The sequence below is a fragment of the Ovis canadensis genome, chromosome 22 (assembly GCF_042477335.2).
Source record: "Ovis canadensis isolate MfBH-ARS-UI-01 breed Bighorn chromosome 22, ARS-UI_OviCan_v2, whole genome shotgun sequence".
NCBI lineage: Eukaryota > Metazoa > Chordata > Mammalia > Artiodactyla > Bovidae > Ovis > Ovis canadensis.
The window spans coordinates 6,545,044-6,685,143 of NC_091266.1; positions in this window are offsets into that span (position 1 = coordinate 6,545,044).

A 140,100-nucleotide genomic window follows, 5' to 3' on the forward strand; every position below is an offset into this window, starting at 1 on the left:
CCCTCGAGTCTTTCCCACGAGGCTTTCCCACGAGGCTTTCCCACAGGGCTATCCCACGTGCACACGTGGTGGGAGTCGATCCTCAGCTTGAACGTCAAGGCAGTGCAGGGAAAACAGGTTCCTCTGGAATGGACTGACACATCTGGGGGACTCTTGGAATGGTGGCACGACCCTGGAGTTCCTCTCGCCTTTCCTGTGGAGAGCGCCTCGTCTTGAGATGCGACGGGAACGCCGGGAATTCTTTCCCTACGAAACAGGGAAAGGATCCCTCATATCGAGCTAGGAGGCGGAAACGGGGCTCACCTGGATGTGTGCGGGACCCTCGTGCTTCCTCTCGAGTGGAGACGGGTATGTCGGGGAACTTCTTGAGTTGCAGCAAGGGTGAGAAGGACCCTTTGGATGTTCCAGTGGTTAGATGTGATTAGCCTCGAGAAGCATCAGCGGAAATGGGCCTCATCTCGCCTGGAGGGCAAAACCTCCTGGATTTTCTCGAGTTGCGGCAGGTGCTCTCGACTTACGACGGGGACCTCAGGGACCCGCTCTGGTGGCCTCAGGAAAGGCCAGTCCCCATGCGAGTTCCTCGGGGGCCTCTCGGGATTCCTCTCCCGTAGATGCCGGGGCCTAAGACCTTGTGTGGAGTCGGGGCCGGAAACTGAGGATTGCTCTCCAGTGCTGACATGGATCTTGAGGTACTTCTGGAGTCTCCCCAGGGGAGTCAGTCCTCGTCTCGAATGCGGGCATGCACTTGCGCTTTCCTCCAGAGCGGTAGCAGCAGTGTCACGCAGTCCGCCGCGTGGATCAAAGGATCTATGGTTTTCCCTCGAGTCTTTCCCACGAGGCTTTCCCACGAGGCTTTCCCACAGGGCTGTCCCACGTGCACACGTGGTGGGAGTCGATCCTCGGCTTGAACGTCAAGGCAGTGCAGGGAAAACAGGTTCCTCTGGAATGGACTGACACGTCTGGGGGACTCTTGGAATGGTGGCACGACCCTGGAGTTCCTCTCGCCTTTCCTGTGGAGAGCGCCTCCTCTTGGGATGCGACGGGAACGCCGGGAATTCTTTCCCTACGAAACAGGGAAAGGATCCCTCATCTCGAGCTAGGAGGCGGAAACGGGGCTCCCCTGGATGTGTGCGGGACCCTCGTGCTTCCTCTCGAGTGGAGACGGGTATGTCGGGGATCTTCTTGAGTTGCAGCAAGGGTGAGAAGGACCCTTTGGATGTTCCAGTGGTTAGATGTGATTAGCCTCGAGAAGCCTCAGCGGAAATGGGCCTCATCTCGCCTGGAGGGCAAAACCTCCTGGATTTTCTCGAGTTGCGGCAGGTGCTCTCGACTTACGACGGGGACCTCAGGGACCCGCTCTGGTGGCCTCAGGAAAGGCCAGTCCCCATGCGAGTTCCTCGGTGGCCTCTCGGGATTCCTCTCCCGTCGATGCCGGGGCCTAAGACCTTGTGTGGAGTCGGGGCCGGAACCTGAGGTTTCCTCTCCAGTGCTGACATGGATCTTGGGGTACTTCTGGAGTCTCCCCAGGGGAGTCAGTCCTCGTCTCGAATGCGGGCATGCACTTGCGCTTTCCTCCAGAGCGGTAGCAGCAGTGTCACTCAGTCCGCCGCATGGATCAAAGGATCTATGGTTTTCCCTCGAGTCTTTCCCACGAGGCTTTCCCACGAGGCTTTCCCACAGGGCTGTCCCAAGTGCACACGTGGTGGGAGTCGATCCTCGGCTTGAACGTCAAGGCAGTGCAGGGAAAACAGGTTCCTCTGGAATGGACTGACACATCTGGGGGACTCTTGGAATGGTGGCACGACCCTGGAGTTCCTCTCGCCTTTCCTGTGGAGAGCGCCTCGTCTTGAGATGCGACGGGAACGCCGGGAATTCTTTCCCTACGAAACAGGGAAAGGATCCCTCATCTCTAGCTAGGAGGTGGAAACGGGGCTCCCCTGGATGTGGGCGGGACACCACGTGCTTCCTCTCGAGTGGAGACGGGTATGTCGGGGAACTTCTTGAGTTGCAGCAAGGGTGTGAAGGACCCTTTGGAAGTTCCAGTGGTTAGACGTGATTAGCCTCGAGAAACCTCAGCGGAAATGGGCCTCATCTCGCCTGGAGGGCAAAACCTCCTGGATTTTCTCGAGTTGCGGCAGGTGCTCTCGACTTACGACGGGGACCTCAGGGACCCGCTTTGGTGGCCTCAGGAAAGGCCAGTCCCCATGCGAGTTCCTCGGGGGCCTCTCGGGATTCCTCTCCCGTCGATGCCGGGGCCTAAGACCTTGTGTGGAGTCGGGGCCGGAACCTGAGGATTCCTCTCCAGTGCTGACATGGATCTTGGGGCACTTCTGGAGTCTCCCCAGGGGAGTCAGTCCTCGTCACGAATGCGGTCATGCACTTGCGCTTTCCTCCAGAGCGGTAGCAGCAGTGTCACGCAGTCCGCCGCGTGGATCAAAGGATCTATGGTTTTCCCTCGCGTCTTTCCCACGAGGCTTTCCCACGAGGCTTTCCCACAGGGCTGTCCCACGTGCACACGTGGTGGGAGTCGATCCTCGGCTTGAACGTCAAGGCAGTGCAGGGAAAACAGGTTCCTCTGGAATGGACTGACACATCTGGGGGACTCTTGGAATGGTGGCACGACCCTGGAGTTCCTCTCGCCTTTCCTGTGGAGAGCGCCTCCTCTTGAGATGCGACGGGAACGCCGGGAATTCTTTCCCTACGAAACAGGGAAAGGATCCCTCATCTCGAGTTAGGAGGCGGAAACGGGGCTCCCCTGGATGTGTGCGGGACCCACGTGCTTCCTCTCGAGTGGAGACGGGTATGTCGGGGAACTTCTTGAGTTGCAGCAAGGTTGTGAAGGACCCTTTGGAAGTTCCAGTGGTTAGACGTGATTAGCCTCGAGAAGCCTCAGCGGAATTGGGCCTCATCTCGCCTGGAGGGCAAAACCTCCTTGATTTCCTCGAGTTGCTGCAGGTGCTCTCGACTTACGACGGGGACCTCAGGGACCCGCTCTGGTGGCCTCAGGAAAGGCCAGTCCCCATGCGAGTTCCTCGGGGGCCTCTCGGGATTCCTCTCCCGTCGATGCCGGGGCATAAGACCTTGTGTGGAGTCGGGGCCGGAACCTGAGGATTCCTCTCCAGTGCTGACATGGATCTTGGGGTACTTCTGGAGTCTCCCCAGGGGAGTCAGTCCTCGTCTCGAATGCGGGCATGCTCTTGCGCTTTCCTCCAGAGCGGTAGCAGCAGTGTCACGCAGTCCGCCGCGTGGATCAAAGGATCTATGGTTTTCCCTCGAGTCTTTCCCACGAGGCTTTCCCACGAGGCTTTCCCACAGGGCTGTCCCACGTGCACACGTGGTGGGAGTCGATCCTCGCCTTGAACGTCAAGGCAGTGCAGGGAAAACAGGTTTCTCTGGAATGGACTGACACATCTGGGGGACTCTTGGAATGGTGGCACGACCCTGGAGTTCCTCTCGCCTTCCTGTGGAGAGCGCCTCGTCTTGAGATGCGACGGGAACGCCGGGAATTCTTTCCCTACGAAACAGGGAAAGGATCCCTCATCTCGAGCTAGGAGGCGGAAACGGGGCTCCCCTGGATGTGTGCGGGACCCCACGTGCTTCCTCTCGAGTGAAGACGGGTATGTCGGGGAACTTCTTAAGTTGCAGCAATGGTGTGAAGGACCCTTTGGAAGTTCCAGTGGTTAGATGTGATTGGCCTCGAGAAGCCTCAGCGGAAATGGGCCTCATCTCGCCTGGAGGGCAAAACCTCCTGGATTTTCTCGAGTTGCGGCAGGTGCTCTCGACTTACGACGGGGACCTCAGGGACCCGCTCTGGTGGCCTCAGGAAAGGCCAGTCCCCATGCGAGTTCCTCGGGGGCCTCTCGGGATTCCTCTCCCGTCGATGCCGGGGCCTAAGACCTTGTGTGGAGTCGGGGCCGGAACCTGAGGATTCCTCTCCAGTGCTGACATGGATCTTGGGGTACTTCTGGAGTCTCCCCAGGGGAGTCAGTCCTCGTCTCGAATGCGGGCATGCACTTGCGCTTTCCTCCAGAGCGGTAGCAGCAGTGTCACGCAGTCCGCCGCGTGGATCAAAGGATCTATGGTTTTCCCTCGAGTCTTTCCCACGAGGCTTTCCCACGAGGCTTTCCCACAGGGCTGTCCCACGTGCACACGTGGTGGGAGTCGATCCTCGGGTTAACGTCAAGGCAGTGCAGGGAAAACAGATTCCTCTGGAATGGACTGACACATCTGGGGGACTCTTGGAATGGTGGCACGACCCTGGAGTTCCTCTCGCCTTTCCTGTGGAGAGCGCCTCCTCTTGAGATGCGACGGGAACGCCGGGAATTCTTTCCCTACGAAACAGGGAAAGGATCCCTCATCTCGAGCTAGGAGGCGGAAACGGGGCTGCCCTGGATGTGTGCGGGACCCCACGTGCTTCCTCTCGAGTGGAGACGGGTATGTCGGGGAACTTCTTGAGTTGCAGCAATGGTGTGAAGGACCCTTTGGAAGTTCCAGTGGTTAGATGTGATTGGCCTCGAGAAGCCTCAGCGGAAATGGGCCTCATCTCGCCTGGAGGGCAAAACCTCCTGGATTTTCTCTAGTTGCGGCAGGTGCTCTCGACTTACGACGGGGACCTCAGGGAACCGCTCTGGTGGCCTCAGGAAAGGCCAGACCCCATGCGAGTTCCTCGGGGGCGTCTCGGGATTCCTCTCCCGTCGAGGCCGGGGCCTAAGACCTTGTGTGGAGTCGGGGCCGGAACCTGAGGATTCCTTTCCAGTGCTGACATGCCTCTTGGGGTACTTCTGGAGTCTGCCCAGGGGAGTCAGTCCTCGTCTCGAATGCGGGCATGCACTTGCGCTTTCCTCCAGAGCGGTAAAAGCAGTGTCACGCAGTCCGCCGGGTGGATCAAAGGATCTATGGTTTTCCCTCGAGTCTTTCCCACGAGGCTTTCCCACGAGGCTTTCCCACAGGGCTGTCCTACGTGCACACGTGGTGGGAGTCGATCCTCGGCTTGAACGTCAAGGCAGTGCAGGGAAAACAGGTTCCTCTGGAATGGACTGACACATCTGGGGGACTCTTGGAATGGTGGCACGACCCTGGAGTTCCTCTCGCCTTTCTTGTGGAGAGCGCCTCCTCTTGAGATGCGACGGGAACGCCGGGAATTCTTTCCCTACGAAACAGCGAAAGGATCCCTCATCTCGAGCTAGGAGGCGGAAATGGGGCTCCCCTGGATGTGTGCGGGACACCACGTGCTTCCTCTCGAGTGGAGACGGGTATGTCGGGGAACTTCTTGAGATGCAGCAAGGGTGTGAAGGACCCTTTGGAAGTTCCAGTGGTTAGATGTGATTGGCCTCGAGAAGCCTCAGCGGAAATGGGCCTCATCTCGCCTGGAGGGCAAAACCTCCTGGATTTTCTCGAGTTGCGGCAGGTGCTCTCGACTTACGACGGGGAACTCAGGGACCCGCTCTGGTGGCCTCAGGAAAGGCCAGTCCCCATGCGAGTTCCTCGGGGGCCTCTCGGGATTCCTCTCCCGTCGATGCCGGGGCTTAAGACCTTGTGTGGAGTCGGGGCCGGAACCTGAGGATTCCTCTCCAGTGCTGACATGGATCTTGGGGTACTTCTGGAGTCTCCCCAGGGGAGTCAGTCCTCGTCTCGAATGCGGGCATGCACTTGCGCTTTCCTCCAGAGCGGTAGCAGCAGTGTCACGCAGTCCGCCGCGTGGATCAAAGGATCTATGGTTTTCCCTCGAGTCTTTCCCACGAGGCTTTCCCACGAGGCTTTCCCACAGGGCTGTCCCACGTGAACACGTGGTGGGAGTCGATCCTCGGCTTGAACGTCAAGGCAGTGCAGGGTAAACAGGTTCCTCTGGAATGGACTGACACATCTGGGGGACTCTTGGAATGGTGGCACGACCCTGGAGTTCCTCTCGCCTTTCCTGTGGAGAGCGCCTCCTCTTGAGATGCGACGGGAACGCCGGGAATTCTTTCCCTACGAAACAGGGAAAGGATCCCTCATCTCGAGCTAGGAGGCGGAATCGGGGCTCCCCTGGATGTGTGCGGGACCCACGTGCTTCCTCTCGAGTGGAGACGGGTATGTCGGGGAACTTCTTGAGTTGCAGCAATGGTGTGAAGGACCCTTTGGAAGTTCCAGTGGTTAGATGTGATTAGCCTTGAGAAGCCTCAGCGGAAATGGGCCTCATCTCGCCTGGAGGGCAAAACTTCCTGGATTTTCTCGAGTTGCGGCAGGTGCTCTCGACTTACGACGGGGACCTCAGGGACCTGCTCTGGTGGCCTCAGGAAAGGCCAGTCCCCATGCGAGTTCCTCGGGGGCGTCTCAGGATTCCTCTCCCGTCGATGCCGGGGCCTAAGACCTTGTGTGGAGTTGGGGCGGGAACCTCAGGATTCCTCTCCAGTGCTGACATGGATCTTGGGGTACTTCTGGAGTCTCCCCAGGGGAGTCAGTTCTCGTCTCGAATGCGGGCATGCACTTGCGCTTTCTTCCAGAGCGGTAGCAGCAGTGTCACGCAGTCCGCCGCGTGGATCAAAGGATCTATGTTTTTCCCTCGAGTCTTTCCCACGAGGCTTTCCCACGAGGCTTTCCCACAGGGATGTCCCACGTGCACACCCGGTGGGAGTCGATCCTCGGCTTGAACGTCGAAGCAGTGCAGGGAAAACAGGTTTCTCTGGAATGGACTGACACATCTGGGGGACTCTTGGAATGGTGGCACGACCCTGGAGTTCCTCTCGCCTTTCCTGTGGAGAGCGCCTCCTCTTGAGATGCGACGGGAACGCCGAAAATTCTTTCCCTACGAAAGAGGGAAAGGATCCCTCATCTCGAGGTAGGAGGCGGAAACGGGGCTCCCCTGGATGTGTGCGGGACCCTCGTGCTTCCTCTCAAGTGGAGACGGGTATGTCGGGGAACTTCTTGAGTTGCAGCAAGGGTGTGAAGGACCCTTTGGAAGTTCCAGTGGTTAGATGTGATTAGCCTGGAGAAGCCTCAGCGGAAATGGGCCTCATCTCGCCTGGAGGGCAAAACCTCCTGGATTTTCTCGAGTTGCGGCATGTGCTCTCGACTTACGACGGGGACCTCGGGGACCCGCTCAGGTGGCCTCATGAAAGGCCAGTCCCCATGCGAGTTCCTCGGGGGCCTCTCGGGATTCCTCCCCCGTCGATGCCGGGGCCTAAGACCTTGTGTGGAGTCGGGGCCGGAACCTGAGGATTCCTCTCCAGTGCTGACATGGATCTTGGGGCACTTCTGGAGTCTCCCCAGGGGAGTCAGTCCTCGTCACGAATGCGGTCATGCACTTGCGCTTTCCTCCAGAGCGGTAGCAGCAGTGTCACGCAGTCCGCCGCGTGGATCAAAGGATCTATGGTTTTCCCTCGAGTCTTTCCCACGAGGCTTTCCCACGAGGCTTTCCCACAGGGCTGTCCCACGTGCACACGTGGTGGGAGTCGATCCTCGGCTTGAACGTCAAGGCAGTGCAGGGAAAACAGGTTCCTCTGGAATGGACTGACACATCTGGGGGACTCTTGGTATGGTGGCACGACCCTGGAGTTCCTCTCGCCTTTCCTGTGGAGAGCGCCTCCTCTTGAGATGCGACGGGAACGCCGGGAATTCTTTCCCTATGAAACAGGGAAAGGATCCCTCATCTCGAGCTAGGAGGCGGAAACGGGGCTCCCCTGGATGTGTGCGGGACCCACGTGCTTCCTCTCGAGTGGAGACGGGTATGTCGGGGAACTTCTTGAGTTGCAGCAAGGTTGTGAAGGACCCTTTGGAAGTTCCAGTGGTTAGACGTGATTAGCCTCGAGAAGCCTCAGCGGAATTGGGCCTCATCTCGCCTGGAGGGCAAAACCTCCTTGATTTCCTAGAGTTGCTGCATGTGCTCTCGACTTACGACGGGGACCTCAGGGACCCGCTCTGGTGGCCTCAGGAAAGGCCAGTCCCCATGCGAGTTCCTCGGGGGCCTCTCGGGATTCCTCTCCCGTCGATGCCGGGGCCTAAGACCTTGTGTGGAGTCGGGGCCGGAACCTGAGGATTCCTCTCCAGTGCTGACATGGATCTTGGGCTACTTATGGAGTCTCCCCAGGGGAGTCCTCGGCTTGAACGTCGAAGCAGTGCAGGGAAAACAGGTTTCTCTGGAATGGACTGACACATCTGGGGGACTCTTGGAATGGTGGCACGACCCTGGAGTTCCTCTCGCCTTTCCTGTGGAGAGCGCCTCCACTTGAGATGCGACGGGAACGCCGGGAATTCTTTCCCTACGAAACAGGGAAAGGATCCCTCATCTCGAGTTAGGAGGCGGAAAAGGGGCTCCCCTGGATGTGTGCGGGACCCCACGTTCTTCCTCTCGAGTGGAGACGGGTATGTCGGGGAACTTCTTGAGTTGCAGCAAGGGTGTGAAGGACCCTTTGGATGTTCCGTTGGTTAGATGTGATTGGCCTCGAGAAGCCTCAGCCGAAATGGGCCTCATCTCGCCTGGAGGGCAAAACCTCCTGGATTTTCTCGACTTACGGCAGGTGCTCTCGACGTACGACGGGGACCTCAGGGACCCGCTCTGGTGGCCTCAGGAAAGGCCAGTCCCCATGCGAGTTCCTCGGGGGCCTCTCGGGATTCCTCTCCCGTCGATGCCGGGGCATAAGACCTTGTGTGGAGTCGGGGCCGGAACCTGAGGATTCCTCTCCAGTGCTGACATGGATCTTGGGGTACTTCTGGAGTCTGCCCAGGGGAGTCAGTCCTCGTCTCGAATGCGGGCATGCACTTGCGCTTTCCTCCAGAGCGGTAAAAGCAGTGTCACGCAGTCCGCCGCGTGGATCAAAGGATCTATGGTTTTCCCTCGAGTCTTTCCCACGAGGCTTTCCCACGAGGCTTTCCCACAGGGCTGTCCTACGTGCACACGTGGTGGGAGTCGATCCTCGGCTTGAACGTCAAGGCAGTGCAGGGAAAACAGGTTCCTCTGGAATGGACTGACACATCTGGGGGACTCTTGGAATGGTGGCACGACCCTGGAGTTCCTCTCGCCTTTCTTGTGGAGAGCGCCTCCTCTTGAGATGCGACGGGAACGCCGGGAATTCTTTCCCTACGAAACAGCGAAAGGATCCCTCATCTCGAGCTAGGAGGCGGAAATGGGGCTCCCCTGGATGTGTGCGGGACACCACGTGCTTCCTCTCGAGTGGAGACGGGTATGTCGGGGAACTTCTTGAGATGCAGCAAGGGTGTGAAGGACCCTTTGGAAGTTCCAGTGGTTAGATGTGATTGGCCTCGAGAAGCCTCAGCGGAAATGGGCCTCATCTCGCCTGGAGGGCAAAACCTCCTGGATTTTCTCGAGTTGCGGCAGGTGCTCTCGACTTACGACGGGGAACTCAGGGACCCGCTCTGGTGGCCTCAGGAAAGGCCAGTCCCCATGCGAGTTCCTCGGGGGCCTCTCGGGATTCCTCTCCCGTCGATGCCGGGGCTTAAGACCTTGTGTGGAGTCGGGGCCGGAACCTGAGGATTCCTCTCCAGTGCTGACATGGATCTTGGGGTACTTCTGGAGTCTCCCCAGGGGAGTCAGTCCTCGTCTCGAATGCGGGCATGCACTTGCGCTTTCCTCCAGAGCGGTAGCAGCAGTGTCACGCAGTCCGCCGCGTGGATCAAAGGATCTATGGTTTTCCCTCGAGTCTTTCCCACGAGGCTTTCCCACGAGGCTTTCCCACAGGGCTGTCCCACGTGAACACGTGGTGGGAGTCGATCCTCGGCTTGAACGTCAAGGCAGTGCAGGGTAAACAGGTTCCTCTGGAATGGACTGACACATCTGGGGGACTCTTGGAATGGTGGCACGACCCTGGAGTTCCTCTCGCCTTTCCTGTGGAGAGCGCCTCCTCTTGAGATGCGACGGGAACGCCGGGAATTCTTTCCCTACGAAACAGGGAAAGGATCCCTCATCTCGAGCTAGGAGGCGGAATCGGGGCTCCCCTGGATGTGTGCGGGACCCACGTGCTTCCTCTCGAGTGGAGACGGGTATGTCGGGGAACTTCTTGAGTTGCAGCAATGGTGTGAAGGACCCTTTGGAAGTTCCAGTGGTTAGATGTGATTAGCCTTGAGAAGCCTCAGCGGAAATGGGCCTCATCTCGCCTGGAGGGCAAAACTTCCTGGATTTTCTCGAGTTTCGGCAGGTGCTCTCGACTTACGACGGGGACCTCAGGGACCTGCTCTGGTGGCCTCAGGAAAGGCCAGTCCCCATGCGAGTTCCTCGGGGGCGTCTCAGGATTCCTCTCCCGTCGATGCCGGGGCCTAAGACCTTGTGTGGAGTTGGGGCGGGAACCTCAGGATTCCTCTCCAGTGCTGACATGGATCTTGGGGTACTTCTGGAGTCTCCCCAGGGGAGTCAGTTCTCGTCTCGAATGCGGGCATGCACTTGCGCTTTCTTCCAGAGCGGTAGCAGCAGTGTCACGCAGTCCGCCGCGTGGATCAAAGGATCTATGGTTTTCCCTCGAGTCTTTCCCACGAGGCTTTCCCACGAGGCTTTCCCACAGGGATGTCCCACGTGCACACCCGGTGGGAGTCGATCCTCGGCTTGAACGTCGAAGCAGTGCAGGGAAAACAGGTTTCTCTGGAATGGACTGACACATCTGGGGGACTCTTGGAATGGTGGCACGACCCTGGAGTTCCTCTCGCCTTTCCTGTGGAGAGCGCCTCCTCTTGAGATGCGACGGGAACGCCGAGAATTCTTTCCCTACGAAACAGGGAAAGGATCCCTCATCTCGAGGTAGGAGGCGGAAACGGGGCTCCCCTGGATGTGTGCGGGACCCTCGTGCTTCCTCTCAAGTGGAGACGGGTATGTCGGGGAACTTCTTGAGTTGCAGCAAGGGTGTGAAGGACCCTTTGGAAGTTCCAGTGGTTAGATGTGATTAGCCTGGAGAAGCCTCAGCGGAAATGGGCCTCATCTCGCCTGGAGGGCAAAACCTCCTGGATTTTCTCGAGTTGCGGCATGTGCTCTCGACTTACGACGGGGACCTCGGGGACCCGCTCAGGTGGCCTCATGAAAGGCCAGTCCCCATGCGAGTTCCTCGGGGGCCTCTCGGGATTCCTCCCCCGTCGATGCCGGGGCCTAAGACCTTGTGTGGAGTCGGGGCCGGAACCTGAGGATTCCTCTCCAGTGCTGACATGGATCTTGGGGCACTTCTGGAGTCTCCCCAGGGGAGTCAGTCCTCGTCACGAATGCGGTCATGCACTTGCGCTTTCCTCCAGAGCGGTAGCAGCAGTGTCACGCAGTCCGCCGCGTGGATCAAAGGATCTATGGTTTTCCCTCGAGTCTTTCCCACGAGGCTTTCCCACGAGGCTTTCCCACAGGGCTGTCCCACGTGCACACGTGGTGGGAGTCGATCCTCGGCTTGAACGTCAAGGCAGTGCAGGGAAAACAGGTTCCTCTGGAATGGACTGACACATCTGGGGGACTCTTGGTATGGTGGCACGACCCTGGAGTTCCTCTCGCCTTTCCTGTGGAGAGCGCCTCCTCTTGAGATGCGACGGGAACGCCGGGAATTCTTTCCCTATGAAACAGGGAAAGGATCCCTCATCTCGAGCTAGGAGGCGGAAACGGGGCTCCCCTGGATGTGTGCGGGACCCACGTGCTTCCTCTCGAGTGGAGACGGGTATGTCGGGGAACTTCTTGAGTTGCAGCAAGGTTGTGAAGGACCCTTTGGAAGTTCCAGTGGTTAGACGTGATTAGCCTCGAGAAGCCTCAGCGGAATTGGGCCTCATCTCGCCTGGAGGGCAAAACCTCCTTGATTTCCTAGAGTTGCTGCATGTGCTCTCGACTTACGACGGGGACCTCAGGGACCCGCTCTGGTGGCCTCAGGAAAGGCCAGTCCCCATGCGAGTTCCTCGGGGGCCTCTCGGGATTCCTCTCCCGTCGATGCCGGGGCCTAAGACCTTGTGTGGAGTCGGGGCCGGAACCTGAGGATTCCTCTCCAGTGCTGACATGGATCTTGGGCTACTTATGGAGTCTCCCCAGGGGAGTCCTCGGCTTGAACGTCGAAGCAGTGCAGGGAAAACAGGTTTCTCTGGAATGGACTGACACATCTGGGGGACTCTTGGAATGGTGGCACGACCCTGGAGTTCCTCTCGCCTTTCCTGTGGAGAGCGCCTCCACTTGAGATGCGACGGGAACGCCGGGAATTCTTTCCCTACGAAACAGGGAAAGGATCCCTCATCTCGAGTTAGGAGGCGGAAAAGGGGCTCCCCTGGATGTGTGCGGGACCCCACGTTCTTCCTCTCGAGTGGAGACGGGTATGTCGGGGAACTTCTTGAGTTGCAGCAAGGGTGTGAAGGACCCTTTGGATGTTCCGTTGGTTAGATGTGATTGGCCTCGAGAAGCCTCAGCCGAAATGGGCCTCATCTCGCCTGGAGGGCAAAACCTCCTGGATTTTCTCGACTTACGGCAGGTGCTCTCGACGTACGACGGGGACCTCAGGGACCCGCTCTGGTGGCCTCAGGAAAGGCCAGTCCCCATGCGAGTTCCTCGGGGGCCTCTCGGGATTCCTCTCCCGTCGATGCCGGGGCATAAGACCTTGTGTGGAGTCGGGGCCGGAACCTGAGGATTCCTCTCCAGTGCTGACATGGATCTTGGGGTATTTCTGGAGTCTCCCCAGGGGAGTCAGTCCTCGTCTCGAATGCGGGCATGCTCTTGCGCTTTCCTCCAGAGCGGTAGCAGCAGTGTCACGCAGTCCGCCGCGTGGATCAAAGGATCTATGGTTTTCCCTCGAGTCTTTCCCACGAGGCTTTCCCACGAGGCTTTCCCACAGGGCTGTCCCACGTGCACACGTGGTGGGAGTCGATCCTCGGCTTGAACGTCAAGGCAGTGCAGGGAAAACAGGTTCCTCTGGAATGGACTGACACATCTGGGGGACTCTTGGAATGGTGGCACGACCCTGGAGTTCCTCTCGCCTTTCCTGTGGAGAGCGCCTCCTCTTGAGATGCGACGGGAACGCCGGGAATTCTTTCCCTACGAAACAGGGAAAGGATCCCTCATCTCGAGCTAGGAGGCGGAAACGGGGCTGCCCTGGATGTGTGCGGGACCCCACGTGCTTCCTCTCGAGTGGAGACGGGTATGTCGGGGAACTTCTTGAGTTGCAGCAATGGTGTGAAGGACCCTTTGAAAGTTCCAGTGGTTAGATATGATTGGCCTCGAGAAGCCTCAGCGAAAATGGGCCTCATCTCGCCTGGAGGGCAAAACCTCCTGGATTTTCTCGAGTTGCGGCAGGTGCTCTCGACTTACGACGGGGACCTCAGGGAACCGCTCTGGTGGCCTCAGGAAAGGCCAGACCACATGCGAGTTCCTCGTGGGCGTCTCGGGATTCCTCTCCCGTCGATGCCGGGGCCTAAGACCTTGTGTGGAGTCGGGGCCGGAACCTGAGGATTCCTCTCCAGTGCTGACATGCCTCTTGGGGTACTTCTGGAGTCTCCCCAGGGGAGTCAGTCCTCGTCTCGAATGCGGGCATGCACTTGCGCTTTCCTCCAGAGCGGTAAAAGCAGTGCCACGCAGTCCGCCGCGTGGATCAAAGGATCTATGGTTTTCCCTCGAGTCTTTCCCACGAGGCTTTCCCACGAGGCTTTCCCACAGGGCTGTCCCACGTGCACACGTGGTGGGAGTCGATCCTCGGCTTGAACGTCAAGGCAGTGCAGGGAAAACAGGTTCCTCTGGAATGGACTGACACATCTGGGGGACTCTTGGAATGGTGGCACGACCCTGGAGTTCCTCTCGCCTTTCTTGTGGAGAGCGCCTCCTCTTGAGATGCGACGGGAACGCCGGGAATTCTTTCCCTACGAAACAGCGAAAGGATCCCTCATCTCGAGCTAGGAGGCGGAAACGGGGCTCCCCTGGATGTGTGCGGGACACCACGTGCTTCCTCTCGAGTGGAGACGGGTATGTCGGGGAACTTCTTGAGATGCAGCAAGGGTGTGAAGGACCCTTTGGAAGTTCCAGTGGTTAGATGTGATTGGCCTCGAGAAGCCTCAGCGGAAATGGGCCTCATCTCGCCTGGAGGGCAAAACCTCCTGGATTTTCTCGAGTTGCGGCAGGTGCTCTCGACTTACGACGGGGAACTCAGGGACCCGCTCTGGTGGCCTCAGGAAAGGCCAGTCCCCATGCGAGTTCCTCGGGGGCCTCTCGGGATTCCTCTCCCGTCGATGCCGGGGCCTAAGACCTTGTGTGGAGTCGGGGCCGGAACCTGAGGATTCCTCTCCAGTGCTGACATGGATCTTGGGGTACTTCTGGAGTCTCCCCAGGGGAGTCAGTCCTCGTCTCGAATGCGGGCATGCACTTGCGATTTCCTCCAGAGCGGTAGCAGCAGTGTCACGCAGTCCGCCGCGTGGATCACAGGATCTATGGTTTTCCCTCGAGTCTTTCCCCCAGGCTTTCCCACGAGGCTTTCCCACAGGGCTGTCCCACGTGCACACGTGGTGGGACTCGATCCTCGGCTTGAACGTCAAGGCAGTGCAGGGAAAACAGGTTCCTCTGGAATGGACTGACACATCTGGGGGACTCTTGGAATGGTGGCACGACCCTGGAGTTCCTCTCGCCTTTCCTGTGGAGAGCGCCTCCTCTTGAGATGCGACGGGAACGCCGGGAATTCTTTCCCTACGAAACAGGGAAAGGATCCCTCATCTCGAGCTAGGAGGCGGAAACGGGGCTCCCCTGGATGTGTGCGGGACCCCACGTTCTTCCTCTCGAGTGGAGACGGGTATGTCGGGGAACTTCTTGAGTTGCAGCAATGGTGTGAAGGACCCTTTGGAAGTTCCAGTGGTTAGATGTGATTGGCCTCGAGAAGCCTCAGCGGAAATGGGCCTCATCTCGCCTGGAGGGCAAAACCTCCTGGATTTTCTCGAGTTGCGGCAGGTGCTCTCGACTTACGACGGGGACCTCACGGAACCGCTCTGGTGGCCTCAGGATAGGCCAGACCCCATGCGAGTTCCTCGGGGGCGTCTCGGGATTCCTCTCCCGTCGATGCCGGGGCCTAAGACCTTGTGTGGAGTCGGGGCCGGAACCTGAGGATTCCTCTCCAGTGCTGACATGCATCTTGGGGTACTTCTGGAGTCTCCCCAGGGGAGTCAGTCCTCGTCTCGAATGCGGGCATGCACTTGCGCTTTCCTCCAGAGCGGTAAAAGCAGTGCCACGCAGTCCGCCGCGTGGATCAAAGGATCTATGGTTTTGCCTCGAGTCTTTCTCACGAGGCTTTCCCACGAGGCTTTCCCACAGGGCTGTCCCACGTGCACACGTGGTGGGAGTCGATCCTCGGCTTGAACGTCAAGGCAGTGCAGGGAAAACAGGTTCCTCTGGAATGGACTGACACATCTGGGGGACTCTTGGAATGGTGGCACGACCCTGGAGTTCCTCTCGCCTTTCTTGTGGAGAGCGCCTCCTCTTGAGATGCGACGGGAACGCCGGGAATTCTTTCCCTACGAAACAGGGAAAGGATCCCTCATCTCGAACTAGGAGGCGGAAACGGGGCTCCCCTGGATGTGTGCGGGACACCACGTGCTTCCTCTCGAGTGGATACGGGTATGTCGGGGAACTTCTTGAGTTGCAGCAAGGGTGTGAAGGACCCTTTGGAAGTTCCAGTGGTTAGACGTGATTGGCCTCGAGAAGCCTCAGCGGAAATGGGCCTCATCTCGCCTGGAGGGCAAAACCTCCTGGATTTTCTCGAGTTGCCGCAGGTGCTCTCGAATTACGACGGGGACTTCAGGGACCCGCTCTGGTGGCCTCAGGAAAGGCCAGTCCCCATGCGAGTTCCTCGGGTGCCTCTCGGGATAACTCTCCCGTCGATGCCGGGGCCTAAGACCTTGTGTGGAGTCGGGGCCGGAACCTGAGGATTCCTCTCCAGTGCTGACATGGATTTTGGGGTACTTCTGGAGTCTCCCCAGGGGAGTCAGTCCTCGTCTCGAATGCGGGCATGCACTTGCGCTTTCCTCCAGAGCGGTAGCAGCAGTGTCACGCAGTCCGCGGCGTGGATCAAAGGATCTATGGTTTTCCCTCGAGTCTTTCCCACGAGGCTTTCCCACGAGGCTTTCCCACAGGGCTGTCCCACGTGCACACGTGGTGGGAGTCGATCCTCGGCTTGAACGTCAAGGCAGTGCAGGGAAAACAGGTTCCTCTGGAATGGAATGACACATCTGGGGGACTCTTGGAATGGTGGTATGACCCTGGATTTCCTCTCGCCTTATCTGTGGAGAGCGCCTCCTCTTGAGATGCGACGGGAACGCCGGGAATTCTTTCCCTACGAAACAGGGAAAGGATCCCTCATCTTGAGGTAGGAGGCGGAAACGGGGCTCCCCTGGATGTGTGCGGGACCCCACGTGCTTCCTCTCGAGTGGAGACGGGTATGTCGGGGAAGCTCTTGAGTTGCAGCAAGGGTGTGAAGGACCCTTTGGAAGTTCCAGTGGTTAGACGTGATTAGCCTCGAGAAGCCTCAGCGGAAATGGGCCTCATCTCGCCTGGAGGGCAAAACCTCCTGGATTTTCTCGAGTTGCAGCAGGTGCTCTCGACTTACGACGGGGACCTCAGGGACCCGCTCTGGTGGCCTCAGGAAAGGCCAGTCCCCATGCGAGTTCCTCGGGGGCCTCTGGGGATTCCTCTCCCGTCGATGCCGGGGCCTAAGTCCTTGTGTGGAGTCGGGGCCGCAACCTGAGGATTCCTCTCCAGTGCTGACATGGATCTTGGGGTAATTCTGGAGTCTCCCCAGGGGAGTCAGTCTTCGTCTCGAATGCGGGCATGCACTTGGGCTTTCCTCCAGAGCGGTAGCAGCAGTGTCACGCAGTCCGCCGCGTGGATCAAAGGATCTATGGTTTTCCCTCGAGTCTTTCCCACGAGGCTTTCCCACGAGGCTTTCCCACAGGGATGTCCCACGTGCACACGTGGTGGGAGTCGATCCTTGGCTTGAACGTCAAGGCAGTGCAGGGAAAATAGGTTCCTCTGGAATGGACTGACACATCTGGGGGACTCTTGGAATGGTGTCACGATCCTGGAGTTCCTCTCGCCTTTCCTGTGGAGAGCGCCTCCTCTTGAGATGCGACGGAAACGCCGGGAATTCTTTCCCTACGAAACAGGGAAAGGATCCCTCATCTCGAGCTAGGTGTCGGAAATGGAGCTCCCCTGGATGTGGGCGGGACACCACGTGCTTCCTCTCGAGTGGAGACGGGTATGTCGGGGAACTTCTTGAGTTGCAGCAAGGGTGTGAAGGACCCTTTGGAAGTTCCTGTGGTTAGACGTGATTAGCCTCGAGAAGCCTCAGCGGAAATGGGCCTCATCTCGCCTGGAGGGCAAAACCTCCTGGATTTTCTCGAGTTGCGGCAGGTGCTCTCGACTTACGACCGGGACCTCAGGGACCCGCTCTGGTGGCCTCAGGAAAGGCCAGTATCCATGCGAGTTCCTCGGGGGCCTCTGGGGATTCCTCTCCCGTCGATGCCGGGGCCTAAGACCTTGTGTGGAGTCGGGGCCGGAAACTGAGGATTCCTCTCCAGTGCTGACATGGATCTTGGGGTACTTCTGGAGTCTCCCCAGGGGAGTCAGTCCTCGTCTCGAATGCGGGCATGCACTTGTGCTTTCCTCCAGAGCGGTAGCAGCAGTGTCACGCAGTCCGCCGCGTGGATCAAAGGATCTATGTTTTTCCCTCGAGTCTTTCCCACGAGGCTTTCCCACGAGGCTTTCCCACAGGGCTGTCCCACGTGCACACGTGGTGGGAGTCGATCCTCGGCTTGAACGTCAAGGCAGTGCAGGGAAAACAGGATCCTCTGGAATGGACTGACACATCTGGGGGACTCTTGGAATGGTGGCACGACCCTGGAGTTCCTCTCGCCTTTCCTGTGAAGAGCGCCTCCTCTTGAGATGCGACGGGAACGCCGGGAATTCTTTCCCTACGAAACAGGGAAAGGATCCCTCATCTCGAGCTAGGAGGCGGAAACGGGGCTCCCCTGGATGTTTGCGGGACACCACGTGTTTCCTCTCGAGTGGAGACGGGTATGTCGGGGAACTTCTTGAGTTGCAGCAATGGTGTGAAGGACCCTTTGGAAGTTCCAGTGGTTAGATGTGATTGGCCTCGAGAAGCCTCAGCAGAAATGGGCCTCATCTCGCCTGGAGGGCAAAACCTCCTGGATTTTCTCGAGTTGCGGCAGGTGCTCTCGACTTACGACGGGGACCTCAGGGACCCGCTCTGGTGGCCTCAGGAAAGGCCAGTCCCCATGCGAGTTCCTCGGGGGCCTCTCGGGATTCCTCTCCCGTCGATGCCGGGGCCTAAGACCTTGTGTGGAGTCGGGGCCGGAACCTGAGGATTCCTCTCCAGTGCTGACATGGATCTTGGGGTACTTCTGGAGTCTCCCCAGGGGAGTCAGTCTTCGTCTCGAATGCGGGCATGCACTTGCGCTTTCCTCCAGAGCGGTAGCAGCAGTGTCACGCAGTCCGCCGCGTGGATCAAAGGATCTATGGTTTTCCCTCGAGTCTTTCCCACGAGGCTTTCCCACGAGGCTTTCCCACAGTGATGTCCCACGTGCACACGTGGTGGGAGTCGATCCTTGGCTTGAACGTCAAGGCAGTGCAGGGAAAATAGGTTCCTCTGGAATGGACTGACACATCTGGGGGACTCTTGGAATGGTGTCACGACCCTGGAGTTCCTCTCGCCTTTCCTGTGGAGAGCGCCTCCTCTTGAGATGCGACGGGAACGCCGGGAATTCTTTCCCTACGAAACAGGGAAAGGATCCCTCATCTCGAGCTAGGTGTCGGAAATGGAGCTCCCCTGGATGTGGGCGGGACACCACGTGCTTCCTCTCGAGTGGAGACGGGTATGTCGGGGAACTTCTTGAGTTGCAGCAAGGGTGTGAAGGACCCTTTGGAAGTTCCAGTGGTTAGACGTGATTAGCCTCGAGAAGCCTCAGCGGAAATGGGCCTCATCTCGCCTGGAGAGCAAAACCTCCTGGATTTTCTCGAGTTGCGGCAGGTGCTCTCGACTTACGACGGGAACCTCAGGGACCCGCTCTGGTGGCCTCAGGAAAGGCCAGTATCCATGCGAGTTCCTCGGGGGCCTCTGGGGATTCCTCTCCCGTCGATGCCGGGGCCTAAGACCTTGTGTGGAGTCGGGGCCGGAAACTGAGGATTCCTCTCCAGTGCTGACATGGATCTTGGGGTACTTCTGGAGTCTCCCCAGGGGAGTCAGTCCTCGTCTCGAATGCGGGCATGCACTTGTGCTTTCCTCCAGAGCGGTAGCAGCAGTGTCACGCAGTCCGCCGCGTGGATCAAAGGATCTATGTTTTTCCCTCGAGTCTTTCCCACGAGGCTTTCCCACGAGGCTTTCCCACAGGGCTGTCCCACGTGCACACGTGGTGGGAGTCGATCCTCGGCTTGAACGTCAAGGCAGTGCAGGGAAAACAGGATCCTCTGGAATGGACTGACACATCTGGGGGACTCTTGGAATGGTGGCACGACCCTGGAGTTCCTCTCGCCTTTCCTGTGAAGAGCGCCTCCTCTTGAGATGCGACGGGAACGCCGGGAATTCTTTCCCTACGAAACAGGGAAAGGATCCCTCATCTCGGGCTAGGAGGCGGAAACGGGGCTCCCCTGGATGTGTGCGGGACACCACGTGTTTCCTCTCGAGTGGAGACGGGTATGTCGGGGAACTTCTTGAGTTGCAGCAATGGGGTGAAGGACCCTTTGGAAGTTCCAGTGGTTAGATGTGATTGGCCTCGAGAAGCCTCAGCAGAAATGGGCCTCATCTCGCCTGGAGGTCAAAACCTCCTGGATTTTCTCGAGTTGCGGCAGGTGCTCTCGACTTACGACGGGGACCTCAGGGACCCGCTCTGGTGGCCTCAGGAAAGGCCAGTCCCCATGCGAGTTCCTCGGGGGCCTCTCGGGATTCCTCTCCCGTCGATGCCGGGGCCTAAGACCTTGTGTGGAGTCGGGGCCGGAACCTGAGGATTCCTCTCCAGTGCTGACATGGAATTTGGGGTACTTCTGGAGTCTCCCCAGGGGAGTCAGTCCTCGTCTCGAATGCGGGCATGCACTTGCGCTTTCCTCCAGAGCGGTAGCAGCAGTGTCACGCAGTCCGCCGCGTGGATCAAAGGATCTATGGTTTTCCCTCGAGTCTTTCCCACGAGGCTTTCCCACGAGGCTTTCCCACAGGGCTGTCCCACGTGCACACGTGGTGGGAGTCGATCCTCGGCTTGAACGTCAAGGCAGTGCAGGGAAAACAGGTTCCTCTGGAATGGACTGACACATCTGGGGGACTCTTGGAATGGTGGCATGACCCTGGAGTTCCTCTCGCCTTTCCTGTGGAGAGCGCCTCCTCTTGAGATGCGACGGGAACGCCAGGAATTCTTTCCCTACCAAACAGGGAAAGGATCCCTCATCTCGAACTAGGAGGCGGAAACGGGGCTCCCCTGGATGTGTGTGGGACACCACGTGCTTCCTCTCGAGTGGAGACGGGTATGTCGGGGAACTTCTTGAGTTGCAGCAAGGGTGTGAAGGACCCTTTGGAAGTTCCAGTGGTTACATGTGATTGGCCTCGAGAAGCCTCAGCGGAAATGGGCCTCATCTCGCCTGGAGGGCAAAACCTCCTGGATTTTCTCGACTTGCGGCAGGTGCTCTCGACTTACAACGGGGACCTCAGGGACCCGCTCTGGTGGCCTCAGGAAAGGCCAGTCCCCATGCGAGTTCCTCGGGGGCCTCTCGGGATTCCTCTCCCGTCGATGCCGGGGCCTAAGACCTTGTGTGGAGTCGGGGCCGGAACCTGAGGATTCCTCTCCAGTGCTGACATGGATCTTGGGGTACTTCTGGAGTCTCCCCAGGGGAGTCAGTCCTCGTCTCTAATGCGGGCATGCACTTGCGCTTTCCTCCAGAGCGGTAGCAGCAGTGTCACGCAGTCTGCCGCGTGGATCAAAGGATCTATGTTTTTCCCTCGAGTCTTTCCCACGAGGCTTTCCCACGCGGCTTTCCCACAGGGCTGTCCCACGTGCACAAGTGGTGGGAGTCGATCCTCGGCTTGAACGTCAAGGCAGTGCAGGGAAAAGAGGTTCCTCTGTAATGGACTGACACATCTGGGGGACTCTTGGAATGGTGTCACGACCCTGGAGTTCCTCTCGCCTTTCCTGTGGAGAGCGCCTCCTCTTGAGATGCGACGGGAACGCCGGGAATTCTTTCCCTACGAAACAGGGAAAGGATCCCTCATCTCGAGCTAGGAGGCGGAAAAGGGGCTCCCCTGGATGTGTGCGGGACCCCACGTGCTTCCTCTCGAGTGGAGACGGGTATGTCGGGGAACTTCTTGAGTTGCAGCAATGGTGTGAAGGACCCTTTGGAAGTTCCAGTGGTTAGATGTGATTGGCCTCGAGAAGCCTCAGCGGAAATCGGCCTCATCTGGCCTGGAGGGCAAAACCTCCTGGATTTTCTCGAGTTGGGGCAGGTGCTCTCGACTTACGACGGGGACCTCAGGGAACCGCTCTGGTGGCCTCAGGCAAGGCCAGTCCCCATGCGAGGTCCTCGGGGGCGTCTCAGGATTCCTCTCCCGTCGATGCCGGGGCCTAAGACCTTGTGTGGAGTCGGGGCCGGAACCTGAGGATTCCTCTCCAGTGCTTACATGGATCTGGGGTACTTCTGGAGTCTCCCCAGGGGAGTCAGTCCTCGTCTCGAATGCGGTCATGCATTGTGCTTTCCTCCAGAGCGGTAGCAGCAGTGTCCCGCAGTCCGCCGCGTGGATCAAAGGATCTATGGTTTTCCCTCGAGTCATTCCCACGAGGGTTTCCCACGAGGCTTTCCCACAGGGCTGTCCCACGTGCACACGTGGTGGGAGTCGATCCTTGGCTTGAACGCCAAGGCAGTGCAGGGAAATCAGTTTCCTCTGGTATGGACTGACACATCGGGGGGACTCTTGGAATGGTGGCACGACCCTGGAGTTCCTCTCGCCTTTCCTGTGGAGAGCGCCTCCTCTTGAGATGCGACGGGAACGCCGGGAATTCTTTCCCTACGAAACAGGGAAGGGATCCCTCATCTCGAGCTAGGAGGCGGAAACGGGGCTCCCCTGGATGTGTGCGGGACCCCACGTGCTTCCATTCGAGTGGAGACGGGTATGTCGGGGAACTTCTTGAGTTGCAGCAAGGGTGTGAAGGACCGTTTGGAAGTTCCAGTGTTTAGACGTGATTAGCCTAGAGAAGCCTCAGCGGAAATGAGCCTCATCTCGCCTGGAGGGCAAAACCTCCTGGATTTTCTCGAGTTGCGGCAGGTGATCTCGACTTACGACGGGGACCTCAGGGACCCGCTCTGGTGGCCTCAGGAAAGGCCAGTCCCCATGCGAGTTCCTCGGGGGCCTCTCGGGATCCCTCTCCCATCGATGCCGGGGCCTAAGTCCTTCTGTGGAGTCGGGGCCGGAACCTGAGGATTCCTCTCCAGTGCTGACATGGATCTTGGGGTACTTCTGGAGTCTCCCCAGGGGAGTCAGTCCTCGTCTCAAATGCGGGCATGCACTTGCGCTTTCCTCCAGAGCGGTAGCAGCAGTGTCACGCAGCCGGCCGCGTGGATCAAAGGATCTATGGTTTTCCCTCGAGTCTTTCCCACGAGGCTTTCCCACGAGGCTTTCCCACAGGGCTGTCCCACGTACACACGTGGTGGGAGTCGATCCTCGGCTTGAACATCAAGGCAGTGCAGGGAAAACAGGTTCCTCTGTAATGGACTGACACATCTGGGGGTCTCTTGGAATGGTGGCACGACCCTGGAGATCCTCTCCCCTTTCCTGTGGAGAGCACCTCCTCTTGAGATGCGACGGGAACGCCGGGAATTCTTTCCCTACGAAACAGGGAAAGGATCCCTCATCTAGAGCTAGGAGGCGGAAACGGGGCTCCCCTGGATGTGTGCGGGACCCCACGTGCTTCCGCTCGAGTGGAGACGGGTATGTCGGGGAAGTTCTTGAGCTGCAGCAAGGGTGTGAAGGACCCTTTGGATGTTCCAGTAGTTAGATGTGATTAGCCTCGAGAAGCCTCAGCGGAAATGGGCCTCATCTCGCCTGGAGGGCAAAACCTCCTGGATTTTCTCGAGTTGCGGCAGGTGCTCTCGACTTACGACGGGGACCTCAGGGACCCGCTCTGGTGGCCTCAGGAAAGGCCAGTCCCCATGCGAGTTCCTCGGGGGCCTCTTGGGATTCCTCTCCTGTCGATGCCGGGGCCTAAGTCCTTGTGTGGAGTCGGGGCCGGAACCTGAGGATTCCTCTCCAGTGCTGACATGGATCTTGGGGTACTTCTGGAGTCTCCCCAGGGGAGTCAGTCTTCGTCTCGAATGCGGGCATGCACTTGCGCTTTCCTCCACAGCGGTAGCAGCAGTGTCACGCAGTCCGCCTCGTGGATCAAAGGATCTATGGTTTTCCCTCGAGTCTTTTCCACGAGGCTTTCCCACGAGGCTTTCCCACAGGACTGTCCCAGGTGCACACGTGGTGGGAGTCGATCCTTGGCTTGAACGTCAAGGCAGTGCAGGGAAAACAGGTTCCTCTGGAATGGACTGACACATCTGGGGGTCTCTTGGAATGGTGGCACGACCCTGGAGTTCCTCTCACCTTTCCTGTGGAGAGCGCCTCCTCTTGAGATGCGACGGGAACGCCGGGAATTCTTTCCCTACGAAACAGGGAAAGGATCCCTCATCTCGAGCTAGGAGGCGGAAACGGGGCTCCCCTGGATGTGTGCGGGATCCCACGTGCTTCCTCTCGAGTGGAGACGGGTATGTCGGGGACCTTCTTGAGTTGCAGCAATGGTGTGAAGGACCCTGTGGAAGTTCCAGTGGTTAGATGTGATTGGCATCGAGAAGCCTCAGCAGAAAAGGGCCTCATCTGGCCTGGAGGGCAAAACCTCCTGGATTTTCTCGAGTTGCGGCAGGTGCTCTCGACTTACGACGGGGACCTCAGGGAACAGCTCTGGTGGCCTCAGGAAAGGCCAGTCCCCATGCGAGTTCCTCGGGGGCGTCTCGGGATTCCTCTCCCGTCGATGCCGGGTCCTAAGACCTTGTGTGGAGTCGGGCCGGAACCTGAGGATTCCTCTCCAGTGCTGACATGTATCTTGGGGTATTTCTGGAGTCTCCCCAGGGGAGTCAGTCCTCGTCTCGAATGCGGGCATGCACTTGCGCTTTCCTCCACAGCGGTAGCAGCAGTGTCACGCAGTCTGCCGCGTGGATCAAAGGATCTATGGTTTTCGCTCGAGTCTTTCCCACGAGGCTTTCCCACGAGGCTTTCCCACAGGGCTGTCCCACGTGCACACGTGGTGGGAGTCGATCCTCGGCTTGAACGTCAAGGCAGTGCAGGGAAAACAGGTTCCTCTGGAATGGACTGACACATCTGGGGGTCTCTTGGAATGGTGGCACGACCCTGGAGTTCCTCTCGCCTTTCCTGTGGAGAGCGCCTCCTCTTGAGATGCGACGGGAACGCCGGGAATTCTTTCCCTACGAAACAGGGAAATGATCCCTCATCTCGAGCTAAGATGCGGAAACGGGGCTCCCCTGGATGTGTGTGGGACACCACGTGCTTCCTCTCGAGTGGAGACGGGTATGTCGGGGAACTTCTTGAGTTGAAGCAAGGGTGTGAAGGACCCTTTGGAAGTTCCAGTGGTTACATGTGATTGGCCTCGAGAAGCCTCAGCAGAAATGGGCCTCATCTCGCCTGGAGGGCAAAACCTCCTGGATTTTCTCGAGTTGCGGCAGGTGCTCTCGACTTACGACGGGGACCTCAGGGAACCGCTCTGGTGGCCTCAGGCAAGGCCAGTCCCCATGCGAGGTCCTCGGGGGCGTCTCAGGATTCCTCTCCCGTCGATGCCGGGGCCTAAGACCTTGTGTGGAGTCGGGGCCGGAACCCGAGGATTCCTCTCCAGTGCTTACATGGATCTGGAGTTCTTCTGGAGTCTCCCCAGGGGAGTCAGTCCTCGTCTCGAATGCGGGCATGCATTGCGCTTTCCTCCAGAGCGGTAGCAGCAGTGTCACGCAGTCCGCCGCGTGGATCAAAGGATCTATGGTTTTCCCTCGAGTCATTCCCACGAGGCTTTCCCACGAGGCTTTCCCACAGGGCTGTCCCACGTGCACACGTGGTGGGAGGCGATCCTTGGCTTGAACGCCAAGGCAGTGCAGGGAAAACAGGTTCCTCTGGAATGGACTGACACATCTGGGGGACTCTTGGAATGGTGGCACGACCCTGGAGTTCCTCTCGCCTTTCCTGTGGAGAGCGCCTCCTCTTGAGATGCGACGGGAACGCCGGGAATTCTTTCCCTACGAAACAGGGAAGGGATCCCTCATCTCGAGCTAGGAGGCGGAAACGGGGCTCCCCTGGATGTGTGCGTGACCCCACGTGCTTCCATTCGAGTGGAGACGGGTATGTCGGGGAACTTCTTGAGTTGCAGCAAGGGTGTGAAGGACCGTTTGGAAGTTCCAGTGTTTAGACGTGATTAGCCTAGAGAAGCCTCAGCGGAAATGAGCCTCATCTCGCCTGGAGGGCAAAACCTCCTGGATTTTCTCGAGTTGCGGCAGGTGATCTCGACTTACGACGTGGACCTCAGGGACCCGCTCTGGTGGCCTCAGGAAAAGCCAGTCCCCATGCGAGTTCCTCGGGGGCCTCTCGAGATCCCTCTCCCGTCGATGCCGGGGCCTAAGTCCTTCTGTGGAGTCGGGGCAGGAACCTGAGGATTCCTCTCCAGTGCTGACATGGATCTTGGGGTACTTCTGGAGTCTCCCCAGGGGAGTCAGTCCTCGTCTCGAATGCGGGCATGCACTTGCGCTTTCCTCCAGAGCGGTAGCAGCAGTGTCACGCAGCCCGCCGCGTGGATCGAAGGATCTATGGTTTTCCCTCGAGTCTTTCCCACGAGGCTTTCCCACGAGGCTTTCCCACAGGGCTGTCCCACGTGCACACGTGGTGGGAGTCGATCCTCGGCTTGAACATCAAGGCAGTGCAGGGAAAACAGGTTCCTCTGTAATGGACTGACACATCTGGGGGTCTCTAGGAATGGTGGCACGACCCTGGAGATCCTCTCCCCTTTCCTGTGGAGAGCGCCTCCTCTTGAGATGCGACAGGAACGCCGGGAATTCTTTCCCTACGAAACAGGGAAGGATACCTCATCTCGAGCTAGGAGGCGGAAACGGGGCTCCCCTGGATGTGTGAGGGACCCCACGTGCTTCCTCTCGAGTGGAGACGGGTATGTCTGGGAACTTCTTGAGTGGCAGCAATGGTGTGAAGGACCCTTTGGAAGTTCCAGTGGTTAGATGTGATTGGCCTCGAGAAGCCTCAGCGGAAATGGGCCTCATCTCGCCTGGAGGTCAAAACCTCCTGGATTTTCTCGAGTTGCGGTAGGTGCACTCGACTTACGACGGGGACCTCAGGGACCCGCTCTGGTGGCCTCAGGAAAGGCCAGTCCCCATGCGAGTTCCTCGGGGGCCTCTCGGGATTCCTCTCCCGTCGATGCTGGGGCCTAAGACCTTGTGTGGAGTCGGGGCCGGAACCTGAGGATTCCGCTCCAGTGCTGACATGGATCTTGGGGTACTTCTGGAGTCTCCCCAGGGGAGTCAGTCCTCGTCTCGAATGCGGGCATGCACTTGCGCTTTCCTCCAGAGCGGTAGCAGCAGTGTCACACAGTCCGCCGCGTGGATCATAGGATCTATGGATTTCCCTCGAGTCTTTCCCACGAGGCTTTCCCACGAGGCTTTCCCACAGGGCTGTCTCAGGTGCACACGTGGTGGGAGTCGATCCTCGGCTTGAACGTCAAGGCAGTGCAGGGAAAACAGGTTCCTCTGGAATGGACTGACACATCTGGGGGACTCTTGGAATGGTGGCACGACCCTGGAGTTCCTCTCGCCTTTCCTATGGAGAGCGCCTCCTCTTGAGATGCGACGGGAACGCCGGGAATTCTTTCCCTACGAAACAGGGAAAGGATCCCTCATCTCGAGCTAAGAGGCGGAAACGGGGCTCCCCTGGATGTGTGCGGGACCCACGTGCTTCCTCTCGAGTAGAGACGGGTATGTCGGGGAACATCTTGAGTTGCAGCAAGGGTGTGAAGGACCCTTTGGAAGTTCCAGTTGTTAGACGTGATTAGCCTCTAGAAGCCTCAGCGGAAATGGGCCTCATCTCGCCTGGAGGGCAAAACCTCCTGGATTTTCTCGAGTTGCGGCAGGTGCTCTCGACTTACGACGGGGACCTCAGGGACCCGCTCTGGTGGCCTCAGGAAAGGCCAGTCCCCATGCGAGTTCCTCGGGGGTCTCTCGGGATTCCTCTCCCGTCGATGCCGGGGCCTAAGACCTTGTGTGGAGTCGGGGCCGGAACCTGAGGATTCCTCTCCAGTGCTGACATGGATCTTGGGGTACTTCTGGAGTCTCCCCAGGGGAGTCAGTCCTCGTCTCGAATGCGGGCATGCACTTGCGCTTTCCTCCAGAGCGGTAGCAGCAGTGTCACGCAGTCCGCCGCGTGGATCAAAGGATCTATGGTTTTCCCTCGAGTCTTTCCCACGAGGCTTTCCCACGAGGCTTTCCCACAGGGCTGTCCCACGTGCACACGTGGTGGGAGTCGATCCTTGGCTTAAACGTCAAGGCAGTGCAGGGAAAACAGGTTCCTCTGGAATGGACTGACACATCTGGGGGACTCTTGGAATGGTGGCACGACCCTGGAGTTCCTCTCGCCTTTCCTGTGGAGAGCGACTCCTCTTGAGATGCGACGGGAACGCCGGGAATTCTTTCCCTACGAAACAGGGAAAGGATCCCTCATCTCGAGCTAGGAGGCGGAAACGGGGCTCCCCTGGATGTGTGCGGGACCCCCCGTGCTTCCTCACGAGTGCAGACGGGTATGTCGGGGAACTTCTTGAGTTGCAGCAAGGGTGTGAAGGAACATTTGGAAGTTCCGGTGGTTAGAAGTGATTAGCCTCGAGAAGCCTCAGCGGAAATGGGCCTCATCTCGCCAGGAGGGCAAAACCTCCTGGATTTTCTCGAGTTGCGGCAGGTGCTCTCGACTTACGACGGGGACCTCAGGGACCCGCTCTGGTGGCCTCAGGAAAGGCCAGTCCCCATGCGAGTTCCTCGGGGGCCTCTCGGGATTCCTCTCCCGTCGATGCCGGGGCCTAAGACCTTGTGTGGAGTCGGGGCCGGAACCTGAGGATTCCTCTCCAGTGCTGACATGGATCTTGGGGTACTTCTGGAGTCTCCCCAGGGGAGTCAGTCCTCGTCTCGAATGCGGGAATGCCCTTGCGCTTTCCTCCAGAGCGGTAGAAGCAGTGTCACGCAGTCCGCCGCGTGGATCAAAGGATCTATGGTTTTCCCTCGAGTCTTTCCCACGAGGCTTTCCCACGAGGCTTTCCCACAGGGCTGTCCCACGTGCACACGTGGTGGGAGTCGATCCTCGGATTGAACGTCAAGGCAGTGCAGGGAAAACAGGTTCCTCTGGAATGGACTGACACATCTGGGGGACTCTTGGAATGGTGGCACGACCCTGGAGTTCCTCTCGCCTTTCCTGTGGAGAGCGCCTCCTCTTGAGACGCGACGGGAACGCCGGGAAATCTTTCCCTACGAAACAGGGAAAGGATCACTCATCTCGAGGTAGGAGGCGAAACGGGGCTCCCCTGGATGTGTGCGGGACACCACGTACTTCCTCTCGAGTGGAGACGGGTATGTCGGGGAACTTCTTGAGTTGCAGCAAGGGTGTGAAGGACCCTTTGGAAGTTCAAGTGGTTAGAAGTGATTGGCCTCGAGAAGCCTCAGCGGAAATGGGCCTCATCTCGCCTGGAGGGCAAAACCTCCTGGATTTTCTCGAGTTGCGGCAGGTGCTCTCGACTTACGACGGGGACCTCAGGGACCCGCTCTGGTGGCCTCAGGAAAGGCCAGTCCCGATGCGAGTTCCTCGGGGGCCTCTCGGGATTCCTCTCCCGTCGATGGCGGGGCCTAAGTCCTTGTGTGGAGTCGGGCCCGGAACCTGAGGATTCCTCTCCAGTGCTGACATGGATCTTGGGGTACTTCTGGAGTCTCCCCAGGGGAGTCAGTCCTCGTCTCGAATGCGGGCATGCACTTGCGCTTTCCTCCAGAGCGGTAGCAGCAGTGTCACGCAGTCCGCCGCGTGGATCAAAGGATCTATGGTTTTCCCTCGAGTCTTTCCCACGAGGCTTTCCCACGAGGCTTTCCCACAGGGCTGTCCCACGTGCACACGTGGTGGGAGTCGATCCTCGGCTTGAACGTCAAGGCAGTGCAGGGAAAACAGGTTCCTCTGGAATGGACTGATACATCTGGGGGACTCTTGGAATGGTGGCATGACCCTGGAGTTCCTCTCGCCTTTCCTGTGGAGAGCGCCTCCTCTTGAGATGCGACGGGAACGCCGGGTATTCTTTCCCTACGAAACAGGGAAAGGATCCCTCATCTCGAGCTAGGAGGCGGAAACGGGGCTCCCCTGGATGTGTGCGGGACCCCACGTGCTTCCTCTCGAGTGGAGACGGGTATGTCGGGTAACTTCTTGAGTTGCAGCAATGGTGTGAAGGACCCTTTGGAAGTTCCAGCGGTTAGATGTTATTGGCCTCGAGAAGCCTCAGCGGAAATGGGCCTCATCTCGCCAAGAGGGCAAAACCTCCTGGATTTTCTCGAGTTGCGGCAGGTGCTCTCGACTTACGACGGGGACCTCAGGGACCCGCTCTGGTGGCCTCAGGAAAGGCCAGTCCCCATGCGAGTTCCTCGGGGGCCTCTCGGGATTCCTCTCCCGTCGATGCCGGGGCCTAAGACCTTGTGTGGAGTCGGGGCCGGAACCTGAGGATTCCTCTCCAGTGCTGACATGGATCTTGGGGTACTTCTGGAGTCTCCCCAGGGGAGTCAGTCCTCGTCTCGAATGCGGGCATGCACTTGCGCTTTCCTCCAGAGCGGTAGCAGCAGTGTCACGCAGTCCGCCGCGTGGATCAAAGGATCTATGGTTTTCCCTCGAGTCTTTCCCACGAGGCTTTCCCACGAGGCTTTCCCACAGGGCTGTCCCACGTGCACACGTGGTGGGAGTCGATCCTCGGCTTGAACGTCAAGGCAGTGCAGGGAAAACAGGTTCCTCTGGAATGGACTGACACATCTGGGGGACTCTTGGAATGGTGTCACGACCCTGGAGTTCCTCTCGCCTTTCCTGTGGAGAGCGCCTCCTCTTGAGATGCGACGGGAACGCCGGGAATTCTTTCCCTACGAAACAGGGAAAGGATCCCTCATCTCGAGCTAGGAGGCGGAAACGGGGCTCCCCTGGATGTGTGCGGGACACCACGTGCTTCCTCTCGAGTGCAGACGGGTATGTCGGGGAACTTCTTGAGTTGCAGCAATGGTGTGAAGGACCCTTTGGAAGTTCCAGTGGTTAGATGTGATTGGCCTCGAGAAGCCTCAGCGGAAATGGGCCTCATCTCGCCTGGAGGGCAAAACCTCCTGGATTTTCTCGAGTTGCGGCAGGTGCTCTAGACTTACGACGGGGACCTCAGGGACCCGCTCTGGTGGCCTCAGGAAAGGCCAGTCCCCATGCGAGTTCCTCGGGGCCCTCTCGTGATTCCTCTCCCATCGATGCCGGGGCCTAAGTCCTTGTGTGGAGTCGGGGCCGGAACCTGAGGATTCCTCTCCAGTGCTGACATGGATCTTGGGGTACTTCTGGAGTCTCCCCAGGGGAGTCAGTCCTCGTCTCGAATGCGGGCATGCACTTGCGCTTTCCTCCAGAGCGGTAGCAGCAGTGTCACGCAGTCCGCCGCGTGGATCAAAGGATCTATGGTTTTCCCTCGAGTCTTTCCCACGAGGCTTTCCCACGAGGCTTTCCCACAGGGCTGTCCCACGTGCACACGTGGTGGGAGTCGATCCTCGGCTTGAACGTCAAGGCAGTGCAGGGAAAACAGGTTCCTCTGGAATGGACTGACACATCTGGGGGACTCTTGGAATGGTGGCACGACCCTGGAGTTCCTCTCGCCTTTCCTGTGGAGAGCGCCTCCTCTTGAGATGCGACGAGAACGCCGGGAATTCGTTCCCTACGAAACAGGGAAAGGATCCCTCATCTCGAGCTAGGAGGCGGAAACGGGGCTCCCCTGGATGTGTGCGGGACACCACGTGCTTCCTCTCGAGTGGAGACGGGTATGTCGGGGAACTTCTTGAGTTGCAGCAAGGGTGTGAAGGACCCTTTGGAAGTTCCAGTGGTTAGACGTGATTGGCCTCGAGAAGCCTCAGCGGAAATGGGCCTCATCTCGCCTGGAGGGCAAAACCTCCTGGATTTTCTCGAGTTGCGGCAGGTGCTCTCGACTTACGCCGGGGACCTCAGGGAACCGCTCTGGTGGCCTCAGGAAAGGCCCGTCCCCATGCGAGTTCCTCGGGGGCCTCTCGGGATTCCTCTCCCGTCGATGCAGGGGCCTAAGACCTTGTGTGGAGTCGGGGCCGGAACCTGAGGATTCCTCTCCAGTGCTGACATGGATCTTGGGGTACTTCTGGAGTCTCCCCAGGGGAGTCAGTACTCGTCTCGAATGCGGGCATGCACTTGCGCTTTCCTCCAGAGCGGTAGCAGCAGTGTCACGCAGTCCGCCGCGTGGATCAAAGGATCTATGGTTTTCCCTCGAGTCTTTCCCACGAGGCTTTCCCACGAGGCTTTCCCACAGGGCTGTCCCACGTGCACACGTGGTGGGAGTCGATCCTCGGCTTGAACGTCAAGGCAGTGCAGGGAAAACAGTTTCCTCTGGAACGGACTGACACATCTGGGGGACTCTTGGAATGGTGGCACGACCCTGGAGTTCCTCTCGCCTTTCCTGTGGAGAGCGCCTCCTCTTGAGATGCGACTGGAACGCCGGGAATTCTTTCCCTACGAAACAGGGAAAGGATCCCTCATCTCGAGCTAGGAGGCGGAAACGGGGCTCCCCTGGATGTGTGCGGGACACCACGTGCTTCCTCTCGAGTGCAGACGGGTATGTCGGGGAACTTCTTGAGTTGCAGCAAGGGTGTGAAGGACCCTTTGGAAGTTCCAGTGGTTAGATGTGATTGGCCTCGAGAAGCCTCTGCGGAAATGGGCCTCATCTCGCCTGGAGGGCAAAACCTCCTGGATTTTCTCGAGTTGCGGCAGGTGCTCTCGACTTACGACGGGGACCTCAGGGACCCGCTCTGGTGGCCTCAGGAAAGGCCAGTCCCCATGCGAGTTCCTCGGGGCCCTCTCGTGATTCCCCTCCCGTCGATGCCGGGGCCTAAGACCTTGTGTAGAGTCGGGGCCGGAACCTGAGGATTCCTCTCCAGTGCTGACATGGATCTTGGGGTACTTCTGGAGTCTCCCCAGGGGAGTCAGTCCTCGTCTCGAATGCGGGCATGCACTTGCGCTTTCCTCCAGAGCGGTAGCAGCAGTGTCACGCAGTCCGCCGCGTGGATCAAAGGATCTATGGTTTTCCCTCGAGTCTTTCCCACGAGGCTTTCCCACGAGGCTTTCCCACAGGGCTGTCCCACGTTCACACGTGGTGGGAGTAGATCCTCGGCTTGAACGTCAAGGCAGTGCAGGGAAAACAGGTTCCTCTGGAATGGACTGACACATCTGGGGGACTCTTGGAATGGTGGCACGACCCTGGAGTTCCTCTCGCCTTTCCTGTGGAGAGCGCCTCCTCTTGAGATGCGACGAGAACGCCGGGAATTCTTTCCCTACGAAACAGGGAAAGGATCCCTCATCTCGAGCTAGGAGGCGGAAACGGGGCTCCCCTGGATGTGTGCGGGACACCACGTGCTTCCTCTCGAGTGCAGACGGGTATGTCGGGGAACTTCTTGAGTTGCAGCAAGGGTGTGAAGGAACCTTTGGAAGTTCCAGTGGTTAGACGTGATTGGCCTCGAGAAGCCTCAGCGGAAATGGGCCTCATCTCGCCTGGAGGGCAAAACCTCCTGGATTTTCTCGAGTTGCGGCAGGTGCTCTCGACTTACGACGGGGACCTCAGGGAACCGCTCTGGTGGCCTCAGGAAAGGCCCGTCCCCATGCGAGTTCCTCGGGGGCCTCTCGGGATTCCTCTCCCGTCGATGCCGGGGCCTAAGACCTTGTGTGGAGTCGGGGCCGGAACCTGAGGATTCCTCTCCAGTGCTGACATGGATCTTGGGGTATTTCTGGAGTCTCCCCAGGGGAGTCAGTCCTCGTCTCGAATGCGGGCATGCACTTGCGCTTTCCTCCAGAGCGGTAGCAGCAGTGTCACGCAGTCCGCCGCGTGGATCAAAGGATCTATGGTTTTCCCTCGAGTCTTTCCCACGAGGCTTTCCCACGAGGCTTTCCCACAGGGCTGTCCCACGTGCACACGTGGTGGGAGTCGATCCTCGGCTTGAACGTCCAGGCAGTGCAGGGAAAACAGGTTCCTCTGGAACGGACTGACACATCTGGGGGACTCTTGGAATGGTGGCACGACCCTGGAGTTCCTCTCGCCTTTCCTGTGGAGAGCGCCTCCTCTTGAGATGCGACTGGAACGCCGGGAATTCTTTCCCTACGAAACAGGGAAAGGATCCCTCATCTCGAGCTAGGAGGCGGAAACGGGGCTCCCCTGGATGTGTGCGGGACACCACGTGCTTCCTCTCGAGTGCAGACGGGTATGTCGGGGAACTTCTTGAGTTGCAGCAAGGGTGTGAAGGACCCTTTGGAAGTTCCAGTGGTTAGATGTGATTGGTCTCGAGAAGCCTCAGCGGAAATGGGCCTCATCTCGCCTGGAGGGCAAAACCTCCTGGATTTTCTCGAGTTGCGGCAGGTGCTCTCGACTTACGACGGGGACCTCAGGGACCCGCTCTGGTGGCCTCAGGAAAGGCCAGTCCCCATGCGAGTTCCTCGGGGGCCTCTCGGGATTCCTCTCCCGTCGATGCCGGGGCCTAAGACCTTGTGTGGAGTCGGGGCCGGAACCTGAGGATTCCTCTCCAGTGCTGACATGGATCTTGGGGTACTTCTGGAGTCTCCCCAGGGGAGTCAGTCCTCGTCTCGAATGCGAGCATGCACTTGCGCTTTCCTCCAGAGCGGTAGCATCAGTGTCACGCAGTCCGCCGCGTGGATCAAAGGATCTATGGTTTTCCCTCGAGTCCTTCCCACGAGGCTTCCCCAGGAGGCTTTCCCACAGGGCTGTCCCACGTGCAGACGTGGTGGGACTCGATCATCGGCTTGAACGTCAAGGCAGTGCAGGGAAAACAGGTTCCTCTGGAATGGACTGACACATCTGGGGGACTCTTGGAATGGTGGCACGACCCTGGAGTTCCTCTTGCCTTTCCTGTGGAGAGCGCCTCCTCTTGAGATGCGACGGGAACGCCGGGAATTCTTTCCCTACGAAACAGGGAAAGGATCCCTCATCTCGAGCTAGGAGGCGGAAACGGGGCTCCCCTGGATGTGTGCGGGACACCACGTGCTTCCTCTCGAGTGGAGACGGGTATGTCGGGGAACTTCTTGCGTTGCAACAAGGGTGTGAAGGACCCTTTGGAAGTTCCAGTGGTTAGATGTGATTGGCCTCGAGAAGCCTCAGCGGAAATGGGCCTCATCTCGCCTGGAGGGCAAAACCTCCTGGATTTTCTCGAGTTGCGGCAGGTGCTCTCGACTTACGACGGGGACCTCAGGGACCCGCTCTGGTGGCCTCAGGAAAGGCCAGTCACCATGCGAGTTCCTCGGGGGCCTCTCGGGATTCCTCTCCCGTCGATGCCGGGGCCTAAGACCTTGTGTGGAGTCGGGGCCGGAACCTGAGGATTCCTCTCCAGTGCTGACATGGATCTTGGGGTACTTCTGGAGTCTCCCCAGGGGAGTCAGTCCTCGTCTCGAATGCGGGCATGCACTTGCCCTTTCCTCCAGAGCGGTAGCAGCAGTGTCACGCAGTCCGCCGCGTGGATCAAAGGATCTATGGTTTTCCCTCGAGTCTTTCCCACGAGGCTTTCCCACGAGGCTTTCCCACAGGGCTGTCCCACGTGCACACGTGGTGGGAATCGATCTTCGGCTTGAACGTCAAGGCAGTGCAGGGAAAACAGGTTCCTCTGGAATGGACTGACACATCTGGGGGACTTTTGGAATGGTGGCATGACCCTGGAGTTCCTCTCGCCTTTCCTGTGGAGAGCGCCACCTCTTGAGATGCGACGGGAACGCCGGGAATTCTTTCCCTACGAAGCAGGGAAAGGATCCCACATCTCGAACTAGGAGGCGGAAACGGGGCTCCCCTGGATGTGTGTGGGACACCACGTGCTTCCTCTCGAGTGCAGACGGGTATGTCGGGGAACTTCTTGAGTTGCAGCAAGGGTGTGAAGGACCCTTTGGAAGTTCCAGTGTTTAGATATGATTAGCCTCGAGAAGCCTCAGCGGAAATGAGCCTCATCTCGCCTGGAGGGCAAAACCTCCTGGATTTTCTCGAGTTGCGGCAGGTGATCTCGACTTTCGACGGGGACCTCTGGGACCCGCTCTGGTGGCCTCAGGAAAAGCCAGTCCCCATGCGAGTTCCTCGGGGGCCTCTCGGATTCCCTCTCCCGTTGATGCCGGGGCCTAAGACCTTGTGTGGAGTCGGGGCCGGAACCTGAGGATTCCTCTCCAGTGCTGACATGGATCTTGGTGTACTTCTGGAGTCTCCCCAGGGGAGTCAGTCCTCATCTCGAATGCGGGCATGCACTTGCGCTTTCCTCCAGAGCGGTAGCAGCAGTGTCACGCAGTCCGCCGCGTGGATCAAAGGATCTATGGTTTTCCCTCGAGTCTTTCCCACGAGGCTTTCCCACGAGGCTTTCCCACAGGGCTGTCCCACCTGCACACGTGGTGGTAGTCGATCCTCGGCTTGAACGTCAAGGCAGTGCAGGGAAAACAGGTTCCTCTGTAATGGACTGACACATCTGGGGGTCTCTTGGAATGGTGGCACGACCCTGGAGTTCCTCTCGCCTTTCCTGTGGAGAGCGCCTCCTCTGGAAATGCGACGGGAACGCCGGGAATTCTTTCCCTACGAAACAGGGAAAGGATCCCTCATCTCGAGCTAGGAGGCGGAAACGGGGCTCCCCTGGATGTGTGCGGGACCCCACGTGCTTCCCCTCGAGTGGAGACGGGTATGTCGGGGAACTTCTTGAGTTGCAGCAAGGGTGTGAAGGACCCTTTGGAAGTTCCAGTGGTTAGACGTGATTAGCCTCGAGAAGCCTCAGCGGAAATGGGCCTCATCTCGCCCGGAGGGCAAAACCTCCTGGATTTTCTCGAGTTGCCGCAGGTGCTCTCGACTTACGACGGGGACCTCAGGGACCCGCTCTGGTGGCCTCAGGAAAGGCCAGTCCCCATGCGAGTTCCTCGGGGGCCTCTCGGGATTCCTCTCCCGTCGATGCCGGGGCCTAAGACCTTGTGTGGAGTCGGGACCGGAACCTGAGGATTCCTCTCCAGTGCTGACATGGATCTTGGGGTACTTCTGGAGTCTCCCCAGGGGAGTCAGACCTCATCTCGAATGCGGACATGCACTTGCGTTTTCCTCCAGAGCGGTAGCAGCAGTGTCACGCAGTCCGCCGCGTGGATCAAAGGATCTATTGTTTTCCCTCGAGTCTTTCCCACGAGGCTTTCCCACGAGGCTTTCCCACAGGGCTGTCCCACGTGCACACGTGGTGGGAGTCGATCCTCGGCTTGAACGTCAAGGCAGTGCAGGGAAAACAGGTTCCTCTGGAATGGACTGACATATCTGGGGGACTCTTGGAATGGTGTCTCGACCCTGGAGTTCCTTTCGCCTTTCCTGTGGAGAGCGCCTCCTCTTGAGATGCGACGGGAACGCCGGGAATTCTTTCCCTACGAAACAGGGAAAGGATCCCTCATCTCGAGCTAGGAGGCGGAAACGGGGCTCCCCTGGATGTGTGTGGGACACCACGTGCTTCCTCTCGAGTGGAGACGGGTATGTCGGGGAACTTCTTGAGTTGCAGCTATGGTGTGAAGGACCCTTTGGAAGTTCCAGTTGTTAGATGTGATTGGCCTTGAGAAGCCTCAGCGGAAATGGGCCTCATCTCGCCTGGAGGGCAAAACCTCCTGGATTTTCTCGAGTTGCGGCAGGTGCTCTCGACTTACGACGGGGACCTCAGGGACCCGCTCTGGTGGCCTCAGGAAAGGCCAGTCCCCATGCGAGTTCCTCGGGGGCGTCTCGGGATTCCTCTCCCGTCGATGCGGGGGCCTAAGACCTTGTGTGGAGTCGGGGCCGGAACCTGAGGATTCCTCTCCAGTGCTGACATGGATCTTGGGCTACTTATGGAGTCTCCCCAGGGGAGTCAGTCCTCGTCTCGTTTGCGGGCATGCATTGCGCTTTCCTCCAGAGCGGTAGCAGCAGTGTCACGCATTCCCCGCGTGGATCAAAGGATCTATGGTTTTCCCTCGAGTCTTTCCCACGAGGCTTTCCCACGAGGCTTTCCCACAGGGCTGTCCCACGTGCACACGTGGTTGGAGTCGATCCTCGGCTTGAACGTCAAGGCAGTGCAGGGAAAACAGGTTCCTATGAATGGACTGACACATCTGGGGGACTCTTGGAATGGTGGCACGACCCTGGAGTTCCTCTCGCCTTTCCTGTGGAGAGCGCCTCCTCTTTAGATGCGACGGGAACGCTGGAAATTCTTTCCCTACGAAACAGGGAAAGGATCCCTCATCTCGAGCTAGGAGGCGGAAACGGGGCTCCTCTGGATGTGTACGGGACGCACGTGCTTCCTCTCGAGTGGAGACGGGTATGTCGGGGAACTTCTTGAGTTGCAGCAAGGGTGTGAAGGACCCTTTGGAAGTTCCAGTGGCTAGACGTGATTAGCCCCGAGAAGCCTCAGCGGAAATGGGCCTCATCTCGCCTGGCGGGCAAAACCTCCTGGATTTTCTCGAGTTGCGGAAGGTGCTCTCGACTTACGACGGGTACCTCAGGGACCCGCTCTGGTGGCCTCAGGAAAGGCCAGTCCCCATGCGAGTTCCTCGGGGGCCTCTCGGGATTCCTCTCACGTCGATGCCGGGGCCTAAGACCTTGTGTGGAGTCGGGGCCGGAACCTGAGGATTCCTCTCCAGTGCTGACATGGATCTTGGGGTACTTCTGGAGTCTCCCCAGGGGAGTCAGTCCTCGTCTCGTTTGCGAGCATGCATTGCGCTTTCCTCCAGAGCGGTAGCAGCAGTGTCACGCATTCCCCGCGTGGATCAAAGGATCTATGGTTTTCCCTCGAGTCTTTCCCACGAGGCTTTCCCACGAGGCTTTCCCACAGGGCTGTCCCACGTGCACACGTGGTGGGAGTCGATCCTCGGCTTGAACGTCAAGGCAGTGCAGGGAAAACAGGTTCCTATGGAATGGACTGACACATCTGGGGGACTCTTGGAATGGCGGCACGACCCTGGAGTTCCTCTCGCCTTTCCTGTGGAGAGCGCCTCCTCTTGAGATGCGACGGGAACGCTGGAAATTCTTTCCCTACGAAAGAGGGAAAGGATCCCTCATCTCGAGCTAGGAGGCGAAAAGGGGCTCCTCTGGATGTGTACGGGACGCACGTGCTTCCTCTCGAGTGGAGACGGGTATGTCGGGGAACTTTTTGAGTTGCAGCAAGGGTGTGAAGGACCCTTTGGAAGTTCCACTGGTTAGACGTGATTAGCCTCGAGAAGCCTCAGCGGAAATGGGCCTCATCTCGCCTGGAGGGCAAAACCTCCTGGATTTTCTCGAGTTGCGGCAGGTGCTCTCGACTTACGACGGGGATCTCAGGGACCCGCTCTGGTGGCCTCAGGAAAGGCCAGTCCCCATGCGAGTTCCTCGGGGGTGTCTCGGGATTCCTCTCCCGTCGATGCCGGGGCCTAAGACCTTGTGTGGAGTCGGGGCCGGAACCTGAGGATTCCTCTCCATTGCTGACATGGATCTTGGGGTACTTCTGGAGTCTCCCCAGGGGAGTCAGTCCTCGTCTCGAATGCGGGCATGCACTTGCGCTTTCCTCCAGAGCGGTAGCAGCAGTGTCACGCAGTCCGCCGCGTGGATCAAAGGATCTATGGTTTTCCCTCGAGTCTTTCCCACGAGGCTTTCCCTCGAGCCTTTCCCACAGGGCTGTCCCACGTGCACACGTGGTGGGAGTCGATCCTCGGCTTGAACGTCAAGGCAGTGCAGGGAAAACAGGTTTCTCTGGAATGGACTGACACATCTGGGGGACTCTGTAATGGTGGCATGACCCTGGAGTTCCTCTTGCCTTTCCTGTGGAGAGCGCCTCCTCTTGAGATGCGACGGGAACGCCGGGAATTCTTTCCCTACGAAACAGGGAAAGGATCCCTCATCTCGAGCTAGGAAGCGGAAACGGGGCTCCCCTGGATGTGTGCGGGACGCACGTGCTTCCTCTCCAGTGGAGACGGGTATGTCGGGGAACTTCTTGAGTTGCAGCAAGGGTGTGAAGGACCCTTTGGAAGTTCCAGTGGTTAGACGTGATTAGCCTCGAGAAGCCTCAGCGGAAATGGGCCTCATCTCGCCTGGAGGGCAAAACCTCGTGGATTTTCTCGAGTTGCGGCAGGTGCTCTCGACTTACGACGGGGACCTCAGCGACCCGCTCTGGTGGCCTCAGGAAAGGCCAGTCCCCATGCGAGTTCCTCGGGGGCCTCTCGGGATTCCTCTCCCGTCGATGCCGGGGCCCAAGACCTTGTGTGGAGTCGGGGCCGGAACCTGAGGATTCCTCTCCAGTGCTGACATGGATCTTGGGGTACTTCTGGAGTCTCCCCAGGGGAGTCAGTCCTCGTCTCGTTTGCGGGCATGCATTGCGCTTTCCTCCAGAGCGGTAGCAGCAGTGTCACGCAGTCCGCCGCGTGGATCAAAGGATCTATGGTTTTCCCTCGAGTCTTTCCCACGAGGCTTTCCCACGAGGCTTTCCCACAGGGCTATCCCACGTGCACAAGTGGTGGGAGTCGTTCCTCGGCTTGAACGTCAAGGCAGTGCAGGGAAAACAGGTTCCTCTGGAATGGACTGACACATCTGGGGGACTCTTGGAATGGTGTCACGACCCTGGAGTTCCTCTCGCCTTTCCTGTGGAGAGCGCCTCCTCTTGAGATGCGACTGGAACGCCGGGAATTCTTTCCCTACGAAACAGGGAAAGGATCCCTCATCTCGAGCTAGGAGGCGGAAACGGGGCTCCCCTGGATGTGTGCGGGACCCCACGTGCTTCCTCTCGAGTGGAGACGGGTATGTCGGGGAACTTCTTGCGTTGCAGCAAGGGTGAGAAGGACCCTTTGGATATTCCAGTGGTTAGACGTGATTAGCCTCGAGAAGCCTCAGCGGAAATGGGCCTCATCTCGCCTGGAGGGCAAAACCTCGTGGATTTTCTCGAGTTGCGGCAGGTGCTCTCGACTTACGACGGGGACCTCAGGGACCCGCTCTGGTGGCCTCAGGAAAGGCCAGTCCCCATGCGAGTTCCTCGGGGGCCTCTCGGGATTCCTCTCCCGTCGATGCCGGGGCCTAAGACCTTGTGTGGAGTCGGGGCCGGAACCTGAGGATTCCTCTCCAGTGCTGACATGGATCTTGGGGTACTTCTGGAGTCTCCCCAGGGGAGTCAGTCCTCGTCTCGAATGCGGGCATGCACTTGCGCTTTCCTCCAGAGCGGTAGCAGCAGTGTCACGCAGTCCGCCGCGTGGATCTAAGGATGTTTGGTTTTCCCTCGAGTCTTTCCCACGAGGCTTTCCCACGAGTCTGTCCCACGTGCAAACGTGGTGGGAGTCGATCCTCGGCTTGAACGTCAAGGCAGTGCAGGGAAAACAGGTTCCTCTGGAATGGACTGACACATCTGGGGGACTCTTGGAATGGTGTCACCACCCTGGAGTTCCTCTTGCATTTCCTGTGGAGAGCGCCTCCTCTTGAGATGCGACGGGAACGCCGGGAATTCTTTCCCTACGAAACAGGGAAAGGATCCCTCATCTCGAGCTAGGAGGCGGAAACGGGGCTCCCCTGGATGTGTGCGGGACACCACGTGCTTCCCCTCGAGTGCAGACGGGTATGTCGGGGAACTTCTTGAGTGGCAGCAATGGTGTGAAGGACCCTTTGGAAGTTCCAGTGGTTAGATGTGATTGGCCTCGAGAAGCCTCAGCGGGAATGGGCCTCATCTCGCCTGGAGGGCAAAACCTCCTGGATTTTCTCGAGTTGCGGCAGGTGCTCTCGACTTACGACGGGGACCTCAGGGAACCGCTCTGGTGGCCTCAGGAAAGGCCAGTCCCCATGCGAGTTCCTCGGGCGCCTCTCGGGATTCCTCTCCCGTCGATGCCGGGGCCTAAGACCTTGTGTGGAGTCGGGGCCGGAACCTGAGGATTCCTCTCCAGTGCTGACATGGATCTTGGGGTACTTCTGGAGTCTCCCCAGGGGAGTCAGTCCTCGTCTCGAATGCGGGCATGCACTTGCGCTTTCCTCCAGAGCGGTAGCAGCAGTGTCACGCAGTCCGCCGCGTGGATCAAAGGATCTATGGTTTTCCCTCGAGTCTTTCCCACGAGGCTTTCCCACGGGGCTTTCCCACAGGGCTGTCCCACGTGCACACGTGGTGGGAGTCGATCCTCGGCTTGAACGTCAAGGCAGTGCAGGGAAAACAGGTTCCTCTGGAATGGACTGACACATCTGGGGGACTCTTGGAATGGTGGCACGACCCTTCAGTTCCTCTCGCCTTTCCTGTGGAGAGCGCCTCCTCTTGAGATGCGACGGGAACGCAGGGAATTCTTTCCCTAGGAAACAGGGAAAGGTTCCCTCATCTCGAGCTAGGAGGCGGAAACGGGGCTCCCCTGGATGTGTGCGGGACCCCACGTGCTTCCTCTCGAGTGGAGACGGGTATGTCGGGGAACTTCTTGAGTTGCAGCAAGGGTGTGAAGGACCCTTTGGAAGTTCCAGTGGTTAGACGTGATTAGCCTCGAGAAGCCTCAGCTTAAATGGGCCTCATCTCGCCTGGAGAGCAAAACCTCCTGGATTTTCTCGAGTTGCGGCAGGAGCTCTCGACTTTCGACGGGGACCTCGGGGACCCCCTCAGGTGGCCTCAGGAAAGGCCAGTCCCCATGCGAGTTCCTCGGGGGCCTCTCGGGATTCCTCTCCCGTCGATGCCGGGGCCTAAGACCTTGTGTGGAGTTGGGGTGGGAACCTCAGGATTCCTCTCCAGTGCTGACATGGATCTTGGGGTACTTCTGGAGTCTCCCCAGGGGAGTCAGTCCTCGTCTCGAATGCGGGCATGCACTTGCACTTTCTTCCAGAGCGGTAGCAGCAGTGTCACGCAGTCCGCCGCGTGGATCAAAGGATCTATGGTTTTCCCTCGAGTCTTTCCCACGAGGCTTTCCCACGAGGCTTTCCCACAGGGATGTCCCACGTGCACACGTGGTGGGAGTCGATCCTCGGCTTGAACGTCGAAGCAGTGCAGGGAAAACAGGTTCCTCTGGAATGGACTGACACATCTGGGGGTCTCTTGGAATGGTGGCACGACCCTGGAGTTCCTCTCGCCTTTCCTGTGGAGAGCGCCTCCTCTTGAGATGCGACGGGAACTCCGGGAATTCTTTCCCTACGAAACAGGGAAAGGATCCCTCATCTCGAGGTAGGAGGCGGAAACGGGGCTCCCCTGGATGTGTGCGGGACCCTCGTGCTTCCTCTCGAGTGGAGACGGGTATGTCGGGGAACTTCTTGAGTTTCAGCAAGGGTGTGAAGGACCCTTTGGAAGTTCCAGTGGTTAGATGTGATTAGCCTCGAGAAGCCTCAGCGGAAATGGGCCTCATCTCGCCTGGAGGGCAAAACCTCCTGGATTTTCTCGAGTTGCGGCATGTGCTCTCGACTTACGACGGGGACCACGGGGACCCGCTCAGGTGGCCTCAGGAAAGGCCAGTCCCCATGCGAGTTCCTCGGGGGCCTCTCGGGATTCCTCTCCCGTCGATGCCGGGGCCTAAGACCTTGTGTGGAGTCGGGGCCGGAACCTGAGGATTCCTCTCCAGTGCTGACATGGATCTTGGGCTACTTATGGAGTCTCCCCAGGGGAGTCAGTCCTCTTCTCGAATGCGGGCATGCAATTGCGCTTTCCTCCAGAGCGGTAGCAGCAGTGTCACGCAGTCCGCCGCGTGGATCAAAGGATCTATGGTTTTCCCTCGAGTCTTTCCCACGAGGCGTTCCCACAGGGCTGTTCCACGTGCACACGTGGTGGGAGTCGATCCTCGGCATGAACGTCAAGGCAGTGCAGGGAAAACAGGTTTCTCTGGAATGGACTGACACATCTGGGGGACTCTTGGAATGGTGGCACGACCCTGGAGTTCCTCTCGCCTTTCCTGTGGAGAGCGCCTCCCCTTGAGATGCGATGGGAACGCCGGGAATTCTTTCCCTACGAAACAGGGAAAGGATCCCTCATTTCGAGCTAGGAGGCGAAAACGGGGCTCCCCTGGATATGTGCAGGACCCTCGTGCTTCCTCTCGAGTGGAGACGGGTATGTCGGGGAACTTCTTGAGTTGCAGCATGGGTGTGAAGGACCCTTTGGATGTTCAAGTGGTTAGATGTGATTAGCCTCGAGAAGCCTCAGCGGAAATGGGCCACGTCTCGCCTGGAGGGCAAAACCTCCTGGATTTTCTCGAATTGCGGCAGGGGCCCTCGACTTACGACGGGGAACTCGGGGACCCGCTCTGGTGGCCTCAGGAAAGGCCAGTCCCCATGCGAGTTCCTCGGGGGCCTCTCGGGATTCCTCTCCCGTCGATGCCGGGGCCTAAGACCTTGTGTGGAGTCGGGGCCGGAACCTGAGGATTCCTCTCCAGTGCTGACATGGATCTTGGGGTACTTCTGGAGTCTCCCCAGGGGAGTCAGTGCTCGTCTCGAATGCGGGCATGCACTTGCGCTTTCCTCCAGAGCGGTAGCAGCAGTGTCACGCAGTCCGCCGCGTGGATCAACAGATCTATGGTTTTCCCTCGAGTCTTTCCCACGAGGCTTTCCCACGAGGCTTTTCCACGAGGCTTTCCCACAGGGCTGTCCCACGTGCACACGTGGTGGGAGTCGATCCTCGGCTTGAACGTCAAGGCAGTGCAGGGAAAACAGGTTCCTCTGGAATGGACTGACACATCTGGGGGTCTCTTGGAATGGTGGCACGACCCTGCAGTTCCTCTCGCCTTTCCTGTGGAGAGCGCCCCTTCTTGAGATGCGACGGGAACGCCGGGAATTCTTTCCCTACGAAACAGGGAAAGGATCCCTCATCTCAAGCTAGGAGGCGGAAACGGGGATCCCCTGGAAGTGTGTGGGACCCTCGTGCTTCCTCTCGAGTGGAGACGGTTATGTCGGGGAACTTCTTGAGTTGCAGCAAGGGTGTGAAGGACCCTTTGGAAGTTCCAGGGGTTAGATGTGATTAGCCTAGAGAAGCCTCAGCAGAAATGGGCCTCATCTCGCCTGGAGGGCAAAAACTCCTGGATTTTCTCGAGTTGCGGCAGGTGCCCTTGACTTACGAAGGGGACCTAAGGGACCCGCTCTGGTGGCCTCAGGAAAGGCCAGTCCCCATGCGAGTTCCTTGGGGGCCTCTCGGGATTCCTCTCTCGTCGATGCCGGGGCCTAAGACCTTGTGTGGAGTCGTGTCCGGAACGTGAGGATTCCTCTCCAGTGCTGACATGGATCTTGGGGTACTTCTGGAGTCTCCCCAGGGGAGTCAGTCCTCGTCTCGAATGCGGGCATGCACTTGCGCTTTCCTCCAGAGCGGTATCAGCAGTGTCACGCAGTCCGACGCGTGGATCAAAGGATCTATGGTTTTCCCTCGAGTCTTTCCCACGAGGCTTTCCCACAGGGCTGTCCCACGTGCACACGTCGTGGGAGTCGATCCTCGGCTTGAACGTCAAGGCAGTGCAGGGAAAACAGGTTCCTCTGGATGGACTGACACATCTGGGGTACTCTTGGAATGGTGGCACGACCCTGGAGTTCCTCTCGCCTTTCCTGTGGAGAGCGCCTCCTCTTGAGAGGCGACGGGAACGCCGGGAATTCTTTCCCTACGAAACAGGGAAAGGATCCCTCATCTCGAGCTAGGAGGCAGAAACGGGGCTCCCCTGGATGTGTGCGGGACCCCACGTGCTTCCTCTCGAGTGGAGACGTTTATGTCGGGGAACTTCTTGAGTTGCAGCAAGGGTGTGAAGGACCCTTTGGAAGTTCCAGTGGTTAGATGTGATTAGCCTCGAGAAGCCTCAGCGGAAATGGGCCTCATCTCGCCTGGAGGGCAAAACCTCCTGGATTTTCTCGAGTTGCGGCAGGTGCTCTCGACTTACGACTGGGACCTCAGGGACCCGCTCTGGTGGCATCAGGAAAGGCCAGTCCCCATGCGAGTTCCTCAGGGGCCTCTCGGGGTTCCACTCCCGTCGATGCCGGGGCCTAAGACCTTGTGTGGAGTCGGGGCCGGAACCTGAGGATTCCTCTCCAGTGCTGACATGGATCTTGGGGTACTTCTGGAGTCTCCCCAGGGGAGTCAGTGCTCGTCTCGAATGCGGGCATGCACTTGCGCTTTCCTCCAGAGCGGTAGCAGCAGTGTCACGCAGTCCGCCCCGTGGATCAAATGATCTATGGTTTTCCCTCGAGTCTTTCCCACGAGGCTTTCCCACGAGGCTTTCACACAGGGCTGTCCCCCGTGCACACGTGGTGGGAGTCGATCCTCGGCTTGAACGTCAAGGCAGTGCAGGGAAAACAGGTTCCTCTGGAATGGACTGACACATGTGGGGGACTCTTGGAATGGTGGCACGACCCTGGAGTTCCTCTCGCCTTTCCTGTGGAGAGCGCCTCCTCTTGAGATGCGACGGGAACTCCGGGAATTCTTTCCCTACGAAACAGGGAAAGGATCCCTCATCTCGAGTTAGGAGGCGGAAACGAGGCTCCCCTGGATGTGTGCGGGACGCTCGTGCTTCCTCTCGAGTGGAGACGGGTATGTCGGGGAACTTCTTGAGTTGCAGCAAGGGTGTGAAGGACCCTTTGGAAGTTCCAGTGGTTAGATGTGATTAGCCTCGAGAAGCCTCAGCGGAAATGGGCCTCATCTCGCCTGGAGGGCAAAACCTCCTGGATTTTCTCGAGTTGCGGCAGGTGCTCTCGACTTACGACGGGGACCTCAGGGACCTGCTCTGGTGGCCTCAGGAAAGGCCAGTCCCCATGCGAGATCCTAGGGGGCCTCTCGGGATTCCTCTCCCGTCGATGCCGGGGCCTAAGACCTTGTGTGGAGTTGGGGCGGGAACCTCAGGATTCCTCTCCAGTGCTGACATGGATCTTGGGGTACTTCTGGAGTCTCCCCAGGGGAGTCAGTCCTCGTCTCGAATGCGGGCATGCACTTGCGCTTTCTTCCAGAGCGGTAGCAGCAGTGTCACGCAGTCCGCCGCGTGGATCAAAGGATCTATGGTTTTCCCTCGAATCTTTCCCACGAGGCTTTCCCACGAGGCTTTCCCACAGGGCTGTCCCACGTGCACACGTGGTGGGAGTCGATCCTCGGCTTGAACGTCGAAGCAGTGCAGGGAAAACAGGTTCCTCTGGAATGGACTGACACATCTGGGGGACTCTTGGAATGGTGGCACGACCCTGGAGTTCCTCTCGCCTTTCCTGTGGAGAGCGCCTCCTCTTGAGATGCGACGGGAACGCCGGGAATTCTTTCCCTACGAAACAGGGAAAGGATCCCTCATCTCGAGGTAGGAGGCGGAAACGGGGCTCCCCTGGATGTGTGCGGGACCCTCGTGCTTCCTCTCGAGTGGAGACGGGTATGTCGGGGAACTTCTTGAGTTGCAGCAAGGGTGTGAAGGACCCTTTGGAAGTTCCAGTGGTTAGATGTGATTAGCCTCGAGAAGCCTCAGCGGAAATGGGCCTCATCTCGCCTGGAGGGCAAAACCTCCTGGATTTTCTCGAGTTGCGGCATGTGCTCTCGACTTACGACGGGGACCACGGGGACCCGCTCAGGTGGCCTCAGGAGAGGCCAGTCCCCATGCGAGTTCCTCGGGGGCCTCTCGGGATTCCTCTCCCGTCGATGCCGGGGCCTAAGACCTTGTGTGGAGTCGGGGCCGGAACCTGAGGATTCCTCTCCAGTGCTGACATGGATCTTGGGCTACTTATGGAGTCTCCCCAGGGGAGTCAGTCCTCTTCTCGAATGCGGGCATGCAATTGCGCTTTCCTCCAGAGCGGTAGCAGCAGTGTCACGCAGTCCGCCGCGTGGATCAAAGGATCTAGGGTTTTCCCTCGAGTCTTTCCCACGAGGCGTTCCCACAGGGCTGTTCCACGTGCACACGTGGTGGGAGTCGATCCTCGGCTTGAACGTCAAGGCAGTGCAGGGAAAACAGGTTTCTCTGGAATGGACTGACACATCTGGGGGACTCTTGGAATGGTGGCACGACCCTGGAGTTCCTCTCGCCTTTCCTGTGGAGAGCGCCTCCTCTTGAGATGCGATGGGAACGCCGGGAATTCTTTCCCTACGAAACAGGGAAAGGATCCCTCATTTCGAGCTAGGAGGCGAAAACGGGGCTCCCCTGGATATGTGCAGGACCCTTGTGCTTCCTCTCGAGTGGAGACGGGTATGTCGGGGAACTTCTTGAGTTGCAGCATGGGTGTGAAGGACCCTTTGGATGTTCCAGTGGTTAGATGTGATTAGCCTCGAGAAGCCTCAGCGGAAATGGGCCACGTCTCGCCTGGAGGGCAAAACCTCCTGGATTTTCTCGAATTGCGGCAGGGGCCCTCGACTTACGACGGGGAACTCGGGGACCCGCTCTGGTGGCCTCAGGAAAGGCCAGTCCCCATGCGAGTTCCTCGGGGGCCTCTCGGGATTCCTCTCCCGTCGATGCCGGGGCCTAAGACCTTGTGTGGAGTCGGGGCCGGAACCTGAGGATTCCTCTCCAGTGCTGACATGGATCTTGGGGTACTTCTGGAGTCTCCCCAGGGGAGTCAGTGCTCGTCTCGAATGCGGGCATGCACTTGCGCTTTCCTCCAGAGCGGTAGCAGCAGTGTACGCAGTCCGCCGCGTGGATCAAAGGATCTATGGTTTTCCCTCGAGTCTTTCCCACGAGGCTTTCCCACGAGGCTTTTCCACGAGGCTTTCCCACAGGGCTGTCCCACGTGCACACGTTGTGGGAGTCGATCCTCGGCTTGAACGTCAAGGCAGTGCAGGGAAAACAGGTTCCTCTGGAATGGACTGACACATCTGGGGGTCTCTTGGAATGGTGGCACGACCCTGGAGTTCCTCTCGCCTTTCCTGTGGAGAGCGCCCCCTCTTGAGATGCGACGGGAACGCCGGGAATTCTTTCCCTACGAAACAGGGAAAGGATCCCTCATCTCGAGCTTGGAGGCGGAAACTGGGCTCCCCTGGATATGTGCGGGACCCCACGTGCTTCCTCTCGTGTGGAGACGGTTATGTCGCGGAACTGCTTGAGTTGCAGCATGGGTGTGAAGGACCCTTTGGAAGTTCCAGTGGTTAGATGTGATTAGCCTCGAGAAGCCTCAGCGGCAATGGGCCTCATCTCGCCTGGAGGGCATAACCTCCTGGATTTTCTCGAGTTGCGGCAGGTGCTCTCGAGTTACGACGGGGACCTCAGGGAACCGCTCTGGTGGCCTCAGGAAAGGCCAGTCCCTATGCGAGTTCCTCGGGGGCCTCTCGGGATTCCTCTCCCGTCGATGCCGGGGCCTACGACCTTGTGTGGAGTCGGGGCCGGAACCTGAGGATTCCTCTCCAGTGATGACATGGATCTTGGGGTACTTCTGGAGTCTCCCCAGGGGAGTCAGTGCTCGTCTCGAATGCGGGCATGCACTTGTGCTTTCCTCCAGAGCGGTAGCAGCAGTGTCACGCAGTCCGCCGCGTGGATCAAAGGATCTATGGTTTTCCCTCGAGTCTTTCCCACGAAGCTGTCCCACGAGGCTTTCACACAGGGCTGTCCCCCGTGCACACGTGGTGGGAGTCGATCCTCGGCTTGAACGTCCAGGCAGTGCAGGGAAAACAGGTTCCTCTGGAATGGACTGACACATGTGGGGGACTCTTGGAATGGTGGCACGACCCTGGAGTTCCTCTCGCCTTTCCTGTGGAGAGCGCCTCCTCTTGAGATGCGACGGGAACGCCGGGAATTCTTTCCCTACGAAACAAGGAAAGGATCCCTCATCTCGAGTTAGGAGGCGGAAACGAGGCTCCCCTGGATGTGTGCGGGACCCTCGTGCTTCCTCTCGAGTGGAGACGGGTATGTCGGGGAACTTCTTGAGTTGCAGCAAGGGTGTGAAGGACCCTTTGGAAGTTCCAGTGGTTAGATGTGATTAGCCTCGAGAAGCCTCAGCGGAAATGGGCCTCATCTCGCCTGGAGGGCAAAACCTCCTGGATTTTCTCGAGTTGCGGCAGGTGCTCTCGACTTACGACGGGGACCTCAGGGACCCGCTCTGGTGGCCTCAGGAAAGGCCAGTCCCCATGCGAGTTCCTCGGGGGCCTCTCGGGATTCCTCTCCCGTCGATGCCGGGGCCTAAGACCTTGTGTGGAGTTGGGGCGGGAACCTCAGGATTCCTCTCCAGTGCTGACATGGATCTTGGGGTACTTCTGGAGTCTCCCCAGGGGAGTCAGTCCTCGTCTCGAATGCGGGCATGCACTTGCGCTTTCTTCCAGAGCGGTAGCAGCAGTGTCACGCAGTCCGCCGCGTGGATCAAAGGATCTATGGTTTTCCCTCGAGTCTTTCCCACGAGGCTTTCCCACGAGGCTTTCCCACAGGGATGTCCCACGTGCACACCCGGTGGGAGTCGATCCTCGGCTTGAACGTCGAGGCAGTGCAGGGAAAACAGATTCCTCTGGAATGGACTGACACATCTGGGGGACTCTTGGAATGGTGGCACGACCCTGGAGTTCCTCTCGCCTTTCCTGTGGAGAGCGCCTCCTCTTGAGATGCGACGGGAACGCCGGGAATTCTTTCCCTACGAAACAGGGAAAGGATCCCTCATCTCGAGGTAGGAGGCGGAAACGGGGCTCCCCTGGATGTGTGCGGGACCCTCGTGCTTCCTCTCGAGTGGAGACGGGTATGTCGGGGAACTTCTTGAGTTGCAGCAAGGGTGTGAAGGACCCTTTGGAAGTTCCAGTGGTTAGATGTGATTAGCCTCGAGAAGCCTCCGCGGAAATGGGCCTCATCTCGCATGGAGGGCAAAACCTCCTGGATTTTCTCGAGTTGCGGCATGTGCTCTCAACTTACGACGGGGACCACGGGGACCCGCTCAGGTGGCCTCAGGAAAGGCCAGTCCCCATGCGAGTTCCTCGGGGGCCTCTCGGGATTCCTCTCCCGTCGATGCCGGGGCCTAAGACCTTGTGTGGAGTCGGGGCCGGAACCTGAGGATTCCTCTCCAGTGCTGACATGGATCTTGGGCTACTTATGGAGTCTCCCCAGGGGAGTCAGTCCTCTTCTCGAATGCGGGCATGCACTTGCGCTTTCCTCCAGAGCGGTAGCAGCAGTGTCACGCAGTCCGCCGCGTGGATCAAAGGATCTAGGGTTTTCCCTCGAGTCTTTCCCACGAGGCGTTCCCACAGGGCTGTTCCACGTGCACACGTGGTGGGAGTCGATCCTCGGCTTGAACGTCAAGGCAGTGCAGGGAAAACAGGTTTCTCTGGAATGGACTGACACATCTGGGGGACTCTTGGAATGGTGGCACGACCCTGGAGTTCCTCTCGCCTTTCCTGTGGAGAGCGCCTCCTCTTGAGATGCGATGGGAACGCCGGGAATTCTTTCCCTACGAAACAGGGAAAGGATCCCTCATTTCGAGCTAGGAGGCGAAAACGGGGCTCCCCTGGATATGTGCAGGACCCTCGTGCTTCCTCTCGAGTGGAGACGGGTATGTCGGGGAACTTCTTGAGTTGCAGCATGGGTGTGAAGGACCCTTTGGATGTTCCAGTGGTTAGATGTGATTAGCCTCTAGAAGCCTCAGCGGAAATGGGCCACGTCTCGCCTGGAGGGCAAAACCTCCTGGATTTTCTCGAATTGCGGCAGGGGCCCTCGACTTACGACGGGGAACTCGGGGACCCGCTCTGGTGGCCTCAGGAAAGGCCAGTCCCCATGCGAGTTCCTCGGGGGCCTCTCGGGATTCCTCTCCCGTCGATGCCGGGGCCTAAGACCTTGTGTGGAGTCGGGGCCGGAACCTGAGGATTCCTCTCCAGTGCTGACATGGATCTTGGGGTACTTCTGGAGTCTCCCCAGGGGAGTCAGTGCTCGTCTCGAATGCGGGCATGCACTTGCGCTTTCCTCCAGAGCGGTAGCAGCAGTGTCACGCAGTCCGCCGCGTGGATCAAAGGATCTATGGTTTTCCCTCGAGTCTTTCCCACGAGGCTTTCCCACGAGGCTTTTCCACGAGGCTTTCCCACAGGGCTGTCCCACGTGCACACGTTGTGGGAGTCGATCCTCGGCTTGAACGTCAAGGCAGTGCAGGGAAAACAGGTTCCTCTGGAATGGACTGACACATCTGGGGGTCTCTTGGAATGGTGGCACGACCCTGGAGTTCCTCTCGCCTTTCCTGTGGAGAGCGCCCCCTCTTGAGATGCGACGGGAACGCCGGGAATTCTTTCCCTACGAAACAGGGAAAGGATCCCTCATCTCGAGCTAGGAGGCGGAAACTGGGCTCCCCTGGATATGTGCGGGACCCCACGTGCTTCCTCTCGTGTGGAGACGGTTATGTCGCGGAACTGCTTGAGTTGCAGCATGGGTGTGAAGGACCCTTTGGAAGTTCCAGTGGTTAGATGTGATTAGCCTCGAGAAGCCTCAGCGGAAATGGGCCTCATCTCGCCTGGAGGGCATAACCTCGTGGATTTTCTCGAGTTGCGGCAGGTGCTCTCGAGTTACGACGGGGACCTCAGGGAACCGCTCTGGTGGCCTCAGGAAAGGCCAGTCCCTATGCGAGTTCCTCGGGGGCCTCTCGGGATTCCTCTCCCGTCGATGCAGGGGCCTACGACCTTGTGTGGAGTCGGGGCCGGAACCTGAGGATTCCTCTCCAGTGATGACATGGATCTTGGGGTACTTCTGGAGTCTCCCCAGGGGAGTCAGTGCTCGTCTCGAATGCGGGCATGCACTTGTGCTTTCCTCCAGAGCGGTAGCAGCAGTGTCACGCAGTCCGCTGCGTGGATCAAAGGATCTATGGTTTTCCCTCGAGTCTTTCCCACGAGGCTTTCCCACGAGGCTTTCACACAGGGCTGTCCCCCGTGCACACGTGGTGGGAGTCGATCCTCGGCTTGAACGTCAAGGCAGTGCAGGGAAAACAGGTTCCTCTGGAATGGACTGACACATGTGGGGGACTCTTGGAATGGTGGCACGACCCTGGAGTTCCTCTCGCCTTTCCTGTGGAGAGCGCCTCCTCTTGAGATGCGACGGGAACGCCGGGAATTCTTTCCCTACGAAACAAGGAAAGGATCCCTCATCTCGAGTTAGGAGGCGGAAACGAGGCTCCCCTGGATGTGTGCGGGACCCTCGTGCTTCCTCTCGAGTGGAGACGGGTATGTCGGGGAACTTCTTGAGTTGCAGCAAGGGTGTGAAGGACCCTTTGGAAGTTCCAGTGGTTAGATGTGATTAGCCTCGAGAAGCCTCAGCGGAAATGGGCCTCATCTCGCCTGGAGGGCAAAACCTCCTGGATTTTCTCGAGTTGCGGCACGTGCTCTCGACTTACGACGGGGACCTCAGGGACCCGCTCTGGTGGCCTCAGGAAAGGCCAGTCCCCATGCGAGTTCCTCGGGGGCCACTCGGGATTCCTCTCCAGTCGATGCCGGGGCCTAAGACCTTGTGTGGAGTTGGGGCGGGAACCTGAGGATTCCTCTCCAGTGCTGACATGGATCTTGGGGTACTTCTGGAGTCTCCCCAGGGGAGTCAGTCCTCGTCTCGAATGCGGGCATGCACTTGCGCTTTCCTCCAGAGCGGTAGCAGCAGTGTCACGCAGTCCGCCGCGTGGATCAAAGGATCTATGGTTTTCCCTCGAGTCTTTCCCACGAGGCTTTCCCACGAGGCTTTCCCACAGGGATGTCCCACGTGCACACCCGGTGGGAGTCGATCCTCGGCTTGAACGTCGAGGCAGTGCAGGGAAAACAGGTTCCTCTGGAATGGACTGACACATCTGGGGGACTCTTGGAATGGTGGCACGACCCTGGAGTTCCTCTCGCCTTTCCTGTGGAGAGCGCCTCCTCTTGAGATGAGACGGGAACGCCGGGAATTCTTTCCCTACGAAACAGGGAAAGGATCCCTCATCTCGAGGTAGGAGGCGGAAACGGGGCTCCCCTGGATGTGTGCGGGACCCTCGTGCTTCCTCTCGAGTGGAGACGGGTATGTCGGGGAACTTCTTGAGTTGCAGCAAGGGTGTGAAGGACCCTTTGGAAGTTCCAGTGGTTAGATGTGATTAGCCTCGAGAAGCCTCAGCGGAAATGGGCCACATCTCGCCTGGAGTGCAAAACCTCCTGGCTTTTCTCGAGTTGCGGCATGTGCTCTCGACTTACGACGGGGACCTCGGGGACCCGCTCAGGTGGCCTCAGGAAAGGCCAGTCCCCATGCGAGTTCCTCGGGGGCCTCTCGGGATTCCTCTCCCGTCGATGCCGGGGCCTAAGACCTTGTGTGGAGTCGGGGCCGGAACCTGAGGATTCCTCTCCAGTGCTGACATTGATCTTGGGCTACTTATGGAGTCTCCCCAGGGGAGTCAGTCCTCTTCTCGAATGCGGGCATGCAATTGCGCTTTCCTCCAGAGCGGTAGCAGCAGTGTCATGCAGTCCGCCGCGTGGATCAAAGGATCTATGGTTTTCCCTCGAGTCTTTCCCACGAGGCTTTTCCACGAGGCTTTCCCACAGGGCTGTCCCACGTGCACACGTGGTGGGAGTCGATCCTCGGCTTGAACGTCAAGGCAGTGCAGGGAAAACAGGTTCCTCTGGAATGGACTGACACATCTGGGGGTCTCTTGGAATGGTGGCACGACCCTGCAGTTCCTCTCGCCTTTCCTGTGGAGAGCGCCCCTTCTTGAGATGCGACGGGAACGCCGGGAATTCTTTCCCTACGAAACAGGGAAAGGATCCCTCATCTCAAGCTAGGAGGCGGAAACGGGGATCCCCTGGAAGTGTGTGGGACCCTCGTGCTTCCTCTCGAGTGGAGACGGTTATGTCGGGGAACTTCTTGAGTTGCAGCAAGGGTGTGAAGGACCCTTTGGAAGTTCCAGGGGTTAGATGTGATTAGCCTAGAGAAGCCTCAGCAGAAATGGGCCTCATCTCGCCTGGAGGGCAAAAACTCCTGGATTTTCTCGAGTTGCGGCAGGTGCCCTCGACTTACGAAGGGGACCTAAGGGACCCGCTCTGGTGGCCTCAGGAAAGGCCAGTCCCCATGCGAGTTCCTTGGGGGCCTCTCGGGATTCCTCTCTCGTCGATGCCGGGGCCTAAGACCTTGTGTGGAGTCGTGTCCGGAACGTGAGGATTCCTCTCCAGTGCTGACATGGATCTTGGGGTACTTCTGGAGTCTCCCCAGGGGAGTCAGTCCTCGTCTCGAATGCGGGCATGCACTTGCGCTTTCCTCCAGAGCGGTAGCAGCAGTGTCACGCAGTCCGCCGCGTGGATCAAAGGATCTATGGTTTTCCCTCGAGTCTTTCCCACGAGGCTTTCCCACAGGGCTGTCCCACGTGCACACGTCGTGGGAGTCGATCCTCGGCTTGAACGTCAAGGCAGTGCAGGGAAAACAGGTTCCTCTGGATGGACTGACACATCTGGGGTACTCTTGGAATGGTGGCACGACCCTGGAGTTCCTCTCGCCTTTCCTGTGGAGAGCGCCTCCTCTTGAGATGCGACGGGAACGCCGGGAATTCTTTCCCTACGAAACAGGGAAAGGATCCCTCATCTCGAGCTAGGAGGCGGAAACGGGGCTCCCCTGGATGTGTGCGGGACCCCACGTGCTTCCTCTCGAGTGGAGACGTTTATGTCGGGGAACTTCTTGAGTTGCAGCAAGGGTGTGAAGGACCCTTTGGAAGTTCCAGTGGTTAGATGTGATTAGCCTCGAGAAGCCTCAGCGGAAATGGGCCTCATCTCGCCTGGAGGGCAAAACCTCCTGGATTTTCTCGAGTTGCGGCAGGTGCTCTCGACTTACGACTGGGACCTCAGGGACCCGCTCTGGTGGCATCAGGAAAGGCCAGTCCCCATGCGAGTTCCTCAGGGGGCTCTCGGGATTCCTCTCCCGTCGATGCTGGGGCCTAAGACCTTGTGTGGAGTCGGGGCCGGAACCTGAGAATTCCTCTCCAGTGCTGACATGGATCTTGGGCTACTTCTGGAGTCTCCCCAGGGGAGTCAGTCCTCGTCTCGAATGCGGGCATGCACTTGCGCTTTCCTCCAGAGCGGTAGCAGCAGTGTCACGCAGTCCGCCGCGTGGATCAAAGGATCTATGGTTTTCCCTCGAGTCTTTCCCACGATTCTTTCCCACGAGGCTTTCCCACAGGGCTGTCCCACGTGAACACGTGGTGGGAGTCGATCCTCGGCTTGAACGTCAAGGCAGTGCAGGGAAAACAGGTTCCTCTGGAATGGACTGACACATCTGGGGGACTCTTGGAATGGTGGCACGACCCTGGAGTTCCTCTCGCCTTTACTGTGGAGAGCGCCTCCTCTTGAGATGCGACGGGAACGCCGGGAATTCTTTCCCTACGAAACAGGGAAAGGATCCCTCATCTCGAGCCAGGAGGCGGAAACGGGGCTCCCCTGGATGTGTGCGGGACCCTCGTGCTTCCTCTCTAGTGGAGACGGGTATGTCGGGGAAGTTCTTGAGTTGCAGCAAGGGTGTGAAGGACCCTTTGCAAGTTCCAGAGGTTAGATGTGATTAGCCTCGAGAAGCCTCAGCGGAAATGGGCCACATCTCGCCTGGAGGGCAAAACCTCCTGGATTTTCTCGAGTTGCGGCAGGTGCTCTCGACTTACGACGGGGACCTCAGGGACCCGCTCTGGTGGCCTCAGGAAAGGCCAGTCCCCATGCGAGTTCCTCGGGGGCCTCTCGGGATTCCTCTCCCGTCGATGCCGGGGCCTAAGACCTTGTGTGGAGTCGGGGCCGGAACCTGAGGATTCCTCTCCAGTGCTGACATGGATCTTGGGCTACTTCTGGAGTCTCCCCAGGGGAGTCAGTCCTCTTCTCGAATGCGGGCATGCAATTGCGCTTTCCTCCAGAGCGGTAGCAGCAGTGTCATGCAGTCCGCCGCGTGGATCAAAGGATCTATGGTTTTCCCTCGAGTCTTTCCCACGAGGCTTTCCCACAGGGCTGTTCCACGTGCACACGTGGTGGGAGTCGATCCTCGGCTTGAACGTCAAGGCAGTGCAGGGAAAACAGGTTCCTCTGGAATGGACTGACACATCTGGGGGACTCTTGGAATGGTGGCACGACCCTGGAGTTCCTCTCGCCTTTCCTGTGGAGAGCGCCTCCTCTTGAGATGGGATGGGAACGCCGGGAATTCTTTCCCTACGAAACAGGGAAAGGATCCCTCATTTCGAGCGAGGAGGCGAAAACGGGGCTCCCCTGGATATGTGCGGGACCCTCGTGCTTCCTCTCGAGTGGAGACGGGTATGTCGGGGAACTTCTTGAGTTGCAGCATGGGTGTGAAGGACCTTTGGATGTTCCAGTGGTTAGATGTGATTAGCCTCGAGAAGCCTCAGCGGAAATGGGCCACGTCTCGCCTGGAGGGCAAAACCTCCTGGATTTTCTCGAATTGCGGCAGGGGCCCTCGACTTACGACGGGGAACTCGGGGACCCGCTCTGGTGGCCTCAGGAAAGGCCTGTCCCCATGCGAGTTCCTCGGGGGCCTCTCGGGATTCCTCTCCCGTCGATGCCGGGGCCTAAGACCTTGTGTGGAGTCGGGGCCGGAACCTGAGGATTCCTCTCCAGTGCTGACATGGATCTTGGGGTACTTCTGGAGTCTCCCCAGGGGAGTCAGTCCTCTTCTCGAATGCCGGCATGCACTTGCGCTTTCCTCCAGAGCGGTAGCAGCCGTGTCACGCAGTCCGCCCCGTGGATCAAAGGATCTATGGTTTTCCCTCGAGTCTTTCCCACGAGGCTTTTCCACGAGGCTTTCCCACAGGGCTGTCCCACGTGCACACGTGGTGGGAGTCGATCCTCGGCTTGAACGTCAATGCAGTGCAGGGAAAACAGGTTCCTCTGGAATGGACTGACACATCTGGGGGTCTCTTGGAATGGTGGCACGACCCTGGAGTTCCTCTCGCCTTTCCTGTGGAGAGCGCCCCCTCTTGAGATGCGACGGGAACGCCGGGAATTCTTTCCCTACGAAACAGGGAAAGGATCCCTCATCTCGAGCTAGGAGGCGGAAACTGGGCTCCCCTGGATATGTGCGGGACCCCACGTGCTTCCTCTCGTGTGGAGACGGTTATGTCGCGGAACTGCTTGAGTTGCAGCATGGGTGTGAAGGACCCTTTGGAAGTTCCAGTGGTTAGATGTGATTAGCCTCGAGAAGCCTCAGCGGAAATGGGCCTCATCTCGCCTGGAGGGCATAACCTCGTGGATTTTCTCGAGTTGCGGCAGGTGCTCTCGAGTTACGACGGGGACCTCAGGGAACCGCTCTGGTGGCCTCAGGAAAGGCCAGTCCCTATGCGAGTTCCTCGGGGGCCTCTCGGGATTCCTCTCCCGTCGATGCAGGGGCCTACGACCTTGTGTGGAGTCGGGGCCGGAACCTGAGGATTCCTCTCCAGTGATGACATGGATCTTGGGGTACTTCTGGAGTCTCCCCAGGGGAGTCAGTGCTCGTCTCGAATGCGGGCATGCACTTGTGCTTTCCTCCAGAGCGGTAGCAGCAGTGTCACGCAGTCCGCTGCGTGGATCAAAGGATCTATGGTTTTCCCTCGAGTCTTTCCCACGAGGCTTTCCCACGAGGCTTTCACACAGGGCTGTCCCCCGTGCACACGTGGTGGGAGTCGATCCTCGGCTTGAACGTCAAGGCAGTGCAGGGAAAACAGGTTCCTCTGGAATGGACTGACACATGTGGGGGACTCTTGGAATGGTGGCACGACCCTGGAGTTCCTCTCGCCTTTCCTGTGGAGAGCGCCTCCTCTTGAGATGCGACGGGAACGCCGGGAATTCTTTCCCTACGAAACAAGGAAAGGATCCCTCATCTCGAGTTAGGAGGCGGAAACGAGGCTCCCCTGGATGTGTGCGGGACCCTCGTGCTTCCTCTCGAGTGGAGACGGGTATGTCGGGGAACTTCTTGAGTTGCAGCAAGGGTGTGAAGGACCCTTTGGAAGTTCCAGTGGTTAGATGTGATTAGCCTCGAGAAGCCTCAGCGGAAATGGGCCTCATCTCGCCTGGAGGGCAAAACCTCCTGGATTTTCTCGAGTTGCGGCACGTGCTCTCGACTTACGACGGGGACCTCAGGGACCCGCTCTGGTGGCCTCAGGAAAGGCCAGTCCCCATGCGAGTTCCTCGGGGGCCACTCGGGATTCCTCTCCAGTCGATGCCGGGGCCTAAGACCTTGTGTGGAGTTGGGGCGGGAACCTGAGGATTCCTCTCCAGTGCTGACATGGATCTTGGGGTACTTCTGGAGTCTCCCCAGGGGAGTCAGTCCTCGTCTCGAATGCGGGCATGCACTTGCGCTTTCCTCCAGAGCGGTAGCAGCAGTGTCACGCAGTCCGCCGCGTGGATCAAAGGATCTATGGTTTTCCCTCGAGTCTTTCCCACGAGGCTTTCCCACGAGGCTTTCCCACAGGGATGTCCCACGTGCACACCCGGTGGGAGTCGATCCTCGGCTTGAACGTCGAGGCAGTGCAGGGAAAACAGGTTCCTCTGGAATGGACTGACACATCTGGGGGACTCTTGGAATGGTGGCACGACCCTGGAGTTCCTCTCGCCTTTCCTGTGGAGAGCGCCTCCTCTTGAGATGAGACGGGAACGCCGGGAATTCTTTCCCTACGAAACAGGGAAAGGATCCCTCATCTCGAGGTAGGAGGCGGAAACGGGGCTCCCCTGGATGTGTGCGGGACCCTCGTGCTTCCTCTCGAGTGGAGACGGGTATGTCGGGGAACTTCTTGAGTTGCAGCAAGGGTGTGAAGGACCCTTTGGAAGTTCCAGTGGTTAGATGTGATTAGCCTCGAGAAGCCTCAGCGGAAATGGGCCACATCTCGCCTGGAGTGCAAAACCTCCTGGCTTTTCTCGAGTTGCGGCATGTGCTCTCGACTTACGACGGGGACCTCGGGGACCCGCTCAGGTGGCCTCAGGAAAGGCCAGTCCCCATGCGAGTTCCTCGGGGGCCTCTCGGGATTCCTCTCCCGTCGATGCCGGGGCCTAAGACCTTGTGTGGAGTCGGGGCCGGAACCTGAGGATTCCTCTCCAGTGCTGACATTGATCTTGGGCTACTTATGGAGTCTCCCCAGGGGAGTCAGTCCTCTTCTCGAATGCGGGCATGCAATTGCGCTTTCCTCCAGAGCGGTAGCAGCAGTGTCATGCAGTCCGCCGCGTGGATCAAAGGATCTATGGTTTTCCCTCGAGTCTTTCCCACGAGGCTTTTCCACGAGGCTTTCCCACAGGGCTGTCCCACGTGCACACGTGGTGGGAGTCGATCCTCGGCTTGAACGTCAAGGCAGTGCAGGGAAAACAGGTTCCTCTGGAATGGACTGACACATCTGGGGGTCTCTTGGAATGGTGGCACGACCCTGCAGTTCCTCTCGCCTTTCCTGTGGAGAGCGCCCCTTCTTGAGATGCGACGGGAACGCCGGGAATTCTTTCCCTACGAAACAGGGAAAGGATCCCTCATCTCAAGCTAGGAGGCGGAAACGGGGATCCCCTGGAAGTGTGTGGGACCCTCGTGCTTCCTCTCGAGTGGAGACGGTTATGTCGGGGAACTTCTTGAGTTGCAGCAAGGGTGTGAAGGACCCTTTGGAAGTTCCAGGGGTTAGATGTGATTAGCCTAGAGAAGCCTCAGCAGAAATGGGCCTCATCTCGCCTGGAGGGCAAAAACTCCTGGATTTTCTCGAGTTGCGGCAGGTGCCCTCGACTTACGAAGGGGACCTAAGGGACCCGCTCTGGTGGCCTCAGGAAAGGCCAGTCCCCATGCGAGTTCCTTGGGGGCCTCTCGGGATTCCTCTCTCGTCGATGCCGGGGCCTAAGACCTTGTGTGGAGTCGTGTCCGGAACGTGAGGATTCCTCTCCAGTGCTGACATGGATCTTGGGGTACTTCTGGAGTCTCCCCAGGGGAGTCAGTCCTCGTCTCGAATGCGGGCATGCACTTGCGCTTTCCTCCAGAGCGGTAGCAGCAGTGTCACGCAGTCCGCCGCGTGGATCAAAGGATCTATGGTTTTCCCTCGAGTCTTTCCCACGAGGCTTTCCCACAGGGCTGTCCCACGTGCACACGTCGTGGGAGTCGATCCTCGGCTTGAACGTCAAGGCAGTGCAGGGAAAACAGGTTCCTCTGGATGGACTGACACATCTGGGGTACTCTTGGAATGGTGGCACGACCCTGGAGTTCCTCTCGCCTTTCCTGTGGAGAGCGCCTCCTCTTGAGATGCGACGGGAACGCCGGGAATTCTTTCCCTACGAAACAGGGAAAGGATCCCTCATCTCGAGCTAGGAGGCGGAAACGGGGCTCCCCTGGATGTGTGCGGGACCCCACGTGCTTCCTCTCGAGTGGAGACGTTTATGTCGGGGAACTTCTTGAGTTGCAGCAAGGGTGTGAAGGACCCTTTGGAAGTTCCAGTGGTTAGATGTGATTAGCCTCGAGAAGCCTCAGCGGAAATGGGCCTCATCTCGCCTGGAGGGCAAAACCTCCTGGATTTTCTCGAGTTGCGGCAGGTGCTCTCGACTTACGACTGGGACCTCAGGGACCCGCTCTGGTGGCATCAGGAAAGGCCAGTCCCCATGCGAGTTCCTCAGGGGGCTCTCGGGATTCCTCTCCCGTCGATGCTGGGGCCTAAGACCTTGTGTGGAGTCGGGGCCGGAACCTGAGAATTCCTCTCCAGTACTGACATGGATCTTGGGCTACTTCTGGAGTCTCCCCAGGGGAGTCAGTCCTCGTCTCGAATGCGGGCATGCACTTGCGCTTTCCTCCAGAGCGGTAGCAGCAGTGTCACGCAGTCCGCCGCGTGGATCAAAGGATCTATGGTTTTCCCTCGAGTCTTTCCCACGATTCTTTCCCACGAGGCTTTCCCACAGGGCTGTCCCACGTGAACACGTGGTGGGAGTCGATCCTCGGCTTGAACGTCAAGGCAGTGCAGGGAAAACAGGTTCCTCTGGAATGGACTGACACATCTGGGGGACTCTTGGAATGGTGGCACGACCCTGGAGTTCCTCTCGCCTTTACTGTGGAGAGCGCCTCCTCTTGAGATGCGACGGGAACGCCGGGAATTCTTTCCCTACGAAACAGGGAAAGGATCCCTCATCTCGAGCCAGGAGGCGGAAACGGGGCTCCCCTGGATGTGTGCGGGACCCTCGTGCTTCCTCTCTAGTGGAGACGGGTATGTCGGGGAAGTTCTTGAGTTGCAGCAAGGGTGTGAAGGACCCTTTGCAAGTTCCAGAGGTTAGATGTGATTAGCCTCGAGAAGCCTCAGCGGAAATGGGCCACATCTCGCCTGGAGGGCAAAACCTCCTGGATTTTCTCGAGTTGCGGCAGGTGCTCTCGACTTACGACGGGGACCTCAGGGACCCGCTCTGGTGGCCTCAGGAAAGGCCAGTCCCCATGCGAGTTCCTCGGGGGCCTCTCGGGATTCCTCTCCCGTCGATGCCGGGGCCTAAGACCTTGTGTGGAGTCGGGGCCGGAACCTGAGGATTCCTCTCCAGTGCTGACATGGATCTTGGGCTACTTCTGGAGTCTCCCCAGGGGAGTCAGTCCTCTTCTCGAATGCGGGCATGCAATTGCGCTTTCCTCCAGAGCGGTAGCAGCAGTGTCATGCAGTCCGCCGCGTGGATCAAAGGATCTATGGTTTTCCCTCGAGTCTTTCCCACGAGGCTTTCCCACAGGGCTGTTCCACGTGCACACGTGGTGGGAGTCGATCCTCGGCTTGAACGTCAAGGCAGTGCAGGGAAAACAGGTTCCTCTGGAATGGACTGACACATCTGGGGGACTCTTGGAATGGTGGCACGACCCTGGAGTTCCTCTCGCCTTTCCTGTGGAGAGCGCCTCCTCTTGAGATGGGATGGGAACGCCGGGAATTCTTTCCCTACGAAACAGGGAAAGGATCCCTCATTTCGAGCGAGGAGGCGAAAACGGGGCTCCCCTGGATATGTGCGGGACCCTCGTGCTTCCTCTCGAGTGGAGACGGGTATGTCGGGGAACTTCTTGAGTTGCAGCATGGGTGTGAAGGACCTTTGGATGTTCCAGTGGTTAGATGTGATTAGCCTCGAGAAGCCTCAGCGGAAATGGGCCACGTCTCGCCTGGAGGGCAAAACCTCCTGGATTTTCTCGAATTGCGGCAGGGGCCCTCGACTTACGACGGGGAACTCGGGGACCCGCTCTGGTGGCCTCAGGAAAGGCCTGTCCCCATGCGAGTTCCTCGGGGGCCTCTCGGGATTCCTCTCCCGTCGATGCCGGGGCCTAAGACCTTGTGTGGAGTCGGGGCCGGAACCTGAGGATTCCTCTCCAGTGCTGACATGGATCTTGGGGTACTTCTGGAGTCTCCCCAGGGGAGTCAGTCCTCTTCTCGAATGCCGGCATGCACTTGCGCTTTCCTCCAGAGCGGTAGCAGCCGTGTCACGCAGTCCGCCCCGTGGATCAAAGGATCTATGGTTTTCCCTCGAGTCTTTCCCACGAGGCTTTTCCACGAGGCTTTCCCACAGGGCTGTCCCACGTGCACACGTGGTGGGAGTCGATCCTCGGCTTGAACGTCAATGCAGTGCAGGGAAAACAGGTTCCTCTGGAATGGACTGACACATCTGGGGGTCTCTTGGAATGGTGGCACGACCCTGGAGTTCCTCTCGCCTTTCCTGTGGAGAGCGCCCCCTCTTGAGATGCGACGGGAACGCCGGGAATTCTTTCCCTACGAAACAGGGAAAGGATCCCTCATCTCGAGCTAGGAGGCGGAAACTGGGCTCCCCTGGATATGTGCGGGACCCCACGTGCTTCCTCTCGTGTGGAGACGGTTATGTCGCGGAACTGCTTGAGTTGCAGCATGGGTGTGAAGGACCCTTTGGAAGTTCCAGTGGTTAGATGTGATTAGCCTCGAGAAGACTCAGCGGAAATGGACCTCATCTCGCCTGGAGGGCAAAACCTCCTGGCTTTTCTCGAGTTGCGGCATGTGCTCTCGACTTACGACGGGGACCTCAGGGACCCGCTCTGGTGGCCTCAGGAAAGGCCAGTCCCCATGCGAGTTCCTGGGGGCCTCTCGGGATTCCTCTCCCGTCGATGCCGGGGCCTAAGACCTTGTGTGGAGTCGGGGCCGGAACCTGAGGATTCCTCTCCAGAGCTGACATGGATCTTGGGGTACTTCTGGAGTCTCCCCAGGGGAGTCAGTCCTGGTCTCGAATGCGGGCATGCACTTGCGCTTTCCTCCAGAGCGGTAGCAGCAATGTCACGCAGTCCGCCGCGTGGATCAAAGAATCTATGGTTTTCCCTCGAGTCTTTAACACGAGGCTTTCCCACGAGGCTTTCCCACAGGGCTGTCCCACGTGCACACGTGGTGTGAGTCGATCCTCGGCTTGAACGTCAAGGCAGTGCAGGGAAAACAGGTTCCTCTGGAATGGACTGACACATCTGGGGGACTCTTGGAATGGTGGCACGACCCTGGAGTTCCTCTCGCCTTTCCTGTGGAGAGAGCCTCCTATTGAGATGCCACGGGAAGGCCGGGAATTCTTTCCCTACGAAACAGGGAAAGGATCCCTCATCTCGAGGTAGGAGGCGGAAACGGGGCTCCCCTGGATGTGTGCGGGACCCTCGGGCTTCCTCTCGAGTGGAGACGGGTATGTCGGGGAACTTCTTGAGTTGCAGCAAGGGTGTGAAGCACCCTTTGAAAGTTCCAGTGGTTAGATGTGATTAGCCTCGAGAAGCCTCAGCTTAAATGGGCCTCATCTCGCCTGGAGAGCAAAACCTCCTGGATTTTCTCGAGTTGCGGCAGGAGCTCTCAACATTCGACGGGGACCTCGGGGACCCGCTCTGGTGGCCTCAGGAAAGGCCAGTCCCTATGCGAGTTCCTCGGGGGCCTCTCGGGATTCCTCTCCCGTCGATGCCGGGGCCTACGACCTTGTGTGGAGTCGGGGCCGGAACCTGAGGATTCCTCTCCAGTGATGACATGGATCTTGGGGTACTTCTGGAGTCTCCCCAGGGGAGTCAGTGCTGGTCTCGAATGCGGGCATGCACTTGCGCTTTCCTCCAGAGCGGTAGCAGCAGTGTCACGCAGTCCGCCGCGTGGATCAAAGGATCTATGGTTTTCACTCGAGTCTTTCCCACGAGGCTTTCCCACGAGGCTTTCACACAGGGCTGTCCCCCGTGCACACGTGGTGGGAGTCGATCCTCGGCTTGAACGTCAAGGCAGTGCAGGGAAAACAGGTTCCTCTGGAATGGACTGACACATGTGGGGGACTCTTGGAATGGTGGCACGACCCTGGAGTTCCTCTCGCCTTTCCTGTGGAGAGCGCCTCCTCTTGAGATGCGACGGGAACGCCGGGAATTCTTTCCCTACGAAACAAGGAAAGGATCCCTCATCTCGAGTTAGGAGGCGGAAACGAGGCTCCCCTGGATGTGTGCGGGACCCTCGTGCTTCCTCTCGAGTGGAGACGGGTATGTCGGCGAACTTCTTGAGTTGCAGCAAGGGTGTGAAGGACCCTTTGGAAGTTCCAGTGGTTAGATGTGATTAGCCTCGAGAAGCCTCAGCGGAAATGGGCCTCATCTCGCCTGGAGGGCAAAACCTCCTGGATTTTCTCGAGTTGCGGCAGGTGCTCTCGACTTACGACGGGGACCTCAGGGACCTGCTCTGGTGGCCTCAGGAAAGGCCAGTCCCCATGCGAGTTCCTCGGGGGCCTATCGGGATTCCTCTCCCGTCGATGCCGGGGCCTAAGACCTTGTGTGGAGTTGGGGCGGGAACCTCAGGATTCCTCTCCAGTGCTGACATGGATCTTGGGGTACTTCTGGAGTCTCCCTAGGGGAGTCAGTTCTCGTCTCGAATGCGGGCATGCACTTGCGCTTTCTTCCAGAGCGGTAGCAGCAGTGTCACGCAGTCCGCCGCGTGGATCAAAGGATCTATGTTTTTCCCTCGAGTCTTTCCCACGAGGCTTTCCCACGAGGCTTTCCCACGAGGCTTTCCCACAGGGATGTCCCACGTGCACACCCGGTGGGAGTCGATCCTCGGCTTGAACGTCGAAGCAGTGCAGGGAAAACAGGTTCCTCTGGAATGGACTGACACATCTGGGGGACTCTTGGAATGGTGGCACGACCCTGGAGTTCCTCTCGCCTTTCCTGTGGAGAGCGCCTCCTCTTGAGATGCGACGGGAACGCCGGGAATTCTTTCCATACGAAACAGGGAAAGGATCCCTCATCTCGAGGTAGGAGGCGGAAACGGGGCTCCCCTGGATGTGTGCGGGACCCTCGTGCTTCCTCTCGAGTGGAGACGGGTATGTCGGGGAACTTCTTGAGTTGCAGCAAGGGTGTGAAGGACCCTTTGGAAGTTCCAGTGGTTAGATGTGATTAGCCTGGAGAAGCCTCAGCGGAAATGGGCCTCATCTCGCCCGGAGGGCAAAACCTCCTGGATTTTCTCGAGTTGCGGCATGTGCTCTCGACTTACGACGGGGACCTCGGGGACCCGCTCAGGTGGCCTCATGAAAGGCCAGTCCCCATGCGAGTTCCTCGGGGGCCTCTCGGGATTCCTCTCCCGTCGATGCCGGGGCCTAAGACCTTGTGTGGAGTCGGGGCCGGAACCTGAGGATTCCTCTCCAGTGCTGACATGGATCTTGGGCTACTTATGGAGTCTCCCCAGGGGAGTCAGTCCTCTTCTCGAATGCGGGCATGCAATAGCGCTTTCCTCCAGAGCGGTAGCAGCAGTGTCATGCAGTCCGCCGCGTGGATCAAAGGATCTATGGTTTTCCCTCGAGTCTTTCCCACGAGGCTTTCCCACGAGGCTTTCCCACAGGGCTGTCCCCCGTGCACACGTGGTGGGAGTCGATCCTCGGCTTGAACGTCAAGGCAGTGCAGGGAAAACAGGTTCCTCTGGAATGGACTGACACATCTGGGGGACTCTTGGAATGGTGGCACGACCCTGGAGTTCCTCTCGCCTTTCCTGTGGAGAGCGCCTCCTCTTGAGATGCGACGGGAACGCCGGGAATTCTTTCCCTAGGAAACAGGGAAAGGATCCCTCATCTCGAGCTAGGAGGCGGAAACGGGGCTCCCCTGGATGTGTGCGGTACCCTCGTGCTTCCTCTCGAGTGGAGACGGGTATGTCGGGGAACTTTTTGAGTTGCAGCAAGGGTGTGAAGGACCCTTTGGATGTTCCAGTGGTTAGATGTGATTAGCCTCGAGAAGCCTCAGCGGAAATGGGCCACGTCTCGCCTGGAGGGCTAAACCTCCTGGATTTTCTCGAGTTGCGGCAGGTGCTCTCGACTTTGGACGGGGACCTCGGGGACCCGCTCTGGTGGCCTCAGGAAAGGCCAGTCCCCATGCGACTTCCTCGGGGGCCTCTCGGGATTCCTCTCCCGTCGATGCCGGGGTCTAAGACCTTTTGTGGAATCGGGGCCGGAATCTGAGGATTCCTCTCCAGTGCTGACATGGATCTTGGGGTACTTCTGGAGTCTCCCCAGGGGAGTCAGTCCTCGTCTCGAATGCGGGCATGCACTTGCGCTTTCCTCCAGAGCGGTAGCAGCAGTGTCACGCAGTCCACCACGTGGATTAAAGGATCTATGGTTTTCCCTCGAGACTTTCCCACGAGGCTTTCCCACGAGGCTTTCCCACAGGGCTGTCCCACGTGCACACGTGGTGGGAGTCGATCCTCGGCTTGAACGTCAAGGCAGTACAGGGAAAACAGGTTCCTCTGGAATGGAATGACACATCTGGGGGACTGTTGGAATGGTGGCACGACCCTGGAGTTCCTCTCGCCTTTCCTGTGGAGAGCGCCTCCTCTTGAGATGCGACGGGAACGCCGGGAATTCTTTCCCTACGAAACAGGGAAAGAATCCCTCATCTCGAGCTAGGAGGCGGAAACGGGGCTCCCCTGGATGTGTGCGGGACCTTGGTGCTTCCTTTCGAGTGGAGACGGGTATGTCGGTGAACTTCTTGAGTTGCAGCAAGGGTGTGAAGGACCCTGTGGAAGTTCAAGTGGTTAGATGTGATTAGCCTCGAGAAGCCTCAGCGGAAATCGGCCTCATTTCGCCTGGAGGGCAAAACATCCTGGATTTTCTCGAGTTGCGGCAGGTGCTCTCGACTTACGACGGGGACCTCGGGGACCCGCTCTGGTGGCCTCAGGAAAGGCCAGTCCCCATGCGAGTTCCTCGGGGGCCTCTCGGGATTCCTCTCCCGTCGATGCCGGGGCCTAAGACCTTGTGTGGAGTCGGGGCCGGAACCTGAGGATTCCTCTCCAGTGCTGACATGGATCTTGGGGTACTTCTGGAGTCTCCCCAGGGGAGTCAGTCCTCGTCTCGAATGCGGGCATGCACTTGCGCTTTCCTCCAGAGCGGTAGCAGCAGTGTCACGCAGTCCGCCGCGTGGATCAAAGGATCTATGGTTTTCCCTCGAGTCTTTCCCACGAGGCTTTCCCACAGGGCTGTTCCACGTGCACACGTGGTGGGAGTCGATCCTCGGCTTCAACGTCAAGGCAGTGCAGGGAAAACAGGTTCCTCTGGGATGGACTGACACATCTGGGGGACTCTTGGAATGGTGGCACGACCCTGGAGTTCCTCTCGCCTTTCCTGTGGAGAGCGCCTCCTCTTGAGATGGGATGGGAACGCCGGGAATTCTTTCCCTACGAAACAGGGAAAGGATCCCTCATCTCAACCTAGGAGGCGGAAACGGGGCTCCCCTGGATGTGTGCGGGACCCTCGTGCTTCCTCTCGAGTGGAGACGTGTATGTCGGGGAACTTCTTGAGTTGCAGCAAGGGTGTGAAGGACCCTTTGGAAGTTCCAGTGGTTAGATGTGATTAGCCTCGAGAAGACTCAGCGGAAATGGACCTCATCTCGCCTGGAGGGCAAAACCTCCTGGCTTTTCTCGAGTTGCGGCATGTGCTCTCGACTTACGACGGGGACCTCGGGGACCCGCTCTGGTGGCCTCAGGAAAGGCCAGTCCCCATGCGAGTTCCTCTGGGGCCTCTCGGGATTCCTCTCCTGTCGATGCCGGGGCCTAAGACCTTGTGTGGAGTCGGGGCCGGAACCTGAGGATTCCTCTCCAGAGCTGACATGGATCTTGGGGTACTTCTGGAGTCTCCCCAGGGGAGTCAGTCCTGGTCTCGAATGCGGGCATACACTTGCGCTTTCCTCCAGAGCGGTAGCAGCAGTGTCACGCAGTCCACCGCGTGGATCAAAGGATCTATGGTTTTCCCTCGAGTCTTTCCCACGAGGCTTTCCCACGAGGCTTTCCCACAGGCCTGTCCCACGTGCACACGTTGTGTGAGTCTATCCTCGGCTTGAACGTCAAGGCAGTGCAGGGAAAACAGGTTCCTCTGGGATGGACTGACACATCTGGGGGACTCTTGGAATGGTGGCACGACCCTGGAGTTCCTCTCGCCTTTCCTGTGGAGAGAGCCTCCTATTGAGATGCGACGGGAAGGCCGGGAATTCTTTCCCTACGAAACAGGGAAAGGATCCCTCATCTCGAGCTAGGAGGCGGAAACGGGGCTCCCCTGGATGTGTGCGGGACCCTCGGGATTCCTATCGAGTGGAGACGGGTATGTCGGGGAACTTCTTGAGTTGCAGCAAGGGTGTGAAGCACCCTTTGAAAGTTCCAGTGGTTAGATGTGATTAGCCTCGAGAAGCCTCAGCTTAAATGGGCCTCATCTCGCCTGGAGAGCAAAACCTCCTGGATTTTCTCGAGTTGCGGCAGGAGCTCTCGACTTTCGACGGGGACCTCGGGGACCCGCTCTGGTGGCCTCAGGAAAGGCCAGTCCCTATGCGAGTTCCTCGGGGGCCTCTCGGGATTCCTCTCCCGTCGATGCCAGGGCCTACGACCTTGTGTGGAGTCGGGGTCGGAACCTGAGGATTCCTCTCCAGTGATGACATGGATCTTGAGGTACTTCTGGAGTCTCCCAAGGGGAGTCAGTGCTCGTCTCGAATGCGGGCATGCACTTGCGCTTTCCTCCAGAGCGGTAGCAGCAGTGTCACGCAGTCTGCCGCGTGGATCAAAGGATCTATGGTTTTCCCTCGAGTCTTTCCCACGAGGCTTTCCCACAGGGCTGTTCCACGTGCACACGTGGTGGGAGTCGATCCTCGGCTTGAACGTCAAGGCAGTGCAGGGAAAACAGGTTCCTCTGGAATGGACTGACACATCTGGGGGACTCTTGGAATGGTGGCACGACCCTGGAGTTCCTCTCGCCTTTCCTGTGGAGAGCGACTCCTCTTGAGATGCGATGGGAACGCCGGGAATTCTTTCCCTACGAAACAGGGAAAGGATCCCTCATTTCGAGCGAGGAGGCGAAAACGGGGCTCCCCTGGATATGTGCGGGACCCTCGTGCTTCCTCTCGAGTGGAGACGGGTATGTCGGGGAACTTCTTGAGTTGCAGCAAGGGTGTGAAGGACCCTTTGGAAGTTCCAGTGGTTAGATGTGATTAGCCTCGAGAAGCCTCAGCGGAAATGGGCCTCATCTCGCCTGGAGGGCAAAACCTCCTGGATTTTCTCGAGTTGCGGCAGGTGCTCTCGACTTACGACTGGGACCTCAGGGACCCGCTCTGGTGGCATCAGGAAAGGCCAGTCCCCATGCGAGTTCCTCAGGGGGCTCTCGGGATTCCTCTCCCATCGATGCTGGGGCCTAAGACCTTGTGTGGAATCGGGGCCGGAACCTGAGAATTCCTCTCCAGTACTGACATGGATCTTGGGCTACTTCTGGAGTCTCCCCAGGGGAGTTAGTCCTCGTCTCGAATGCGGGCATGCACTTGCGCTTTCCTCCAGAGCGGTAGCAGCAGTGTCACGCAGTCCGCCGCGTGGATCAAAGGATCTATGGTTTTCCCTCGAGTCTTTCCCACGATTCTTTCCCACGAGGCTTTCCCACAGGGCTGTCCCACGTGCACACGTGGTGGGAGTCGATCCTCGGCTTGAACGTCAAGGCAGTGCAGGGAAAACAGGTTCCTCTGGAATGGACTGACACATCTGAGTGACTCTTGGAATGGTGGCACGACCCTGGAGTTCCTCTCGCCTTTCCTGTGGAGAGCGACTCCTCTTGAGATGCGACGGGAACGCCGGGAATTCTTTCCCTACGAAACAGGGAAAGGATCCCTCATCTCGAGCTAGGAGGCGGAAACGGGGCTCCCCTGGATGTGTGCGGGACCCTCGTGCTTCCTGTCGAGTGGAGACGGGTATGTCGGGGAACTTCTTGAGTTGCAGCAAGGGTGTGAAGGACCCTTTGGAAGTTCCAGTGGTTAGATGTGATTAGCCTCGAGAAGACTCAGCGGAAATGGGCCTCATCTCGCCTGGAGGGCAAAACCTCCTGGATTTTCTCGAGTTGCGGCATGTGCTCTCGACTTATGACGGGGACCTCGGGGACCCGCTCTGGTGGCCTCAGGAAAGGCCAGTCCCCATGCGAGTTCCTCGGGGGCCTCTCGGGATTCCTCTCCCGTCGATGCCGGGGCCTAAGACCTTGTGTGGAGTCGGGGCCGGAACCTGAGGATTCCTCTCCAGTTCTGACATGGATCTTGGGCTACTTCTGGAGTCTCCGGAGGGGAGTCAGTCCTCTTCTCGAATGCGGGCATGCACTTGTGCTTTCCTCCAGAGCAGTATCAGCAGTGTCACGCAGTCCGCCGCGTGGATCAAAGGATCTATGATTTTCCCTCGAGTCTTTCCCACGAGGCTTTCCCACAGGGCTGTTCCACGTGCACACGTGGTGGGAGTCGATCCTCGGCTTGAACGTCAAGGCAGTACAGGGAAAACAGGTTCCTCTGGAATGGACTGACACATCTGGGGGACTCTTGGAATGGTGGCACGACCCTGGAGTTCCTCTCGCCTTTCCTGTGGAGAGCGCCTCCTCTTGAGATGCGATGGGAACGCCGGGAATTCTTTCCCTACGAAACAGGGAAAGGATCCCTCATCTCGAGCTAGGAGGCGGAAACGGGGCTCCCCTGGATGTGTGCGGGACCCTCGTGCTTCCTCTCGAGTAGAGACGGGTATGTCGGGGAACTTCTTGAGTTGCAGCAAGGGTGTGAAGGACCCTTTGGAAGTTCCAGAGGTTAGATGTGATTAGCCTCGAGAAGCCTCAGCGGAAATGGGCCACATTTCGCCTGGAGGGCAAAACCTCCTGAATTTTCTCGAATTGCGGCAGGTGCCCTCGACATTCGACGGGGAACTCGGGGACCCGCTCTGGTGGCCTCAGGAAAGGCCAGTCCCCATTCGAGTTCCTCGGGGGCCTCTCGGGATTCCTCTCCCGTCGATGCCGGGGCCTAAGACCTTGTGTGGAGTCGGGGCCGGAACCTGAGGATTCCTCTCCAGTGCTGACATGGATCTTGGGCTACTTCTGGAGTCTCCCCAGGGGAGTCAGTCCTCGTCTCGAATGCGGGCATGCACTTGCGCATTCCTCCAGGTTGGTAGCAGCAGTGTCACACAGTCCGCCTCGTGGAGCAAAGGATCTATGGTTTTCCCTCGAGACTTTCCCACGAGGCTTTCCCACGAGGCTTTCCCACAGGGCTGTCCCCCGTGCACACGTGGTGGGAGTCGATCCTCGGCTTGAACGTCAAGGCAGTGCAGGGAAAACAGTTTCCTCTGGAATGGACTGACACATCTGTGGGACTCTTGGAATGGTGACACGACCCTGGAGTTCCTCTCGCCTTTCCTGTGGAGAGCGCCTCCTCTTGAGATGCGACGGGAACGCCGGGAATTCTTTCCCTACGAAACAGGGAAAGGATCCCTCATCTCGAGCTAGGAGGCGGAAACGGGGCTCCCCTGGATGTGTGCGGGAACCTCGTGCTTCCTCTCGAGTGGAGACGTTTATGTCGGGGAACTTCTTGAGTTGCAGCAAGGGTGTGAAGGACCCTTTGGAAGTTCCAGTGGTTAGATGTGATTAGCCTCGAGAAGACTCAGCGGAAATGGGCCTCATCTCGCCTGGAGGGCAAAACCTCCTGGATTTTCTCGAGTTGCGGCATGTGCTCTCGACTTACGACGGGGACCTCGGGGACCCGCTCTGGTGGCCTCAGGAAAGGCCAGTCCCCATGCGAGGTCCTCGGGGGCCTCTCGGGATTCCTCTCCCGTCGATGCCGGGGCCTAAGACCTTGTGTGGAGTCGGGGCCGGAGCCTGAGGATTCCTCTCCAGTGCTGACATGGATCTTGGGCTACTTCTGGAGTCTACCCAGGGGAGTCATTCCTCTTCTCGAATGCGGGCATGCACTTGTGCTTTCCTCCAGAGCGGTAGCAGCAGTGTCACGCAGTCCGCCGCGTGGATCAAAGGATCTATGATTTTCCCTCGAGTCTTTCCCACGAGGCTTTCCCACAGGGCTGTTCCACGTGCACACGTGGTGGGAGTCGATCCTCGGCTTCAACGTCAAGGCAGTGCAGGGAAAACAGGTTCCTCTGGAATGGACTGACACATCTGGGGGACTCTTGGAATGGTGGCACGACCCTGGAGTTCCTCTCGCCTTTCCTGTGGAGAGCGACTCCTCTTGAGATGCGATGGGAACGCCGGGAATTCTTTCCCTAGGAAACAGGGAAAGGATCCATCATCTCGAGCTAGGAGGCGGAAACGGGGCTCCCCTGGATGTGTGCGGGACCCTCGTGCTTCCTCTCGAGTGGAGACGGGTATGTCGGGGAACTTCTTGAGTTGCCGCAAGGGTGTGAAGGACCCTTTGGAAGTTCCAGAGGTTAGATGTGATTAGCCTCGAGAAGCCTCAGCGGAAATGGGCCACATCTCGCCTGGAGGGCAAAACCTCCTGGATTTTCTCGAATTGCGGCAGGTGACCTCGACTTTCGATGAGGGACTCGGGGACCCGCTCTGGTGGCCTCAGGAAAGGCCAGTCCCCATGCGAGTTCCTCGGGGGCCTCTCGGGATTCCTCTCCCGTCGATGCCGGGGCCTAAGACCTTGTGTGGAGTCGGGGCCGGAACCTGAGGATTAATCTCCAGTGCTGACATGGATCTTGGGCTACTTCTGGAGTCTCCCCAGGGGAGTCAGTCCTCGTCTCGAATGCGGGCATGCACTTGCGCTTTCCTCCAGAGCGGTAGCAGCAGTGTCACGCAGTCTGCCGCGTGGAGCAAAGGATCTATGGTTTTCCCTTGAGTCTTCCCACGAGGCTTTCCCAAGAGGCTTTCCCACAGGGCTGTCCCACGTGCACACGTGGTGGGAGTCGATCCTCGGCTTGAACGTCAAGGCAGTGCAGGGAAAACAGGTTCCTCTGGAATGGAATGACACATCTGGGGGACTCTTGGAATGGTGGCACGACCCTGGAGTTCCTCTCGCCTTTCCTGTGGAGAGCGCCTCCTCTTGAGATGCGACGGGAACGCCGGGAATTCTTTCCCTACGAAACAGGGAAAGGATCCCTCATCTCGAGCTAGGAGGCGGAAACGGGGCTCCCCTGGATGTGTGCGGGACCTTGGTGCTTCCTCTCGAGTGGAGACGTGTATGTCGGGGAACTTCTTGAGTTGCAGCAATGGTGTGATGGACCCTTTGGAAGTTCCAGTGGTTAGATGTGATTAGCCTCGAGAAGCCTCAGCGGAAATGGGCCTCATTTCGCCTGGAGGGCAAAACCTCCTGGATTTTCTCGAGTTGCGGCAGGTGCTCTCGACTAACGACGGGGACCTCGAGGACCCGCTCTGGTGGCCTCAGGAAAGGCCAGTCCCCATGCGAGTTCCTCTGGGGCCTCTCGGGATTCCTCTCCTGTCGATGCCGGGGCCTAAGACCTTGTGTGGAGTCGGGGCCGGAACCTGAGGATTCCTCTCCAGAGCTGACATGGATCTTGGGGTACTTCTGGAGTCTCCCCAGGGGAGTCAGTCCTGGTCTCGAATGCGGGCATACACTTGCGCTTTCCTCCAGAGCGGTAGCAGCAGTGTCACGCAGTCCACCGCGTGGATCAAAGGATCTATGGTTTTCCCTCGAGTCTTTCCCACGAGGCTTTCCCACGAGGCTTTCCCACAGGCCTGTCCCACGTGCACACGTTGTGTGAGTCTATCCTCGGCTTGAACGTCAAGGCAGTGCAGGGAAAACAGGTTCCTCTGGGATGGACTGACACATCTGGGGGACTCTTGGAATGGTGGCACGACCCTGGAGTTCCTCTCGCCTTTCCTGTGGAGAGAGCCTCCTATTGAGATGCGACGGGAAGGCCGGGAATTCTTTCCCTACGAAACAGGGAAAGGATCCCTCATCTCGAGCTAGGAGGCGGAAACGGGGCTCCCCTGGATGTGTGCGGGACCCTCGGGATTCCTATCGAGTGGAGACGGGTATGTCGGGGAACTTCTTGAGTTGCAGCAAGGGTGTGAAGCACCCTTTGAAAGTTCCAGTGGTTAGATGTGATTAGCCTCGAGAAGCCTCAGCTTAAATGGGCCTCATCTCGCCTGGAGAGCAAAACCTCCTGGATTTTCTCGAGTTGCGGCAGGAGCTCTCGACTTTCGACGGGGACCTCGGGGACCCGCTCTGGTGGCCTCAGGAAAGGCCAGTCCCTATGCGAGTTCCTCGGGGGCCTCTCGGGATTCCTCTCCCGTCGATGCCAGGGCCTACGACCTTGTGTGGAGTCGGGGTCGGAACCTGAGGATTCCTCTCCAGTGATGACATGGATCTTGAGGTACTTCTGGAGTCTCCCAAGGGGAGTCAGTGCTCGTCTCGAATGCGGGCATGCACTTGCGCTTTCCTCCAGAGCGGTAGCAGCAGTGTCACGCAGTCCGCCGCGTGGATCAAAGGATCTATGGTTTTCCCTCGAGTCTTTCCCACGAGGCTTTCCCACAGGGCTGTTCCACGTGCACACGTGGTGGGAGTCGATCCTCGGCTTGAACGTCAAGGCAGTGCAGGGAAAACAGGTTCCTCTGGAATGGACTGACACATCTGGGGGACTCTTGGAATGGTGGCACGACCCTGGAGTTCCTCTCGCCTTTCCTGTGGAGAGCGACTCCTCTTGAGATGCGATGGGAACGCCGGGAATTCTTTCCCTACGAAACAGGGAAAGGATCCCTCATTTCGAGCGAGGAGGCGAAAACGGGGCTCCCCTGGATATGTGCGGGACCCTCGTGCTTCCTCTCGAGTGGAGACGGGTATGTCGGGGAACTTCTTGAGTTGCAGCAAGGGTGTGAAGGACCCTTTGGAAGTTCCAGTGGTTAGATGTGATTAGCCTCGAGAAGCCTCAGCGGAAATGGGCCTCATCTCGCCTGGAGGGCAAAACCTCCTGGATTTTATCGAGTTGCGGCAGGTGCTCTCGACTTACGACTGGGACCTCAGGGACCCGCTCTGGTGGCATCAGGAAAGGCCAGTCCCCATGCGAGTTCCTCAGGGGGCTCTCGGGATTCCTCTCCCATCGATGCTGGGGCCTAAGACCTTGTGTGGAATCGGGGCCGGAACCTGAGAATTCCTCTCCAGTACTGACATGGATCTTGGGCTACTTCTGGAGTCTCCCCAGGGGAGTTAGTCCTCGTCTCGAATGCGGGCATGCACTTGCGCTTTCCTCCAGAGCGGTAGCAGCAGTGTCACGCAGTCCGCCGCGTGGATCAAAGGATCTATGGTTTTCCCTCGAGTCTTTCCCACGATTCTTTCCCACGAGGCTTTCCCACAGGGCTGTCCCACGTGCACACGTGGTGGGAGTCGATCCTCGGCTTGAACGTCAAGGCAGTGCAGGGAAAACAGGTTCCTCTGGAATGCACTGACACATCTGGGGGACTCTTGGAATGGTGGCACGACCCTGGAGTTCCTCTCGCCTTTCCTGTGGAGAGCGCCTCCTCTTGAGATGCGACGGGAACGCCGGGAATTCTTTCCCTACGAAACAGGGAAAGGATCCCTCATCTCGAGCCAGGAGGCGGAAACGGGGCTCCCCTGGATGTGTGCGGGACCCTCGTGCTTCCTCTCTAGTGGAGACGGGTATGTCGGGGAACTTCTTGAGTTGCAGCAAGGGTGTGAAGGACCCTTTGCAAGTTCCAGAGGTTAGATGTGATTAGCCTCGAGAAGCCTCAGCGGAAATGGGCCACATCTCGCCTGGAGGGCAAAACCTCCTGGATTTTCTCGAATTGCGGCAGGTGCCCTCGACTTTCGACGGGGAACTCGGGGACCCGCTCTGGTGGCCTCAGGAAAGGCCAGTCCCCTTGCGAGTTCCTCGGGGGCCTCTCGGGATTCCTCTCCCGTCCATGCCGGGGCCTAATACCTTGTGTGGATTCGGGGCCGGAACCTGAGGATTCCTCTCCAGTGCTGACATGGATCTTGGGGTACTTCTGGTGTCTCCCCAGGGGAGTCAGTCCTCGTGTCGAATGCGGGCATGCACTTGCGCTTTCCTCCAGAGCGGTAGCAGCAGTGTCACGCAGTCCGCCGCGTGGATCAAAGGATCTATGGTTTTCCCTCGAGTCTTTCCCACGAGGCCTTCCAACGAGGCTTTCCCACAGGGCTGTCCCACGTGCACACGTGGTGGGAGTCGATCCTCGGCTTGAACGTCAAGGCAGTGCAGGGAAAACAGGTTCCTCTGGAATGGACTGACACATCTGAGTGACTCTTGGAATGGTGGCACGACCCTGGAGTTCCTCTCGCCTTTCCTGTGGAGAGCGACTCCTCTTGAGATGCGACGGGAACGCCGGGAATTCTTTCCCTACGAAACAGGGAAAGGATCCCTCATCTCGAGCTAGGAGGCGGAAACGGGGCTCCCCTGGATGTGTGCGGGACCCTCGTGCTTCCTGTCGAGTGGAGACGGGTATGTCGGGGAACTTCTTGAGTTGCAGCAAGGGTGTGAAGGACCCTTTGGAAGTTCCAGTGGTTAGATGTGATTAGCCTCGAGAAGACTCAGCGGAAATGGGCCTCATCTCGCCTGGAGGGCAAAACCTCCTGGATTTTCTCGAGTTGCGGCATGTGCTCTCGACTTATGACGGGGACCTCGGGGACCCGCTCTGGTGGCCTCAGGAAAGCCCAGTCCCCATGCGAGTTCCTCGGGGGCCTCTCGGGATTCCTCTCCCGTCGATGCCGGGGCCTAAGACCTTGTGTGGAGTCGGGGCCGGAACCTGAGGATTCCTCTCCAGTTCTGACATGGATCTTGGGCTACTTCTGGAGTCTCCGGAGGGGAGTCAGTCCTCTTCTCGAATGCGGGCATGCACTTGTGCTTTCCTCCAGAGCAGTATCAGCAGTGTCACGCAGTCCGCCGCGTGGATCAAAGGATCTATGATTTTCCCTCGAGTCTTTCCCACGAGGCTTTCCCACAGGGCTGTTCCACGTGCACACGTGGTGGGAGTCGATCCTCGGCTTGAACGTCAAGGCAGTACAGGGAAAACAGGTTCCTCTGGAATGGACTGACACATCTGGGGGACTCTTGGAATGGTGGCACGACCCTGGAGTTCCTCTCGCCTTTCCTGTGGAGAGCGCCTCCTCTTGAGATGCGATGGGAACGCCGGGAATTCTTTCCCTACGAAACAGGGAAAGGATCCCTCATCTCGAGCTAGGAGGCGGAAACGGGGCTCCCCTGGATGTGTGCGGGACCCTCGTGCTTCCTCTCGAGTAGAGACGGGTATGTCGGGGAACTTCTTGAGTTGCAGCAAGGGTGTGAAGGACCCTTTGGAAGTTCCAGAGGTTAGATGTGATTAGCCTCGGGAAGCCTCAGCGGAAATGGGCCACATTTCGCCTGGAGGGCAAAACCTCCTGAATTTTCTCGAATTGCGGCAGGTGCCCTCGACATTCGACGGGGAACTCGGGGACCCGCTCTGGTGGCCTCAGGAAAGGCCAGTCCCCATTCGAGTTCCTCGGGGGCCTCTCGGGATTCCTCTCCCGTCGATGCCGGGGCCTAAGACCTTGTGTGGAGTCGGGGCCGGAACCTGAGGATTCCTCTCCAGTGCTGACATGGATCTTGGGCTACTTCTGGAGTCTCCCCAGGGGAGTCAGTCCTCGTCTCGAATGCGGGCATGCACTTGCGCATTCCTCCAGGTTGGTAGCAGCAGTGTCACACAGTCCGCCTCGTGGAGCAAAGGATCTATGGTTTTCCCTCGAGACTTTCCCACGAGGCTTTCCCACGAGGCTTTCCCACAGGGCTGTCCCCCGTGCACACGTGGTGGGAGTCGATCCTCGGCTTGAACGTCAAGGCAGTGCAGGGAAAACAGTTTCCTCTGGAATGGACTGACACATCTGTGGGACTCTTGGAATGGTGACACGACCCTGGAGTTCCTCTCGCCTTTCCTGTGGAGAGCGCCTCCTCTTGAGATGCGACGGGAACGCCGGGAATTCTTTCCCTACGAAACAGGGAAAGGATCCCTCATCTCGAGCTAGGAGGCGGAAACGGGGCTCCCCTGGATGTGTGCGGGAACCTCGTGCTTCCTCTCGAGTGGAGACGTTTATGTCGGGGAACTTCTTGAGTTGCAGCAAGGGTGTGAAGGACCCTTTGGAAGTTCCAGTGGTTAGATGTGATTAGCCTCGAGAAGACTCAGCGGAAATGGGCCTCATCTCGCCTGGAGGGCAAAACCTCCTGGATTTTCTCGAGTTGCGGCATGTGCTCTCGACTTACGACGGGGACCTCGGGGACCCGCTCTGGTGGCCTCAGGAAAGGCCAGTCCCCATGCGAGTTCCTCGGGGGCCTCTCGGGATTCCTCTCCCGTCGATGCCGGGGCCTAAGACCTTGTGTGGAGTCGGGGCCGGAGCCTGAGGATTCCTCTCCAGTGCTGACATGGATCTTGGGCTACTTCTGGAGTCTCCCCAGGGGAGTCATTCCTCTTCTCGAATGCGGGCATGCACTTGTGCTTTCCTCCAGAGCGGTAGCAGCACTGTCACGCAGTCCGCCGCGTGGATCAAAGGATCTATGATTTTCCCTCGAGTCTTTCCCACGAGGCTTTCCCACAGGGCTGTTCCACGTGCACACGTGGTGGGAGTCGATCCTCGGCTTCAACGTCAAGGCAGTGCAGGGAAAACAGGTTCCTCTGGAATGGACTGACACATCTGGGGGACTCTTGGAATGGTGGCACGACCCTGGAGTTCCTCTCGCCTTTCCTGTGGAGAGCGACTCCTCTTGAGATGCGATGGGAACGCCGGGAATTCTTTCCCTAGGAAACAGGGAAAGGATCCATCATCTCGAGCTAGGAGGCGGAAACGGGGCTCCCCTGGATGTGTGCGGGACCCTCGTGCTTCCTCTCGAGTGGAGACGGGTATGTCGGGGAACTTCTTGAGTTGCCGCAAGGGTGTGAAGGACCCTTTGGAAGTTCCAGAGGTTAGATGTGATTAGCCTCGAGAAGCCTCAGCGGAAATGGGCCACATCTCGCCTGGAGGGCAAAACCTCCTGGATTTTCTCGAATTGCGGCAGGTGACCTCGACTTTCGATGAGGGACTCGGGGACCCGCTCTGGTGGCCTCAGGAAAGGCCAGTCCCCATGCGAGTTCCTCGGGGGCCTCTCGGGATTCCTCTCCCGTCGATGCCGGGGCCTAAGACCTTGTGTGGAGTCGGGGCCGGAACCTGAGGATTAATCTCCAGTGCTGACATGGATCTTGGGCTACTTCTGGAGTCTCCCCAGGGGAGTCAGTCCTCGTCTCGAATGCGGGCATGCACTTGCGCTTTCCTCCAGAGCGGTAGCAGCAGTGTCACGCAGTCTGCCGCGTGGAGCAAAGGATCTATGGTTTTCCCTTGAGTCTTCCCACGAGGCTTTCCCAAGAGGCTTTCCCACAGGGCTGTCCCACGTGCACACGTGGTGGGAGTCGATCCTCGGCTTGAACGTCAAGGCAGTGCAGGGAAAACAGGTTCCTCTGGAATGGAATGACACATCTGGGGGACTCTTGGAATGGTGGCACGACCCTGGAGTTCCTCTCGCCTTTCCTGTGGAGAGCGCCTCCTCTTGAGATGCGACGGGAACGCCGGGAATTCTTTCCCTACGAAACAGGGAAAGGATCCCTCATCTCGAGCTAGGAGGCGGAAACGGGGCTCCCCTGGATGTGTGCGGGACCTTGGTGCTTCCTCTCGAGTGGAGACGTGTATGTCGGGGAACTTCTTGAGTTGCAGCAATGGTGTGATGGACCCTTTGGAAGTTCCAGTGGTTAGATGTGATTAGCCTCGAGAAGCCTCAGCGGAAATGGGCCTCATTTCGCCTGGAGGGCAAAACCTCCTGGATTTTCTCGAGTTGCGGCAGGTGCTCTCGACTAACGACGGGGACCTCGAGGACCCGCTCTGGTGGCCTCAGGAAAGGCCAGTCCCCATGCGAGTTCCTCGGGGCCCTCTCGGGATTCCTCTCCCGTCCATGCCGGGGCCTAATACCTTGTGTGGATTCGGGGCCGGAACCTGAGGATTCCTCTCCAGTGCTGACATGGATCTTGGGGTACTTCTGGAGTCTCCCCAGGGGAGTCAGTCCTCGTGTCGAATGCGGGCATGCACTTGCCCTTTCCTCCAGAGCGGTAGCAGCAGTGTCACGCAGTCCGCCGCGTGGATCAACGGATCTATGGTTTTCCCTCGAGTCTTTCCAACGAGGCCTTCCCACGAGGCTTTCCCACAGGGCTGTCGCACGTGCACACGTGGTGGGAGTCGATCCTCGGCTTGAACGTCAAGGCACTGCAGGTAAAACAGGTTCCTCTGGAATGGACTGACACATCTGAGTGACTCTTGGAATGGTGGCACGACCCTGGAGTTCCTCTCGCCTTTCCTGTGGAGAGCGCCTCCTCTTGAGATGCGACGGGAACGCCGGGAATTCTTTCCCTACGAAACAGGGAAAGGATCCCTCATCTCGAGCTAGGCGGCGGAAACGGGGCTCCCCTGGATGTGTGCGGGACCCTCGTGCTTCCTCTCGAGTGGAGACGGGTATGTCGGGGAACTTCTTGAGTTGCAGCAAGGGTGTGAAGGACCCTTTGGAATTTCCAGTGGTTAGATGTGATTAGCCTCGAGAAGCCTCAGCGGAAATGGGCCTCATCTCGCCTGGAGGGCAAAACCTCCTGGATTTTCTCGAGTTGCGGCATGTGCTCTCGACTTACGACGGGGACCTCGGGGACCCGCTCTGGTGGCCTCAGGAAAGGCCAGTCCCCATGCGAGTTCCTCGGGGGCCTCTCGGGATTCCTCTCCCGTCGATGCCGGGGCCTAAGATCTTGTGTGGAGTCGGGGCCGGAACCTGAGGATTCCTCTCCAGTGCTGACATGGATCTTGGGCTACTTCTGGAGTCTCTGCAGGGGAGTCAGTCCTCTTCTGGAAAGCGGGCATGCACTTGTGCTTTCCTCCATAGCGGTAGCAGCAGTGTCACGCAGTCCGCCGCGTGGATCAAAGGATCTATGATTTTCCCTCGAGTCTTTCCCACGAGGCTTTCCCACAGGGCTGTTCCATGTGCACACGTGGTGGGAGTCGATCCTCGGCTTGAACGTCAAGGCAGTGCAGGGAAAACAGGTTCCTCTGGAATGGACTGACACATCTGGGGGACTCTTGGAATGGTGGCACGACCCTGGAGTTCCTCTCTCCTTTCCTGTGGAGAGCGCCTCCTCTTGAGATGCGATGGGAACGCCGGGAATTCTTTCCCTACGAAACAGGGAAAGGATCCCTCATCTCGAGCTAGGAGGCGGAAACGGGGCTCCCCTGGATGTGTGCGGGACCCTGGTGCTTCCTCTCGAGTGGAGACGGGTATGTCGTGGAACTTCTTGAGTTGCAGCAAGGGTGTGAAGGACCCTTTGGAAGTTCCAGAGGTTAGATGTGATTAGCCTCGAGAAGCCTCAGCGGAAATGGGCCACATCTCGCCTGGAGGGCAAAACCTCCTGGATTTTCTCGAATTGAGGCAGGTGCCCTCGACTTTCGACGGGGAACTCGGGAACCCGCTCTGGTGGCCTCAGGAAAGGCCAGTCCCCATGCGAGTTCCTCGGGGGCCTCTCGGGATTCCTCTCCCGTCGATGCCGGGGCCTTAGACCTTGTGTGGAGTCGGGGCCGGAACCTGAGGATTCCTCTCCAGTGCTGACATGGATCTTGGGCTACTTCTGGAGTCTCCCCAGGGGAGTCAGTCCTCGTGTCGAATGCGGGCATGCACTTGCGCTTTCCTCCAGAGCGGTAGCAGCAGTGTCACGCAGTCCGCCGCGTGGATCAAAGGATCTATGGTTTTCCCTCGAGTCTTTCCAACGAGGCCTTCCCACGAGGCTTTCCCACAGGGCTGTCCCACGTGCACACGTTGTGGGAGTCGATCCTCGGCTTGAACGTCAAGGCAGTGCAGGGAAAACAGGTTCCTCTGGAATGGACTGACACATCTGAGTGACTCTTGGAATGGTGGCACGACCCTGGAGTTCCTCTCGCCTTTCCTGTGGAGAGCGACTCCTCTTGAGATGCGACGGGAACGCGGGGAATTCTTTCCCTACGAAACAGGGAAAGGATCCCTCATCTCGAGCTAGGAGGCGGAAACGGGGCTCCCCTGGATGTGTGCGGGACCCTCGTGCTTCCTCTCGAGTGGAGACGGGTATGTCGGGGAACTTCTTGAGTTGCAGCAAGGGTGTGAAGGACCCTTTGGAAGTTCCAGTGGTTAGATGTGATTAGCCTCGAGAAGACTCAGCGGAAATGGGCCTCATCTCTCCTGGAGGGCAAAACCTCCTGGATTTTCTCGAATTGCGGCCTGTGCTCTCGACTTACGACGGGGACCTCGGGGACCCGCTCTGGTGGCCTCAGGAAAGGCCAGTCCCCATGCCAGTTCCTCGGGGGGCTCTCGGGATTCCTCTCCCGTCCATGCCGGGGCCTAAGACCTTGTGTGGAGTCGGGGCCCGAACCTGAGGATTCGTCTCCAGTGCTGACATGGATCCTGGGGTACTTCTGGAGTCTCCCCAGGGGAGTCAGTCCTCGTCTCGAATGCGGACATGCACTTGCGCTTTCCTCCAGAGCGGTAGCAGCAGAGTCACGCAGTCCGCCGCGTGGATCAAAGGATCTATGGTTTTCCCTCGAGTCTTTCCCACGAGGCTTTCCCACGAGGCTTTCCCACAGGGCTGTCCCACGTGCACACGTGGTGGGAGTCGATCCTCGGCTTGAACGTCAAGGCAGTGCAAGGAAAACAGATTCCTCTGGAATGGACTGACACATCTGGGGGACTCTTGGAATGGTGGCACGACTCTGGAGTTCCTCTCGCCTTTCCTGTGGAGAGCGCCTTCTCTTGAGATGCGACGGGAACGCCGGGAATTCTTTCCCTACGAAAGAGGGAAAGGATCCCTCATCTCAAGCTAGGAGGCGGAAACGGGGCTCCCCTGGATGTGTGCGGGACCCTCGTGCTTCCTCTCGAGTGGAGATGGGTATGTCGGGGAACTTCTTGAGTTGCAGCAAGGGTGTGAAGGACCCTTTGGAAGTTCCAGTGGTTAGATGTGATTAGCCTCGAGAAACCTCAGCGGAAATGGGACTCATCTCGCCTGGAGGGCAAAACCTCCTGGATTTTCTCAAGTTGCGGCAGGTGCTCTCGACTTACGATGGGGACCTCGGGGACCCGCTATGGTGGCCTCAGAAAAGGCCAGTCCCCATGCGAGTTCCTCGGGGGGCTCTCGGGATTCCTCTCCCGTCGATGCTGGGGCCTAAGACCTTGTGTGGAGTCGGGGTCGGAACCTGAGAATTCCTCTCCAGTGCTGACATGGATCTTGGGCTACTTCTGGAGTCTCCCCAGGGGATTCAGTCCTCGTCTCGAATGCGGGCATTCACTTGCTCTTTCCTCCAGAGCGGTAGCAGCAGAGTCATGCAGTCCGCCGCGTGGATCAAAGGATCTATGGTTTTCCCTCGAGTCTTTCCCACGAGGCTTTCCCACGAGGCTTTCCCACAGGGCTGTCCCACGTGCACACGTGGTGGGAGTCGATCCTCGGCTTGAACGTCAAGGCAGTGCAGGGAAAACAGGTTCCTCTGGAATGGACTGACACATCTGGGGGACTCTTGGAATGGTGGCACGACCCTGGAGTTCCTCTCGCCTTTCCTGTGGAGAGCGCCTCCTCTTGAGATGCGACGGGAACGCAGGGAATTCTTTCCCTATGAAACAGGGAAAGGATCCCTCATCTCGAGCTAGGAGGCGGATACGGGAATCCCCTGGATGTGTGCGGGAACATCGTGCTTCCTCTCGAGTGGAGACGTTTATGTCGGGGAACTTCTTGAGTTGCAGCAAGGGTGTGAAGGACCCTTTGGAAGTTCCAGTGGTTAGATGTGACTAGCCTCGAGAAGCCTCAGCGGTAATGGGCCTCATCTCGCCTGGAGGGCAAAACTTCGTGGATTTTCTCGAGTTGCGGCAGGTGCTCTCGACTTACGACGGGGACATCAGGGACCCTCTCTGGTGGCCTCAGGAAAGGCCAGTCCCCAAGCGAGTTCCTCGGGGGCCTCTCGGGATTCCTCTCCCGTCGATGCCGGGGCCTAAGACCTTGTGTGGAGTCGGGGCCGGAAACTGAGGATTCCTTTGCAGTGCTGACATGGATCTTGGGGTACTTCTGGAGTCTCCCCAGGGGAGTCAGTCCTCGTCTCGAATGCGGGCATGCACTTGCGCTTTCCTCCTGAGCGGTAACAGCAGTGTCACGCAATCCGCCGCGTGGATCAAAGGATCTATGGATTTCCCTCGAGTCTTTCCCACGAGGCTTTCCCACGAGGCTTTCCCACAGGGATGTCCCACGTGCACACGTGGTGGGAGTCGATCCTCGGCTTGAACGTCAAGGCAGTGCAAGGAAAACAGGTTCCTCTGGAATGGACTGACACATCTGGGGGACTCTTGGAATGGTGGCACGACCCTGGAGTTCCTCTCGCCTTTCCTGTGGAGAGCGCCTCCTCTTGAAATGCGACGGGAACGCCGGGAATTCTTTCCCTCCGAAACAGGGAAAGGATCACTCACCTCGAGCTAGGAGGCAGAAACGGGGCTCACCTGGATGTGTGCGGGACACCACGTGCTTCCTCTCGAGTGGAGACGGGTATGTCGGGGAACTTCTTGTGTTGCAGCAAGGGTGTGAAGGACCCTTTGGAAGTTCCAGTGGTTAGACGTGATTAGCCTCGAGAAGCCTCAGCGGAAATGGGCCTCTTCTCGCCTGGAGGGCAAAACCTCCTGGATTTTCTCGAGTTGCGGCAGGTTCTCTCGACTTACGACTGGGACCTCAGGGACCCGCTCTGGTGGCCTCAGGAAAGGCCAGTCCCCATGCGAGTTCCTCAGGGGGCTCTCGGGATTCCTCTCCCGTCCATGCCGGGGCCTAAGACCTTGTGTGGAGTCGGGGCCGGAACCTGAGGATTCCTCTCCAGTGCTGACATGGATCTTGTGGTACTTCTGGAGTCTCCCCAGGGGAGTCAGTCCTCGTCTCGAATGCGGGCATGCACTTGCGCTTTCCTCCAGAGCGGTAGCAGCACTGTCACGCTGTCCGCGGCGTGGATCAAAGGATCTATGGTTTTCCCTCGAGTCTTTCCCACGAGGCTTTCCCACGAGGCTTTCCCACAGGGCTGTCCCACGTGCACACGTGGTGGGAGTCGATCCTCGGCTTGAACGTCAAGGCAGTGTAGGGAAAACAGGTTCCTCTGGAATGGACTGACACATCTGGGGGACTCTTGGAATGGTGGCACGACCCTGGAGTTCTCGCCTTTCCTGTGGAGAGCGCCTCCTCTTGAGATGCGACGGGAACGCCAGGAATTCTTTCCCTATGAAACAGGGAAAGGATCCCTCATCTCGAGCTAGGAGGCGGAAACGGGGCTCCCCTGGATGTGTGCGGGAACCTCGTGCTTCCTCTCGAGTAGAGACGTTTATGTCGGGGAACTTCTTGAGTTGCAGCAAGGGTGTGAAGGACCCTTTGGAAGTTCCAGTGGTTAGATTTGATTAACCTCGAGAAGCCTCAGCGGAAATGGGCCTCATCTCGCCTGGAGGGCAAAACCTCCTGGACTTTCTCGAGTTGCGGCAGGTGCTCTCGACTTACGACGGGGACCTCAGGGACCCGCTCTGGTGGCCTCAGGAAAGGCCAGTCCCCATGCGAGTTCCTCGGGGGCCTCTCGGGATTCCTCTCCCGTCGATGCCGGGGCCTAAGACCTTGTGTGGAGTCGGGGCCGGAACCTGAGGATTCCTCTCCAGTGCTGACATGGATCTTGGAGTACTTCTGGAGTCTCCCCAGGGGAGTCAGTCCTTGTCGCGAATGCGGGCATGCACTTGCGCTTTCCTCCAGAGCGGTAGCAGCAGTGTCACGCAGTCCGCCGCGTGGATCAAAGGATCTATGGTTTTCCCTCGAGTCTTTCCCACGAGGCTTTCCCACGAGGCTTTGCCACAGGCCTGTCCCACGTGCACACGTGGTGGGAGTCGATCCTCGGCTTGAACGTCAAGGCAGTGCAGGGAAAACAGCTTCCTCTGTAATGGACTGACACATCTGGGGTCTCTTGTAATGGCGGCACGACTGTGGAGTTCCTCTTCCCTTTCCTGTGGAGAGGGCCTCCTCTTGAGATGCGACGGGAACGCCGGGAATTCTTTCCCTACGAAACAGGGAAAGGATCCCTCATCTCGAGCTAGGCGGCGGAAACGGGGCTCCCCTGGATGTGTGCGGGACCCTCGGGCTTCCTCTCGAGTGGAGACGGGTATGTCGCGGAACTTCTTGAGTTGCAGCAAGGGTGAGAAGGACCCTTTGGAAGTTCCAGTGGTTAGACGTGATTAGCCTCGAGAAGCCTCAGCGGAAATGGGCCTCATCTCGCCTGGAGGGCAAAACCTCCTGGGTTTTCTCGAGTTGCGGCAGGTGCTCTCGACTTACGACTGGGACCTCAGGGACCCGATCTGGTGGCCTCAGGAAAGGCCAGTCCCCATGCGAGTTCCTCAGGGGGCTCTCGGGATTCCTCTCCCGTCGATGCCGGGGCCTAAGACCTTGTGTGGAGTCGGGGCCGGAACCTGAGGATTCCTCTCCAGTGCTGACATGGATCTTGGGGTACTTCTGGAGTCTCCCCAGGGGAGTCAATCCTCGTCTCGAATGCGGGCATGCACTTGCGCTTTCCTCCAGAGCGGTAGCAGCAGTGTCACGCAGTCCGCCGCGTGGATCAAAGGATCTATGGTTTTCCCTCGAGGCTTTCCCACGAGGCTTTCCCACAGGGCTGTCCCACGTGCACACGTGGTGGGAGTCGATCCTCGGCTTGAACGTCAAGGCAGTGCAGGGAAAACAGTTTCCTCTGGATGGACTGACACATCTGGGGGACTCTTGGTATGGTGGCACGACCCTGAGTTCCTCTCGCCTTTCCTGTGGAGAGCGCCTCCTCTTGAGATGCGACGGGAACGCCGGGAATTCTTTCCCTACGAAACAGGGAAAGGATCCCTCATCTCGAGCTAGGAGGCGGAAACGGGGCTCCCCTGGATGTGTGCGGGACCCCACGTGCTTCCTCTCGAGTGGAGACGGGTATGTCGGGGAACTTCTTGAGTTGCAGCAAGGGTGTGAAGGACCCTTTGGAAGTTCCAGTGGTTAGACGTGATTAGCCTCGAGAAACCTCAGCGGAAATGGGCCTCATCTCGCCTGGAGGGCAAAACCTCCTGGATTTTCTCGAGTTGCGGCAGGTGCTCTCGACTTACGTTGGGGACCTCAGAGACCCGCTCTGGTGGTCTCAGGAAAGGCCAGTCCCCATGCGAGTTCCTCGGGGGCCTCTCGGGATTCCTCTCCCGTCAATGCCGGGGCCTAAGACCTTGTGTGGAGTCTGGGCCGGAAACTGAGGATTCCTCTCCAGTGCTGACATGGATCTTGGGGTACTTCTGGAGTCTCCCCAGGGGAGTCAGTCCTCGTCTCGAATGCGGGCATGCACTTGCGCTTTCTTCCTGAGCGGTAACAGCAGTGTCACGCAATCCGCCGCGTGGATCAAAGGATCTATGGATTTCCCTCGAGTCTTTCCCACGAGGCTTTCCCACGAGGCTTTCCCACAGGGCTGTCCCACGTGCACACGTGGTGGGAGTCGATCCTCGGCTTGAACGTCAAGGCAGTGCAGGGAAAACAGGTTCCTCTGGAATGGACTGACACATCTGGGGGACTCTTGGAATGGTGGCACGACCCTGGAGTTCCTCTCGCCTTTCCTGTGGAGAGCGCCTCCTCTTGAGATGCGACGCGAACGCCGGGAATTCTTTCCCTCCGAATCTGGGAAAGGATCACTCACCTCGAGCTAGGAGGCAGAAACGGGGCTCCCCTGGATGTGTGCGGGACCCCACGTGCTTCCTCTCGAGTGGAGACGGGTATGTCGGGGAACTTCTTGAGTTGCAGCAAGGGTGTGAAGGACCCTTTGGAAGTTCCAGTGGTTAGACATGATTAGCCTCGAGAAGCCTCAGCGGAAATGGGCCTCATCTCGCATGGAGGGCAAAACCTCCTGGATTTTCTCGAGTTGCGGCAGGTGCTCTCGACTTACGACGGGGACCTCAGGGAACCGCTCTGGTGGCCTCAGGAAAGGCCAGTCCCCATGCGAGTTCCTCGGGGGCCTCTCGGGATTCCTCTCCCGTCGATGCCGGGGCCTAAGACCTTGTGTGGAGTCGGGGCCGGAACCTGAGGATTCCTCTCCAGTGCTGACATGGATCTTGGAGTACTTCTGGAGTCTCCCCAGGGGAGTCAGTCCTCGTCTCGAATGCGGGCATGCACTTGCGCTTTCCTCCAGAGCGGTAGCAGCAGTGTCACGCAGTCCGCTGCGTGGATCAAAGGATCTATGGTTTTCCCTCGAGTGTTTCCCACGAGGCTTTCCCACGAGGCTTTGCCACAGGCCTGTCCCCCGTGCACACGTGGTGGGAGTCGATCCTCGGCTTGAACGTCAAGGCAGTGCAGGGAAAACAGGTTCCTCTGGAATGGACTGACACATCTGGGGGACTCTTGGAATGGTGGCACGACCCTGGAGTTCCTCTCGCCTTTCCTGTGGAGAGCGCCTCCTCTTGAGATGCGACGCGAACGCCGGGAATTCTTTCCCTCCGAATCTGGGAAAGGATCACTCACCTCGAGCTAGGAGGGAGAAACGGGGCTCCCCTGGATGTGTGCGGGACCCTCGTGCTTCCTCTCGTGTGGAGACGGGTATGTCGGGGAACTTCTTCAGTTGCAGCAAGGGTGTGAAGGACCCTTTGGAAGTTCCAGTGGTTAGACGTGATTAGCCTCTAGAAGCCTCAGCGGAAATGGGCCTCATCTCGCCTGGAGGGCAAAACCTCCTGGATTTTCTCGAGATGCGGTAGGTGCTCTCGACTTACGACGGGGACCTCAGGGACCCGCTCTGGTGGCCTCAGGAAAGGCCAGTCCCCATGATAGTTCCTCGGGGGCCGCTCCGGATTCCTCTCCCCTCGATGCCGGGGCCTAAGACCTTGTGTGGAGTCGGGGCCGGAACCTGAGGATTCCTCTCCAGTGCTGACATGGATCTTGGGGTACTTCTGGAGTCTCCCCAGGGGAGTCAGTCCTCGTCTCGAATGCGGGCATGCACTTGCGCTTTCCTCCAGAGCGGTAGCAACAGTGTCACGCAGTCCGCCGCGTGGATCAAAGGATCTATGGTTTTCCCTCGAGTGTTTCCCACGAGGCTTTCCCACGAGGCTTTCCCACAGGGCTGTCCCACGTGCACACGTGGTGGGAGTCGATCCTCGGCTTGAACGTCATGGCAGTGCAGGAAAAACAGGTTCCTCTGGAATGGACTGACACATCTGGGGGTCTCTTGGAATGGCGGCACGACTGTGGAGTTCCTCTTCCCTTTCCTGTGGAGAGGGCCTCCTCTTGAGATGCGACGGGAACGCCGGGAATTCTTTCCCTACGAAACAGGGAAAGGATCCCTCATCTCGAGCTAGGTGGCGGAAACGGGGCTCCCCTGGATGTGTGCGGGACCCTCGGGCTTCCTCTCGAGTGGAGACGGGTATGTCGGGGAACTTCTTGAGTTGCAGCAAGGGTGAGAAGGACCCTTTGGAAGTTCCAGTGGTTAGACGTGATTAGCCTCGAGAAGCCTCAGCGGAAATGGGCCTCATCTCGCCTGGAGGGCAAAACCTCCTGGGTTTTCTCGAGTTGCGGCAGGTGCTCTCGACTTACGACTGGGACCTCAGGGACCCGCTCTGGTGGCCTCAGGAAAGGCCAGTCCCCATGCGAGTTCCTCAGGGGGCTCTCGGGATTCCTCTCCAGTCGATGCCGGGGCCTAAGACCTTGTGTGAAGTCGGGGCCGGAACCTGAGGATTCCTCTCCAGTGCTGACATGGATCTTGTGGTACTTCTAGAGTCTCCCCAGGGGAGTCAGTCCTCGTCTCGAATGCGGGCATGCACTTGCGCTTTCCTCCAGAGCGGTAGCAGCAGTGTCACGCAGTCCGCGGCGTGGATCAAAGGATCTATGGTTTTCCCTCGAGTCTTTCCCACGAGGCTTTCCCACGAGGCTTTCCCACAGGGCTGTCCCACGTGCACACGTGGTGGGAGTCGATCCTCGGCTTGAACGTCAAGGCAGTGCAGGGAAAACAGGTTCCTCTGGAATGGACTGACACATCTGGGGGACTCTTGGAATGGTGGCACGACCCTGGAGTTCCTCTCGCCTTTCCTGTGGAGAGCGCCTCCTCTTGAGATGCGACGGGAACGCCGGGAATTCTTTCCCTACGAAACAGGGAAAGGATCCCTCATGTCGAGCTAGGAGGTGGAAATGGGGCTCCCCTGGATGTGTGCGGGAACCTCGTGCTTCCTCTCGCGTGGAGACGGGTATGTCGGGGAACTTCTTGAGTTGCAGCAAGGGTGTGAAGGACCCTTTGGAATTTCCAGTGGTTAGATGTGATTAGCCTCGAGAAGCCTCAGCGGAAATGGCCTCATCTCGCCTGGAGGGCAAAACCTCCTGGATTTTCTCGAGTTGTGGCAGGTGCTCTCGACTTACGACGGGGACCTCAGCGACCCGCTCTGGTGGCCACAGGAAAGGCCAGTCCCCATGCGAGTTCCTCGGGGGCCTCTCGGGATTCCTCACCCGTCGATGCCGGGGCCTATGACCTTGTGTGGAGTCGGGGCCGGAACCTGAGGATTCCTCTCCAGTGCTGACATGGATCTTGGGGGTACTTCTGGAGTCTCCCCAGGGGAGTCAATCCTCGTCTCGAATGCGGGCATGCACTTGCGCTTTCCTCCAGAGCGGTAGCAGCAGTGTCACGCAGTCCGCCGCGTGGATCAAAGGATCTATGGTTTTCCCTCGAGGCTTTCCCACGAGGCTTTCCCACAGGGCTGTCCCACGTGCACACGTGGTGGGAGTCGATCCTCGGCTTGAACGTCAAGGCAGTGCAGGGAAAACAGTTTCCTCTGGATGGACTGACACATCTGGGGGACTCTTGGTATGGTGGCACGACCCTGGAGTTCCTCTCGCCTTTCCTGTGGAGAGCGCCTCCTCTTGAGATGCGACGGGAACGCCGGGAATTCTTTCCCTACGAAACAGGGAAAGGATCCCTCATCTCGAGCTAGGAGGCGGAAACGGGGCTCCCCTGGATGTGTGCGGGACCCCACGTGCTTCCTCTCGAGTGGAGACGGGTATGTCGGGGAACTTCTTGAGTTGCAGCAAGGGTGTGAAGGACCCTTTGGAAGTTCCAGTGGTTAGACGTGATTAGCCTCGAGAAACCTCAGCGGAAATGGGCCTCATCTCGCCTGGAGGGCAAAACCTCCTGGATTTTCTCGAGTTGCGGCAGGTGCTCTCGACTTACGACGGGGACCTCAGAGACCCGCTCTGGTGGTCTCAGGAAAGGCCAGTCCCCATGCGAGTTCCTCGGGGCCTCTCGGGATTCCTCTCCCGTCAATGCCGGGGCCTAAGACCTTGTGTGGAGTCTGGGCCGGAAACTGAGGATTTCTCTCCAGTGCTGACATGGATCTTGAGGTACTTCTGGAGTCTCCCCAGGGGAGTCAGTCCTCGTCTCGAATGCGGGCATGCACTTGCGCTTTCTTCCTGAGCGGTAACAGCAGTGTCACGCAATCCGCCGCGTGGATCAAAGGATCTATGGATTTCCCTCGAGTCTTTCCCACCAGGCTTTCCCACGAGGCTTTCCCACAGGGCTGTCCCACGTGCACACGTGGTGGGAGTCGATCCTCGGCTTGAACGTCAAGGCAGTGCAGGGAAAACAGGTTCCTCTGGAATGGACTGACACATCTGGGGGTCTCTTGGAATGGTGGCACGACCCTGGAGTTCCTCTCGCCTTTCCTGTGGAGAGCGCCCCCTCTTGAGATGCGACGGGAACGCCGGGAATTCTTTCCCTAGGAAACAGGGAAAGGATCCCTCATCTCGAGCTAGGAGGCGGAAACGGGGCTCCCTTGGATGTGTGCGGGAACCTCGTGCTTCCTCTCGAGTGGAGACGGGTATGTCGGGGAACTTCTTGAGTTGCAGCAAGGGTGTGAAGGACCCTTTGGAAGTTCCAGTGGTTAGATGTGATTAGCCTCGAGAAGCCTCAGCGGAAATGGGCCTCATCTCGCCTGGAGGGCAAAACCTCCTGGATTTTCTCGAGTTGCGGCAGGTGCTCTCGACTTACGACGCGGACCTCAGGGACCCGCTCTGGTGGCCTCAGGAAAGGCCAGTCCCCATGCGAGTTCCTCGGGGGCCTCTCGGGATTCCTCTCCCGTAGATGCCGGGGCCTAAGACCTTGTGTGGAGTCGGGGCCGGAACCTGAGGATTCCTCTCCAGTGCTGACATGGATCTTGGAGTACTTCTGGAGTCTCCTCAGGGGAGTCAGTCCTCGTCTCGAATGCGGGCATGCATTGCGCTTTCCTCCAGAGCGGTAGCAGCAGTGTCACGCAGTCCGCCGCGTGGATCAAAGGATCTATGGTTTTCCCGCGAGTCTTTCACACGAGGCTTTCCCACGAGGCTTTGCCACAGGGCTGTCCCACGTGCAAGCGTGGTGGGAGTCGATCCTCGGCTTGAACGTCAAGGCAGTGCAGGGAAACAGGTTCCTCTGTAATGGACTGACACATCTGGGGGTCTCTTGGAATGGCGGCACGACTCTGGAGTTCCTCTTCCCTTTCCTGTGGAGAGCGCCTCCTCTTGAGATGCGACGGGAACGCCGGGAATTCTTTCCCTACGAAACTGGGAAAGGATCCCTCATCTCGAGCTAGGAGGCGGAAATGGGCTCCCCTGGATGTGTGCGGGACCCCACGTGCTTCCTCTCGAGTGGAGACGGGTATGTCGGGGAACTTCTTGAGTTGCAGCAAGGGTGTGAAGGACCCTTTGGAAGTTCCAGTGGTTAGACGTGATTAGCCTCGAGAAGCCTCAGCGGAAATGGGCCTCATCTCGCCTGGAGGGCAAAACCTCCTGGATTTTCTCGAGATGCGGCAGGTGCTTTCGACTTACGACGGGGACCTCAGGGACCCGCTCTGGTGGCCTCAGGAAAGGCCAGTCCCCATGCGAGTTCCTCGGGGGCCTCTCGGGATTCCTCTCCCGTCGATGCCGGGGCCTAAGACCTTGTATGGAGTCGGGGCCGGAACCTGAGGATTCCTCTCCAGTGCTGACATGGATCTTGGGGTACTTCTGGAGTCTCCCCAGGAGAGTCAGTCCTCGTCTCGAATGCGGGAATGCCCTTGCGCTTTCCTCCAGAGCGGTAGGAGCAGTGTCACGCAGTCCGCCGCGTGGATCAAAGGATCTATGGTTTCCCTCGAGTCTTTCCCACGAGGCTTTCCCACGAGGCTTTCCCACAGGGCTGTCCCACGTGCACACGTGGTGGGAGTCGATCCTCGGCTTGAACGTCAAGGCAGTGCAGGGAAAACAGGTTCCTCTGGAATGGACTGACACATCTGGGGGACTCTTGGAATGGTGGCACGACCCTGGAGTTCCTCTCGCCTTTCCTGTGGAGAGCACCTTCTCTTGAGATGCGACGGGAACGCCGGGAATTCTTTCCCTTCGAAACAGGGAAAGGATCCCTCATCTCGAGCTATGAGGGGGAAACGGGGCTCACCTGGATGTGTGCGGGACCCTCGTGCTTCCTCTCGAGTGGAGACGGGTATGTCGGGGACCTTCTGGAGTTGCAGCAAGGGTGTGAAGGACCCTTTGGAAGTTCCAGTGGTTAGATGTGATTAGCTTCGAGAAGCCTCAGCGGAAATGGGCCTCATCTCGCCTGGAGGGTAAAACCTCCTGGATTTTCTCGAGTTGCGGCAGGTGCTCTCGACTTACGACGGGTACCTCAGGGACCCGCTCTGGAGTCCTCAGGAAAGGCCAGTCCCCATGCGAGTTCCTCGGGGGCCTCTCGGGATTCCTCTCCCGTCGATGCCGGGGCCTAAGACCTTATGTGGAATCAGGGCCGAAACCTGAGGATTCCTCTCCAGTGCTGATATGGATCCTGGGATACTTAGCAGTCTCCCTAGGGGAGTCAGTCCTCGTCTCGAATGCGGACATGCACTTGCGCTTTCCTCCAGAGCGGTAGGAGCAGTGTCACGCAGTCCGCTGCGTGGATCAAAGGATCTATGGTTTCCCTCGAGTCTTTCCCACGAGGCTTTCCCACAGGGCTGTTCCACGTGCACACGAGGTGGGAGTCGATCCTCGGCTTGAACGTCAAGGTAGTGCAGGGAAAACAGGTTCCTCTGGAATGGACTGACACATCTGGGGGACTCTTGGAATGGTGGCACGACCCTGGAGTTCCTCTCGCCTTTCCTGTGGAGAGCGCCTCCTCTTGAGATGCGACGGGAACGCCGGGAATTCTTTCCCTACGAAACAGGGAAAGGATCCCTCATCTCGAGCTAGGCGGCGGAAACGGGGCTCCCCTGGATGTGTGCGCGACCCTTGTGCTTCCTCTCGAGTGGAGACAGGTATGTCGGGGATCTTCTTGAGATGCAGCAAGGGTGTGAAGGACCCTTTGGAAGTTCCAGTGGTTAGATGTGATTAGCCTCGAGATGCCTCAGCGGAAATGGGCCTCATTTCGCCTGGAGGACAAAACCTCCTGGATTTTCTCGAGTTGCGGCTGGTGCTCTCGACTTACGACGGGGACCTCAGGGACCCGCTCTGGTGGCCTCAGGAAAGGCCAGTCCCCATGCGAGTTCCTCGGGGGCCTCTCGGGATTCCTCTCCCGTCGATGCCGGGGCCTAAAACCTTGTGTGGAGTCGTGGCCAGAACCTGAGGATTCCTCTCCAGTGCTGACATGGATCCTGGGGTACTTCTGGAGTCTCCCCAGGGGAGTCAGTCCTTGTCTCGAATGCGGACATGCACTTGCGCTTTCCTCCAGAGCGGTAGCAGCAGTGTCACGCATTCCGCCGCGTGGATCAAGGAATCTATGGTTTTCCCTCAAGTCTTTCCCACGAGGCTTTCCCACGAGGCTTTCCCACAGGGCTGTCCCACGTGCACACGTGGTGGGACTCGATCCTAGGCTTGAACGTCAAGGCAGTGCAGGGAAAACAGGTTCCTCTGGAATGGACTGACATATCTGGGGGACTCTTGGAATGGTGGCAAGACCCTGGAGTTCCTCTCGCCTTTCCTGTGGAGAGCGCCTCCTCTTGAGATGCGACGGGAACGCCGGGAATTCTTTCCCTACGAAAGAGGGAAAGGATCCCTCATCTCGAGCTAGGAGGCGGAAACGGGGCTCCCCTGGATGTGTGCGGGACCCTCGTGCTTCCTCTCGAGTGGAGACCTGTATGTCGGGGAACTTCTTGAGTTGCAGTAAGGGTAGGAAGGACCCTTTGGAAGTTCCAGTGGTTAGATGTGATTAGCCTCGAGAAGCCTCAGCGGAAATGGGCCTCATCTCGCCTGGAGGGCAAAACCTCCTGGATTTTCTCGAGTTGCGGCAGGTGCTCTCGACTTACGACGGGGACCTCAGGGACCCGATCTGGTGGCCTCAGGAAAGGCCAGTCCCCATGCGAGTTCCTCGGGGGCCTCTCGGGATTCCTCTCCCGTCGATGCTGGGGCCTAAGACCTTGTGTGGAGTAGGGGCCGGAACCTGAGGATTCCTCTCCAGTGCTGACATGGATCTTGGGGTACTTCTGGAGTCTCCCCAGGGGAGTCAGTCCTCGTCTCGAATGCGGGCATGCACTTGCGCTTTCCTCCAGAGCGGTAGCAGCAGTGTCACGCAGTCCGCCGCGTGGATCAAAGGATCTATGGTTTTCCCTCGAGACTATCCCACGAGGCTTTACCACGAGGCTTTCCCAGAGGGCTGTCCCACGTGCACACGTGGTGGGAGTCGATCCTCGGCTTGAACGTCAAGGCAGTGCAGGGAAAACAGGTTCCTCTGGAATGGACTGACACATCTGGGGGACTCTTGGAATGGTGGCACGACCCTGGAGTTCCTCTCGCCTTTCCTGTGGAGAGCGCCTCCTCTTGAGATGCGACGGGAACGCCGGGAATCTTTCCCTACGAAACAGGGAAAGGATCCCTCATCTCGAGCTAGGAGGCGGAAACGGGGCTCCCCTGGATGTGTGCGGGACCCCACGTGCTTCCTCTCGAGTGGAGACGGGTATGTCGGGGAACTTCTTGTGTTGCAGCAAGGGTGTGAAGGACCCTTTGGAAGTTCCAGTGGTTAGACGTGATTGGCCTCGAGAAGCCTCAGCGGAAATGGGCCTCATGTCGCCTGGAGGGCAAAACCTCCTGGATTTTCTCGAGTTGCGGCAGGTGCTCTCGACTTACGACGGGGACCTCAGGGACCCGATCTGGTGGCCTCAGGAAAGGCCAGTCCCCATGCGAGTTCCTCGGGGGCCTCTCGGGATTCCTCTCCCGTCGATGCCGGGGCCTAAGACCTTGTGTGGAGTCGGGGCCGGAACCTGAGGATTCCTCTCCAGTGCTGACATGGATCTTGGGGTACTTCTGGAGTCTCCCCAGGGGAGTCAGTCCTCGTCTCGAATGCGGGCATGCACTTGCGCTTTCCTCCAGAGCGGTAGCAGCAGTGTCACGCAGTCCGCCGCGTGGATCAAAGGATCTATGGTTTTCCCTCGAGACTACCCCACGAGGCTTTCCCACGAGGCTTTCCCAGAGGGCTGTCCCACGTGCACACGTGGTGGGAGTCGATCCTCGGCTTGAACGTCAAGGCAGTGCAGGGAAAACAGGTTCCTCTGGAATGGACTGACACATGTGGGGGACTCTTGGAATGGTGGCACGACCCTGGAGTTCCTCTTGCCTTTCCTGTGGAGAGCGCCTCCTCTTGAGATGCGAGGGAACGCCGGGAATTCTTTCCCTACGAAACAGGGAAAGGATCCCTCATCTCGAGCTAGGAGGCGGAAACGGGGCTCCCCTGGATGTGTGCGGGACCCCACGTGCTTCCTCTCGAGTGGAGACGGGTATGTCGCGGAACTGCTTGAGTTTCATCAAGGGTGTGAAGGACCCTTTGGAAGTTCCAGTGGTTAGATGTGATTAGCCTCGAGAAGCCTCAGCGGAAATGGGCCTCATCTCTCCGGGAGGGAAAAACCTCCTGGATTTTTTCGAGTTGCGGCAGGTGCTCTCGACTTACGACGGGGACCTCAGGGACCCGCTCTGGTGGCCACATGAAAGGCGAGTCCCCATGCGAGTTCCTCGGGGGCCCCTCGGGATTCCTCTCCCGTAGATGCCGGGGCCTAAGACCTTGTGTGGAGTCGGGGCCGGAATCTGAGGATTCCTCTCCAGTGCTGACATGGATCTTGGGGTACTTCTGGAGTCTCCCCAGGGGAGTCAGTCCTCCTCTCGAATGCGGGCATGCACTTGCGCTTTCCTCCAGAGCGGTAGCAGCAGTGTCACGCAGTCCGCCGCGTGGATCAAAGGAGCTATGGTTTTCCCTCGAGGCTTTCCCACGAGGCTTTCCCACGAGGCTTTCCCACAGGGCTGTCCCACGTGCACACGTGGTGGGAGTCGATCCTCGGCTTGAACGTCAAGGCAGTGCAGGGAAAACAGGTTCCTCTGGAATAGCCTGACACATCTGGGGGACTCTTGGAATGGTGGCACGACCCTGGAGTTCCTCTCGCCTTTCCTGTGGAGAGCGCCTCCTCTTGAGATGCGACGGGAACGCCGGGAATTCTTTCCCTATGAAAGAGGGAAAGGATCCCTCATCTCGAGCTAGGAGGAGGAAACGGGGCTCCCCTGGATGTGTGCGGGAACCTCGTGCTTCCTCTCGAGGGGAGACGTTTATGTCGGGGAACTTCTTGAGTGGCAGAAAGGGTGTGAAGGACCCTTTGGAAGTTCCAGTGGTTAGATGTGATTAGCCTCGAGAAGCCTCAACGGAAATGAGCCTCATCTCGCCTGGAGGGCAAAACCTCCTGGATTTTCTCGAGTTGTGGCAGGTGCTCTCGACTTACGACGGGGACCTCAGGGACCCGCTCTGGTGGCCTCAGGAAAGGCCAGTCCCCATGCGAGTTCCTCGGGGGCCTCTCGGGATTCCTCTCCCGTCGATGCCGGGGCCTAAGACCTTGTGTGGAGTCGGGGCCGGAAACTGAGGTTTCCTCTCCAGTGCTGACATGGATCTTAGATTACTTATGGAGTCTCCCCAGGGGAGTCAGTCCTCGTCTCGAATGCGGGCATGCACTTGCGCTTTCCTCCAGAGCGGTAGCAGCAGTGTCACGCAGTCCGCCGCGTGGATCAAAGGATCTATGCTTTTCCCTCGAGTCTTTCCCACGAGGCTTTCCCACGAGGCTTTGCCACAGGGCTGTCCCACGTGCACACGTGGTGGGAGTCGATCCTCGGCTTGAACCTCACGGCAGTGCAGGGAAAACAGGTTCCTCTGGAATGGACTGACACATCTGGGGGTTTCCTGGAATGGTGGCACGACCCTGGAGTTCCTCTCGCCTTTCCTGTGGAGAGCGCCCCCTCTTGAGGTGCGACGGGAACGCCGGGAATTCTTTCCCTACGAAACAGGGAAAGGATCCCTCATCTCGAGCTAGGAGGCGGAATCGGGGCTCCCCTGGATGTGTGCGGGAACCTCGTGCTTCCTCTCGAGTGGAGACGGGTATGTCGGGGAACTTCTTCAGTTGCAGTAAGGGTGAGAAAGACCTTTGGATGTTCCAGTGGTTAGATGTGATTAGCCTCGTGAAGCCTCAGCAGAAATGGGCCTCATCTCTCCGGGAGGGCAAAACCTCCTGGATTTTCTCGTGTTGCGGCAGGTGCTCTCGACTTACGACGGGGACCTCAGGGACCCGCTCTGGTGGCCTCAGGAAAGGCCAGTCCCCATGCGAGTTCCTCGGGGGCCTCTCGGGATTCCTCTCCCGTCGATGCCGGGGCCTAAGACCTTGTGTGGAGTCAGGGCCGGAACCTGAGGATTCCTCTCCAGTGCTGACATGGATCTTGGGGTACTTCTGGAGTCTCCCCAGGGGAGTCAGTCCTCGTCTCGAATGCGGGCATGCACTTGCGCTTTCCTCCACGGCGGTAGCAGCAGTGTCACGCAGTCCGCCGCGTGGATCAAAGGATCTATGGTTTTCCCTCGAGTCTTTCCCACGAGGCTTTCCCACGAGGCTTTTCCACAGGGCTGTCCCACGTGCACACGTGGTGGGAGTCGATCCTTGGCTTGAACGTCAAGGCAGTGCAGGGAAAACAGGTTCCTCTGGAATGGACTGACACATCTGGGGGACTCTTGGAATGGTGGCACTACCCTGGAGTTCCTCTCGCCTTTCCTGTGGAGAGCGCCTCCTCTTGAGATGCGACGGGAACGCCGGGAATTCTTTCCCTACGAAACAGGGAAAGGATCCCTCATCTCGAGCTAGGAGGCGGAAACGGGGCTCCCCTGGATGTGTGCGGGACCCTCGTTCCTCCTCTCGAGTGGAGACAGGAATGTCGGGGAACTTCTTGAGTTGCAGCAAGGGTGTGAAGGACCCTTTGGAAGTTCCAGTGGTTAGATGTGATTAGCCTCGAGAAGCCTCAGCGGAAATGGGCCTCATCTCGCCTGGAGGGCAAAACCTCCTGGATTTTCTCGAGTTTAGGCATGTGCTCTCGACTTACGACGGGGACCTCAGGGACCCGCTCTGGTGGCCCAGGAAAGGCCAGTCCTCATGCGAGTTCATCGTGGGCCTCTCGGGATTCCTCTCCCGTCGATGCCGGGGCCTAAGACCTTGTGTGGAGTCGGGGCCGGAACCTGAGGATTCCTCTCCAGTGCTGACATGGATCTTGGGGTACTTCTGGAGTCTCCCCTGGGGAGTCAGTCCTCGTCTCGAATGCGGGCATGCACTTGCGCTTTCCTCCAGAGCGGTAGCAGCAGTGTCACGCAGTCTGCCGCGTGGATCAAAGGATCTATGGTTTTCCCTCGAGTCTTTCCCACGAGGCTTTCCCACGAGGCTTTCCCACAGGGCTGTCCCACGTGCACACGTGGTGGGAGTCGATCCTCGGCTTGAACGTCAAGGCAGTGCAGGGAAAACAGGTTCCTCTGGAATGGACTGACACATCTGGGGGACTCTTGGAATGGTAGCACGACCCTGGAGTTCCTCTCGCCTTTCCTGTGGAGAGCGCCTCCTCTTGAGATGCGACGGGAACGCCGGGAATTCTTTCCCTACGAAACAGGGAAAGGATCCCTCATCTCGAGCTAGGAGGCGGAAACGGGGCTCCCCTGGATGTGTGCGGGACCCCACGTGCTTCCTCTCGAGTGGAGACGGGTATGTCGGGGAACTGCTTGAGTTGCAGCAAGGGTGTGAAGGTCCATTTGGAAGATCCAGTGGTTAGATGTGATTAGCCTCGAGAAGCCTCAGCGGAAATGGGCCTCATCTCGCCTGGAGGGCAAAACCTCCTGGATTTTCTTGAGTTGCGGCAGGTGCTCTCGACTTAGGACTGGGACCTCAGGGACCCGCTCTGGTGACCTCAGGAAAGGCCAGTCCCCATGCGAGTTCCTCGGGGGCCTCTCGGGATTCCTCTCCCGTCGATGCCGGGGCCTAAGACCTTGTGTGGAGTCGGGGCCGGAACCTGAGGATTCCTCTCCAGTGCTGACATGGATCTTGGGGTACTTCTGGAGTCTCCCCAGGGGAGTCAGTCCTCGTCTCGAATGCGGGCATGCACTTGCGCTTTCCTCCAGAGCGGTATCAGCAGTGTCACGCAGTCCGCCGCGTGGATCAAAGGATCTATGGTTTTCCCTCGAGTCTTTCCCACGAGGCTTTCCCACGAGGCTTTCCCACAGGGCTGTCCCACGTGCACACGTGGTGGGAGTCGATCCTCGGCTTGAACGTCAAGGCAGTGCAGGGAAAACAGTTTCCTCTGGAATGGACTGACACATCTGAGGGACTCTTGGAATGGTGGCACGACCCTGGAGTTCCTCTCGCCTTTCCTGTGGAGAGCGCCTCCTCTTGAGATGCGACGGGAACGCCGGGAATTCTTTCCCTACGAAACAGGGAAAGGATCCCTCATCTCGAGCTAGGAGGCGGAAACGGGGCTCCCCTGGATGTGTGCGGGACCCCACGTGCTTCCTCTCGAGTGGAGACGGGTATGTCGGGGAACTTCTTGAGTTGCAGCAAGGGTGTGAAGGACACTTTGGAAGTTCCAGTGGTTAGATGTGATTAGGCTCGAGAAGCCTCAGCAGAAATGGGCCTCATCTCGCCTGGAGGGCAAAACCTCCTGGATTTTCTCGAGTTGCGGCAGGTGCTCTCGACTTACGAAGGGGACCTCAGGGACCCGCTCTGGTGGCCTCAGGAAAGGCCAGTCCCCATGCGAGTTCCTCGGGGGCCTCTCGGGATTCCTCTCCCGTCGATGCCGGGGCCTAAGACCTTGTGTGGAGTCGGGGCCGGAACCTGAGGATTCCTCTCCAGTGCTGACATGGATCTTAGAGTACTTATGGAGTCTCCCCAGGGGAGTCAGTCCTCGTCTCGAATGCGGGCATGCACTTGCGCTTTCCTCCAGAGCGGTAGCAGCAGTGTCACGCAGTCCGCCGCGTGGATCAAAGGATCTATGGTTTTCCCTCGAGTCTTTCCCACGAGGCTTTCCCACGAGGCATTCCCACAGGGCTGTCCCACGTGCACACGTGGTGGGAGTCGATCCTCGGCTTGAACGTCAAGGCAGTGCAGGGAAAACAGGTTCCTCTGGAATGGACTGACACATCTGGGGGACTCTTGGAATGGTGGCACGACCCTGGAGTTCCTCTCGCCTTTCCTGTGGAGAGCGCCTCCTCTTGAGATGCGACGGGAACGCCGGGAATTCTTTCCCTAGGAAACAGGGAAAGGATCCCTCATCTCGAGCTAGCAGGCGGAAACGGGGCTCCCCTGGATGTGTGTGGGACCCAACGTGCTTCCTCTCGAGTGGAGATGGGTATGTCGGGGAACTTCTTGAGTTGCAGCAAGGGTGAGAAGGACCCTTTGGAAGTTCCAGTGGTTAGACGTGATTAGCCTCGAGAAGCCTCAGCGGAAATGTGCCTCATCTCGCCTGGAGGGCAAAACCTCCTGGATTTTCTCGAGTTGCGGCACGTGCTCTCGACTTACGACGGGGACCTCAGGGAACCGCTCTGGTGGCCTCAGGAAAGGCCAGTCCCCATGCGAGTTCCTCGGGGGCCTCTCGGGATTCCTCTCCCGTCGATGCCGGTGCCTAAGACCTTGTGTGGAGTCGGGGCCGGAACCTGAGGATTCCTCTCCAGTGCTGACATGGATCTTGGGGTACTTTTGGAGTCTCCCCAGGGGAGTCAGTCCTCGTCTCGAATGCGGGCATGCACTTGCGCTTTCCTCCAGAGCGGTAGCAGCAGTGTCACGCAGTCCGCCGCGTGGATCAAAGGATCTATGGTTTTCCCTCGAGTCTTTCCCACGAGGCATTCCCACGAGGCTTTCCGACAGGGCTGTCCCACGTGCACACGTGGTGGGACTCGATCCTAGGCTTGAACGTCAAGGCAGTGCAGGGAAAACAGGTTCCTCTGGAATCGACTGACACATCTGGGGGACTCTTGGAATGGTGGCACGACCCTGGAGTTCCTCTCGCCTTTCCTGTGGAGAGCGCCTCCTCTTGAGATGCGACGGGAACGCCGGGAATTCTTTCCCTAGGAAACAGGGAAAGGATCCCTCATCTCGAGCTAGGAGGTGGAAACGGGGCTCCCCTGGATGTGTGCGGGACCCCAAGTGCTTCCTCTCGAGTGGAGATGGGTATGTCGGGGAACTTCTTGAGTTGCAGCAAGGGTGTGAAGGACCCTTTGGAAGTTCCAGTGGTTAGACGTGATTAGCCTCGAGAAGCCTCAGCGGAAATGGGCCTCATCTCGCCTGGAGGGCAAAACCTCCTGGATTTTCCCGAGTTGCGGCAGGTGCTCTCGACTTATGACGGGGACCTCAGGGACCCGCTCTGGTGGCCTCAGGAAAGGCCAGTCCCCATGCGAGTTCCTCGGGGGCCTCTCGGGATTCCTCTCCCGTCGATGCCGGGGCCTAAGACCTTGTGTGGAGTCGGGGCCAGAACCTGAGGATTCCTCTCCAGTGCTGACATGGATCTTGGGGTACTTCTGGAGTCTCCCCAGGGGAGTCAGTCCTCGTCTCGAATGCGGGCATGCACTTGCGCTTTCCTCCTGAGCGGTAGCAGCAGTGTCACGCAGTCCGCCGCGTGGATCAAAGGATCTATGGTTTTCCCTCGAGTCTTTCCCACGAAGTTTTCCCACGAGGCTTTCCCACAGGGCTGTCCACGTGCACACGTGGTGGGAGTCGATCCTCGGCTTGAACGTCAAGGCAGTGCAGGGAAAACAGGTTCCTCTGGAATGCACTGACACATCTGGGGGTCTCCTGGAATGGTGGCACGACCCTGGAGTTCCTCTCGCCTTTCCTGTGGAGAGCGCCCCCTCTTGAGGTGCGACGGGAACGCCGGGAATTCTTTCCCTACGAAACAGGGAAAGGATCCCTCATCTCGAGCTAGGAGGCGGAAACGGGGCTCCCCTGGATGTGTGCGGGACCCTCGTGCTTCCTCTCGAGTGGAGACGGGTATGTCGGGGAACTTCTTCAGTTGCAGTAAGGGTGACAAGGACCCTTTGGATGTTCCAGTGGTTAGATGTGATTAGCCTCGAGAAGCCTCAGCAGAAATGGGCCTCATCTCTCCGGGAGGGCAAAACCTCCTGGATTTTCTCGAGTTGCGGCAGGTGCTCTCGACTTACGACGGGGACCTCAGGGACCCGCTCTGGTGGCCTCAGGAAAGGCCAGTCCCCATGCGAGTTCCTCGGGGGCCTCTCGGGATTCCTCTCCCGTCGATGCCGGGGCCTAAGACCTTGTGTGGAGTCGGGGCCGGAACCTGAGGTTTCCTCTCCAGTGCTGACATGGATCTTAGAGTACTTATGGAGTCTCCCCAGGGGAGTAAGTCCTCGTCTGGAATGCGGGCATGCACTTGCGCTTTCCTCCAGAGCGGTAGCAGCAGTGTCACGCTGTCCGCCGCGTGGATCAAAGGATTTATGGTTTTCCCTTGAGTGTTTCCCACGAGGCTTTCCCACGAGGTTTTCCCAAAGGGCTGTCCCACGTGCACACGTGGTGGGATTTGATCCTCGGCTTGAACGTCAAGGCAGTGCAGGGAAATCAGGTTCCTCTGGATTGGACTGAAACATCTGGGGGACTCTTGGAATGATGCCACAACCCTGGAGTTCCTCTCGCCTTTCCTGTGGAGAGCGCCTCCTCTTGAGATGCGACGGGAACGCCGGGAATTCTTTCCCTACGAAACAGGGAAAGGATCCCTCATCTCGAGCTAGGAGGCGGAAACGGGGCTCCCCTGGATGTGTGCGGGACCCTCGTTCCTCCTCTCGAGTGGAGACAGGAATGTCGGGGAACTTCTTGAGTTGCAGCAAGGGTGTGAAGGACCCTTTGGAAGTTCCAGTGGTTAGATGTGATTAGCCTCGAGAAGCCTCAGCGGAAATGGGCCTCATCTCGCCTGGAGGGCAAAACCTCCTGGATTTTCTCGAGTTTAGGCAGGTGCTCTCGACTTACGACGGGGACCTCAGGGACCCGCTCTGGTGGGCCAGGAAAGGCCAGTCCTCATGCGAGTTCATCGTGGGCCTCTCGGGATTCCTCTCCCGTCGATGCCGGGGCCTAAGACCTTGTGTGGAGTGGGGGCCGGAACCTGAGGATTCCTCTCCAGTGCTGACATGGATCTTGGGGTACTTCTGGAGTCTCCCCTGGGGAGTCAGTCCTCGTCTCGAATGCGGGCATGCACTTGCGCTTTCCTCCAGAGCGGTAGCAGCAGTGTAACGCAGTCTGCCGCGTGGATCAAAGGATCTATGGTTTTCCCTCGAGTCTTTCCCACGAGGCTTTCCCACGAGGCTTTCCCACAGGGCTGTCCCACGTGCACACGTGGTGGGAGTCGATCCTCGGCTTGAACGTCAAGGCAGTGCAGGGAAAACAGGTTCCTCTGGAATGGACTGACACATCTGGGGGACTCTTGGAATGGTAGCACGACCCTGGAGTTCCTCTCGCCTTTCCTGTGGAGATCGCCTCCTCTTGAGATGCGACGGGAACGCCGGGAATTCTTTCCCTACGAAACAGGGAAAGGATCCCTCATCTCAAGCTAGGAGGCGGAAACGGGGCTCCCCTGGATGTGTGCGGGACCCCACGTGCTTCCTCTCGAGTGGAGACGGGTATGTCGCGGAACTGCTTGAGTTGCACAAGGGTGTGAAGGTCCATTTGGAAGATCCAGTGGTTAGATGTGATTAGCCTCGAGAAGCCTCAGCGGAAATGGGCCTCATCTCGCCTGGAGGGCAAAACCTCCTGGATTTTCTTGAGTTGCGGCAGGTGCTCTCGACTTACGACGGGGACCTCAGGGACCCGCTCTGGTGACCTCAGGAAAGGCCAGTCCCCATGCGAGTTCCTCGGGGGCCTCTCGGGATTCCTCTCCCGTCGATGCCGGGGCCTAAGACCTTGTGTGGAGTCGGGGCCGGAACCTGAGGATTCCTCTCCAGTGCTGACATGGATCTTGGGGTACTTCTGGAGTCTCCCCAGGGGAGTCAGTCCTCGTCTCGAATGCGGGCATGCACTTGCGCTTTCCTCCAGAGCGGTAGCAGCAGTGTCACGCAGTCCGCCGCGTGGATCAAAGGATCTATGCTTTTCCCTCGAGTCTTTCCCACGAGGCTTTCCCACGAGGCTTTGCCACAGGGCTGTCCCACGTGCACACGTGGTGGGAGTCGATCCTCGGCTTGAACGTCACGGCAGTGCAGGGAAAACAGGTTCCTCTGGAATGCAGTGACACATCTGGGGGTCTCCTGGAATGGTGGCACGACCCTGGAGTTCCTCTCGCCTTTCCTGTGGAGAGCGCCCCCTCTTGAGGTGCGACGGGAACGCCGGGAATTCTTTCCCTACGAAACAGGGAAAGGATCCCTCATCTCGAGCTAGGAGGCGGAATCGGGGCTCCCCTGGATGTGTGCGGGACCCTCGTGCTTCCTCTCGAGTGGAGACGGGTATGTCGGGGAACTTCTTCAGTTGCAGTAAGGGTGACAAGGACCCTTTGGATGTTCCAGTGGTTAGATGTGATTAGACTCGAGAAGCCTCAGCAGAAATGGGCCTCATCTCTCCGGGAGGGCAAAACCTCCTGGATTTTCTCGAGTTGCGGCAGGTGCTCTCGACTTACGACGGGGACCTCAGGGACCCGCTCTGGTGGCCTCAGGAAAGGCCAGTCCCCATGCGAGTTCCTCGGGGGCCTCTCGGGATTCCTCTCCCGTCGATGCCGGGGCCTAAGACCTTGTGTGGAGTCGGGGCCGGAACCTGAGGTTTCCTCTCCAGTGCTGACATGGATCTTAGAGTACTTATGGAGTCTCCCCAGGGGAGTCAGTCCTCGTCTGGAATGCGGGCATGCACTTGCGCTTTCCTCGAGAGCGGTAGCAGCAGTGTCACGCAGTCCGCCGCGTGGATCAAAGGATTTATGGTTTTCCCTTGAGTGTTTCCCACGAGGCTTTCCCACGAGGTTTTCCCAAAGGGCTGTCCCACGTGCACACGTGGTGGGATTTGATCCTCGGCTTGAACGTCAAGGCAGTGCAGGGAAAACAGGTTCCTCTGGATTGGACTGAAACATCTGGGGGACTCTTGGAATGATGCCACAACCCTGGAGTTCCTCTCGCCTTTCCTGTGGAGAGCGCCTCCTCTTGAGATGCGACGGGAACGCCGGGAATTCTTTCCCTACGAAACAGGGAAAGGATCCCTCATCTCGAGCTAGGAGGCGGAAACGGGGCTCCCCTGGATGTGTGCGGGACCCTCGTTCCTCCTCTCGAGTGGAGACAGGAATGTCGGGGAACTTCTTGAGTTGCAGCAAGGGTGTGAAGGACCCTTTGGAAGTTCCAGTGGTTAGATGTGATTAGCCTCGAGAAGCCTCAGCGGAAATGGGCCTCATCTCGCCTGGAGGGCAAAACCTCCTGGATTTTCTCGAGTTGCGGCAGGTGCTCTCGACTTACGACGGGGACCTCAGGGACCCGCTCTGGTGGGCCAGGAAAGGCCAGTCCTCATGCGAGTTCATCGTGGGCCTCTCGGGATTCCTCTCCCGTCGATGCCGGGGCCTAAGACCTTGTGTGGAGTCGGGGCCGGAACCTGAGGATTCCTCTCCAGTGCTGACATGGATCTTGGGGTACTTCTGGAGTCTCCCCTGGGGAGTCAGTCCTCGTCTCGAATGCGGGCATGCACTTGCGCTTTCCTCCAGAGCGGTAGCAGCAGTGTCACGCAGTCTGCCGCGTGGATCAAAGGATCTATGGTTTTCCCTCGAGTCTTTCCCACGAGGCTTTCCCACGAGGCTTTCCCACAGGGCTGTCCCACGTGCACACGTGGTGGGAGTCGATCCTCGGCTTGAACGTCAAGGCAGTGCAGGGAAAACAGGTTCCTCTGGAATGGACTGACACATCTGGGGGACTCTTGGAATGGTAGCACGACCCTGGAGTTCCTCTCGCCTTTCCTGTGGAGAGCGCCTCCTCTTGAGATGCGACGGGAACGCCGGGAATTCTTTCCCTACGAAACAGGGAAAGGATCCCTCATCTCAAGCTAGGAGGCGGAAACGGGGCTCCCCTGGATGTGTGCGGGACCCCACGTGCTTCCTCTCGAGTGGAGACGGGTATGTCGCGGAACTGCTTGAGTTGCACAAGGGTGTGAAGGTCCATTTGGAAGATCCAGTGGTTAGATGTGATTAGCCTCGAGAAGCCTCAGCGGAAATGGGCCTCATCTCGCCTGGAGGGCAAAACCTCCTGGATTTTCTTGAGTTGCGGCAGGTGCTCTCGACTTACGACGGGGACCTCAGGGACCCGCTCTGGTGACCTCAGGAAAGGCCAGTCCCCATGCGAGTTCCTCGGGGGCCTCTCGGGATTCCTCTCCCGTCGATGCCGGGGCCTAAGACCTTGTGTGGAGTCGGGGCCGGAACCTGAGGATTCCTCTCCAGTGCTGACATGGATCTTGGGGTACTTCTGGAGTCTCCCCAGGGGAGTCAGTCCTCGTCTCGAATGCGGGCATGCACTTGCGCTTTCCTCCAGAGCGGTAGCAGCAGTGTCACGCAGTCCGCCGCGTGGATCAAAGGATCTATGGTTTTCCCTCGAGTCTTTCCCACGAGGCTTTCCCACGAGGCTTTCCCACAGGTCTGTCCCACGTGCACACGTGGTGGGAGTCGATCCTCGGCTTGAACGTCAAGGCAGTGCAGGGAAAACAGGTTCCTCTGGAATGGACTGACACACTGAGGGACTCTTGGAATGGTGGCACGACCCTGGAGTTCCTCTCGCCTTTCCTGTGGAGAGCGCCTCCTCTTGAGATGCGACGGGAATGCCGGGAATTCTTTCCCTAGGAAACAGTGAAAGGATCCCTCATCTCGAGCTAGCAGGCGGAAACGGGGCTCCCCTGGATGTGTGTGGGACCCAACGTGCTTCCTCTCGAGTGGAGATGGGTATGTCGGGGAACTTCTTGAGTTGCAGCAAGGGTGAGAAGGACCCTTTGCAAGTTCCAGTGGTTAGACGTGATTTGCCTCGAGAAGCCTCAGCGGAAATGTGCCTCACCTCGCCTGGAGGGCAAAACCTCCTGGATTTTCTCGAGTTGCGGCACGTGCTCTCGACTTACGACGGGGACCTCAGGGACCCGCTCTGGTGGCCTCAGGAAAGGCCAGTCCCCATGCGAGTTCCTCGGGGGCCTCTCGGGATTCCTCTCCCGTCGATGCCGGGGCCTAAGACCTTGTGTGGAGTCGGGGCCGGAACCTGAGGATTCCTCTCCAGTGCTGACATGGATCTTGGGGTACTTCTGGAGTCTCCCCAGGGGAGTCAGTCCTCGTCTCGAATGCGGGCATGCACTTGCACTTTCCTCCAGAGCGGTAGCAGCAGTGTCACGCAGTCCGCCGCTTGGATCAAAGGATCTATGGTTTTCCCTCGAGTCTTTCCCACGAGGCTTTCCCACGAGGCTTTCCCACAGGGCTGTCCCACGTGCACACGTGGTGGGACTCGATCCTAGGCTTGAACGTCAAGGCAGTGCAGGGAAACCAGGTTACTCTGGAATGGACTGACACATCTGGGGGACTCTTGGAATGGTGGCACGACCCTGGAGTTCTTCTCGCCTTTCCTGTGGAGAGCGCCTCCTCTTGAGATGCGACGGGAACGCCGGGAATTCTTTCCCTAGGAAACAGGCAAAGGATCCCTCATCTCGAGCTAGGAGGTGGAAACGGGGCTCCCCTGGATGTGTGCGGGACCCCACGTGCTTCCTCTCGAGTGGAGATGGGTATGTCGGGGAACTTCTTGAGTTGCAGCAAGGGTGTGAAGGACCCTTTGGAAGTTCCAGTGGTTAGACGTGATTAGCCTCGAGAAGTCTCAGCGGAAATGGGCCTCATCTCGCCTGGAGGGCAAAACCTCCTGGATTTTCCCGAGTTGCGGCAGGTGCTCTCGACTTATGACGGGGACCTCAGGGACCCGCTCTGGTGGCCTCAGGAAAGGCCAGTCCCCATGCGAGTTCCTCGGGGGCCTCTCGGGATTCCTCTCCCGTCAATGCCGGGGCCTAAGACCTTGTGTGGAGTCGGGGCCAGAACCTGAGGATTCCTCTCCAGTGCTGACATGGATCTTGGGGTACTTCTGGAGTCTCCCCAGGGGAGTCAGTCCTTGTCTCGAATGCAGGCATGCACTTGCGCTTTCCTCCAGAGCGGTAGCAGCAGTGTCACGCAGTCCGCCACGTGGGTCAAAGGATCTATGGTTTTCCCTCGAGTCTTTCCCACGAGGTTTTCCCACGAGGCTTTCCCACAGGGCTGTCCACGTGCACACGTGGTGGGAGTCGATCCTCGGCTTGAACGTCAAGGCAGTGCAGGGAAAACAGGTTACTCTGGAATGGACTGACACATCTGGGGGACTCTTGGAATGGTGGCACGACCCTGGAGTTCCTCTAGCCTTTCCTGTGGAGAGCGCCTTCTCTTGAGATGCGACGGGAACGCCGGGAATTCTTTCCCTAGGAAACAGTCAAAGGATCCCTCATCTCAAGCTAGGAGGCGGAAACGGGGCTCCCCTGGATGTGTGCGGGACCCTCGTGCTTCCTCTCGAGTGGAGACGGGTATGTCGGGGAACTTCTTGAGTTGCAGCAAGGGTGAGAAGGACCCTTTGGATGTTCCAGTGGTTAGATGTGTTTAGCCTCGAGAAGCCTCAGCAGAAATGGGTCTCATCTCGCCTGGAGGGCAAAACCTCCTGGATTTTCTCGAGTTGCGGCAGGTGCTCTCGACTTACGACGGGGACCTCAGGGACACGCTCTGGTGGCCTCAGGAAAGGCCAGTCCCCATGCGCGTTCCTCGGGGGCCTCTCGGGATTCCTCTCCCGTCGATGCCGGGGCCTAAGACCTTGTGTGGAGTCGGGGCCGGAACCTGAGGATTCCTCTCCAGTGCTGACATGGATCTTGGGGTACTTCTGGAGTTTCCCCAGGGGAGTCAGTCCTCGTCTCGAATGCGGGCATGCACTTGCGCTTTCCTCCAGAGCGGTAGCAGCAGTGTCACGCAGTCCGCCGCGTGGATCAAAGGATCTATGGTTTTCCCTCGAGTCTTTCCCACGAGGCTTTCCCACGAGGCTTTCCCACAGGGCTGTCCCACGTGCACACGTGGTGGGAGTCGATCCTCAGCTTGAACGTCAAGGCAGTGCCGGGAAAACAGGTTCCTCTGGAATGGACTGACACATCTGGGGGTCTCTTGGAATGGTGGCACGACCCTGGAGTTCCTCTCGCCTTTCCTGTGGAGAGCGCCTCCTCTTGAGATGCGACGGGAACGCCGGGAATTCTTTCCCTACGAAACAGGGAAAGGATCCCTCATCTCGAGCTAGGAGGCGGAAACGGTGCTCCACTGGATGTTTCCTGAACCCCACGTGCTTCCTCTCGAGTGGAGACGGGTATGTCACGGAACTGCTTGAGTTGCAGCAAGGGTTTGAAGGACCCTTTGGAAGTTCCATTGGTTAGATGTGATTAGCCTCCAGAAGCCTCAGCGGAAATGGGCCTCATCTCGCCTGGAGGGCAAAACCTCCTGGATTTTCTCGAGTTGCGGCAGGTGCTCTCGACTTACGACGGGGACCTCAGGGACCCGCTCTGGTGGCCTCAGGAAAGGCCAGTCCCCATGTGAGTTCCTCGGGGGCCTCTCGGGTTTCCTCTCCCGTCGTTGCCGGGGCCTAAGACCTTGTGTGGAGTCGGGGCCGGAACCTGAGGATTCCTCTCTAGTGCTGACATGGAACTTGGGGTACTTCTGGAGTCTCCCCAGGGGAGTCAGTCCTCGTCTCGAATGCGGGCATGCACTTGCGCTTTCCTCCAGAGCGGCAGCAGCAGTGTCACGCAGTCCGCCGCGTGGATCAAAGGATCTATGGTTTTCCCTCGAGTCTTTCCCACGAGGCTTTCCCACAGGGCTGTCCCACGTGCACACGTGGTGGGAGTCGATCCTCGGCTTGAACGTCAAGGCAGTGCAGGGAAAACAGGTTCCTCTGGAATGGACTGACACATCTGGGGGACTCTTGGAATGGTGGCACGACCCTGGAGTTCCTCTCGCCTTTCCTGTGGAGAGCGCCTCCTCTTGAGATGCGACGGGAACGCCGGGAATTCTTTCCCTATGAAACAGGGAAAGGATCCCTCATCTCGAGCTAGGAGGCGGAAACGGGGCACCCCTGGATGTGTGCGAGACCCCACGTGCTTCCTCTCGAGTGGAGACGGGTATGTCGGGGAACTTCTTGAGTTGCAGTAAGGGTGTGAAGGACACTTTGGAATTTCCAGTGGTTAGACGTGATTAGCCTCAAGAAGCCTCAGCGGAAATGGGCCTCATCTCGCCTGGAGGGCAAAACCTCCTGGATTTTCTCGAGTTGCGGCAGGTGCTCTCGACTTACGACGGGGCCTCAGGGACCCGCTCTGGTGGCCTCAGGAAAGGCCAGTCCCCATGCGAGTTCCTCGGGGGCCTCTCGGGATTCCTCTCCCATCGATGCCGGGGCCTAAGACCTTGTGTGGAGTCTGGGCCGGAACCTGAGGATTCCTCTCCAGTGCTGACATGGATCTTGGGGTACTTCTGGAGTCTCCCCAGGGGAGTAAGTCCTCGTCTCGAATGCGGGCATGCACTTGCGCTTTCCTCCAGAGAGGTAGCAGCAGTGTCACGCAGTCCGCCGCGTGGATCAAAGGATCTATGGTTTTCCCTCGAGTCTTTCCCACGAGGCTTTCCCACGAGGCTTTCTCACAGGGCTGTCCCACGTGCACACGTGGTGGGAGTCGATCCTCGGCTTGAACGTCGAGGCAGTGCAGGGAAAACAGTTTCCTCTGGAATGGACTGACACATCTGAGGGACTCTTGGAATGGTGGCACGACCCTGGAGTTCCTCTCGCCTTTCCTGTGGAGAGCGCCTCCTCTTGAGATGCGACGGGAACGCCGGGAATTCTTTCCCTACGAAACAGGGAAAGGATCCCTCATCTCGAGCTAGGAGGCGGAAACGGGGCTCCCCTGGATGTGTGCGGGACCCCACGTGCTTCCTCTCGAGTGGAGACGGGTATGTCGGGGAACTTCTTGAGTTGCAGCAAGGGTGTGAAGGACACTTTGGAAGTTCCAGTGGTTAGATGTGATTAGGCTCGAGAAGCCTCAGCAGAAATGGGCCTCATCTCGCCTGGAGGGCAAAACCTCCTGGATTTTCTCGAGTTGCGGCAGGTGCTCTCGACTTACGAAGGGGACCTCAGGGACCCGCTCTGGTGGCCTCAGGAAAGGCCAGTCCCCATGCGAGTTCCTCGGGGCCTCTCGGGATTCCTCTCCCGTCGATGCCGGGGCCTAAGACCTTGTGTGGAGTCGGGGCCGGAACCTGAGGATTCCTCTCCAGTGCTGACATGGATCTTAGAGTACTTATGGAGTCTCCCCAGGGGAGTCAGTCCTCGTCTCGAATGCGGGCATGCACTTGCGCTTTCCTCCAGAGCGGTAGCAGCAGTGTCACGCAGTCCGCCGCGTGGATCAAAGGATCTATGGTTTTCCCTCGAGTCTTTCCCACGAGGCTTTCCCACGAGGCATTCCCACAGGGCTGTCCCACGTGCACACGTGGTGGGAGTCGATCCTCGGCTTGAACGTCAAGGCAGTGCAGGGAAAACAGGTTCCTCTGGAATGGACTGACACATCTGGGGGACTCTTGGAATGGTGGCACGACCCTGGAGTTCCTCTCGCCTTTCCTGTGGAGAGCGCCTCCTCTTGAGATGCGACGGGAACGCCGGGAATTCTTTCCCTAGGAAACAGGGAAAGGATCCCTCATCTCGAGCTAGCAGGCGGAAACGGGGCTCCCCTGGATGTGTGTGGGACCCAACGTGCTTCCTCTCGAGTGGAGATGGGTATGTCGGGGAACTTCTTGAGTTGCAGCAAGGGTGAGAAGGACCCTTTGGAAGTTCCAGTGGTTAGACGTGATTAGCCTCGAGAAGCCTCAGCGGAAATGTGCCTCATCTCGCCTGGAGGGCAAAACCTCCTGGATTTTCTCGAGTTGCGGCACGTGCTCTCGACTTACGACGGGGACCTCAGGGAACCGCTCTGGTGGCCTCAGGAAAGGCCAGTCCCCATGCGAGTTCCTCGGGGGCCTCTCGGGATTCCTCTCCCGTCGATGCCGGTGCCTAAGACCTTGTGTGGAGTCGGGGCCGGAACCTGAGGATTCCTCTCCAGTGCTGACATGGATCTTGGGGTACTTTTGGAGTCTCCCCAGGGGAGTCAGTCCTCGTCTCGAATGCGGGCATGCACTTGCGCTTTCCTCCAGAGCGGTAGCAGCAGTGTCACGCAGTCCGCCGCGTGGATCAAAGGATCTATGGTTTTCCCTCGAGTCTTTCCCACGAGGCATTCCCACGAGGCTTTCCGACAGGGCTGTCCCACGTGCACACGTGGTGGGACTCGATCCTAGGCTTGAACGTCAAGGCAGTGCAGGGAAAACAGGTTCCTCTGGAATCGACTGACACATCTGGGGGACTCTTGGAATGGTGGCACGACCCTGGAGTTCCTCTCGCCTTTCCTGTGGAGAGCGCCTCCTCTTGAGATGCGACGGGAACGCCGGGAATTCTTTCCCTAGGAAACAGGGAAAGGATCCCTCATCTCGAGCTAGGAGGTGGAAACGGGGCTCCCCTGGATGTGTGCGGGACCCCAAGTGCTTCCTCTCGAGTGGAGATGGGTATGTCGGGGAACTTCTTGAGTTGCAGCAAGGGTGTGAAGGACCCTTTGGAAGTTCCAGTGGTTAGACGTGATTAGCCTCGAGAAGCCTCAGCGGAAATGGGCCTCATCTCGCCTGGAGGGCAAAACCTCCTGGATTTTCCCGAGTTGCGGCAGGTGCTCTCGACTTATGACGGGGACCTCAGGGACCCGCTCTGGTGGCCTCAGGAAAGGCCAGTCCCCATGCGAGTTCCTCGGGGGCCTCTCGGGATTCCTCTCCCGTCGATGCCGGGGCCTAAGACCTTGTGTGGAGTCGGGGCCAGAACCTGAGGATTCCTCTCCAGTGCTGACATGGATCTTGGGGTACTTCTGGAGTCTCCCCAGGGGAGTCAGTCCTCGTCTCGAATGCGGGCATGCACTTGCGCTTTCCTCCTGAGCGGTAGCAGCAGTGTCACGCAGTCCGCCGCGTGGATCAAAGGATCTATGGTTTTCCCTCGAGTCTTTCCCACGAAGTTTTCCCACGAGGCTTTCCCACAGGGCTGTCCACGTGCACACGTGGTGGGAGTCGATCCTCGGCTTGAACGTCAAGGCAGTGCAGGGAAAACAGGTTCCTCTGGAATGCACTGACACATCTGGGGGTCTCCTGGAATGGTGGCACGACCCTGGAGTTCCTCTCGCCTTTCCTGTGGAGAGCGCCCCCTCTTGAGGTGCGACGGGAACGCCGGGAATTCTTTCCCTACGAAACAGGGAAAGGATCCCTCATCTCGAGCTAGGAGGCGGAAACGGGGCTCCCCTGGATGTGTGCGGGACCCTCGTGCTTCCTCTCGAGTGGAGACGGGTATGTCGGGGAACTTCTTCAGTTGCAGTAAGGGTGACAAGGACCCTTTGGATGTTCCAGTGGTTAGATGTGATTAGCCTCGAGAAGCCTCAGCAGAAATGGGCCTCATCTCTCCGGGAGGGCAAAACCTCCTGGATTTTCTCGAGTTGCGGCAGGTGCTCTCGACTTACGACGGGGACCTCAGGGACCCGCTCTGGTGGCCTCAGGAAAGGCCAGTCCCCATGCGAGTTCCTCGGGGGCCTCTCGGGATTCCTCTCCCGTCGATGCCGGGGCCTAAGACCTTGTGTGGAGTCGGGGCCGGAACCTGAGGTTTCCTCTCCAGTGCTGACATGGATCTTAGAGTACTTATGGAGTCTCCCCAGGGGAGTAAGTCCTCGTCTGGAATGCGGGCATGCACTTGCGCTTTCCTCGAGAGCGGTAGCAGCAGTGTCACGCAGTCCGCCGCGTGGATCAAAGGATTTATGGTTTTCCCTTGAGTGTTTCCCACGAGGCTTTCCCACGAGGTTTTCCCAAAGGGCTGTCCCACGTGCACACGTGGTGGGATTTGATCCTCGGCTTGAACGTCAAGGCAGTGCAGGGAAAACAGGTTCCTCTGGATTGGACTGAAACATCTGGGGGACTCTTGGAATGATGCCACAACCCTGGAGTTCCTCTCGCCTTTCCTGTGGAGAGCGCCTCCTCTTGAGATGCGACGGGAACGCCGGGAATTCTTTCCCTACGAAACAGGGAAAGGATCCCTCATCTCGAGCTAGGAGGCGGAAACGGGGCTCCCCTGGATGTGTGCGGGACCCTCGTTCCTCCTCTCGAGTGGAGACAGGAATGTCGGGGAACTTCTTGAGTTGCAGCAAGGGTGTGAAGGACCCTTTGGAAGTTCCAGTGGTTAGATGTGATTAGCCTCGAGAAGCCTCAGCGGAAATGGGCCTCATCTCGCCTGGAGGGCAAAACCTCCTGGATTTTCTCGAGTTTAGGCAGGTGCTCTCGACTTACGACGGGGACCTCAGGGACCCGCTCTGGTGGGCCAGGAAAGGCCAGTCCTCATGCGAGTTCATCGTGGGCCTCTCGGGATTCCTCTCCCGTCGATGCCGGGGCCTAAGACCTTGTGTGGAGTGGGGGCCGGAACCTGAGGATTCCTCTCCAGTGCTGACATGGATCTTGGGGTACTTCTGGAGTCTCCCCTGGGGAGTCAGTCCTCGTCTCGAATGCGGGCATGCACTTGCGCTTTCCTCCAGAGCGGTAGCAGCAGTGTCACGCAGTCTGCCGCGTGGATCAAAGGATCTATGGTTTTCCCTCGAGTCTTTCCCACGAGGCTTTCCCACGAGGCTTTCCCACAGGGCTGTCCCACGTGCACACGTGGTGGGAGTCGATCCTCGGCTTGAACGTCAAGGCAGTGCAGGGAAAACAGGTTCCTCTGGAATGGACTGACACATCTGGGGGACTCTTGGAATGGTAGCACGACCCTGGAGTTCCTCTCGCCTTTCCTGTGGAGATCGCCTCCTCTTGAGATGCGACGGGAACGCCGGGAATTCTTTCCCTACGAAACAGGGAAAGGATCCCTCATCTCAAGCTAGGAGGCGGAAACGGGGCTCCCCTGGATGTGTGCGGGACCCCACGTGCTTCCTCTCGAGTGGAGACGGGTATGTCGCGGAACTGCTTGAGTTGCACAAGGGTGTGAAGGTCCATTTGGAAGATCCAGTGGTTAGATGTGATTAGCCTCGAGAAGCCTCAGCGGAAATGGGCCTCATCTCGCCTGGAGGGCAAAACCTCCTGGATTTTCTTGAGTTGCGGCAGGTGCTCTCGACTTACGACGGGGACCTCAGGGACCCGCTCTGGTGACCTCAGGAAAGGCCAGTCCCCATGCGAGTTCCTCGGGGGCCTCTCGGGATTCCTCTCCCGTCGATGCCGGGGCCTAAGACCTTGTGTGGAGTCGGGGCCGGAACCTGAGGATTCCTCTCCAGTGCTGACATGGATCTTGGGGTACTTCTGGAGTCTCCCCAGGGGAGTCAGTCCTCGTCTCGAATGCGGGCATGCACTTGCGCTTTCCTCCAGAGCGGTAGCAGCAGTGTCACGCAGTCCGCCGCGTGGATCAAAGGATCTATGCTTTTCCCTCGAGTCTTTCCCACGAGGCTTTCCCACGAGGCTTTGCCACAGGGCTGTCCCACGTGCACACGTGGTGGGAGTCGATCCTCGGCTTGAACGTCACGGCAGTGCAGGGAAAACAGGTTCCTCTGGAATGGACTGACACACTGAGGGACTCTTGGAATGGTGGCACGACCCTGGAGTTCCTCTCGCCTTTCCTGTGGAGAGCGCCTCCTCTTGAGATGCGACGGGAATGCCGGGAATTCTTTCCCTAGGAAACAGGGAAAGGATCCCTCATCTCGAGCTAGCAGGCGGAAACGGGGCTCCCCTGGATGTGTGTGGGACCCAACGTGCTTCCTCTCGAGTGGAGATGGGTATGTCGGGGAACTTCTTGAGTTGCAGCAAGGGTGAGAAGGACCCTTTGCAAGTTCCAGTGGTTAGACGTGATTTGCCTCGAGAAGCCTCAGCGGAAATGTGCCTCACCTCGCCTGGAGGGCAAAACCTCCTGGATTTTCTCGAGTTGCGGCACGTGCTCTCGACTTACGACGGGGACCTCAGGGACCCGCTCTGGTGGCCTCAGGAAAGGCCAGTCCCCATGCGAGTTCCTCGGGGGCCTCTCGGGATTCCTCTCCCGTCGATGCCGGGGCCTAAGACCTTGTGTGGAGTCGGGGCCGGAACCTGAGGATTCCTCTCCAGTGCTGACATGGATCTTGGGGTACTTCTGGAGTCTCCCCAGGGGAGTCAGTCCTCGTCTCGAATGCGGGCATGCACTTGCACTTTCCTCCAGAGCGGTAGCAGCAGTGTCACGCAGTCCGCCGCGTGGATCAAAGGATCTATGGTTTTCCCTCGAGTCTTTCCCACGAGGCTTTCCCACGAGGCTTTCCCACAGGGCTGTCCCACGTGCACACGTGGTGGGACTCGATCCTAGGCTTGAACGTCAAGGCAGTGCAGGGAAACCAGGTTACTCTGGAATGGACTGACACATCTGGGGGACTCTTGGAATGGTGGCACGACCCTGGAGTTCTTCTCGCCTTTCCTGTGGAGAGCGCCTCCTCTTGAGATGCGACGGGAACGCCGGGAATTCTTTCCCTAGGAAACAGGCAAAGGATCCCTCATCTCGAGCTAGGAGGTGGAAACGGGGCTCCCCTGGATGTGTGCGGGACCCCACGTGCTTCCTCTCGAGTGGAGATGGGTATGTCGGGGAACTTCTTGAGTTGCAGCAAGGGTGTGAAGGACCCTTTGGAAGTTCCAGTGGTTAGACGTGATTAGCCTCGAGAAGTCTCAGCGGAAATGGGCCTCATCTCGCCTGGAGGGCAAAACCTCCTGGATTTTCCCGAGTTGCGGCAGGTGCTCTCGACTTATGACGGGGACCTCAGGGACCCGCTCTGGTGGCCTCAGGAAAGGCCAGTCCCCATGCGAGTTCCTCGGGGGCCTCTCGGGATTCCTCTCCCGTCAATGCCGGGGCCTAAGACCTTGTGTGGAGTCGGGGCCAGAACCTGAGGATTCCTCTCCAGTGCTGACATGGATCTTGGGGTACTTCTGGAGTCTCCCCAGGGGAGTCAGTCCTTGTCTCGAATGCAGGCATGCACTTGCGCTTTCCTCCAGAGCGGTAGCAGCAGTGTCACGCAGTCCGCCACGTGGGTCAAAGGATCTATGGTTTTCCCTCGAGTCTTTCCCACGAGGTTTTCCCACGAGGCTTTCCCACAGGGCTGTCCACGTGCACACGTGGTGGGAGTCGATCCTCGGCTTGAACGTCAAGGCAGTGCAGGGAAAACAGGTTACTCTGGAATGGACTGACACATCTGGGGGACTCTTGGAATGGTGGCACGACCCTGGAGTTCCTCTAGCCTTTCCTGTGGAGAGCGCCTTCTCTTGAGATGCGACGGGAACGCCGGGAATTCTTTCCCTAGGAAACAGGCAAAGGATCCCTCATCTCAAGCTAGGAGGCGGAAACGGGGCTCCCCTGGATGTGTGCGGGACCCTCGTGCTTCCTCTCGAGTGGAGACGGGTATGTCGGGGAACTTCTTGAGTTGCAGCAAGGGTGAGAAGGACCCTTTGGATGTTCCAGTGGTTAGATGTGTTTAGCCTCGAGAAGCCTCAGCAGAAATGGGTCTCATCTCGCCTGGAGGGCAAAACCTCCTGGATTTTCTCGAGTTGCGGCAGGTGCTCTCGACTTACGACGGGGACCTCAGGGACACGCTCTGGTGGCCTCAGGAAAGGCCAGTCCCCATGCGCGTTCCTCGGGGGCCTCTCGGGATTCCTCTCCCGTCGATGCCGGGGCCTAAGACCTTGTGTGGAGTCGGGGCCGGAACCTGAGGATTCCTCTCCAGTGCTGACATGGATCTTGGGGTACTTCTGGAGTTTCCCCAGGGGAGTCAGTCCTCGTCTCGAATGCGGGCATGCACTTGCGCTTTCCTCCAGAGCGGTAGCAGCAGTGTCACGCAGTCCGCCGCGTGGATCAAAGGATCTATGGTTTTCCCTCGAGTCTTTCCCACGAGGCTTTCCCACGATGCTTTCCCACAGGGCTGTCCCACGTGCACACGTGGTGGGAGTCGATCCTCAGCTTGAACGTCAAGGCAGTGCCGGGAAAACAGGTTCCTCTGGAATGGACTGACACATCTGGGGGTCTCTTGGAATGGTGCCACGACCCTGGAGTTCCTCTCGCCTTTCCTGTGGAGAGCGCCTCCTCTTGAGATGCGACGGGAACGCCGGGAATTCTTTCCCTACGAAACAGGGAAAGGATCCCTCATCTCGAGCTAGGAGGCGGAAACGGTGCTCCACTGGATGTTTCCTGAACCCCACGTGCTTCCTCTCGAGTGGAGACGGGTATGTCACGGAACTGCTTGAGTTGCAGCAAGGGTTTGAAGGACCCTTTGGAATTTCCATTGGTTAGATGTGATTAGCCTCCAGAAGCCTCAGCGGAAATGGGCCTCATCTCGCCTGGAGGGCAAAACCTCCTGGATTTTCTCGAGTTGCGGCAGGTGCTCTCGACTTACGACGGGGACCTCAGGGACCCGCTCTGGTGGCCTCAGGAAAGGCCAGTCCCCATGTGAGTTCCTCGGGGGCCTCTCGGGTTTCCTCTCCCGTCGTTGCCGGGGCCTAAGACCTTGTGTGGAGTCGGGGCCGGAACCTGAGGATTCCTCTCTAGTGCTGACATGGATCTTGGGGTACTTCTGGAGTCTCCCCAGGGGAGTCAGTCCTCGTCTCGAATGCGGGCATGCACTTGCGCTTTCCTCCAGAGCGGCAGCAGCAGTGTCACGCAGTCCGCCGCGTGGATCAAAGGATCTATGGTTTTCCCTCGAGTCTTTCCCACGAGGCTTTCCCACAGGGCTGTCCCACGTGCACACGTGGTGGGAGTCGATCCTCGGCTTGAACGTCAAGGCAGTGCAGGGAAAACAGGTTCCTCTGGAATGGACTGACACATCTGGGGGACTCTTGGAATGGTGGCACGACCCTGGAGTTCCTCTCGCCTTTCCTGTGGAGAGCGCCTCCTCTTGAGATGCGACGGGAACGCCGGGAATTCTTTCCCTATGAAACAGGGAAAGGATCCCTCATCTCGAGCTAGGAGGCGGAAACGGGGCACCCCTGGATGTGTGCGAGACCCCACGTGCTTCCTCTCGAGTGGAGACGGGTATGTCGGGGAACTTCTTGAGTTGCAGTAAGGGTGTGAAGGACACTTTGGAATTTCCAGTGGTTAGACGTGATTAGCCTCAAGAAGCCTCAGCGGAAATGGGCCTCATCTCGCCTGGAGGGCAAAACCTCCTGGATTTTCTCGAGTTGCGGCAGGTGCTCTCGACTTACGACGGGGCCTCAGGGACCCGCTCTGGTGGCCTCAGGAAAGGCCAGTCCCCATGCGAGTTCCTCGGGGGCCTCTCGGGATTCCTCTCCCATCGATGCCGGGGCCTAAGACCTTGTGTGGAGTCTGGGCCGGAACCTGAGGATTCCTCTCCAGTGCTGACATGGATCTTGGGGTACTTCTGGAGTCTCCCCAGGGGAGTAAGTCCTCGTCTCGAATGCGGGCATGCACTTGCGCTTTCCTCCAGAGAGGTAGCAGCAGTGTCACGCAGTCCGCCGCGTGGATCAAAGGATCTATGGTTTTCCCTCGAGTCTTTCCCACGAGGCTTTCCCACGAGGCTTTCTCACAGGGCTGTCCCACGTGCACACGTGGTGGGAGTCGATCCTCGGCTTGAACGTCGAGGCAGTGCAGGGAAAACAGGTTCCTCTGGAATGGACTGACACATCTGGGGGTCTCTTGGAATGGTGGCACGACCCTGGAGTTCCTCTCGCCTTTCCTGTGCAGAGCGCCTCCTCTTGAGATGCGACGAGAACGCCGGGAATTCTTTCCCTAAGAAACAGGGAAAGGATCGCTCATCTCGAGCTAGGAGGCGGAAACGGGGCTCCCCTGGATGTGTGCGAGACCCCACGTGCTTCCACTCGAGTGGAGACGGGTATGTCGGGGAACTTCTTGAGTTGCAGTAAGGGTGTGAAGGACCCTTTGGAAGTTCCAGTGGTTAGACGTGATTAGCCTCGAGAAGCCTCAGCGGAAATGGGCCTCATCTCGCCTGGAGGGCAAAACCTCCTGGATTTTCTCGAGTTGCGGCAGGTGCTCTCGACTTACGACGGGGACCTCATGGACCCGCTCTGGTGGCCTCAGGAAAGGCCAGTCCCCATGCGAGTTCCTCGGGGGCCTCTCGGGATTCCTCTCCCGTCGATGCCGGGGCCTACGACCTTGTGTGGAGTCGGGGCCGGAACCTGAGGATTCCTCTCCAGTGCTGACATGGATCTTGGGGTACTTCTGGAGTCTCCCCAGGGGAGTCAGTCCTCGTCTCGAATGCGGGCATGCACTTGCGCTTTCCTCCAGAGCGGTAGCAGCAGTGTCACGCAGTCCGCCGCGTGTATCAAAGGATCTATGGTTTTCCCTCGAGTCTTTCCCACGAGGCTTTCCCACGAGGCTTTCCCACAGGGCTGTCCCACGTGAACACGTGGTGGGAGTCGATCCTCGGCTAGAACGTCAAGGCAGTGCAGGGAAAACAGGTTCCTCTGGAATGGACTGACACATCTGGGGTACTCTTTGAATGGTGGCACGACCCTGGAGTTCCTCTCGCCTTTCCTGTGGAGAGCGCCTCCTCTTGAGATGCGACGGGAACGCCGGGAATTCTTTCCATACGAAACAGGGAAAGGATCCCTCATCTCGAGCTAGCAGGTGGAAACGGGACTCCCCTGGATGTGTGCGGGACCCCACGTGCTTCTCCTCGAGTGGAGACGGGTATGTCGGGGAACTTCTTGAGTTGCAGCAAGGGTGTGAAGGACCCTTTGGAAGTTCCAGTGCTTAGACGTGATTAGCCTCGAGAAGCCTCAGCGGAAATGTGCCTCATCTCGCCTGGAGGGCAAAACCTCCTGGATTTTCACGAGTTTCGGCAGGTGCTCTCGACTTACGACGGGGACCTCAGGGACCCGCTCTGGTGGCCTCAGGAAAGGCCAGTCCCCATGCAAGTTCCTCGGAGGCCTCTCGGGATTCCTCTCCCGTCGATGCCGGTGCCTAAGACCTTGTGTGGAGTCGGGGCCGGAACCTGAGGATTCCTCTCCAGTGCTGACATGGATCTTGGGGTACTTCTGGAGTCTCCCCAGGGGAGTCAGTCCTCGTCTCGAATGTGGGCATGCACTTGCGCTTTCCTCCAGAGCGGTAGCAGCAGTGTCACGCAATCCGCCGCGTGGATCAAAGGATCCATGGTTTTCCCTCGAGTCTTTCCCACGAGGCTTTCCCACGAGGCTTTCCCACAGGGCTGTCCCACGTGCACACGTGGTGGGAGTCGATCCTCGGCTTGAACGTCAAGGCAGTGCAGGGAAAACAGGTTCCTCTGGAATGGACTGACACATCTGGGGGACTCTTGGAATGGTGGCACGACCCTGGAGTTCCTCTCGCCTTTCCTGTGGAGAGCACCTCCTCTTGAGATGCGACGGGAACGCCGGGAATTCTTTCCCTACGAAACAGGGAAAGGATCCCTCATCTCGAGCTAGGAGGCGGAAACGGGGCTCCCCTGGATGTGTGCGGGACCCCACGTGCTTCCTCTCGAGTGGAGACGGGTATGTCGGGGAACTTCTTGAGTTGCAGCAAGGGTGTGAAGGACCCTTTGGAAGTTCCAGTGGTTAGACGTGATTAGCCTCGAGAAGCCTCAGAGGAAATGTGCCTCATTTCGCCTGGAGGGCAAAACCTCCTGGATTTTCTCGAGTTGCGGCAGGTGCTCTCGACTTACGACGGGGACCTCAGGGACCCGCACTGGTGGCCTCAGGAAAGGCCAGTCCCCATTCGAGTTCCTCGGGGCCTCTCGGGATAACTCTCCCGTCGATGCCGGGGCCTAAGACCTTGTGTGGAGTCGGGGCCGGAACCTGAGGATTCCTCTCCAGTGCTGACATGGATCTTGGGGTACTTCTGGAGTCTCCCCAGGGGAGTCAGTCCTCTTCTCGAATGCGGGCATGCACTTGCGCTTTCCTCCAGAGCGGTAGCAGCAGTGTCACGCAGTCCGCCGCGTGGATCAAAGGATCTATGGTTTTCCCTCGTGTCTTTCCCACAAGGCTTTCCCACGAGGCTTTCCCACAGGGCTGTCCCAAGTGCACACGTGGTGGGAGTCGATCCTCGGCTTGAACGTCAAGGAAGTGCAGGGAAAACAGGTTCCTCTGGAATGGACTGACACATCTGGGGGACTCTTGGAATGGTGGCACGACCATGGAGTTCCTCTCGCCTTTCCTGTGGAGAGCGCCTCCTCTTGAGATGCGACGGGAACGCCGGGAATTCTTTCCCTACGAAACAGGGAAAGGATCGCTCATCTCGAGCTAGGAGGCGGAAACGGGGCTCCCCTGGATGTGTGCGAGACCCCACGTGCTTCCTCTAGAGTGGAGACGGGTATTTCGGGGAACTTCTTGAGTTGCAGTAAGGGTGTGAAGGACTCTTTGGAAGTTCCAGTGGTTAGACGTGATTAGCCGCGAGAAGCCTCAGCGGAAATGGGCCTCATCTCGCCTGGAGGCCAAAACCTCCTGGATTTTCTCGAGTTGCGGCAGGTGCTCTCGACTTACGACGGGGACCTCAGGGACCCGCTCTGGTGGCCTCAGGAAAGGCCAGTCCCCATGCGAGTTCCTCGGGGCCTCTCGGGATTCCTCTCCTGTCGATGCCGGGGCCTAAGACCTTGTGTGGAGTCGGGGCCGGAACCTGAGGATTCCTCTCCAGTGCTGACATGGATCTTGGGGTTCTTCTGGAGTCTCCCCAGGGGAGTCAGTCCTCGTCTCGAATGCGGGCATGCACTTGCGCTTTCCTCCAGAGCGGTAGCAGCAGCGTCACGCAGTCCGCCGCGTGGATCAAAGGATCTATGGTTTTCCCTCGAGTCTTTCCCACGAGGCTTTCCCACGAGGCTTTCCCACAGGGCTGTCCCACGTGCACACGTGGTGGGAGTCGATCCTCGGCTTGAACGTCAAGGCAGTGCAGGGAAAACAGGTTCCTCTGGAATGGACTGACATATCTGGGGGTCTCTTGGAATGGTGCCACGACCCTGGAGTTCCTCTCGCCTTTCCTGTGGAGAGCGCCTCCTCTTGAGATGCGACGGGAACGCCGGGAATTCTTTCCCTTCTAAACAGGGAAAGGATCCCTCATCTCAAGCTAGGAGGCGGAAACGGGGCTCCCCTGGATGTGTGCGGGACCCCACGTGCTTCCTCTCGAGTGGAGATGGGTATGTCGGGAACTTCTTGAGTTGCAGCAAGGGTGTGAAGGACCCTTTGGAAGTTCCAGTGGTTAGACGTGATTAGCCTCGAGAAGCCTCAGCGGAAATGGGCCTCATCTCGCCTGGAGGCCAAAACCTCCTGGATTTTCTCGAGTTGCGGCAGGTGCTCTCGACTTACGACGGGGACCTCAGGGACCCTCTCTGGTGGCCTCAGGAAAGGCCAGTCCCCATGCGAGTTCCTTGGGGGCCTCTGGGGATTCCTCTCCTGTCGATGCCGGGGCCTAAGACCTTGTGTGGAGTCGGGGCCGGAACCTGAGGATTCCTCTCCAGTGCTGACATGGATCTTGGGGTTCTTCTGGAGTCTCCCCAGGGGAGTCAGTCCTCGTCTCGAATGCGGGCATGCACTTGCGCTTTCCTCCAGAGCGGTAGCAGCAGTGTCACGCAGTCCGCCGCGTGGATCAAAGGATCTATGGTTTTCCCTCGAGTCTTTCCCACGAGGCTTTCCCACGAGGCTTTCCCACAGGGCTGTCCCACGTGCACACGTGGTGGGAGTCGATCCTCGGCTTGAACGTCAAGGCAGTGCAGGGAAAACAGGTTCCTCTGGAATGGACTGACATATCTGGGTGTCTATTGGAATGGTGCCACGATCCTGGAGTTCCTCTCGCCTTTCCTGTGGAGAGCGCCTCCTCTTGAGATGCGACGGGAACGCCGGGAATTCTTTCCCTACTAAACAGGGAAAGGATCCCTCATCTCGAGCTAGGAGGCGGAAACGGGGCTCCCCTGGATGTGTGCGGGACCCCACGTGCTTCCTCTCGTGTGGAGACGGGTATGTCGCGGAACTGCTTGAGTTGCAGCAAGGGTGTGAAGGACCCTTTGGAAGTTCCAGTGGTTAGATATGATTAGCATCGAGAAGCCTCAGCGGAAATGGGCCTCATCTCGCCTGGAGGGTAAAACCTCCTGGATTTTCTCGAGTTGCGGCAGGTGCTCTCGACTTACGACGGGGACCTCAGGGACCCGCTCTGGTGGCCTCAGGAAAGGCCAGTCCCCATGCGACTTCCTCGGGGGCCTCTCGGGATTCCTCTCCCGTCGATGCCGGTGCCTAAGACCTTGTGTGGAGTCGGGGCCGGAACCTGAGGATTCCTCTCCAGTGCTGACATGGATCTTGGGGTACTTCTGGAGTCTCCCCAGGGGAGTCAGTCCTCGTCTCGAATGCGGGCATGCACTTGCGCTTTCCTACAGAGCGGTAGCAGCAGTGTCACGCAGTCCGCCGCGTGGATCAAAGGATCTATGGTTTTCCCTCGAGTCTTTCCCACGAGGCTTTCCCACGAGGCTTTCCCACAGGGCTGTCCCACGTGCACACGTGGTGGGAGTCGATCCTCTTCTTGAACGTAAAGGCAGTGCACGGAAAACAGGTTCCTCTGGAATGGACTGACACATCTGGGGGTCTCTTGGAATGGTGCCACGACCCTGGAGTTCCTCTCCTCTTTCCTGTGGAGAGCGCCTCCTCTTGAGATGCGACGGGAACGCCGGGAATTCTTTCCCTACGAAACAGGGAAAGGATCCCTCATCTCGAGCTAGGAGGCGGAAACGGGGCTCCCCTGGATGTGTGCGGGACCCCACGTGCTTCCTCTCGACTGGAGACGGGTATGTCGCGGAACTGCTTGAGTTGCAGCAAGGGTGTGAAGGACCCTTTGGAAGTTCCAGTGGTTAGATATGATTAGCATCGAGAAGCCTCAGCGGAAATGGGCCTCATTTCGCCTGGAGGGCAAAACCTCCTGGATTTTCTCGAGTTGCGCCAGGTGCTCTCGACTTACGACGGGGACCTCAGGGCCCCGCTCTGGAGGCCTCAGGAAAGGCTAGTCCCCATGCGAGTTCCGCGGGGGCCTCTCGGGATTCCTCTCCCGTCGATGCCGGGGCCTAAGACCTTGTGTGGAGTCGGGGCCGGAACCTGAGGATTCCTCTCCAGTGCTGACATGGATCTTGGGGTACTTCTGGAGTCTCCCCAGGGGAGTCAGTCCTCGTCTCGAATGCGGGCATGCACTTGCACTTTCCTCCAGAGCGGTAGCAGCAGTGTCTCGCAGTCCGCCGCGTGGATCAATTGATCTATGGTTTTCCCTCGAGTCTTTCCCACGAGGCTTTCCCACGAGGCTTTCCCACAGGGCTGTCCCACGTGCACACGTGGTGGGAGTCGATCCTCGGATTGAACGTCAAGGCAGTGCAGGGAAAACAGGTTCCTCTGGAATGGACTGACATATCTGGGGGTCTCTTGGAATGGTGCCACGATCCTGGAGTTCCTCTCGCCTTTCCTGTGGAGAGCGCCTCCTCTTGAATGCGACGGGAACGCCGGGAATTCTTTCCCTACGAAACAGGGAAAGGATCCCTCATCTCGAGCTAGGAGGCGGAAACGGGGCTCCCCTGGATGTGTGGGGGACCCCCCGTGCTTCCTCTCGTGTGGAGACGGTTATGTCGCGGAACTGCTTGAGTTGCAGCAAGGGTGTGAAGGACCCTTTGGAAGTTCCAGTGGTTAGATATGATTAGCATCGAGAAGCCTCAGCGGAAATGGGCCTCATCTCGCCTGGAGGGCAAAACCTCCTGGATTTTCTCTAGTTGCGGCAGGTGCTCTCGACTTACGACGGGGACCTCAGGGCCCCGCTCCGGAGGCCTCAGGAAAGGCTAGTCCCCATGCGAGTTCCTCGGGGGCCTCTCGGGATTCCTCTCCCGTCGATGCCGGGGCCTACGACCTTGTGTGGAGTCGGGGCCGGAACCTGAGGATTCCTCTCCAGTGCTGACATGGATCTTGGGGTACTTCTGGAGTCTCCCCAGGGGAGTCAGTCCTCGTCTCGAATGCGGGCATGCACTTGAGCTTTCCTCCAGGGCGGTAGCAGCAGTGTCACGCAGTCCGCCGCGTTGATCAAAGGATCTATGGTTTTCCCTCGAGTATTTCCCACAGGGTTTCTCACGTGGCTTTCCCACAGGGCTGACCCACGTGCACACGTGGTGGGATTCGATCCTCAGCTTGAACGTCAAGGCAGTGCACGGAAAACAGGTTCCTGTGGAATTGACTGACACATCTGGGGGACTCTTGGAATGGTGGCACGACCCTGGAGTTCCTCTCGCCTTTCCTGTGGAGAGCGCCTCCTCTTGAGATGCGACGGGAACGCCGGGAATTCTTTCCCTACGAAACAGGGAAAGGATCCCTCATCTCGAGCTAGGAGGCGGAAACGGGGCTCCCCTGGATATGTGCGGGACCCTCGTGCTTCCTCTCGAGTGGAGACGGGTATGTCGGGGAACTTCTTGAGTTGCAGCAAGGGTGAGAAGGACCCTTTGGATATTCCAGTGGTTAGACGTGATTAGCCTCGAGAAGCCTCAGCGGAAATGGGCCTCATCTCGCCTGGAGGGCAAAACCTCCTGGATTTTCTCGAGTTGCGGCAGGTGCTCTCGACTTACGACGGGGACCTCAGGGACCCGCTCTGGTGGCCTCAGGAAAGGCCAGTCCCCATGCGAGTTCCTCGGGGGCCTCTCGGGATTCCTCTCCCGTCGATGCCGGGGCCTAAGACCTTGTGTGGTGTCGGGGCCGGAATCTGAGGATTCCTCTCCAGTGCTGACATGGATCTTGGGGTACTTCTGGAGTCTCCCCAGGGGAGTCAGTCCTCGTCTCGAATGCGGGCATGCACTTGCGCTTTCCTCCAGGGCAGTAGCAGCAGTGTCACGCAGTCCGCCGCGTGGATCAAAGGATCTATGGTTTTCCCTCGAGTCTTTCCCACGAGGCTTTCCCACGAGGCTTACCCACAGGGCTGTCCCACGTGCACACGTGGTGGGAGTCGATCCTCGGCTAGAACGTCAAGGCAGTGCAGGGAAAACAGGTTCCTCTGGAATGGACTGACACATCTGGGGGACTCTTGGAATGGTGGCACGACCCTGGAGTTCCTCTCGCCTTTCCTGTGGAGAGCGCCTCCTCTTGAGATGCGACGGGAACGCCGGGAATTCTTTCCCTACGAAACAGGGAAAGGATCCCTCATTTCGAGCTAGCAGGCGGAAACGGGGCTCCCCTGGATGTGTGCGGGACCCCACGTGCTTCTTCTCGAGTGGAGACGGGTATGTCGGGGAACTTCTTGAGTTGCAGCAAGGGTGTGAAGGACCCTTTGGAAGTTCCAGTGGTTAGACGTGATTAGCCTCGAGAAGCCTCAGCGGAAATGTGCCTCATCTCGCCTGGAGGGCAAAACCTCCTGGATTTTCTCGAGTTGCGGCAGGTGCTCTCGACTTACGACGGGGACCTCAGGGACCCGCTCTGGTGGCCTCAGGAAAGGCCAGTCCCCATGCGAGTTCCTCGGGGGCCTCTCGGGATTCCTCTCCCGTCGATGCCGGGGCCTAAGACCTTGTGTGCAGTCGGGGCCGGAACCTGAGGATTCCTCTCCAGTGCTGACATGGATCTTGGGGTACTTCTGGAGTCTCCCCAGGGGAGTCAGTCCTCGTCTCGAATGCGGGCATGCACTTGCGCTTTCCTCCAGAGCGGTAGCAGCAGTGTCCCGCAGTCCGCCGCGTGGATCAAAGGATCTATGGTTTTCCCTCGAGTCTTTCCCACGAGGCTTTCCCACGAGGCTTTCCCACAGAGCTGTCCCACGTGCACACGTGGTGGGAGTCGATCCTCGGCTTGAACGTCAAGGCAGTGCAGGGAAAACAGGTTCCTCTGTAATAGCCTGACCAATCTCGGGGACTCTTGGAATGGTGGCACGACCCTGGAGTTCCTCTCGCCTTTCCTGTGGAGAGCGCCTCCTCTTGAGATGCGACGGGAACGCCGGGAATTCTTTCCCTACGAAACATGGAAAGGATCCCTCTTCTCGAGCTAGGAGGCGGAAACGGGGCTCCCCTGGATGTGTGCGGGTCCCCACGTGCTTCCTCTCGAGTGGAGACGGGTATGTCGGGGAACTTCTTGAGTTGCAGCAAGTGTGTGAAGGACCTTTGGAAGTTCCAGTGGTTAGATGTGATTAGCCTCGAGAAGCCTCAGCGGAAATGGGCCTCATCTCGGCTGGAGGGCAAAACCTCCTGGATTTTCTCGAGTTGCGGCAGGTGCTCTCGACTTACGACGGGGACCTCAGGGACCCGCTCTGGTGGCTTCAGGAAAGGCCAGTCCCCATGCGAGTTCCTCGGGGCCTCTCGGGATTCCTCTCCCGTCGATGCCGGGGCCTAAGACCTTGTGTGGAGTCGGGACCAGAACCTGAGAATTCCTCTCCAGTGCTGACATGGATCTTGGGGTACTTCTGGAGTCTCCCCAGGGGAGTCAGTCCTCGTCTCGAATGCGGGCATGCACTTGCGCTTTCCTCCAGAGCGGTAGCAGCAGTGTCACGCAATCCGTCGCGTGGATCAAAGGATCTATGGTTTTCCCTCGAGTATTTCCCACCAGGCTTTCCCACGAGGCTTTCCCACAGGGCTGTCCCACGTGCACACGTGGTGGGATTCGATCCTCAGCTTGAACGTCAAGGCAGTGCAGGGAAAACAGGTTCCTCTGGAATGGACTGACACATCTGGGGGACTCTTGGAATGGTGGCACGACCCTGGAGTTCCTCTCGCCTTTCCTGTGGAGAGCGCCTCCTCTTGAGATGCGACGGGAACGCCGGGAATTCTTTCCCTATGAAACAGGGAAAGGATCCCTCATCTCGAGCTAGGAGGCGGAAACGGGGCTCCCCTGGATGTGTGCGGGACCCTCGTGCTTCCTCTCGAGTGGAGACGGGTATGTCGGGGAACTTATTGAGTTGCAGCAAGGGTGAGAAGGACCCTTTGGATGTTCCAGTGGTTAGACGTGATTAGCCTCGAGAAGCCTCAGCGGAAATGGGCCTCATCTCGCCTGGAGGGCAAAACCTCCTGGATTTTCTCGAGTTGCGGCAGGTGCTCTCGACTTACGACGGGGACCTCAGGGACCCGCTCTGGTGGCCTCAGGAAAGGCCAGACCCCATGCGAGTTCCTCGGAGGCCTCTTGGGATTCCTCTCCCGTCGATGCCGGGGCCTAAGACCTTGTGTGGAGTCGGGGCCGGAATCTGAGGATTCCTCTCCAGTGCTGACATGGATCTTGGGGTACTTCTGGAGTCTCCCCAGGGGAGTCAGTCCTCGTCTCGAATGCGGGCATGCACTTGCGCTTTCCTCCAGAGCGGTAGCAGCAGTGTCACGCAGTCCGCCGCGTGGATCAAATGATCTATGGTTTTCCCTCGTGTCTTTCCCACAAGGCTTTCCCACGAGGCTTTCCCACAGGGCTGTCCCACGTGCCCACGTGGTGGGAGTCGATCCTCGGCTTGAACGTCAAGGCAGTGCAGGGAAAACAGGTTCCTCTGGAATGGACTGACACATCTGGGGGACTCTTGGAATGGTGGCACGACCCTGGAGTTCCTCTCGCCTTTCCTGTGGAGAGCGCCTCCTCTTGAGATGCGACGGGAACGCCGGGAATTCTTTCCCTACGAAACAGGGAAAGGATCGCTCATCTCGAGCTAGGAGGCGGAAACGGGGCTCCCCTGGATGTGTGCGAGACCCCACGTGCTTCCTCTCGAGTGGAGACGGGTATGTCGGGGAACTTCTTGAGTTGCAGTAAGGGTGTGAAGGACACTTTGGAAGTTTCAGTGGTTAGACGTGATTAGCCGCGAGAAGCCTCAGCGGAAATGGGCCTCATCTCGCCTGGAGGCCAAAACCTCCTGGATTTTCTCGAGTTGCGGCAGGTGCTCTCGACTTACGACGGGGACCTCAGGGACCCGCTCTGGTGGCCTCAGGAAAGGCCAGTCCCCATGCGAGTTCCTCGGGGGCCTCTCGGGATTCCTCTTCTGTCGATGCCGGGGCCTAAGACCTTGTGTGGAGTCGGGGCCGGAACCTGAGGATTCCTCTCCAGTGCTGACATGGATCTTGGGGTTCTTCTGGAGTCTCCCCAGGGGAGTCAGTCCTCGTCTCGAATGCGGGCATGCACTTGCGCTTTCCTCCAGAGCGGTAGCAGCAGCGTCACGTAGTCCGCCGCGTGGATCAAAGGATCTATGGTTTTCCCTTGAGTCTTTCCCACGAGGCTTTCCCACGAGGCTTTCCCACAGGGCTGTCCCACGTGCACACGTGGTGGGAGTCGATCCTCGGCTTGAACGTCAAGGAAGTGCACGGAAAACAGGTTCCTCTGGAATGGACTGACATATCTGGGGGTCTCTTGGAATGGTGCCACGGTCCTGGAGTTCCTCTCGCCTTTCCTGTGGAGAGCGCCTCCTCTTGAGATGCGACGGGAACGCCGGTAATTCTTTCCCTACTAAACAGGGAAAGGATCCCTCATCTCGAGCTAGGAGGCGGAAACGGGGCTCCCCTGGATGTGTGCGGGACCCCACGTGCTTCCTCTCGAGTGGAGACGGGTATGTCGCGGAACTGCTTGAGTTGCAGCAAGTGTGTGAAGGACCCTTTGGAAGTTCCAGTGGTTAGATATGATTAGCATCGAGAAGCCTCAGCGGAAATGGGCCTCATTTCGCCTGGAGGGCAAAACCTCCTGGATTTTCTCGAGTTGCGGCAGGTGCTCTCGACTTACGACGGGGACCTCAGGGCCCCGCTCTGGAGGCCTCAGGAAAGGCTAGTCCCCATGCGAGTTCCGCGGGGGCCTCTCGGGATTCCTCTCCCGTCGATGCCGGGGCCTAAGACCTTGTGTGGAGTCGGGGCCGGAACCTGAGGATTCCTCTCCAGTGCTGACATGGATCTTGGGGTACTTCTGGAGTCTCCCCAGGGGAGTCAGTCCTCGTCTCGAATGTGGGCATGCACTTGCGCTTTCCTCCAGAGCGGTAGCAGCAGTGTCTCGCAGTCCGCCGCGTGGATCAATTGATCTATGGTTTTCCCTCGAGTCTTTCCCACGAGGCTTTCCCACGAAGCTTTCCCACAGGGCTGTCCCACGTGCACACGTGGTGGGAGTCGATCCTCGGATTGAACGTCAAGGCAGTGCAGGGAAAACAGGTTCCTCTGGAATGGACTGACATATCTGGGGGTCTCTTGGAATGGTGCCACGATCCTGGAGTTCCTCTCGCCTTTCCTGTGGAGAGCGCCTCCTCTTGAATGCGACGGGAACGCCGGGAATTCTTTCCCTACGAAACAGGGAAAGGATCCCTCATCTCGAGCTAGGAGGCGGAAACGGGGCTCCCCTGGATGTGTGGGGGACCCCCCGTGCTTCCTCTCGTGTGGAGACGGGTATGTCGCGGAACTGCTTGAGTCGCAGCAAGGGTGTGAAGGACCCTTTGGAAGTTCCAGTGGTTAGATATGATTAGCATCGAGAAGCCTCAGCGGAAATGGGCCTCATCTCGCCTGGAGGGCAAAACCTCCTGGATTTTCTCGAGTTGCGGCAGGTGCTCTCGACTTACGACGGGGACCTCAGGGCCCCGCTCCGGAGGCCTCAGGAAAGGCTAGTCCCCATGCGAGTTCCTCGGGGGCCTCTCGGGATTCCTCTCCCGTCGATGCCGGGGCCTAAGACCTTGTGTGGAGTCGGGGCCGGAACCTGAGGATTCCTCTCCAGTGCTGACATGGATCTTGGGGTACTTCTGGAGTCTCCCCAGGGGAGTCAGTCCTCGTCTCGAATGCGGGCATGCACTTGCACTTTCCTCCAGAGCGGTAGCAGCAGTGTCACGCAGTCCGCCGCGTGGATCAATGGATCTATGGTTTTCCCTCGAGTCTTTCCCACGAGGCTTTCCCACGAGGCTTTCCCACAGGGCTGTCCCACGTGCACACGTGGTGGGAGTCGATCCTCGGCTTGAACGTCAAGGCAGTGCAGGGAAAACAGGTTCCTCTGGAATGGACTGACATATCTGGGGGTCTCTTGGAATGGTGCCACGATCCTGGAGTTCCTCTCGCCTTTCCTGTGGAGAGCGCCTCCTCTTGAATGCGACGGGAACGCCGGGAATTCTTTCCCTACGAAACAGGGAAAGGATCCCTCATCTCGAGCTAGGAGGCGGAAACGGGGCTCCCCTGGATGTGTGCGGGACCCTGGTGCTTCCTCTCGAGTGGAGACGGGTATGTCGTGGAACTTCTTGAGTTGCAGCAAGGGTGAGAAGGACCCTTTGGATGTTCCAGTGGTTAGACGTGATTAGCCTCGAGAAGCCTCAGCGGAAATGGGCCTCATCTCGCCTGGAGGGCAAAACCTCCTGGATTTTCTCGAGTTGCGGCAGGTGCTCTCGACTTACGACGGGGACCTCAGGGACCCGCTCTGGTGGCCTCAGGAAAGGCCAGTCCCCATGCGAGTTCCTCGGGGGCCTCTCGGGATTCCTCTCCCGTCGATGCCGGGGCCTAAGACCTTGTGTGGAGTCGGGGCCGGAATCTGAGGATTCCTCTCCAGTGCTGACATGGATCTTGGGGTACTTCTGGAGTCTCCCCAGGGGAGTCAGTCCTCGTCTCGAATGCGGGCATGCACTTGAGCTTTCCTCCAGGGCGGTAGCAGCAGTGTCACGCAGTCCGCCGCGTGGATCAAAGGATCTATGGTTTTCCCTCGAGTCTTTCCCACGAGGCTTTCCCACGAGGCTTTCCCACAGGGCTGTCCCACGTGCACACGTGGTGGGAGTCGATCCTCTTCTTGAACGTCAAGGCAGTGCAGGGAAAACAGGTTCCTCTGGAATGGACTGACACATCTGGGGGTCTCTTGGAATGGTGCCACGACCCTGGAGTTCCTCTCCTCTTTCCTGTGGAGAGCGCCTCCTCTTCAGATGCGACGGGAACGCCGGGAATTCTTTCCCTACGAAACAGGGAAAGGATCCCTCATCTCGAGCTAGGAGGCGGAAACGGGGCTCCCCTGGATGTGTGCGGGACCCCACGTGCTTCCTCTCGAGTGGAGACGGGTATGTCGGGGAACTTCTTGAGTTGCAGCAAGGGTGTGAAGGACCCTTAGGAAGTTCCAGTGGTTAGAACTGATTAGCCTCGAGAAGCCTCAGCGGAAATGGGCCTCATCTCGCCTGGAGGGCAAAACCTCCTGGATTTTCTCGAGTTGCAGCAGGTGCTCTCGACTTACGACGGGGACCTCAGGGACCCGCTCTGGTGGCCTCAGGAAAGGCCAGTCCCCATGCGAGTTCCTCGGGGGCCACTCGGGATTCCTCTCCCGTCGATGCCGGGGCCTAAGACCTTGTGTGGAGTCGGGACCGGAAACTGAGGATTCCTCTCCAGTGCTGACATGGATCTTGGGGTACTTCTGGAGTCTCCCCAGGGGAGTCAGTCCTCGTCTCGAATGCGGGCATGCACTTGCGCTTTCCTCCAGAGCGGTAGCAGCAGTGTCACGCAATCCGTCGCGTGGATCAAAGGATCTATGGTTTTCCCTCGAGTATTTCCCACAGGGTTTCTCACGAGGCTTTCCCACAGGGATGACCCACGTGCATACGTGGTGGGATTCGATCCTCAGCTTGAACGTCAAGGCAGTGCAGGGAAAACAGGTTCCTCTGGAATGGACTGACACATCTGGGGGACTCTTGGAATGGTGGCACGACCCTGGAGTTCCTCTCGCCTTTCCTGTGGAGAGCGCCTCCTCTTGAGATGCGACGGGAACGCCGGGAATTCTTTCCCTATGAAACAGGGAAAGGATCCCTCATCTCGAGCTAGGAGGCGGAAACGGGGCTCCCCTGGATATGTGCGGGACCCTCGTGCTTCCTCTCGAGTGGAGACGGGTATGTCGGGGAACTTCTTGAGTTGCAGCAAGGGTGAGAAGGACCCTTTCGATGTTCCAGTGGTTAGACGTGATTAGCCTCGAGAAGCCTCAGCGGAAATGGGCCTCATCTCGCCTGGAGGGCAAAACCTCCTGGATTTTCTCGAGTTGCGGCAGGTGCTCTCGACTTACGACGGGGACCTCAGGGACCCGCTCTGGTGGCCTCAGGAAAGGCCAGTCCCCATGCGAGTTCCTCGGGGGCCTCTCGGGATTCCTCTCCCGTCGATGCCGGGGCCTAAGACCTTGTGTGGAGTCGGGGCCGGAACCTGAGGATTCCTCTCCAGTGCTGACATGGATCTTGGGGTACTTCTGGAGTCTCCCCAGGGGAGTCAGTCCTCGTCTCGAATGCGGGCATGCACTTGCGCTTTCCTCCAGAGCGGTAGCAGCAGTGTCCCGCAGTCCGCCGCGTGGATCAAAGGATCTATGGTTTTCCCTCGAGTCTTTCCCACGAGGCTTTCCCACGAGGCTTTCCCACAGAGCTGTCCCACGTGCACACGTGGTGGGAGTCGATCCTCGGCTTGAACGTCAAGGCAGTGCAGGGAAAACAGGTTCCTCTGGAATGGACTGACACATCTGGGGGACCCTTGGAATGGTGGCACGACCCTGGAGTTCCTCTCCTCTTTCCTGTGGAGAGCGCCTCCTCTTGATGTGCGACGGGAACGCCGGGAATTCTTTCCCTACGAAACAGGGAAAGGATCCCTCATCTCGAGCTAGGAGGCGGAAACGGGGCTCCCCTGGATGTGTGCTTGACCCTCGTGCTTCCTCTCGAGTGGAGACGGGTATGTCGGGGAACTTCTTGAGTTGCAGCAAGGGTGAGAAGGACCCTTTGGATGTTCCAGTGGTTAGATGTGATTAGCCTCGAGAAGCCTCAGCGGAAATGGGCCTCATCTCGCCTGGAGGGCAAAACCTCCTGGATTTTCTCGAGTTGCGGCAGGTGCTCTCGACTTACGACGGGGACCTCAGGGACCCGCTCTGGTGGCCTCAGGAAAGGCCAGTCCCCATGCGAGTTCCTCGGGGGCCTCTCGGGATTCCTCTCCCGTCGATGCCGGGGCCTAAGACCTTGTGTGGAGTCGGGGCCGGAACCTGAGGATTCCTCTCCAGTGCTGACATGGATCTTGGGGTACTTCTGGAGTCTCCCCAGGGGAGTCAGTCCTCGTCTCGAATGCGGGCATGCACTTGCGCTTTCCTCCAGAGCGGTAGCAGCAGTGTCACGCAGTCCGCCTCGTGGAGCAAAGGATCTATGGTTTTCCCTCGAGTCTTTCCCACGAGGCTTTCCCACGAGGCTTTACCACAGGGCTGTCCCACGTACACACGTGGTGGGAGTCGATCCTCGGCTTGAACGTCAAGGCAGTGCAGGGAAAACAGGTTCCTCTGGAATGGACTGACACATCTGGCGGACTCTTGGAATGGTGGAACGACCCTGGAGTTCCTCTCGCCTCTCCTGTGGAGAGCGCCTCCTCTTCAGATGCGACGGGAACGCCGGGAATTCTTTCCCTACGAAACAGGGAAAGGATCCCTCATTTCGTGCTAGGAGGTGGAAACGGGGCTCCCCTGGATGTGTGCGGGACCCCACGTGCTTCCTCTCGAGTGGAGACGGGTATGTCGGGGAACTTCTTGAGTTGCAGCAAGGGTGTGAAGGACACTTTGGAAGTTCCAGTGGTTAGACGTGATTAGCCTCGAGAATCCTCAGCGGAAATGGGCCTCATCTCGACTGGAGGGCAAAACCTCCTGGATTTTCTCGAGTTGCGGCAGGTGCTCTCGACTTACGACGGGGACCTCAGGGACCCGCTCTGGTGGCCTCAGGAAAGGCCAGTCCCCATGCGAGTTCCTCGGCGGCCTCTCGGGATTCCTCTCCCGTCGATGACGGGGCCTAAGACCTTGTGTGCAGTCGGGGCCGGAACCTGAGGATTCCTCTCCAGTGCTGAGATGGATCTTGGGGTATTTCTGGAGTCTCCCCAGGGGAGTCAGTCCTTGTCTCGAATGCGGGCATGCACTTGCGCTTTCCTCCAGAGCGGTAGCAGCAGTGTCACGCAGTCCGCCGCGTGGATCAAAGGATCTATGGTTTTCCCTCGAGTCTTTCCCACGAGGCTTTCCCACGAGGCTTTCCCACAGAGCTGTCCCACGTGCACACGTGGTGGGAGTCGATCCTCGGCTTGAACGTCAAGGCAGTGCAGGGAAAACTGGTTCCTCTGGAATGGACTGACACATCTGGGGGACCCTTGGAATGGTGGCACGACCCTGGAGTTCCTCTCGCCTCTCCTGTGGAGAGCGCCTCCTCTTGAGATGCGACGGGAACGCCGGGAATTCTTTCCCTACGAAACAGGGAAAGGATCCCTCATCTCGAGCTAGGAGGCGGAAACGGGGCTCCCCTGGATGTGTGCGGGACCCCACGTGCTTCCTCTCGAGTGGAAACGGGTATGTCGGGGAACTTCTTGAGTTGCAGCAAGGGTGTGAAGGACACTTTGGAAGTTCCAGTGGTTAGACGTGATTAGCCTCGAGAATCCTCAGCGGAAATGGGCCTCATCTCGACTGGAGGGCAAAACCTCCTGGATTTTCTCGAGTTGCGGCAGGTGCTCTCGACTTACGACGGGGACCTCAGGGACCCGCTCTGGTGGCCTCAGGAAAGGCCAGTCCCCATGCGAGTTCCTCGGGGGCCTCTCGGGATTCCTCTCCCGTCGATGACGGGGTCTAAGACCTTGTGTGCAGTCGGGGCCGGAACCTGAGGATTCCTCTCCAGTGCTGACATGGATCTTGGGATACTTCTGGAGTCTCCCCAGGGGAGTCAGTCCTCGTCTCGAATGCGGGCATGCACTTGCGCTTTCCTCCAGAGCGGTAGCAACAGTGTCACGCAGTCCGCCGCGTGGATCAAAGGATCTATGGTTTTCCCTCGAGTCTTTCCCACGAGGCTTTCCCACGAGGCTTTCCCACAGAGCTGTCCCACGTGCACACGTGGTGGGAGTCGATCCTCGGCTTGAACGTCAAGGCAGTGCAGGGAAAACAGGTTCCACTGGAATGGACTGACCAATCTCGGGGACTCTTGGAATGGTGGTACGACCCTAGAGTTCCTCTCGCCTTTCCTGTGGAGAGCGCCTCCTCTTGAGATGCGACGGGAACGCCGGGAATTCTTTCCCTACGAAACATGGAAAGGATCCCTCTTCTCGAGCTAGGAGGCGGAAACGGGGCTCCCCTGGATGTGTGCGGGTACCCACGTGCTTCCTCTCGAATGGAGACGGGTATGTCGGGGAACTTCTTGAGTTGCAGCAAGTGTGTGAAGGACCCTTTGGAAGTTCCAGTGGTTAGAGGTGATTAGCCTCGAGAAGCCTCAGCGGAAATGGGCCTCATCTCGGCTGGAGGGCAAAACCTCCTGGATTTTCTCGAGTTGCGGCAGGTTCTCTCGACTTACGACGGGGACCTCAGGGACCCGCTCTGGTGGCCTCAGGAAAGGCCAGTCCCCATGCGAGTTCCTCGGGGGCATCTCGGGATTCCTCTCCCGTCGATGCCGGGGCCTAAGACCTTGTGTGGAGTCGGGCCGGAACATGAGGATTCCTCTCCAGTGCTGACATGGATCTTGGGGTACTTCTGGAGTCTCCCTAGGGGAGTCAGTCCTCGTCTCAAATGCGGGCATGCACTTGCGCTTTCCTCCAGAGCAGTAGCAGCAGTGTCACGCAGTCCGCCGCGTGGATCAAAGGATCTATGGTTTTCCCTCGAGTCTTTCCCACGAGGCTTTCCCACGAGGCTTTCCCACAGGGCTGTCTCACGTGCACACGTGGTAGGAGTCGATCCTAGGCTTGAACGTCAAGGCAGTGCAGGGAAAACAGGTTCCTCTGGAATGGACTGACCCATCTCGGGGACTCTTGGAATGGTGGCACGACCCTGGAGTTCCTCTCGCCTTTCCTGTAGAGAGCGCCTCCTCTTGAGATGCGACGGGAACGCCGGGAATTCTTTCCCTACGAAACAGGGAAAGGATCCCTCATCTCGAGCTAGGAGGCGGAAACGGGGCTCCCCTGGATGTGTGCGGGACCCCATGTGCTTCCTCTCAAGTGGAGACGGGTATGTCGGGGAACTTCTTGAGTTGCAGCAAGGGTGTGAAGGACCCTTTGGAAGTTCCAGTGGTTAGATGTGATTAGCCTCGAGAAGCCTCAGCGGAAATGGGCCTCATCTCGCCTGGAGGGCAAAACCTCCTGTATTTTCTCGAGTTGCGGCAGGTGCTCTCGACTTACGACGGGGACGTCAGGGACCCGCTCTGGTGGCCTCAGGAAAGGCCAATCCCCATGCGAGTTCCTCGGGGGCCTCTCGGGATTCCTCTCCCGTCGATGCCGGGGCCTAAGACCTTGTGTGCAGTCGGGGCCGGAACCTGAGGATTCCTCTCCAGTGCTGACATGGATCTTGGGGTACTTCTGGAGTCTCCCCAGGGGAGTCAGTCCTCGTCTCGAATGCGGGCATGCACTTGAGCTTTCCTCCAGAGCGGTAGCAGCAGTGTCCCGCAGTCCGCCGCGTGGATCAAAGGATCTATGGTTTTCCCTCGAGTCTTTACCACGAGGCTTTCCCACGAGGCTTTCCCACGAGGCTTTCCCACAGAGCTGTCCCACGTGCACACGTGGTGGGAGTCGATCCTCGGCTTGAACGTCAAGGCAGTGCAGGGAAAACAGGTTCCTCTGTAATAGCCTGACCAA